At 49.5% G+C, this 142,132-nt stretch overlaps 4 protein-coding genes across 5 annotated transcripts; 3 read left to right on the top strand and 1 right to left on the bottom strand.

Moving 5' to 3' along the window:
* The first annotated feature begins 5,989 nt into the window (after nucleotides 1–5,989).
* On the top strand, nucleotides 5,990–19,673 carry LOC135891571 (keratin, type II cytoskeletal 5-like). 2 transcript variants are annotated; one of them, XM_065419144.1, is made up of 10 exons: nucleotides 5,990–6,463; nucleotides 7,593–7,801; nucleotides 10,713–10,773; nucleotides 13,532–13,627; nucleotides 13,879–14,043; nucleotides 15,121–15,246; nucleotides 15,970–16,190; nucleotides 17,248–17,282; nucleotides 19,211–19,231; nucleotides 19,447–19,673. In XM_065419144.1, exons 1-10 carry the CDS (start codon nucleotides 5,999–6,001, stop codon nucleotides 19,671–19,673), a joined length of 1,626 nt encoding a protein of 541 aa, XP_065275216.1. In that variant the 5' UTR covers nucleotides 5,990–5,998. The 2 variants fall into 2 exon arrangements, with proteins under 2 accessions (XP_065275216.1, XP_065275215.1); XM_065419143.1 differs by lacking the exon at nucleotides 19,211–19,231 and having other exon boundaries at nucleotides 5,999–6,463.
* Nucleotides 19,674–24,642: 4,969 nt separating this feature from the next.
* Nucleotides 24,643–36,337, top strand: LOC135891873 (keratin, type II cuticular Hb5-like). Its single transcript, XM_065419552.1, has 8 exons — nucleotides 24,643–24,878; nucleotides 24,915–25,104; nucleotides 25,935–26,143; nucleotides 28,016–28,076; nucleotides 29,633–29,728; nucleotides 32,778–32,942; nucleotides 34,133–34,258; nucleotides 36,113–36,337. The coding sequence occupies exons 1-8, from the start codon at nucleotides 24,643–24,645 to the stop codon at nucleotides 36,335–36,337; spliced, it is 1,308 nt and encodes a 435-aa protein (XP_065275624.1).
* Nucleotides 36,338–48,641: 12,304 nt separating this feature from the next.
* On the bottom strand, nucleotides 48,642–68,290 carry KRT7 (keratin 7). The gene is made up of 9 exons (XM_065419546.1): nucleotides 67,877–68,290; nucleotides 66,662–66,870; nucleotides 59,996–60,056; nucleotides 59,692–59,787; nucleotides 55,797–55,961; nucleotides 55,538–55,663; nucleotides 52,691–52,911; nucleotides 51,323–51,357; nucleotides 48,642–48,829 (listed from the first exon to the last, which is right to left on the bottom strand). The coding sequence occupies exons 1-9, from the start codon at nucleotides 68,288–68,290 to the stop codon at nucleotides 48,642–48,644; spliced, it is 1,515 nt and encodes a 504-aa protein (XP_065275618.1).
* A 25,166-nt stretch (nucleotides 68,291–93,456) lies between these two features.
* KRT80 (keratin 80) lies at nucleotides 93,457–116,201 on the top strand. Its single transcript, XM_065419573.1, has 9 exons — nucleotides 93,457–93,783; nucleotides 99,439–99,653; nucleotides 105,004–105,064; nucleotides 106,869–106,964; nucleotides 113,093–113,257; nucleotides 113,525–113,650; nucleotides 114,792–115,012; nucleotides 115,825–115,880; nucleotides 115,969–116,201. The coding sequence occupies exons 1-9, from the start codon at nucleotides 93,457–93,459 to the stop codon at nucleotides 116,199–116,201; spliced, it is 1,500 nt and encodes a 499-aa protein (XP_065275645.1).
* The last annotated feature ends 25,931 nt before the right edge of the window (nucleotides 116,202–142,132 follow it).

Raw genomic sequence — 142,132 nt, forward strand, 5'->3', positions numbered from 1 at the left:
TTTCATTATTCAGCTGAACAAATGGTTCCTTGTCTAGAAATTTACAACACACTGCTTTAGCTCATCCAAATTGTATTGAGTTCTGTGTGCAAACGGGTGTTCCCACCTTGTTCTGCATTTGCCACATCTGTATCTCACATTGCACATAATTCCCACTGTTTTATTTCCAACGGACTTTGAATTGAAAGTTATCCGGCCTTATGTTGTATATAAAACGTTTCGCACCATTGTTAGTTCTTTGGGCTCAGGAGCGCATGTTGTTGGAAGCTTCTAGTCACTTTCCAGTGTTTGTCTAATAAAATGCATATGTAATTTATTCTGCTGTCCAGACCTTTAATTAATGTTTAAGGCAGGGGTGGCCAACCTGAGCCTGAGAAGGAGCCAGAATTTACCAGTGTACATTGCCAAAGAGTAATATGTCAGCAGCCCCCCATCAGCTCCCCAACCCCGCTCCCAGCGCCTCCTACCCATCGGCAGCCCTGCCGATCAGCACCTCCCCTTCCCTCCCCGCACCTCCCGATCAGCTGTTTCATGGCGTGCAGGAGGCTCTGGGGGGAGGGGGAGGAACAAGGGCACGGCAGGCTCAGGGGAGGGGGCAGGAAGGGGTAGAGTGGAGGCAGGGCCTGTGGCAGAGCCAGGGGTTGAGCAGTGAGCCCCCCCACCCCCGGCACATTGGAAAGTTGGCGCCTGTAGCTCCAGCCCCGGAGTCGGTGCCTAAACAAGGAGCCGCATATTAACCTCTGAAGAGCCGCATGTGGCTCCGGAGCCACAGATTGGCCACCCCTGGTGTAAGGGAAATGGACACACATTTGTAAGGCAGTTTGCCGAGGGGCATACAGATCAGGGCCAAATTTTGCTCTCCATTTACACTCTGTGAAATTCCATTGATGCCAATTGTAGTGTGTAGCAACAGAGTAGCAGAGAGTCCTGTGGCACCTTATAGACTAACAGACGTATAGGAGCATGAGCGTTCGTGGGTGAATACCCACTTCTTCGGATGCATGTAAAGAGAAACTGCTGAGCTTCAGTTCATCTGCAAATTTGACACCATCAGCTCAGGATTAAACAAAGACTGTGAATGGCTAGCCAACTACAGAAGCAGTTTCTCCTTGGTGTTCACACCTCAACTGCTAGAAGAGGGCCTCATCCTCCCTGATTGAACTAACCTCGTTATCTCTAGCCTGACTCACTCTTGCTTGCATATTTATACCTGCCTCTGGATATTTCCACTACATGCATCCGACGAAGTGGGTATTCACCCACGAAAGCTCATGCTCCAATATGTCTGTTAGTCTATAAGGTGCCACAGGACTCTCTGCTGCTCTTACAGATCCAGACTAACACGGCTACCCCTCTGATACTTGAGCAACAGAGTAGTCGCCTTTTAATTACTTTGAGAGCCCTCTAGTGGCACTCATTGTATTTTATGGTTTTGAAGCCACCTGAAGCAGGTTAACAAAGGAGACACCCCCCAGTGGAGCAGCGTCAATGTAACGGAGGGTGATTTCCTTCTAACCATTGGGTGTGGAGGAATACTACGAATTTGACCGGAAAAAGAACGTTGAGTTCCTTTGGTGTGAAAGTGAGTTCCCAGCCCTGGAAGGCTTTGCTTGGTTTAGCTAAGATACAAATCTCTTTCAGCACTGGCGCTACATTGAGTGATCTCCAAATCCGTCCAGATGTTGGGTAAAATCTTGACCTCATTGAAGTCGAGGGAATTTTGCTACTGACTTCAGTTTGTTCAGGATTCCTCTCATTGGGTATTAAGTAGTTTGAAGCTGAAAGGCTTGATTTACCAGGGAAGGGTGAGGTGTCAGAGTGGTAAAGATATTTAATCTTTGTCTTCATTTCAAATTATTTTTAAAGAATGGGAAAAGGGACCTTGTGTCAAAAATAATTATCTCAGTAAGATAATAACAACACCTAGTCCTTATGCAGTGCTTTTTCATCAGTAGGTCTCAAAGCACTATACAAAAGCGGTCAGGATCACCATCCCTGTTTTTCAGATGGGGAAACTGAGGCACAGGAAGGCAAAGATAGTTGCCAAAAGTCACACAGTGGGCCAGAAATAGAACAGAGGTCCCTGTTCAGGGTGCTATCTACCAGGCCACATTGCAAAGACAAGCTAGTATGCTACTGGAGCTAAATTTATATCTCAGAGTTTAAAGTACATTTTGGCCAGAAAACGTTATCTGTATATGGAGATGACCTAGCTGTAGGTAGAAATAACTCCGCTTAGTCTCTTACCGATTTTTCAACCACTGCATTTTTGAACACTTTGCAAATAGAGAAATAGGAATCCTTTTTGCAAATCAAATAACACAAACAGCTCTGTTGACTAATCACATTCCCACAAGAAGGCAGCCCAGTTAGGCAATGGAATTTTCATTCCAATGAATCGAATGTCGATAACCAACGTTCAGGATTAATGTCAATGAGCCACGTAAACTTACGTCATTGACTTAAATATTCTGGTGGAGATTTTACAAGGGGATTTGGGGGGTTCAGTTCCCATTTAAACTAGTGGGAACCGGTCACCAAAATCCCTTAGATGCTTGGAATAGAAGAGGCTGATATTTTCAATCAGCTGGAGAAAATAGCTGTCTAGAGTTTTACACTGTTGCTTTGCAGAGTCTGTCAACATCTCAGCAGTACACCACGCTTCATTGCTTCAGTTTTCAAAATAGTATCATCTTTACAGATTTTATGCGATGAGAAACACAGGGATATAAATCTAGTTGCCTCGTGCAAACAGATTTTATGGTTCACCCTATTGTGTAGATACAGTAGCTGGAGGGGTTAGTAAAAATGTAATTCACTAACTTCATAGTAATTAGAAATGGAAAAGACCTGTTAAAACACCAAGTTCAGCCTCTTGCAAAGGAAGAAGAGAGTCCCCTGATGGAGACTCTGTGAGATGTTCATAGAATCCAAGATTTTAAAACTCAAAGGGAGCATTCTGGTCACCTAGGCGTAATGCAGGCCAAAGAATTTCACCCAGAAATTCGCGCATCAAGCCCCTATTAAAAAATGATTTTACATCAGGGACACCCTAGCAGATTATGCTGTTATGGGGACTGTCCTGGTTAAGGCCCTGATTCATTCAAACACTTAAATATGCACTTAAGTCCCTCAATAGGGCTTAAGCATATGCTTAAAGCTAAGCATGTTTTTAAGTGTTTTGCAGAATCAGGGCCTAAGGGTATGTCTATACTACCCGCCGGATTGGCGGGCAGCGATCAATCCAGTGGGGGTTGATTTATTGCATCTAGTCTAGATGCAATAAATCGACCCCCGAGCGCTCTCCCGTTGACTCCTGTTCTCCACTGGCAAGAGACGGGGGAGCGGCAGCAGTCGACTCACCGCAGTGAAGACACCGCAGTGAGTAGATCTAAGTACATCGACTTCAGTTACTGTAAACGAGGCCTAAGAGAAGACACCATTTAAAGAGGTATATTTAATCCCCCAAATTAAAAGGAAATAACATGCTGGCCTGAATTAAAGGGCAAGAACTGAAATAATACTCCCTGTTTCTCAGTTGTATTACTTCTTTGTTTGGCAATGGAGGGCCAAATTCTGTTGCGACTTAAAATCACGGCCCAAACTCCAAGATTTGGCCCTTAACGAAAACCCAGGAACTCAGAATTTCCCACTTATTTAAAACCTAGTTAAATACCAGTTATTGGCTGGCGGCAGGACTCAGTGAATTACACATGCTGCTTGGAGTCAGGTGATCTAGGTTTTGTTCCCCAGCTCTGGCTGCGAGATCTTGAACAAGTTGCAAACTCTCTGTCCTTCATCTGGCTCCTCTGAAAAATAAGCATAATATCAGTGCCTCTTATCATCCCCCTTTTAAATATAATTGATGCAAAATGTAAACTATCTCTTAAAGATGCCTGGGCAAAACTAGCTGAGCTGGAGGAAGCCATTAAGCAGAATGTATGACAATTCCCTCCTGGCATATCCACGGTCAGGGCCGGCGCTTCCATTCAGGCGACCTAGGCGGTCACCTAGGGCGCCAGGATTTGGGGGGGGGTGGCATTTTGCCGCCATTGGCGGCAATTCGGCGGCGGGGGGGTCCTTCCGCGCTCCGGGTCTTCGGCGGCAATTCTGCGGCGGGTCCTTCACTCGCTCCGGGACCCGCCGCCGAAGTGCCCCGAAGACCGGGAGCACGGAAGGACCCCCCCGCCGCAGAATTGCCGACGACGACCGGGAGCGCAGAAGGACCCCCGCGTAGGGTGCCAAAAACCCTGGCGCCGCTCCTGTCCACGGTCATTATTATTTAGGATTATGAAGCTTTATGGAGACCTAAACAAGCTAAATTGGTTCCTTGGGAGATTTCCCTGAAATATAGACATTCCAATTAAGTGCACCGTAATTAAGAGGAGTAGAAGTTCCTACTAAGGAGAATTGAAGTGTGTGTGGGAAGCCAGGGTCCTTGCTTCTTTAAAGGCTTAAGATGCCCTTTCACCTCAATGCACTTGGATATTTGCTGGCATATTTGTCTTTATTGGACAAGGCTGTGACATCTGTGCTCTGATAGTAGTTGGGGAACGGTTGTGCAATATCATACCAAGAGATCTTATGAACAAAATTGTTGAGTGAAGTTCTACGGCCTGAGTTATGCAGGATGTCAGCCTAGATTATCATAGAATCGTAGAACTGGAAGGGACCTCAAGAGGTCATCTAGTCCAGTCTCCTACACTCAAGACAGGACTAAGTATTATCTAGACCATCCCTGACAAGCGTTTGTCCAACCTGCTCTTAAAAATCCCCAATGATGGAGATTCCACAACCTCCCTAGGCAATTTATTCCAGTGCTTAACCACCCTGACAGTTAGGAAGTTTTTCCTATTGTCCAACCTAAACCTCCCTTGCTGCAATTGAAGCCCATTGCTTCTTGGTCTATCCTCAGAGGTTAAGAAGAACAATTTTTCTCCCTCCTCTTTGTAACAACATTTTATGTACTTGAAAACTGTTATCATGTCCCCTCTCAGTCTTCTCTTCTCCAGACTAAACAAACCCAATTTTTTCAGTCTTCCCTCAGAGGTCATGTTTTTTAGACCTTTAATCATTTTTGTTGCTCTTCTCTGGACTTTCTCCAATTTGTCCACATCTTTCCTGAAATGTGGCGCCCAGAACTGGACACAATACTCCAGTTGAGGCCTAATCAGCACGGAGTAGAGCAGGAGAATTACTTTTCGTGACTTGCTTACAACACTCCTGCTAATACATCCCAGAATAAGGTTTTCTTTTTTTGCAACAGTGTTACCCTGTTGACTCATGTTTAGCTTGTGATCCACTATCGCAGTTGTTCCTTTGGCCCTTAAAAATCTCCGAAGCGACGAGCTCTTGAATTCATTGGAGTTGCTTCAGATTTACTCCCGGGTGTAAACGGGGTCAGAATCTGAGCATTATTAACAACTCCACTTTCAAAACTTAAGAACACCATTCATCTGACCCTACTCAGGCACGACACACTTTGATCATGGTGGTAGTTGTGCCTAAGGACTGGACAAAGACAGTCATCCCTGGAAGCAGAAGGGTGGCCAAGCAGGTCTGTTCCGAAGCAAAAAATACCAATGGTGCTGTCTCAGCAGCTATAACTTTCCTATTTAATTCCCCTCAGCTTGGAAAATGAAAGGCTGTTTGTGCAGAGTTAAAAGCAAACCCCGAGGGAGCCCTTGGAATTTTTTTTTTTAAATAATCTCTGCTCTGAAAAATACAGGTTGGAAAATTCTGGTCAGCTTTATGAGTTTATAGGTTGCCAGGATATTATGTTCCAGGTCAGCCCAGTGATTAGCGGGTTGGGAAAGATGGGCCACTGCCAGGCATACCAAACCGATTAATTCAGCCAAATGATCTGAGACCTTCTGTGACCAAGCCCAGCTCTTCAAACAGATAAAAAGGGGGAACACTCCAGACCCGAGCACAGAAGAATCTCTCTCCTCCTTTGCATCTCATCCCAACCGCTCCTCACACCTTGCGATCGGAAGCCATGGCTCAGAAAACCATCAGCATTAGGTCAGGTGGAGCCACTAGGAATTTTAGTGCCTCCTCCGCCGTTATCCCAGGTAGCCGAACCAGCTTCAGCTCCATCTCTGTTTCACGGGGAGGTGGCGGAGGTCTGGGAAGGGTCTGTGGCGGTGGTTTTGGCAGCAGGAGCTTCCATGGTCTAGGTGGAAGCAAAAGAATTTCCGTTAGCGGAGGCTATCGCGCTGTTAGATCTGGATATGGTTATGGGTTAGGTTACGGTGGGGCTGGGTATAGGATTGGCGGAGCTGGATATGGGTTTGGTGGTGGATTCGCACCCGGCGCTGGTGGCATCCATGAAGTCACTGTCAACCAGAACCTCCTGGCACCCCTCAACCTGGAGATCGACCACACCATCCAGAAGGTGCGGAAGGAGGAGAAGGAGCAGATCAAAACCCTCAACAATAAATTTGCTTCCTTCATCGACAAGGTAAGGCATGATCAGCTTCATCCGTGAAGCCTCTCCTGGCATGCACGCCATTGGCTAGTCAAGATATGTTAAATGTTCTATGATTCATATTGTTCTCCGTTAGGAGTGACAAAATCTTCAGTCAGTTCATATCTGGGTTTTCACTCTGCACCCTGGTCAGATCCAGGGCATTAGTTCCACCTGCTACAAGGTTCCGGCCAGCCATGAAATATGGATTTCGATCCTTCATCGTCCCGTCTCTCAGAGTTCTGTAGCATTTGCATAGGAAGTGCAAGATTCTTGAAATTTTCTACTCACACACTTAGCTGGGGAAAATAATTTTGTTCTTTAAAACAGACAAGTTAAAATAGCATTACCATCTTGGAGAAAGCAGGCAAGTAGATTTTGTGCCAGGGCTGGTCCATTTCCATTATACATTTGCACGGCTGTGCATCTCTCTGAGCCTGTTTTCTTGCAACAAAAATACATTGTCTAACAATTTGCATAAGACTATTGATTGAACGTGAAGTTTAAAACAAATTGTAGTGCCTCGCTTTTAAGTCCCACCTAAAATAGCATATTTATTATTTATTAAGCACCCAAAAATGTGAATAAGATGTAAAGGAAGATAAGGACACAGTCCCAAGAGCTTAAAATGTAAAATGTTTCCTGATGCTACAGTGTTGTTGTAGCTGTGTCAGTCCCAGGATATTAGAGAGACAAGATAGGTGAGGTAATATCTTTTATTGGCCCAACTTCTGTTGATGAGAGAGACAAGCTTTTGAGCTTATGCAGAGCTCTCCTTCAGGTGACAATAGAGCTCGGTGTAGATTGTCTTTGTCACCGACATAAGTTGGTCCAATAAAAGATATTATCTCACCCACCTTGTCTCTCTACTGGCACGACAATATACACACATTTATCTAGACAGATAGAAACAATTGACTATTAGCCCCCGTTTTTCTGACTTGTGTGGTTGTGTATTAGATGTACATGCCCATTTAAAGCCATAATGCACGTAAGACAAAGTCCCGGACCAGAAGACCTTCAAGTCTAGTTCATAAGAAGCGTGGCTGAGGTTTTGTCTTGTTTTTTGGTAAACTGATGAGGCTACTTCAAATGCTTCAGTATTTTGTCTGATGGGATTCAGGTCCGGTTCCTGGAGCAGCAGAATAAGGTGCTGGAGACCAAATGGTGCCTGTTGCAGGAGCAAAAAACCGCGAAAAGTAATATTGAACCCATGTTTGAGGCTTACATCAATAATTTGAGGAGGCAGCTAGAAGCTCTTGGAGGTGAAAGACTTCGGCTGGATGGAGAGCTGAAGAACATGCAGGACACCGTAGAAGATTTCAGGATCAGGTAAGCAAAACTGGAAGGAATTATATTCTGCTACGCAATACTATGCTATTGTACTCAAATTCTTATGCCACACCCATTGGTGTCGTACCAAAAAACAAAGGCCAGGTCTGCGCTACAAACTTATACTGGCATCATTACGTCACTCAGTGACTATCTGGGAGCTAAGTTCTTTTGAAAATCTGGCCCTTAGTCAATGTGAGTTTTGCTATTGATTTCAGCAGAGCCAGGATTTCGCCATTAGTATTTCAGTGCTTAGTAGGGGGTATCCATCTGATCCCTTCTTTATTGTGTTCCAGTCGTACCTTGGACATGCAGCTCTCAGGCATCTTTTGTAATGGGAATCAGTGAACATAGAGCTAAAAATTGTGGATCTAAATCCAGAAGAACTAGGGGCTGGAACTTGGAATGGACTGTTGTTCATAATAATAAGATGCACTTTCTGCAATCTAGTCCCTCTAGCCTATGCTAGTCAATTTCCCACCTCTAGTGCAGCATGCCTGGAGGTAGCGATGGGAGGAGCGCTAGTGCAGACAGAGCACCAGTGTTTCAACTCACCGTGTCATCCCACTAGGATTAGATGGCACGATGGTTAAACAGCTGGTGGCTGGTCTGTATTAGAGCTGTCACCAGTTATCACCAGTAAAGGTGCAATGGTAGCAGGAAATTGTAGGAAGTGATGTCTAGAGCAGAGGTTCTCAAACTGAGGGGTGGGCCCCTTTTGGGGGGGGGGTGTGCTGAAAGTATTCGGGGTGGTGGTGGAACTTACTGCACACATTTTACCCATAGCAATGAATAGGGGTCTACTTATATTGTGGAAAAATCACACATTTTTTTGTGGGTTGGTCAGGGCATAAAAAGCGGATGTGTTCATACAGTTGTATGTTCCATGCCACCCTTACTTCTGTGCTGCTGCTGGCAGCGGCGCTGCCTTCAGAGCTGGGCACCAGGCACTCTCTGCTCTCAAGGGTGGAGGGGACATAAAATACTGCAGACATAAAGAAGGGGAGAGCAATCAAATAAGTTTGAGAACCACTGGTCTAGAGTAGATACTGTCTGCAACAGAGCAGAAGTGATGGACTTTAAGGAGGGTTCTTGCATTCATTATGAAGTCTGCTGGGGTCAATGCAGGAATTACTGTGTGAAATTGTATGGTTTGTGTGACTCAGAAAGTTGAACTTAACCATCACAATGATCCCTTCAGGCCTTGAAATCTATGAATCTCGGGATCCGTTTCCAGGGATGGACCGCACAGTCCCAGGGTTCACTCTGGCCCCCATTTAGGAAGTACTGAGCATGCTCACACGGACTGAGCATGCTCAGTAACACAGCTGAAGCCAGCTGCCCTCAGTCCCCCACTCTCAGCAGGCACGGGGTCGTCTCTGAGGAAAGCATGTGCATAAGTGCTCTGCTGAATAGGGATGACTTTGGAGCCCCTATCCTGAAAGTATCCCCCAGAATCTCTGGCTAACGAGAAAAGGCTGTGGCTTGTTTCATGGGTGTACATGGAGGTGGGGAGTTGAAAGGAGCATGGGAGATGATTGCTCTCCTTGTCGATTTTTATTTTAGTGGGTTTTGGGGGGCGTTGTTCAGTTGACTTTTTTTTAACAAATTTGTCCCACAACAAGAAATACATACTCAGTTTGGCTTTTACAAAAAATAGGCACGTGCTGAACGAATTTTCCTTGTGTAGCAGCTAAGGCCTGGTCTACACTGGGGGGGGGGGGGTGATCGATCTAAGATACGCAACTTCAGCTATGAGAATAGCGTAGCTGAAGTCGACGTATCTTAGATCGACTTACCTCCCAGCCTCATGGCGTGGGATCGACGGCCGCGGCTCCCCCGTCGACTCCGCTTCCGTCTCTCACCCTGGTGGAGTTCCCGAGTCTACGGGGAGAGCGTTCGGGGATCGATTTATCACGTCTAGACGAGACACGATAAATCAATCCTTGATAGATCGATCACTACCCGCCGATCCAACGGGTAGTGTGGCCGTACCCTGCGATACATAGAAACCTATGCAGGCTGCAACTTTGTTCAGTCATAACGCCATCTAATGGGTGTTGTATTCCCGAGGCAAGGGCATCTGAAATCCGTGAAGAGTCAGGCCTGCCTGACTTGTTTTATTAGCTGCACAAAATCTCTCTTTAAATTGTAGCTCTTAATCTCCCCCCAATGAATTAATTTATGGCGGGCTGGGCAGCCGTCTGTGTTTACTGTTAGCCTTTATACTCCTGCAAGTGCTCAGTGGTACCGCTATGTCCTACCAAACCGGAGAGTCAAATCCTGGACTCAGACTCTGGATTCTTCATGTACCAGAGATATGCACTGGGCAACAGTCTGCCCTCAGACCCCCTGCATTTGCGACTCCACTGAAGTCAACAGGACGACAGGCATCAGTGCAGAATCCGGCCCCTGCTGACTAACGCAGGTGTGGCACGGATGAGCTCAACCAGGGCTCCTCCCACCCCTTCCAGCCTGAGAAAAGTTACAGGGATTACAAGACTTCTTTCATGCAGGATGGAAAATTAGAGGAGGATAAAACATGCCTTTAATGAAGGGTTTGCAGGTTCTCTGATGACATCCTTCCATTGTCTGGCCCCAGGGTACCGTATTTGCAACTAGGCTGGGCCTATACGCCTGCCACAATACAGGCAGAAGATACACAACATCATCCTGCTGCTCCTTCTGATGTCCCAGGAGACCTGTTCCCAGCTGGTAAACGGTCTCTCAGAACAGGCTCTGTCAATTTCATGGATAGCCACTGTTAATATCTTGGCCATTAGTAACAACAGGCCAGGATATGCAAGGAAAAACATGTGGCAAGGGCTCGCAGAGGACAGGCAGCGGATACTAAATGGTTATACTTACACCAGCTGTAACAAGGCTCCTGTCTCCCCTTCTTCCCGCCCAGGTACGAAGATGAGATCAACAAGCGCACGGCTGCAGAGAATGAATTTGTGGTGCTCAAGAAGGTAAGAGATCTCGATGAAAAAGGAACAGGGGACTTATTTTTAAAAAGGAATCTTTGATAGCAGCCTTCAATTACCTGAAGGGGGGTTCCAGAGAGGATGGAGCTCGGCTGTTCTCAGTGGTGGCAGATGACAGACCAAGGAGCAATGGTCTCAAGTTGCAGTGGGGGAGGTCTAGGCTGGATATCAGGAAACACTATTTCCCTAGGAGGGTGGTGAAGCACTGGAATGGGTTACCTAGGGAGGTGGTGGGATCTCCATCCTTAGAGGTTTTTAAGGCCCGGCTTGACAAAGCCCTGGCTGGGATGATTTAGTTGGGGATTGGTCCTGCTTTGAGCAGGGGGTTGGACTAGATGACCTCCTGAGGTCTCTTCCACCCCAAATATTCTATGAATCATTTGCATTTGTTTTACCCTTTCAACCCTGAGAGATCAAAGGGCGCAGCGCTCCCCCCACCATCCTCGCTGGAACCCTTCTTTTAGGCAAAGCTGGCGGACCGGTCTGCCTCTCCTTCTGCCATCCAGCCAGGATAATGATGTGCCTCTGGATCAGCCAACAGCACCAGAACTTCCTCTCCTAGGGTCTGACCCAAAGCCCAGGGGACCAGCTCCCAAGGGACACTGAATCAGCCCCAGCTGTTAACCCTACCCTGGCTGTTCTGCCACTTCTCAGATTGACACTACCCCCATCTCTCCATGCATATTTAGAGCATTTACCCCCTCCCATCCAGCCAGCCATGCGCTCCCCATCACACACAGCCCTTGTCCAGCAATGGCTATAAGTTAGCCTAGGAGCTGGGAGACCCAGCTTCAATTCCCTGCTCTGCTTCTTGGGGAAGTCACCTAGGCCCGAATGCGCAAAAGGAGTTAGGTGCCTAAGGACCAGTTTGGGGACAACTCCCGCATAGCCCCATAGGCGCCGAAACTCACTCGGCGCCGAAACGTTTGAGGTGAAACCGAACCGATGTTTCTGCTGTTGAGCGAGCGCACGGCTCACTCCCGCTGGCCGCCCCGGAGCCTATCTCCCGCCTAAGACCTAGAGCGATTCACAGACCAGGGGACAACAGGCGTTCGGCGGCCCTAAGTCACGTACAGGGCCCGATACGATAGGCCTCCTCTAGTTCACATAAAACAGCTGGGGAGGGAGACCTCCCTCCTAGCTTTTAGCCCACTGGTTAAGGAAGGTGGGAGATCCCCAATTCAGGTCCTACCTTATCTGAGGGGGGAGAAGTGATTTGAAGAGGGAACTGCTGCCTCTCAGGTGAGTGCCCTAACCACTGAGTTACAGGATATTCTGACCTAGGGCTCCCTTACTCTCTCCTGGGAGCAGGGGAACTGGCTCCTGGGGTGCCCACCTCCCAGGTAAGTCCTCTACTCACCAGGCTAGAGTCATCCTCCTGCTTGTGCGTGAGCTCGCTTGCTCTTTCTCTCTCTCTCACGCCTTCTTAGGCTACGTCACCAGGGGTCGGCAACCTTTCAGGAGTGGTGTGCCGAGTCTTCATTTATTCACTCTAATATAAGGTTTTGCATGCCAGTCATACATTTTAACGTTTTTAGAAGGTCTCTTTCTCTAAGTCTATAATATAGAACTAAACTATTGTTGTATGGAAAGTAAATAAGGTTTATAAAATGTTTAAGAAGCTTCATTTAAAATTAAATTAAAACGCAGAGCCCCCCAGACCGGTGGCCAGGACCCGGGCAGTGTGAGGGCCACTGAAAATCAGCTCGCGGGCCGCCTTTGGCACGCCTGCCATAGGTTGCCTACCCCGGTCTACACTGAACACCACTTGTGGCGGTGTATAGGGGACCTGTAGCTACACGCCGCAGCGAAGAGCAGGCTGCATCCACACCGTGGTGTAAAGCTGGGTGTGTCAGTGAAAGGCTCTGGCGGGGGGAAGCCGCAGGGAAAGGCTCAGCCTTTCCCCGCTGCCAGAGTCTTTCCCTGCAGTGGGGAAAGGCTCCAGCAGTGGGGCGGCAGCTGCAGCATATTACACTGCTAAAAACAGCCATGTAGACGGGGGAGGCACTGCTTGGGCAGGTAGAGAACCTGTAGGGGACATACCTGTGCACATACCTACAGGGCTCAGGCGTGTCTTTACGCACCTAAGCAGGACCTCACCATCTACCCTGCAATTTAGACCTGTTCAGGGGGAGATGGGATGTGGAGTGTACGTACTCTAAGTGCCGCCAAAAGCAGGATGCAGTGTAGACGCACCTTCAAAGAGTCAGAGTCATCTGCGCATCACGATGACTAACTCCTTTTGTGCCTTCAGGCCTTAGTGGCTCTGTGCCTCAATTTTCCAGCTGTGAAATGGGGATAGCGCTTCCCCATCTCATAGGGACACTGTGAGGCTAACTACATTAAAAGACTGTGAGGTGCTCCGTAGCCTTGGTAACGGCAGCCATGTATGTCCCTTAGGTCCTGAACAATCCAGGGGGCAATAGCCAAATGTGCGTAAGGGAATTCAGTGCCCAGCGCCAATGGGATTTGGGTGTCTAACTCCCTCGGATTGCTTTGGAAATTCCATTCAATAGCTACAGGGAAGCTCTTTTATGGGGCCTGGGGCTGTGGGGAAAGAGACTGTTTAGAGCCGCTCAACATTTTGTCCACCGAAAGCTTTTTCATCCAAAACCCACAGAGAGCAGAACGCCCATACATCTGGGTTGTTCTCCGGCAGCTTGTGTTAAAGCCCTGATGGCCCTCATCGGGGAAAACAGCTGTGCGGTGTTTGGCTAGACCATCTCTGTTCCTATGTTTTCAGGATGTGGACATTGCCTACATGAACAAGGTGGAGCTGGAGGCTAAAGTGGACGCCCTGACTGACGAGGTCAACTTCCTGAGAGCTCTCTATGAAGCAGTAAGGACCGTTCTAATTTTCCCAAGTCTCCTGAGGCAAACATAATGCCATTTTTCACACACAGAAGCCAACTTCACATCAGAGAGAATCAAACCACTCAGAAATACATGCTCATAGCCATGCATGGAGTTTATAGGGCCGTGGTTCCCTTTATGTTGGTGTTTTACCATGCAACGTTTCTGTGAAGAAGACTCAGAACAGGAGAGGAGGAGAGATCCAGACCCCCAATGTCATTTTTCTTTGATTTCCAGGAATTAGCTCATTTGCAGTCGCAAATCTCTGACACTTCTGTCGTCCTTTCAATGGACAACAGCCGAAATCTGGACCTGGACGGCATCATCGCAGAGGTCAAAGCTCAATACGAGGATATTGCTAATAGGAGCCGAGCTGAGGCAGAGTCTTGGTACCAAACCAAGGTGAGTGGCACTGGAGTTCTGAGAGTTTGGACTATGATATTCATCACTAGGTTTGGTGGAGAGATGTTCGTCAAACCAGTTTTGTGTGGAAAAGTGTAGTTTCAACCAAAGCGAAAATTTCCGCAGAATTGTTATCGATCCAGACAACATTTTTAAAAAAAGAATCGGAGGGAAAAGTTTCAACATTTTCAGAACACATTTTGGTTTTGAAATGACTTCTTGTTTCAAATTTATGTTATTTTATTGCTTAAAAATAATTTAAAAGGGGGGTGAAAATGGAAACGAAACATTGAATTCACTGAAGCTGACCCAAAACACAATGGGGGGGGTATTTGGGGGTGAAAAATTTTGAAATTTTGACTTTTTGCCCCAATTCAGGACAATTCTGTAGTGGTTGTTTTTAAGCTCAAAAGTTTTTGCAGGATGGAAAAGGACGCCCCAAGAACAGACCTAGGGTTTCACATGGCGATGTACACATGGAGGCTATCGCATCCTGCCTTTCACACCGTCACCCTGATACTGATATTTTTAGTATGCTAACTTGATCAGAGCTAGAGCGGGTATGTCTACCTGAGCTGGAAACTACACCCCCAGTGTAGATACACCCTTAGAAACCCATTTCACCTCCTTGCCATATGGACCTTGAATTTCTTACTGGGACAGGGGAATGGTGAAATGCGTTACAGTTTCTAAGCAAGAACTGAATTTTAGGATATATCTACATTTGGGCCTGGGCTGTGATTCCCAGCTTATGTACACATACTAACCCACCCGGAACCTGTGGGTACATACTCGGGGTAGCTAGCCCGGGCCATCATTGCCACTGCCCTTGTGACCCCAACAACACTCCTATTTTTAGCACACCAGCTCAATGCAAGCTAGCGCAAGTATGTCTATGCAAGCTGGGAATCACACCCCTAGCTCCGAGCGTCAATGTAGCTACACACAAAGGAAGAGGTGGAAGAAATTGGTTCCCTTCAATAGTTTCCAGTGGCTCACTGTGATCCCCTATGATGCCGATTTCACCCTCCTCTCCATGTCTGACTCTGCCACCTCTATCCCCCCTGTCTATCACAGTATGAGGAGCTGCAGCTGACCGCTGGCAGACACGGGGACGACCTGCGGAACACCAAGATCGAGATCTCTGAGATGAACCGCATGATTCAGAGGCTCCGCTCAGAAATTGACAATGTGAAGAAGCAGGCACGTCCGCGTGATGGTTACATTCTGGGACGTGGGTGGAGGGGAAGGAGGGATCTCAGAATTTCAGGACTGGAATCCCTCCTAGGAATCCAGGACTGCCTTAGCAGCAGCTCCATGCTACCAGGGGTGTGAGAGGTGATGGCTGGAGCATGCTGTCCTCCAACAATAACGGGCACTGTGGGCCGCTGGCCTGGGACTCAGGAGAGATGGGTTCAAATCCTGACTCTGCCATTGGCCTGCGGGTGACCTTGGGCAAGTCATATCACCTTTCTGCTTCAGTTTCCCCTTCTGTAAAATAAGGGGATAACAACCCTCACCTCCTGTGTAAAGGGCTTTGAGAACTACTGAGGAAAAAGCACAATATAAGAGGTAAGAATTATTATGATGATGGTCCCAAGGGGTGTTACAAAACAGAATAAGTTACACAGTCCTGAGGTTGTTCTAGGGGGCAGGCACTGGAGGGGGTGTCAAGCCTAGAGATCTAGGGAGTGCAGAGGTGGCTTAAAGGCACCAAATGGAGATCTGGGTCAATCTCTTTAACCCTGAGTTTCATACTGAGTCAAGAGATACATACACACAGTTCAACGATACAGGCCGCAACCTTTCTGCAAGCATTCTTGCCATCCCTGATTGGTCCCACTGAAGTGATCAGGCTGGTAGATTGCAAATTCACACGTGCTCCCAATGGGATTCATTCACCGTACGCATTTCCTACCTTTGCAGTGCGCCAGTCTGCAGACAGCCATTGCCGATGCCGAGCAGCGCGGCGAACTAGCCCTTAAAGATGCCCAGGGAAAACTAGCTGAGCTGGAGGAAGCCCTGCAGAAGGCCAAGGCAGACTTGGCGCGTCAGCTGCGGGAGTACCAGGAGCTGATGAACGTCAAGCTGGCCCTGGATATCGAGATCGCCACCTACAGGAAACTGCTGGAAGGAGAGGAGAACAGGTGGGTGGTATATACATTAGAGCTGGCTGAAAAAAATGCCTTAAAACGTTTTTGGACTGAAAATGGCTTCCCGGTTTAAATTTTTGCAAAAAAAAAAAAAAAATCAGTTTTTGTCAAAAAAAACCCCAAAGTCCAAAAATTTCAATTGCCGAAAAGGAAATATTTTCACATTCCCACTGAAAATTCTAAAAAAATTCAGTGGAGGGGAGGGATCGAGGGGAGGAAGATTGGTCTGGGGATGAAGTAAGCAAAACCCTGAAGAGTTTCAGAGACATTTTTTGATAAAATGAGGAAAGGGTTCGTTTTTGTTGAATTTTTTTGCAAGGAAAAAGACATCATTTCTCACCAGCCAGCTCTAAAAGGCAGCCCTCCAGTCTGCAACAGGAAGAGGAGTTAATTAAGGCCTGTGAATATGGGACACAATTCGATGCTCAGAGGATGAAATTGAATCCAGATCAGATGGCCAAAAATATTGCATGTGCACCACTTAAGCCACTCAGGGTATGTCTACACAGCAACTAGACACCCGTGGCTGGCCAGTTGACTCAGGTTCATGGGGCTTGGGCTGTGGGGTTGTTTTGTTGGTGTGTAGACATCTGGGTTCTGGCTGGAGCCCGGGCTCTAGGATTAGGAGGCAATGAAATAGCCCTACAGCCCATGCCCCGTGAACCCAAGTCAGCTGGCATGGGCTGACCACAAGTTTTTCTTTGCTGTGTAGACATATCCTTAGGTGTTACATAGGTCTTTGGCACTGGCCCTCTGCCCAGTGGTGAATTTCATCACTTAGGGACAGATCTTCCACTGATGTAAACATTAGTGTACATCAGCTGAGGTTCTGGTCCTAAAACTGTATTTCAAATTTCAAACATAGATTGTAGTGATCTTCCTACAAGTTAATGGGTATCGTTTGTGTCTGAACTTACCAAGGAAGACAGGTCTTACTGTAGTGCTAAATGTCTTAGCCTTCTAAATGACTCAGTACCACAATCCTGGGGGGCAAATTGCTTATAACAATCATAACAACACCTTTCTTCCCCCCCCCCCCTGCCCCCAACAGGCTAGCTGGAGAAGGTGTTGGTGCAGTGAACATCTGTAAGTATTCTGGCTCCCAAATGCTAGACGCTCAATGAGATGAAAACTCAAAGAGAGTCGTTATTCCTAGGGAGAGCTAGGGTTTGCTGATAGTGCAGAGCACAAAGGGATGGCGATCAATTGTTCTCCATGTCCACTGAAAGTAGGACAAGATGTAATGGGCTTAATTTGCAGCAAGAGAGATTGAGGTTAGACATTAGGAAAAACTTTCTGATTATAAGGGTAGTTAAGCTCTGGAATAGGTTTCCAAGGGAGGATGTGGAATCCCCATCATTGGAAGTTTTGAAGAACAAGCTGGACAAACCCCTGTCTAGGGTTTCATCCCCTAGGGGGAGGGATAGCTCAGTGGTTTGAGTATTGACTTGCTAAACCCAGGGTTGTGAATTTGATCCTTGAGGGGGCCATTTAGGAATCTGTCTGGGATTGGTTCTGCTTTGAGCAGCTGGTTGGACTAGATGACCTCCTGAGGTTCCTTATATTCTATGATTCTTTGGTCCTGCCTCAGCACAGGGGGCTGGACTTGATGATCTCTCAAGGTCCCTTCTCACCCTACATTTTTATGATTCTATATGAGGCTGCAATGGTAGCAGATATCAGAGCGGTAACCGTGTTAGTCTGTGTCCACAAAAACAACAAATTGTTTTTGTGAATTCGTTGTTTTTTGTGGATACAGACTAACACGGCTACCCCTCTGATACTTGGTACCATCCAAGGTAGCAGATATGTAATGAATTCAGGGTTTTGCAGCTCTGTATGGCACTGTTGAGACAGCAGCACCCCGAATATTTCTCTTAGGTCAGGTCTTGAACCTGAGAACGTCTCATCATGTATTTGGGGTGCAAATCACTCTTGTGCAAAGGGGCAAGCACAAGGCACGTGAACCTCCTAAATCCCACAAAAGTGGTGCGGAGTCTCTCTGTGTCAGAGTGTGAACAATAGTGATTTCCACCCTTGGGCTTACGGAAGGCAGTGAGAATACTCGTGTGAGAAAGGGCTACTATCAGTGGAATGGAAGTCATTCTTCCGCTCTACTCTGCTCTGGTTAGGCCTCAGCTGGAGTATTGTGTCCAGTTCTGGGCACCGCATTTCAAGAAAGATGTGGAGAAATTGGAAAGGGTCCAGAGAAGAGCAACAAGAATGATTAAAGGTCTTGAGAACATGACCTATGAAGGAAGGCTGAAAGAATTGGGTTTGTTTAGTTTGGAAAAGAGAAGACTGAGAGGTGACATGATAGCAGTTTTCAGGTATCTAAAAGGGTGTCATAAGGAGGAGGGAGAAAACTTGTTCACCTTAGCCTCTGAGGATAGAACACGAAGCAATGGGCTTAAACTGCAGCAAGGGAGGTCTAGGTTGGACATTAGGAAAAAGTTCCTAACTGTCAGGGTGGTTAAACACTGGAATAAATTGCCTAGGGAGGTTGTGGAATCTCCATCTCTGGAGATATTTAAGAGTAGGTTAGATAAATGTCTATCAGGGATGGTCTAGACAGTATTTGGTCCTGCCATGCGGGCAGGGGACTGGACTCGATGACCTCTCGAGGTCCCTTCCAGTCCTAGAATCTATGAATCTATGAATGCAAGGGTCTTGCCCCGAGAGCACCTTTTGTGACCAGAAAGACATCAACAAACCAACAAGAATCCAGAATTAGACCCAAGGTCTGGAGGGTAAAGATTGAAAGACCTAAATGGGTCCTATTCTGCTCTCAGTGACAGCAGGAGTAATGCCATTGAGGTTAGCAAAGTCGTAAAATCAGTATAAATGGGAAGAATTGGGGCCGTACTACATCGTTTGGCCCAACAACTGGTAAGGCGAAAAAGCAGGGGAAGCATATGGGTCCATCTCAGAGAGACAGGTACTTGTAGACCAGGAAAGGAGAAGGGTTAAATTAAATGAGCAAAGGGGAAACTAAGGGAAGGCAAAATTAGAAGGCCTGATTTCAATGGGATTTAGTAACCCGCCCCCTGCAGGGGGAGAACAGAGACTCTGCGTGAGTATTAGGCAACTGCATAGTAGTGAAATATACTAGACAGCGGGAGGATCTCCAAGGGAACTGGTGGAAACCCCCCAGCTTCGGCCGTTTGAAACAAAAGGTTTGCCTTTTCTTCTGTGACTGGCAGGCTGCTGCTCCGGGCCATCTAAACCTCTGCTTTCTTCTGCTTCACAGCTGTGGTCACCTCGGCCGGTGGAAGTAGCTACGGCACTGGGGGTGGGATGGGCCTGGGGGTCGGGCTGGGAAATGCATCCGGACTCGGCTACGGCATTGGAGGAAGCAGCTTCAGCGCCAGCAGCGGGAGGGGTCTGGTGGGAGGATTCAGCGCCGGAGGGGGAAGCAGCTCCAGCATGAAGATCATCTCGAAAACCACCTCCACCAAAAAGAGTATCCGCAGCTAAAGTGCCAACCAAGCCCCCAGTTCACCCCAGCCTGAAGAAATATGACACTGCCTCCTCATGGCAGCACAGCCCAAACCATCTCCAAGGCACAGGCTTGCAGGGGAGGAAAAGATCCCATTCAATACCATTTAAGAGCTGCATGAGTCACATTCCCGTTAGGTGAGGCATTATTGGCTTTAGGAGGACGAGCCCTTTCTCCACACCGCTTAACTCACAGGCGTAGTGCATCAAACCCCAGCCTTAACGGCTTCGTGCAAATTCTGAATGAATAATCGGCCCTGCTGGTTAACGAGTTCCAGGGCGGCAGAACTCGGCTCATCGAAATTAACAGATTTTGATCCTATTCCTGTTCTTGCTTGGATCAATGTAAATCCGGACTAACGCCAAATCCAGATTTACACCAGTGTAACTGAGAGCCGAAACTGGCCCTATGCCTGGCTACATGTAAACGTTTTTTCTCTAAATAAACATCAGGCTTGCCTAGTGAGTCATGTTTCCATCTTTGTGCTCCATATTAGTCAACCAACAGAGACCTCTCTCTCCCCCTAGTGCTTGGGAGGTGCAATATCTCTCACCAGTGGGTTTGGCGAACAGGTGTGTTACATCTAGTCAGAGGCAGTCTTAATATTTCTGAGTTCATCTTGCTCCTCCATATCCCCTTTCTCTCTGGGGTATTTCTCTCACACTCCCTGCATCATATAATACAGTCTTCGTTTCCACTGGTTCGTCTTCTATACTAGACAACCGCTTGCTTAATAGTCAGTGGATTCGCTACTCAGTCCTCATAACTCACGCCTATATCCAATGGGGCATTAGCACCAACCCAGCCACAGTTTTCTAGGTCCTGTGGAAACCTCACAATTGAATCAAGCTCCTCTCTGTCAGCCAGGAGAGCATGAACATGAAGTAGAGATGACACAAGATCTATGGTTTATATGTGCACAGTAACAAATACGCAGAAACTAAAGGGTGAACATTATGCTTTGGTGACCGTTATGAGCTGTATCACATGTAAACAATGTCTGTATCTCATTGCCTGTGTTCTTCGCTTGTGTTTTTATGGGGGGGCGGAAGGGGGAGGAAGGTTCCGAGCTTTTATGAACCATGATCCCCATTACCACGTTCCTATTACTTTATGCTTGTTGTGAAGTATCCTGATTTCATGAAACTTCTTCAATAAACTTCAATCAACCTATCTGTCTGCAATGTGGCTTTATGCTCTATTATGCAATTTACTCAAAAGCCTAACTTTATAACAAGTTTTATAAGACTGGCCCTCCTCACAGATGGAATTATTCATTACTTCCTATATTTTCCTCCTAGCTATTGCAGTCTGAGAGACAGAGTTAAGCCTAAGGTAGCATTTAAATATTTGGTGGGAATTTTCCCTCTCTGCCTATCCTGCCTTTTCTACTTCTCAATTCAAGGCCACTGCAGCTGTTTGCTTTTTTCTTCTCTTTTTTTTTTTAAACTGTGCCATTAAATTCATGTCAAGCACTTTTAGTGATGCTCCTGTTCACTCCCTGGCTGTGTTCAGCTTCATGAATGTTCTGATCTGCATAAGGCTTTGTCTTCACTACCCGCCGATCCGGCGGGTAGCAATCGGTTTATCGGGGATCGACTTACCGCGTCTACTGAAGACGCGGTAAAATCGATCCCTGATCGCTCTGCCGTCGACTCCGGAAATCCACCTCGGCAGGAGGCGGCAGCGGAGTCGGCGGCAGCGCGGTAGCGGTCGACTTTCCCGCGTCCTCACCGCTAGGTAAGCCGACCTAAAATACGCAACTTCAGCTACGGTATTCACGTAGCTGAAGTTGCGTATCTTAGGTCGGACCCCCGCTGTAGTGTAGACCTAGCCTAAGAGTTAATTAACCAGAAGGACTCCTTCAAAAGATTGCCTTCTAGCAGAAGAGCGAGGGGCCCTGCAGGAGTCCCTAAAATCCCAGCTGCAAAGATGGAGGACCTGATTCTGATCTCACACCAGTCTAACGCCATTGACGTCAATAAAGTTATTCCTGAGTCAAACTGGTGTCAAGTAGCAGTTTCACTCCATTGACTTTCATGGAGTCACTCTTGGTTTACATACGTGTAAATGGGCTATGACTTCACTGGAGTTACTCCTGATTGACATTAGTGTAAGGGTATGTCTACACTACCCGCCGGATCGGCGGGTAGTGATCGATCTATCGGGGATCGATGTATCGCGTCTCGTCTAGACGTGATACATCGATCCCCGAATGCGCTCCCCGTCGACTCCGGAACTCCACCAGGGCGAGAGGCGGAAGCGGAGTCGATGGGGGAGCAGCGGCCGTTGATCCCGCGCCACGAGGACGCGAAGTAAGTCAATCTAAGTCCATCTAAGATACGTCGACTTCAGCTATGCTATTCTCATAGCTGAAGTTGCGTATCTTAGATCGATCGCCCCCCCCCCCCCCCCAGTGTAGATCAGGCCTTAGTGAGTTCAGTAGCAGAACTCGCTACTTGTACACAAATGTCAAACGTGAGTTGTGTGGTTAACACACAGAGCAAAGCCAAACGAGGTGACAGTGTGGTCTGGGGACTATGGTGTGACAACACGATCCTTGCCTTGATATAAATGTCTGTGTAGATGGTCCCTGTTTAGGTTCACTCATTTGTGAAAGAGAGGAAATGACAGCACACAAGAAAAATTGAAGAAAGCAGGAGCAATGGTGGGAAATGACAAATAAGAAAGAAATAGGGATGAAGCGAGAGAAATTGGCATCTGTAAACAGATGCAGAACCCACAGCCCCCCTCCCCACAGCCCCTGATTGCGGAAAAAGGGGGGGGCCTGAAAAGATTGGGGACCCATTTTAAACACTGTATAAGTGAGACAAAAGACGCCTGACCTCTTGTTCCTATGTCCTACATGGACTGATCTGAAAATAATTAGAGCTGAGCAGAGGATGGAAATTCCATTTCAGGGAGAATTTTGAGATTTCAAAATTTGTCTTTGATCCAGTTAGGAATGAAACCCGAACATTTCTAAATTCACCGCTAAAGCAAAATTGTGAAAAAAACCACCCTGGATCGATCAAAAGGTTTCCGCATTTTAATTTTATATCATAATACAGAGTGCAAAAAGTTTTGAATTTCAAAACGAGAAAGTCATTTAAAAACTAAAAAATCTAAACATTTCCCTTTGTAAATGTCAAAATGGAACATTTCAACATTGTCTCCAGAGCCCAGGATCTGGAATATTCTATCACTTTGGAGAGGTTCAATCTAGTTTCCAAACTTCACCACCGAACAGAGGAAGTCTGAGAACCTCCCAACTTTGGGAAAACATGACTCTGGATCTGACCCCTAAATCCCAGCTCTCTAGCTTGTGTTGAGAGGGAGGAGGGACCAAATTTCTGTCCCTACTCCTCACTAGCCAGTGAAGTGTCAGGCCACGATGGGCAGGCTCATTCTGACGGGTGACATCCATCATGATGCCAAGTCTGCTAAGAACGGAGCTCACAAGATTGTGTTCATTCAGCAGACTTGAACAGGGCTGGTTCAGACAAGCTGATTATCCTGAGCTCTTTCCATGTCTACAGTTATAAACCCGAGAGACAGAAAGAAAGAAAGAAAGAAAGAAAGAAAGAAAGAAAGAAAGAAAGAAAGAAAGAAAGAAAGAAAGAAAGAAAGAAAGAAAGAAAGCTAATTTCATATCTTTAGTTTTACAGCAGATGCCAACTGACTAATACGTGTCTCAGATGTTCCTCAGTATCTTGGGTCCAATCCAATCAGAGAGATGCTGAGCTCCCACAATTCCTGTTGGGCTAAATCACAAGAGGCGTTAATCACATGCAGCTCCTGTTCAACCTCAGCCAGCAAAGGTGCTGAGTAGGAAGGTGTGGAACAGCTCCCTAGTTTGTGCACGTCAGTTCCAGGAGTCAAAACTGTGACCCTCCCTGCCAATAATTGAGACCTCGTGTGGATGTCAGAAGAAGCAGGCCAGGGTTGAACCAGCAGCTGCACAAACATAAAAGCCTGAGACTTTCATGGCCAGATCCTCAGCTGGTGTGAATCACTGAAGTCAATGGAGCTATGGAGATTTTCACCTGCTGATAATCCGGCCCAGTCAATACTGAAACAAAGACCCAACATAAAAAGATTTGTCCGTTTTACCTGTGAAGACTTGACCAAACTTTCTTGTTCCCTCACGCTCTTAAATTCAGATCCCAGTGCAGACAAGCCATCCCAAGCACAAGGATGATTCAAACATTAATTTTACAAAGGTTTGTTTAAAGAAATCCACGAGAAAGCAAATTATGGACCCAATTCTCCCCTCACTCAGCCCAGCTTTACCCTGATGTACTCCCTATGGGCCTGAATTTGCTCTCTTATACTCATGTCAACGGTGAGCAGCTCCACAGATTCCAAGGGAATTACAGGTGTATAAAACCATTGCAAAGGAGAGGACAATGGGGCCTAGTGGTGGAGTTACATCAGATTTACTCTGGTCTAATTGAGATCAGAATCGGACCCATATGATCAAATCACCAGAGTGTTCCCAGGCCTGTGCGGGCAACTTAATAAACAAGTTGCATTTTTTCCCACAAGACAATTACTCCTTTCCTAATTCGCGGTATGCTAAGCCCATCAAAAGCTGGTTTCTGCTTCTCTTTAATCCCTACTATAAAAAAAGGGAGTTTTGCAAGCACACTTTTTATAGAGCTGGGATTCCCTGCAATGAAACTAGACCATCTCCTATAACGTATGATAGGTGTGTTTAAGTATAGTTCAAGTGGTTGCTCAGCAAAATGTGCGGTGGGGCTAACACCCCAAGCTCATAAACCTCATCATTATCCAGCCAAGGCCCGTTCGCCTAACAGATAAAAAGGTGAAAGCATCAGTTCTGATTTCAGAGGGAGCCACACTTGGCTGCTTTTCACTCTGCTGCCCTGCTCAAGCTTTTCTTAACTTCACCATCTGCCTTTATTCCTCCTCTAATCAGCCACAATGTCTTGCCGATCCTATCGCGTTAGCTCTGGAGGTGGTGGTGTCCGGAGTTTCAGTTCTTGCTCAACTGTCATACCAAGAAGCATAAGGCAATACAGCTTCAGCACTGTCTCATCTCGGGGAGGTGGTGGCGTGGGCTATAGAGGACTAGGATACTTTGGCAGCAGAAGTCTCAGTGGCGTAGCCTCCGGCAAACCCAGAATGGCTGTTGGTAGCTGTCGTTCTGCAAGATATGGGTATGGGAATGCTGGTCTTGCATATGGCTATGGCAGTGCTGGCTTTGGCTACAGAGTGGGTGGGATCTGTGGGCCTTGTCCACCCACTATCACACCCGTCCAAGTCAACCCGCTCCTGCTCCAACCTCTCAACCTGGAGATCGACCCCAATGTTCAGTCGGTGAAATATCAGGAGAAGGAGCAGATCAAGTGCCTCAACAACAAATTCGCTTCTTTCATTGACAAGGTGAGATGGGAGATCACACTCTTCACTGGTGGTTCGCCATAGGAATGTCAGACACAACTCGCGCTGACATTTCGGAGATGAAGCCCGAGATTTTCTACAGTTTTTAGCTGTCCAAAATGTCTAAGGGATTTAGAGTTCCCAAATCTCAGCCTAAAATTACAGTGAGGGTCTGATTCTCATTCACACTAAGGCCACTTTATGTCACTCCAGCAGTGCAAAAGGGCCTTCATGGGGGATATAAATACACTATCAGGGTGGGATAAAGTGGTTTTAATGTAAATAAGAATCAGGCTCCAAGTTTCTAATGTTATATTCAGAGAGCCCCTTATTTTTCTCCCACACCAGCCTAAGTGTTGATTTCAGTGGAGTTACTTCTGATTTACACTGGTGTGGGAGACAGTAGGATCTGCACTGTTTCAACCATAAATAGAATAAATCAGAGGTACGCGTCGCTTTCTCTGTAACTGCTCGATCCATTTCTCATGTTTAACAGTATGTTTCTGAATAACCTCATTATGAAGAGATGAACGCCAAATTTTACATTTCTGTTATCTCCATTCTTCTGAAAACACGTACATGACTCATGTCTTTTGTTTCACATTTTGCTGATTCTGGGGAATCCATTCTGGCAGTAATATGAGAGATTTCATAGATTATAAAGCCAGAAGGGATCACTGTGATCATCTAGCCTGACCTCTGTACAATCCAAGCCATAGGACTTCCCTGAATTAATTCCTTGTTTGAACTATTGGCGCCTATTTGTTACCTGTCTAACACATTGATATGTTTTGAAAGCTTCAAAAGTGAACTTTCTTCCTCTTGGGATTCAGGTCCGATTCCTGGAGCAGCAGAACAAGGTGCTGGAGACCAAATGGAGCTTTTTGCGGGAGCAAAAACACTACCAGAATAACATGGAGCCCATGTTTGAAGCTTATATCAGTAACTTGAAGAGGCAGCTGGAGAACCTGGGATGTGACCGAGCTAAGCTGGAGACAGAACTGCACAACATGCAGGACATCTTGGAGGATTACAAGAGAAAGTAAGCGTGAAAAGATGCAGTTTAATAATAGGTTGTTAAACTAAATGTCTCCAAACATGTACATAGCTGCATGCATTGTTGACTCACCACTATTCAAGAGGGTGGAGAAGCTTCTGACTATAGGTAGGCAGTTTCAGATATATCTTGACTAACTAAATAACTGCCCGGCTTTTCAAAGATGCTGAGTGCTCAAAAATCATAAGAACATAAGAACGGCCATACTGGGTCAGACCAATGGTCCATCTAGCCCAGTATCCTGTCTTCCAACAGTGGCTGGTACCAGATGCTTCAGAGGGAAAGAACAGACCAGGGTAATTATTGAGTGATCCATTCCCTGTCATCCAGTCCCAGCTTCTGGCAGTCAGAGGTTTAGGGACACTCAGAGCATGGCGTTGTGTCCCTGAGCATCTTGGTTAATAGCTGTTGATGGACCTTTCCTCCGTCAACTTAGCTAATTCTTTTTTGAACTCTGTTATGCTTTTGGCCTTCACAGCATCCCCTGGCAATGAGTTCCACAGGTTGACTGTGTGAGGAAGTACTTCCTTTAGTTTGTTTTTGTTTGCCTATTAAATTCACTTTCTCCACACCATTCATGATTTTATACACCTCTATCATATCCCCACTTAGTAAGCTGAAAAGTCCTAGTCCGTTTAGTCCCTCCTCATATGGAAGCTGTTCCATACCCCGAATCATTTTTGTTGCCCTTCTCCATACTTTTTCCAATTTTAATATATCTTTTTTGAGGCGAGATGACCAGAACCGCACACAATATTCAAGGTGTGGGAATACCATGGATTTATATAGTGGCATTCTGATATTCTCTGTTTTATTATCTATCCCTCGTCACTACTGAAAATCTTGGCCTTCGGTGCTACCTCTAGGCACCCAAGTTTGTAAATGTGTTATTTATTCAACAAGTATATTATAGCTACAGTATAGAGTTGCCAATTTTGGTTGGACGTATTCCTGGAGGTTTCATCACATGACATAATCTTTAATTAAAGATTAATCTTCGATTCATGGAGACTCCAGGACAATCCTGGAGGGCTGGAAACCCTACTACAGCACCTGCACAATGTAATCTTTTTCCATGGGTCTCCTAGGTGCTACTGGGATACAAGTAACAAATAATAATATACTAGGACATTATCACTTAGGGAGAGCTACACATTACACCAATTATGGGTTTACACTCTTCGTTAAACAGTCTGCTTGAAGAGAACTTTACAACATTTTAGTTAAGTAGCGACCTTGGCAGATACTTTAAATGTGAATATGTACAACTAGGCTTGGAAGGATTAGATTTTTGTCAGTAAACAGTAAACGTCAATTTCACCATACACACACAAACAGATGAAAAAATATTCCCATGTCAGCAAAGTAAGAGAAATGCTGCTTGAGACCTCATTAGAGGTTGATTTAATGATATTTACTTTGTACATTTTGACATGCGATGGTGACAATTTGTTTTTAGTGATTATAAATCTTTACGGTTTTTGACCCTCAACAGCTACTGTCCTTAAATAATTTCTGTCTGACCCTCCCCATTCTCTGAGCCCCCTATAATTTCCTGCAACTGTGAAAATTTAAATAGAGAACAATAAAAAAATGCTTAAAACCTATAATTTTGCACAATTATGAATATTTAAATCAATATAAATTTCAAAATATCTTAAAATAAATATCAACATTATCTATTGAAATGACAAAAAAAAATCGAATTCTGCAAACATACACCATAAGGCACGTACAACATATGGTACATCAACTGACTGAGTGCACAGAGTCACCTGCAGTTGTTCTGGAATTCCAAAATGCACCAAGGTATTTTTTTTTCTTAACTAAACAAAAAATAATCTTCTTCCCCCTCAGGTATGAAGAGGAATGCAATCGTCGAACCTGTGCTGAGAACGAGTTTGTAGTACTTAAGAAGGTGAGCAATGCACAGATAGGCTACAACCTTATCAAACACCTGCTGCCCAGATTTTAATAGAACACTGATGGCATATCGTGATTTTTATCTCATCTGAAGGAAAAACAATGCAAAGTTCATACTTACAAAAAATAGAGCAGGTTGAAATTTTTTGAAATTCCAACCATTTTTTCCTGAAAAAAAAAAAAAATCACTTTATTTTGCCATTTTTAACCCCCTGAAATAATAATTCATGAAATGATGGTTAGAGGTGAAAAAATTCAAAAATGCATATGTGATATTGGAGACTAATATTTTTAAAGATATTTAGGCACTTAACTCCCATGGGTGTTGCTCCCATCAAACTCACTTAGATGCTTTTGAAAATCCCACTAGGCATCTATCTCTATCTCCAGGTATCTAAATACATTTGTAAATCTAGCCCTTAGTCTCACTGAAAGTCAGTAGGATTTAGATTCCTAAGTGCCTGAGTTACTTTTGAAAATGAAGCATGTGCTTCTAAATCACTCAGATGTTTTGAAAATATTATCCTATGGTCTTTGTCCATTAGAGCTTTTGAGGATACATGTTTTCAGGAAACTCAAATTCCTCTTTTCAGAGATATTTAGGGCCAGATTTTCAAAAGTGCTCAGCCGTATAAATAACGGAATTGTTGATTCATTGGCAATTCTGAAAAATCTGGAAAAAAAATTGTTTCAGGTTAAAAAATGTGTTTCGTGCCAAATGAAACATTTCATTTTGATTTTGAGCATTTGAAAATGGTTTTGATGCTTTTCAAATAAAATTAAAGGACGTTTTAAAACAAAAGGGCATTTTGAAGCAAAAAATGAAAACCTTTCCGTTTGAAAATGTCAAAACAAAATATTTTGATTTCACTGGCATTTTTGTTTACCAAAACCATTTGGTGAAACCAGCATGAAGCCATGAAACATTTCGGTGTCACCAAATCTGCTTTTTTCACCCCCCAAAAGTCTCATACAGCAAATTTCATCCATCTCTACACAACATCCAGAAGCTTCTATTGAGCACATTGGAAAATCTGGGCACCTCATTTAGTTGTTAAACAGGAGCTGATCAGGTCACTTTTGAAAATCACTAAAACCCTCTAACGTCCTTGGGAGCTCCGGGTGTTCACCAACCTTTGCAAATTAAGCCACTTATTTAGGAGCCCAAAATGTGGATTTAGGAGGAGATTTTCAAAGATGTTAGACTCCCACACCCATTGACTTCCAATGGGAGTTAGATGCCCTTTGAGTCTTTTAAAATCTCCCATTAGCTGCCTAGGCTTACCCTGGTTTGGTCCTTCTGGCTGTCGATACAACAGACCATTAGGCTGGTCTATGGAGGTGACCTATTTATCTTCCTTTCTCCTATATATTGATGATTTTGCATGTAAGAATATAAAGATGGAACGAATGAAATAATATGGAAAAATTAAACTGCTTAGAAATGACAATCCAGGTGATGGCGTTATTAACCCGATTTTGTTCTAGCATTAACAGAAATGTCTTATAATCAATTAGAAGTTCTCTCACTGTATTTTCGATTCTCTGCAGGATGTGGACTGTGCTTACATGAACAAGGCAGAACTAGAAGTCAAAGTGGAATCCCTCATAGACGAGATCACCTTCCTGAGACGCATATATGAAGAGGTAACGACATTTCCTACTCCAGTCAGGCTTTTATGAGGAGAAGAAAACAATGAATGCTGGTATTTTCCAAAGGGCTTTATGGGAGTTAACCCCCGCTGGCGAAATTCATGGGGAGTTTGGTGCCAGACTCCCTTAGTCTAAGAATCAGAGAGTTTACAGCCAGAAGGGACCACCAGGTCATCTAGTCGGACCTCCTGTGTAGTACAGGCCACTAAACTCTACCCAGCTTCCCCTGTATTGAGCCCAATATCCTGGATATGGCTAAAGTATTATAGCCCTGAGGAGACTAAACTACTGTGTGCCACAAGCAGGGGACAGGAGGGACCAAGATGCACCAGTGCCTGAGACCCCTGCAATGGCAGGGAATTGAAATTTAGAAATCCCTTTGAAAACCCCACCTGAAGGGAATAATAACGCCTGGTGGCAGGTGATCTGTTAGCGGAAGGAAAGGGTCGAAGGCCCGGTTAGTGGATCTGGCCCTGTTAGTCAGCTGAATCTATATTGAGCCTAAGGGACCGGTTCCATGACGCTATCCTTGGTAAGACCCACAGGCCCAGATCCTCAAAGGTATTTCGGTGCCTAACTCTCATTGAAATCAGTGGGAATTAGGTGCCTAGCTACCTTTGAAGGTCAGGGCCTTAGGGCCTGATTTTAATTTACACTCTGGGCTTTCTTATGCCTTTCTTACACTGCTCTGGCAGTGTAAAGGGGCCTGACAGTGGGGCATCATTTGCACTCGGTTTAAGGCCTCCTTCCACTGCTGATCCCTTAGGGCCAGTTTCTTCTTTGACTTGCTCTACGCTGACACCAGCTTAGCTCCGCTGATTTCAGAGGAGTCCTTCCTTGTTTACGCAAGTGAAAGAAGAAGGCGTCTACCTCAGGCCTGGGCTACGCTTAAAATTTTGGTGGACATAGCTACAGCATTCAGGGATGTGAAAATCCACACCCCTGCGACCACAGCCTGGGGTAGACGCACAGGTCGATGGAAGAAAACTTCCACCAACCTAGCTCCCATTGCACCAGGCAGAGGAGTTCTTACAGTGACAGACAGACACCTTCTGTTGGGCTTACATTATGGGCTTACAGGGACATAGCTTCAGTGCTGTAGCACCCACAGTGTAGACATGGCCTCAACCAGCCTTGCTGGAAAAAGAGATTAATGGACACATTTCACTGAAAACCAGGTGCATTCAAATCAAAAAATCCCTCTCCTCTATTTTGGATTAAACCTGAAACTGCAAAATATGTAGGAAGTATCTTGTTATCTGTGAACAGAGGAACAAAGCCAGGAAAGCACCCGATAGTCGAAAGAGAGCCTAAGATATAAGCCCTTGTATCAGAGGTCTGGTACGAGGCCTGAGCTGAAGCAATGGGCAAGCTTTGCGGATATAAAGCAAAGTTAGCAAACGTCAGGCTGTGAGCAAATGTCGGGCTCTGCCTGCGTGCAACTGCACAGAATCTGGCAAGAACAGGGCTGATATTGCAGAAATACACATTCCTAAGAAGTGCTAATCACCGAGCACTCACATCCCGATATCAAGTGGTACCAGACCATCCCAATATCAAGGATGGTACAAAAACATTCCCCAAGGATAACAGGAACACGCTGACCCCTCCCAAAAGATAAGGTCAGGATGACAGTACGTAATAGAGATGTTTTGATCGAACCAACATGTACAAAGAGATGGGTGATAACTAGCCACCTCAGGGGGCAGTAACTAATTATGTCAGAGGGGCAATACGTAACTTGTTTGTATCGGGGTATAAAGATGTATCTCAGAGGGAGTATCTTTGTCTGGCCCAGGGAGGAACAGAAAATCCTGCCGTTCACTGAGCTGGTCCATTGTTGTGGGCATACATGTATTAGTGGTCTGGTAGAGTCTGCGGGATACTAGTACCATGCTTCGTCAACAATAGACCTGGCTGGGTGCCTTCGTCCCTTAACGGATCTTGTTGTCATTGTGTGGTTCGCTCGAGGTCTGCCAGCTGTCTGCGCAGGGCTGGGGTGGCACAGAGAGGGAACACACACATGCAGCCAAACATCTATCCACAGGGGTCTGTTTTGGGACCGGCTCTGTTCAATATCTTCATCAACGACTTAGATATTGGCATAGAAAGTACGCTTATTAAGTTTGCAGATGATACCAAACTGGGAGGGATTGCAACTGCTTTGGAGGATAGGGTTAAAATTCAAAATGATCTGGACAAATTGGAGAAATGGTCTGAGGTAAACAGGATGAAGTTTAATAAAGACAAATGCAAAGTACTTCATGTAGGAAGGAACAATCAGTTTCATACATACAGAATGGGAAGAGACTGTCTAGGAAGGAGTATGGCAGAAAGGGATCTAGGGGTTATAGTGGACCACAAGCTAAATATGAGTCAACAGTGTGACGCTGTTGCAAAAAAAGCAAACATGATTCTGGGGTGCATTAACAGGTGTGTTGTGAGCAAGACACAAGAAGTCATTCTTCTGCTCTACTCTGCGCTGGTTAGGCCTCAACTGGAGTATTGTGTCCAGTTCTGGGCACTGCATTTCAAGAAGATGTGGAGAAATTGGAGAGGGTCCAGAGAAGAGCAACAAGAATTATTAAAGGTCTTGAGAACATGACCTATGAAGGAAGGCTGAAAGAATTGGGTTTGTTTAGTTTGGAAGAGAAGACTGAGAGGGGACATGATAGCAGTTTTCAGGTATCTAAAAGGGTGTCATAAGGAGGTGGGAGAAAACTTGTTCATCTTAGCCTCTAAGGATAGAACAAGAAGCAATGGGCTTAAACTGCAGCAAGGGAGGTTTAGGTTGGACATTAGGAAAAAGTTCCTAACTGTCAGGGTGGTTAAACACTGGAATAAATTGCCTAGGGAGGTTGTGGAATCTCCATCTCTGGAGATATTTAAGAGTAGGTTAGATAAATGTCTATCAGGGATGGTCCAGTCCCATGAGGGCAGGGGACTGGACTCGATGACCTCTCGAGGTCCTTTCCAGTCCTAGAGTCTATGAATCTATGAATCTTACCACACAAACAATTGATGAATTTAATGTCTCCTGCAGGAAATTGCTTGCCTCCAAGCATCCATTTTGGACACCTCTGTTATTGTGCAAATGGACAACAGCCGAGGCCTGAACATGGATGACATCATCGCTGATGTCAAAGCTCAGTATGAGGACATCGCCAACAGAAGCCGAGCTGAGGCAGAGTCCTGGTACCAGTGCAAGGTGAGTCACCACAGAGAGAAAGGGATTATGGATGACTCTGACACTGATCTCATCATAGAAATAGTTCAATTCACATGAATGAGAGCGCATACAGACAGGAAACTGGCTTTCCATAATTCAAGAGATGCATGAAATGACAGACAGGCTATGTCTACACTACCGCGGTAAGTCGACCTATGCTACACAACTCCAGCTATGTGAATAACATAGCTGGAGTCGACGTACCTTAAGCCGAGTTACTGCGGGGTCTACACCGCAGGAGTTTCTCCCGTCAACTTACCTTACCCTTCTCGTCAGGGGTAGAGTACAGGGGTCGACTGGAGAGCGATCTGCAGTCAATTTGACAGGTCTTCACTAGACCTGCTAAATTGACCGCCGGTGGATCGATCTCAAAGCATCGATCCCGGCTGTAGTGTAAACCTGCCCACAGTGTATGAAATGTATACTATTATCTCCCAAAACTGTGTTAGGATTTAGTCTCAGTGAAAAATGATCAAGATATAGGCTATATCCTCAGCTGTGCACACTTAACTTCACTGGAGTTACACCCGTTTATATCTGCAGAGGATCTGCTTTTATGGAAATATTATAACTTCCCATTCACATTTAAGGCACTTTTTAAAACTCGGGTTCCTTCTCTTAATTATAAAATAACAATAACTTAATTAATTAATTAGTAATAAATAACAATAATCATAATTAATAATACCAATTTCTTCTAATGCATATCATTTTCTTTGATATATCTCAAAGTGTTTTACAAAGGGGGTCAGTAGCATTACCCCATTTGACAGATGGGAAAATAAAGGCACACAGAAGGAAGGGACTTGCCCGAGGTCACCCAGGAAAGCAGTGGCAGAGCCAAAAATTGAAGCCTGTTTTCCTGAGGCCCAGCCCAGTGCCTGCTCCATAGGCCAGTCTTGGCCAGACAAGAATGCTACGAAACATGTTTTCACAATCTGTGTTGCACCTTCAGCCATTACCCACATAGAGGACAATAGTCTACTACAGCTGACCTCTAAAGGAGCTCCTCTTTCAGCTCAAGTAGTAGAGGTCTGTGCTTTAGTGCTCAAGATATAGCATTCAAACCCTGCCAGAGACCCATGAGTAGCTCATCATAGTTACACTGCAGCTTTTGGTGCTTTGTAACTGGTCTGTTTATTATAATTGCATCTTCTCTCTCACCTAAGTATGAGGAGCTGAAGGTAACCGCTAGCAAACACTGCGACAACCTGCACAGCACAAGGAATGAGATTACGGAGCTGAACCGGGTGATTCAGAGACTGCACGGAGAACTTGAAAATGTTAAAGCCCAGGTGAGTGTGACACACTGGCAAAGTGTGTATAATGCATCAATAACGACACACAAATGCTATGTAAAGGATCCAGTGCTACATGATAACCAAAAACTGCCCCATTATAACAGCTCATCAACAGCTGAAGAAACTGCTGGTGCCTAGACTAGTGACCAAGCCCTGAAAGGATAATAGTTTACTACTGCTGCCAGCTGACAGAGTTACTCCCTAACTCAAGTTAAGGAGAGGGTCCAGAGAAGAGCAACAAGAATGATTAAAGGTCTTGAGAACATGACCTATGAAGGAAGGCTGAAAGAATTGGGTTTGTTTAGTTTGGAAAAGAGAAGGCTGAGAGGGGACATGATAGCAGTTTTCAGGTATCTAAAAGGCTGTCATAAGGAGGAGGGAGAAAACTTGTTCACCTTAGCCTCTGAGGATAGGACAAGAAGCAATGGGCTTAAACTGCAGCAAGGGAGGTTTAGGTTGGACATTAGGAAAAAGTTCCTAACTGTCAGGGTGGTTAAGCACTGGAACAAATTGCCTAGGGAGGTTGTGGAATCTCCATCTCTGGAGATATTTAAGAGTAGGTTAGATAATTGTCTATCCGGGATGGTCTAGACAGTATTTGGTCCGCCAGGAGGGCAGGGGACTGGACTTGATGACTTCTCGAGGTCCCTTCCAGTCCTAGAATCTATGAATCTATAAGTGGTAGAGGCCTGTATTGTGAAGCTGACACAGAAGTCTAAAGTTAAGCAAAAAGAGGCCACCTCCAGTTAACAGTTTTGGATGTACAACCAACTTTAAATGACTGAACGAATAAATAAATAAATGACACTAGCAGAATCAATGGTTGGGTTTTTCAAAGCCCATTCAAATTAATGGAAGTTGTGTGCCTAAATCTTCTAGTCAGCTTTGAAACTCTCAGTCAATGGCCCTATCTCTGGTAAGCCGTTTATAAAGCAAAACAATATAACTAGAATAGCCGGTCTGTCACCAGAGGCCCATGTAGCCTGTAAGATCTAAATCTAGGGACTTAGTGCCCCAGGCTGTGTGCTAGTACCTCTATGGGAAGGCTGATGAGAGAGAAATCCTCCATCCCTCAGCTGGCAAAGTGGTTGTGAATTTACTCCAAGGAGCAGTTTTACTCCAGTTTTTATGATACCTTACAAGGCACTGTTGAGCTAAATATTCTGACACCAGTGTGTTGAGTGTGTCAGGCCTGATGAGAGTTACAGTATAGTGGGCCCTCTGCCACTTGGCGTTGAGGGGCTCCTAGGGTCACATGGCGAGGAGGACAGTGTAAAATCCTGTCTAGAACAGGACCTCTTTCCCTGTGGGCATAGTTTCTGAGAGAGTAGAAGTCAAGAGGCATGGTGTTTCCTCTGCCATAGTGCCTACCAGTCTTGCTTGTCAAGCATTGCTAGGCCAGCCATGGGCCAAGCCTTCCACTTCTCTGCTAAACTCGTTTCATCCTCTGCTGCCTTTGTCTGTTTTGTCCACTTGAGGCATCCCTGTCTGACACCTGGATAGTGAGCTCTCTGGGGCCCGGGCTGTCTTCTTTGTGATGTGTCTGTCCAGTGCTTAGGCTGTACTGTAACAACAGTGAATGCTATTAAGAGGAAGTCAGAAGACATTTCTGAGAAGGTGTCTCAGCTCCTCATAGTCTACCAGAAGGGCAGACAAATTCATGCACTCTTGGCCGGAAGAAGTTCACAGTCTAGTTCAAAAGAATAGACATGGATGTTGCTTTATTAAAGCATCCCTCAGCCTGATCAGTTTTTCAGCCCGAATCCAAAATTTGAGCCTTCAATTTGTAACAAAAGAGAGTCTCTTCAAATGAGTCACATGGAATGCATTTATCTCCCGCCTCTGCAGCGATGCAAACTGGAAGGAGCCATAGCAGAAGCCGAGGAACGGGGAGAGATGGCTCTCAAAGACGCCAAGTGTAAACTGGCCGACCTGGAGGCTGCGCTGACGAAAGCCAAGCAGGACCTGGCTTGCCAACTGCGGGAGTACCAAGAGCTGATGAACGTCAAGCTGGCCCTGGATATCGAGATCGCCACCTACAGGAAGCTGCTGGAAGGAGAAGAGAGCAGGTGAGTTCATAGCACAATCCTACAAATCACTGATCAGGGAAGAATAACAATTAATTTAAAACGCCTGTCAAAATAAAGGGTCCAATCCTGCAACCCTTCCTTCAAGTTATAGTCCATGTACTTGCAAGTTATCTCATTGCAAACTGTGGGGGAAATTATCAGAAGCACATAACTGATGTAGAAGTAGAGCTGAGTGAAATTCAGCTAAAACTTTTTTCCAATGAAAAAACACAGCTTCCGGTCCATTGAAGCATTTTATGAATTCCTGCTGAATTCACCGAATTATTACACTTAAAAAACCCCAAGAGACCAAAAGTAAAAACTTTCATTTTGACACCTTTTAAACGAAATGGTTTGATTTTTTTCCCATCTGAAATGACTTTTCACTTCAAAATTTAGTTCAGTCTCATTAAAACAAACAAAAAAAATTAAAAGAAAACAAAACAAATGAAACTAAACATTTCATTTCAAGATGGATGAGACACTGTTCTCAGTGGTGGCAGATGACAAAACAAGGAGCAATGGTCAAGTTGCAGTGGGGGAGGTTTAGGTTGGATATTAGGAAACACTATTTCACTAGGAGGGTGGTGAAGCACTGGAATGCTTTACCTAGGGAGGTGGTGGAATCTCCTTCCTTGGAGGTTTTTAAGGCCCGGCTTGACAAAGCCCTGGCTGGGATGATTTAGTTGGGAATTGGTCCTGCTTTTAGCAGTGGGTTGGACTAGATCACCTCCTGAGGTCCCTTCCAACCCTGATATTCTATGATTCTATGATTCTATGATTTTGTCAGGAGCGCCGCCAGCTTTTTAGCCGCCCTAGGGGGTGGAAGGTCCCGCCCCCGAAATGCCGCCCCCGACAGAGGCGGCGGAAGGTCCTGCCCCCGAAATACCGCCACAGCGGTCGCCGCCCCCCAAATGTTAGTGCTCTAGGCGACCGCCTAGGTCACCTAATGGGTTGCACCGGCCCTGCATTTTGTTCCACCTAAAAGGATTTTTCCCCGTGTTTTTTGTTTTTTTGTTTTGTTCTCTGAAAATTTTTGTTTCAGGTAGACCCCAAATATTTTTGTTTCTTCAGTTCGGTCATTGACTCATGAAATCAGTTATTTGCACAGCTCTACTTACGACAATAATCCCTTTTGAAGTCAATAGACTCATAGACTCATAGACTTTAAGGTCAGAAGGGACCATTGTGGTCATCTAGTCTGACCTCCCGCATGATGCAGGCCCACCCACTTTCCCTTAACTCAGCTGTTGAAGTCTCCAGATCGTGATTTAAAGACTTCAAGTCGCAGAGAATCCTCCAGCTTGTGACCCCTGCCCTATGCTGCGGAGGAAGGCGAAAAACCTCCAGGGCCTCTGCCAATCTACCCTGGAGGAAAATTCCTTCCCGACCCCAAATATGGCGATCAGTAGAACCCCGAGCATACAGGCAAGAATCTCCAGCCGGACCCTCATTTTACCAGCGATGGCACGTTATTGCCTAATTGACTAAAATCATGTTATCCCATCAAACCATTCCCTCCATGAACTTATCTAGCCTAATCTTGAAGCCAGGGAGGTCTTTCGCCCCCACCGTTTCCCTCGGAAGGCTGTTCCAAAATTTCACCCCTCTGACGGTTAGAAACCTTCGTCTAATATCCCTAATATTGCTTCGTCAATAGCACTTAGGGTGACCAGATGTCCCAATTTTATAGGCACACTCCCGATATTTGTGGGTTTTTCTTATATAGGCGCCTATTACCCCTGATCCCCTGCCCTGATTTTTCACACTTGCTCTCTGGTCACCTTAATAGCACTTCGGATCCTAATGCACTTACGCACTTTTGATAAATTTACCCAATAGGTCTACTGGCATGAGTAAGTGCTGCCCGTGTGCAGGATCGGGACCTATCGGGGAAAAAAATTACAATGTTTGTGTGTATTGGACAGTCAAATTAAATATTTCCAAACCACAGTCTGAGTCTGCTGCAAACATCACCTGATCTCAAGGCTTACAGCTAATTAATTATATAGGTAATGATAATAAGCAGGTAGCTAAAACATAAGAACATAAGAATGGCCATACTGAGTCAGATCAAAGGTCCATCTATCCCAGTATCCTGTCTGCCGACAGTGGCCAGTGCCACGTGCTTCAGAGGGAATGAACAGAACAGGGAATCATCAAGTGATCCATCCCCTGTCGCCCAATTCCCAGCTTCTGGCAAACCCTGTTTCTTACATTTTTAAACCTTTCTTCATTTTCCCCTTCTAATAGGTTGTGTGGAGAAGGTGTTTGCCCCGTCAATATTTGTAAGTACCAGGAGTATTCTCCTTCTTAGACGTCCGAAATGATTCATCTTTTACAGCAAAAGTCATAAACTGAGCTACAATCTCTTGCTTTTTTTATTTGCAGCTGTGTGTAGATCCCAAGGGGGGGTTGTGTGTGACGGAGACCCCTGCTTTGGAGGCAGCTATTCGTCCAGCAGCAGAACACTACTCAAAACCGGAGGTGTTCTTAGCAGTGGGGGTATATGCGACGCTAGGATTGGAAGAAGCATCGTCGCAAATTTGGGAGACGTATGTGCACCGTGCGTTCCTACCGGCGGATACACCACTCGCAGTGGAAGGAGCTCTAATGTCAAATGCGTATCGACTACCAGCTCCTACAGAACAAAATATTAAAGGAGAGCTCTAGAAAGTCCTCACTTCGCTGCCTAGTGACAGCAATACCTGCTACCAGCACTGACGGCATTAGGGGATTTTAAAGATTACAGCCCATTCTCCATTGCTTGCTGCATGAAGCATTTTTAATTTCTGGGGGAGCTTCTGTTATGAGGCAGCTGTCTGAGCTTTAGTTTTACAAAGCTGCTCTTCTGAAATTTTCCTTTTCCTCCTGGGTTACCGAGGTCTAGCTTGTCTAGCATTGTAAGACCATTTGATTAGGGTATATTGTTAGTATGCTGTATGTACTTAGGAATCGAATCATTTGTGAAGATATGTGGCTCAAAAGAAGGTCTCAGTGATACTGGGAAATTCACAGAGTCTTGCTGTTCAATGCCTTTCCTCAAATGAGTATGAACCAACTACAAATATGAAGATCTATCATTTTTCAACTCCTACGGTGTATTCCGTATTATTAGCTAACTGCACCAGTTCACCACTACGTGATTGTTTGCAAAGGGAAACCACTGATGTGCAGATTGTATCTTGTTCATAATTTCCTGTTTTGTTCCATTTTTCTTTGTTTTATTCCATTTTTCCAATAAACTGACATAGCAGATCAACGCTTGCAGTCGGGTGATTTCCAGTTTTGAAGTCTTAATTAGGCAACTAAGTGTCTGCTTATCGAGACACTTAAAAAAAAAATTCAGTTCTACCGAGTTAGTCGCTCACAGAACTCACTGGCCTTTGGAAAATGTAAGGGTAATCTACTAGCAGTAAGAAAAGATGGGAAACCCATCAGGTGCTGAGAAGCACATTGCTAGTACCTTGAGAAGTGCCTGCCTGATAAATACAGAGAGATCCCTAGCTAGCTAGCTAGATGGGGGTGTATGGGGATAGATAGATAGATAGATAGATAGATAGATAGATAGATAGATAGATAGATAGATAGATAGATAGATAGATAGATCATGAACAACAAAATCAGCCAGACACAGCAAATGTGAAACTGGATCCAGTACATAGCAGTGGATAAAAATGATAAATACAGTTGTTCTACGAGAGGTATCAGAGGGGTAGCCGTGTTAGTCTGAATCTGTAAAAAGCAACAGAGGGTCCTGTGGCACCTTTAAGACTAACAGAAGTATTGGGAGCATAAGCTTTCGTGGGTAAGAACCTCACTTCTTCAGATGCAAGTAATGGAAATCTCCAGAGGCAGGTATAAATCAGTGTGGAGATAACGAGAGAGTCCCTCTACGAGAGGGACTCTCAAACATCATCCCCCATTTTTATCCAAGCAAATGGCCTCTGGCAACCTCCATCCCATGTGCAGATCACGTTCCTAGAGACCAGCTGCTAATGAAATATTAGAATACTGAAATACAGGCAGTTGTAGTAATTGCCTTACCGAGACATGTCCCAGTGACCTTGTTTCTGCACACACATGGCGTATCCAGTCAGGCAAAGGCTGAGCCAAATTGCAATGCAGTGGCCTGCCAGTCCCCCGAGTGTGGCAGGGGGTCCCCAGAGGCAACGGGTGTTCAAGGAAGGAAGGGCACTCAAGGCAAGGGAGGGGGCAAGAGTTCCAGGGAGAACAGGCTGAAGGGGCCTGGGGAAGTCGGCTGGGGAGAGTGGGACTCCCATCAGGCCCCTGTTCCCCCAGTTTTGAGGGGGACAAGGCGAATCATAGAATCATAGAATATCAAGATTGGAAGGGACCTCAGGAGGTCATCTAGTCCAACCCCCTGCTCAAAGCAGGACCAATCCCCAACTAAATCATCCCAGCCAGGCCTTTGTCAAGCCTGACCTTAAAAACCTCTAAGGATGGAGATTCCACCACCTCCCTAGGTAACCCATTCCAGTGCTTCACCACCCTCCTAGTGAAAAAGTTTTTCCTAATATCCAACCTAAAGCTCCTCTACTGCAACTTGAGACCATTACTCCTTGTTCTGTCATATGGTAGCACTGAGAACACTCTAGATCCATCCTCTTTGGAACCCCCCGCTCCCCGTGTAACTCAGAAGACCTGGCTTCTGCCACATATTTCCTCGGTGAGCTTGGATAAACTAAGGCCTTACTCACATTGAATAGCGCCCTTCACTAGAGCCCTGCAAATCTGCTGGTATCTGCTTTACACCCATGAACCATTTCTGCAGATAGCAGCGTGGATTTTGTATCCGCACGGTGCTCTGACGATAAGAGCCGGGCGGGCAACTCTGAGGAACTGTGGCACGGATCCTCCACCTGCCCTGGGCGGGGGCCTGCAGGAGCAGGGACACTAGGTGGGGGGCTGCTTCGGCCCCACGCCCAGGGCAGGTGGAGGGTCTGCCTTGGCTCCCCACAGCCCAGCCACGGTAAGAGACAGGGGGGAAGCTGTGGGGAGCTGCGGCAGCCCCTCCACCTGCCCTGGGTGGGGGGCCCGAGCAGCCCCCGGGCAGCTCCACAGGTCTTCCCCCCTCCCCCCACCCAGACCAGCATGGCACCCAGACGGGGAGCTGCAGTGGACCCTCCACCTGCTAGGGGGGCGGGGGGCGAGGTGCTGCTCTCAGCCTCCGGCCGTGTCCCCACCCCGCAGGCTCCCCGCCCAGCCTAGGGCAGGTGGAGGGTCTGCGACTCCGTGTGGGCTCCCCACAGCTGCCCACGCGGCTCTCCCCAACCGGGCTCCGGTGGAGGGGATGCCTCGGAGTCTCAGCCTAGTGTAGAGCCATGCAAATGCGCAGATATCCTCCGATAATTTTTGCACATCGCGGATCGGATGCAGATACACATTTGTGTATCCGCACAGGCCTCTACCTTTCACCACAAATAGTCTCTTGGATCAACTGGGGGAGATTTCCAATGCCCGGCATTACCTCCCTTGTAACTGGGGCTTTCTCCCATTTTCAGGGGCAGAACAGAAGAGGGGACATTTGTGGTGGGGAAGAATTATAGCTTCCATCGCCATGGTTAGAGTCCTTCAGGAGCCTAGAGCAGAGGTTCTCAAACTGTGGTCCGTGGACCACCAGTGGTCATCGAGCTCCGTTCAGGTGGTCTGCGGATAGTTCCCTCTAAGGTGCGTGCCTGGGCAGCCGCACACGAGAGAATGAAGGGCCGCCAACCTAATTAGTGGGGCCGCACAGGTGTGGCTCCACTAATTAGGTGCCTGAACCCTGGAGAAGATGCACATGTAAGGTGAGGTGGTGACCTTGGGGGGAATAGGGGGTAGGTGGGAGGGGGCAGTACTGGGGTGAGAAGAGGGGGTGGGGGAATTTGGGATGTGCAGGGCTTCAGCGGCCTCAATATGCTAATTCCCCACAGCTTGTGGGTTAACAAAGTAGTTCAAGATCCTTTCTGAGCCATCCTTTCTGAGCATGATAACACTGCTTGCTTTTTCGCCATCCCTTCATTTTATTCTGTATTTACAATAAATTGGCCTCGTTGAGCAAAGATGATTGTTTAACAGATTCAGTATTTTCTGTATATGGTTTTATTGCCAAGTATGTCTGCTTTCCTAGGAACAATGAACCCTCTCTCCAAGGCCATATTACCCTTCTTAAGATATTAAGGGGATGGTGAGAAAAGGCACATAAAAAATTATACTCTGGATAAAAGACAATTTAGTGGCCTAGACGTGTTGGATAGGTCTATTATATTTATTGCAAGCATTGATTGTTATTGTTATTTATTGTTGGTTTTGTGGCAGTGTCTAGGAGCCCCAGTCATGGATTTGGTTGTGCTAGGAGCTGTTCAAACACAGAACAAAGTGAGGGGCCCTGCCGCGAAGAGTTTATAATCCAAGTATAAGACTTGGTCTTTTATTGGATCAACTTCCATTGGTGAAAGAGACAAGTTTTTGAGCTGACATAGAGGTCTTCTTCAGGTCTGGGAAAGGTACTCAGAGTGTCACAGCTAAATACATGGTGGAACTGATTATTCAGCATAAATAATTAACATATTCTAAGGGACTAGTCAGGGTGAAGTGGCCTGTGAATACCTCCACAATCATAGGACGAAAAAAAGAGGAGCTGGTTAGTGGATTACAGATTGTTGTAATAAGCCATAAATCCAATGTCTGTATTAAGATCATGATTTTTCATGTCTAGCAAAATTATGAATTTAAGCTCCCAAGTTCGTCTTTTGAGGATGTCGTGCAGGTTTCCTTTGAGGACAAGGACTGAAAAGTTAGCTATGGAGTGATCAGTTTGTGAAAGTGTTTGCCCACAACACTTTCCTGTGTGAGTTCATTCAAGAGCATGGTGATGATCTGTTTCATGCTGGAAAGATCTGACCCCTAGTGGTTATAATGAATGGCTACAGTTCATGCTGAAATAAACGTGGGGAATGTAGGAGAGCAGGACTGAAGGCAGGACTGGCAGCTTCCTTAGTAAAAGCTAATCAAATTAAATAATTTTACATTATTTCCAGCTGATACGTGTATTATCTGAGGTGTCTGGAGCCTACACGTGGCTACCAAGCTTTGATATGCTCCTCCAGGGGCATTTGTTGCCCTGGGCGGTGTTGAGTGTGACTGAAAAGCGTGGTTGGGGGGGGGGGGGGGGTTGTGTGAGGAGGATTGGGTGTGCCTGAGGAATATCGGGTGTCCTGGGACAGGGCAGGGTGTGGGCTGTGCCTGAGGGGAGTCCCGAGTCCCCCAGGGAGTGTGAGGTACACCGGAGGGGGTATTGATTCCCTTAGGGAGTCGTGGCTGGCTGTGTCCAAGTGGGTGTTGAGTCTCCTGGGTGTTGGTTGGGGGGCTTCTGGGGGAGGGTTGAGGGGATGGAGTCCTCTGGGGGGTGTTGGCTGTGTCTGATAGGGTATTATGTCCCTGGGGCGGGTCTATGGTGTACCAGGGGTATGAGATGTCTAAGGGAGTGTTGTGTCCCCTGAGGAGAGCAGGTTGTGTCGCCAGGGAAAGAGGGTACCTGAGAGGGTGTTGTGTCCCCGCGGGAGGGAGGGTACCTGAGAGGGTGTTTTGTGCCCAGGGGCGGGAGGGTACCTGAGAGGGTGTTTTGTGTCCTGGGGAGGGAAGGTATCTAAGGGGGTGTTGTGTCCCCTGGGAAGGGAGGGTACCTGAGAGGGTGTTGTGTCCCCTGGGAAGGGAGGGTACCTGAGGGGGTGTTGTGTCCCCAGGGAAAGAGGGTACCTGAGAGGGTGTTGTGTCCTCGGGGGCGGGAGGGTACCTGAGGGGGTGTTTTGTGCCCTGGGGAGGGAAGGTATCTAAGGGGGTGTTGTGTCCCCTGGGAAGGGAGGGTACCTGAGAGGGTGTTGTGTCCCCTGGGAAGGGAGGGTACCTGAGGGGGTGTTGTGTCCCCAGGGAAAGAGGGTACCTGAGAGGGTGTTGTGTCCTCGGGGGCGGGAGGGTACCTGAGGGGGTGTTTTGTGCCCTGGGGAGGGAAGGTATCTAAGGGGGTGTTGTGTCCACTGGGAAGGGAGGGTACCTGAGGGAGTGTAGCGTACCCTGGGGAGGGAGGGTACCTGAGAGGGTGTTGTGTCCCCTAGGAAGGGAGGGTATCTGAGGGCGTGCTGATTTCCCTGGGTAGGGCGGTTGTCTGTGTCCCCTCGGGAATGTTCAAGGCCCCTTCCCCAGGTTGTATGAGCAGGAGTCTGGGCAGCCCCAGGAGGGGACGGGGCTGCTGGGCATGTGGGGTGGATTCTGAGACGCCTGTAGAAATCTAGGGAAGGAAGAGTCACCTTCTCCTCACCTCCTTCCCTGTAGCGCTGTTGCTCCTTCAAGCCAGCAAAGGGAGCAGCAAGAGGGGAAGCCGAGAGGCCCGGTCTCCGTGTTGGCTGCCTGCAGCATCCCACCTGGATGCTTGTAATTCCAGTGCCATATTTGCACAACAGGTGCCCTCAATGAGGCCTATTCCTCACATAACCACACTCGAGTTCCCAGCTGCTGTTCTGGTCTAGGTTATACCTGGCAATAAAGCGGCTAATGAGTGGGACAGCAAGAACCAGGCACCTAGCTAAAAAAATACACCTCTTCCTCGATATAACGCTGTCCTCGGGAGCCAAAAAATCTTACCGCGTTATAGGTGAAACCGCATTATATCAAACTTGCTTTGATCCGCTGGAGTGCGCAGCCCCCCCGGAGCACTGCTTTACTGCGTTATATCAGAATTCGTGTTATATCGGGTCGCGTTATATCGGGGTAGAGGTGTAGATGTCCTTCGGAAAGGCAGCATGATCCAGTGGATAGAGTGCTAGATCGGTCTGTTCCGAGCTCGGCCACTGGGCTGCTGTGAGATCTTGGACACTTCACTTCTCTGTGCTTTTGCATCCCTTCCTTCACCTTGCCTAATTAGGCTATAGGTGCTACAGAGCAAGGACCATAGCCTAGTATATGTTTCTACCGAGCCTACCAAAATACAGTCCTGATCCAAACAGGGGCCTTTAAATCAGCGTGGCTAGTTCTAATGATTTGATTGTGAATCTTGGGATAGTTGATGTTCTTTCTTAAAGCCCCCAGCCCCTAGAATCAAATGATTACAGACACTCCCCGGGTTACGCAAAGACCCAACTTACGCAAATTCGCACTTACGGAAAAAGGTCCGTAAGCCAGAAATAGGATTTTCGAGTTGCGGAAATTTTTGCCTAACGTACGGGTATACATTTCTGACTTACTCAAAATTTGAGTTTCACAAGGCTTTCCAGAACAGAATGCTTGTGTAAGTCAGGGGGCGTCTGTATATGAGAATCTCAGCTTTTCTTAAACAAAAACAAAACAAAAATCAAGTTTCTAGCCCACATGGTGGCTTGGAAAGCTTGACAATGTGACCTGAGTGCACCCTACAGTTGTAAACAACTCAAATGAATACAATGGGTTAACTTTATTAAAGGCATGATGCACGCTCCCATACCACAAACTCAGGAAACTTCAACCGCAGCTACATTGCAGAGAAGGTACGGTTGATAATGCAACACAAAATTCTTGTGTTCAGGGATGTTTGGGTTTTTTTGGTCTCTAATAAAGTCACAACAAAAAAAAGTGAATGGGGTAATTAGCTAGTTCCATGAGACATTTAAACCTAAAGACCTGTCTTGACTGGCATAACTAGTTATTGTAATGAAATAAGAACACACCTAACCTAGTATACTGTCTGCAACAGTGACCAGTACCAGCGCTTCGGGGGAGCATACAGAACAGATGTGGACAGATCCACCTCTTTCTTTTTCCCCTCCCAGCTGCTGGCAGCCAGAGGTTTAGGATTGCCCCGAGCATGGAATTACATCCCTGACCATCTTGGCTAAAAGCCATTGATGGACTTATCCTCCATTAACTTCTTTAGCTCTTTGTTGAACCCAGTTACATGTTTGGCCATCTCCTGGCAACACGTTCCACAGGTTAATTGTGCATTGGGTGAAAAAGTATTTGCTCTTGTTTGCGTTAAACCTTCTGCCTATTAATTTCCCTGGGTGACTGAGTTTTTGTATTGTGGGAAAGGGCAAATAACACCCCTCTATTCACTTTTCACACACCATTCATGATTTTATAGTCTATCGTATCCCCCCCCTTAAACAGGGACAGAGCATGATCTTCCTTAGCTCTGGCAGAGACCTCAGAATCAAGGAAACAATTCTTGCTCCGCGGGGCCAGTTTTTTAATACTTTCTAACGCTTTGGTGGAGGCGTTGTGGTATTGCATTGGTGTCAATGAGATCAATACCAGCCCTATTACTATCTCAAGCATCTGAACCCAAAGGTAGAATAAGTATAGTACTCACAGTAACCTAAAGATATCTGAGCAATTTCTAGCCGCACTCTGGCTTCTTTTATGGCAACCAGCTACCAGGGATAGTCAAGCACAGGTCTCTGTTCTTCATTACAATTCCCAGCCAATATTTTATTCATTCTTTCTTACACTACAGCCACGAAGCCCTCTGGGCCAAATGACATCACCCATGTTGTAGCAAAACCACAAAAGAACTGGGAAGACAAGGTATTCGCTGTACAAACTACAGAGCCGCGTCAGGAACAAAAGAGGAAGAGCGTGGGAAAAATCTGCATCGGAGAACAACAGCAGCTAGACTTTTAGTGGCAGCTCCTTAGCTGGAGTAAGTAGCACAGCTCCTCTGAAGTTAAGAAAGCGACATCCATTTACACCAGCTGAAGAGGTGGGTGCTTGGATGAAAATGAATTCAGTTAGACTTAGGAAAATCGAGCGTCCCTCTGCTGAAGTCAACAGACCAGCACTTCGTGTGTGAGAGGAATTTGAAGCCCTCCTTGGGCCAGAATTTCAGCTGGTATAAATGTGTATAACTCCATTGAAGCCACTGTGCTGATTTACAACAGAAGTGTATCTGGTCCATTGTCTGCTACATGTGATATTAAAGGTGTACAGAGTAAGATCCCATTAAGTGTCATCATCACTTAAGCAAAGGAATTGCAGAGTGTCAAACGCCACCGGTCTGATTTGACAGCACTTTGCACACATATAAATGACAATACAAGATTCAAGAGTCCCTAAATATTTCTACCACAGACAAGCTCTTTCAGCTTGGTTCTCCTCTCACTTGCCTCATGTTTATGCAGTGGCTTTAATGGAGTTACTCCTGATTTGCACCGGTGTAAGTGAGAAGAGACTGTAGTAACCATATTGCTTACATTTTGTGGTGAAACTAATTAATTCCCACCCTCTGCATGCTTTTAAACGAAGATTGTCAATGCAGTGTGTACTGAAATAACAGAGTAAACTCTTATGGGCCATGGCACCATGCATTCTCTTGGAATGTTGGAAATAAATGGAAGCTACACCTCTACCCCGATATAACGCGACCCGATATAACACGAATTCGGATATAACGCGGTAAAGCAGCGCTCCGGGGGGGCAGGACTGCGCACTCCGGCGGATCAAAGCAATTTCGATATAAAGCAGTTTCACCTAAGATTTTTTGGCTCCCAAGGACAGCGTTATATGGGGGTAGAGGTGTATTTATTTTTGATCCAGCGTACCAGATTGAAAAAAGACTGGCCTGAAGAAAGGCCCAAGGCTGGGGAATGTATTGCAAAATTTAAAGTCATTTTTTGGACATTTAATTTTGGGCAATTTTATGCCCTTCAAACTTCACTGTGTGTGCGTGAATTTCTGCATTCTAAAAAGCCAATTTTAAATCGGTCTGCATTTTTTTCTGTAGAAAGAAAGAAAGAAAGACTGATTGGAATTTTAGCCAATTTCTTTTTTTTAACAAAACTAGGACCATTTATGGATTCTTAACTAAGCGCTGGGGTTTTCAAAACAGCCTAGGGGGTTTAGGTGCCCAAATCCTATTCAGTGGGAGTTCAGCACCTTATTCGCTTGCGCTCATTTGAAAAATCCCAGCAGAAATTTAGAAAAACTTGATGTTCAAATGGTTTTGCCTTTGGGTGGGTGAAATTCACCTTCATGCAGAGAGCCAGGCCAAGGGCTATAGTGGAACTTAAGTCACGTGTAGGCATTAGCCTGTCCTCTGCACAGGGGTGAATTTCACCCTAGATCCTGCTCTTGGTGGCAAAGCTCAATGGGGCAGAGTCAAGCCCTGGGCTATCTGCGGTGGGGTCATGCACTGTGATGTATCTTACTGGCATTTCATTCATCACTGCAGCATTTTGCAACCAGTTCGGCTGTCAGAAGACAATAAAACCTTTTTCTTTCTATGCCATTTATTTATTTTTTACTCATATTCCGGCAGTGATGGGCTTGGTTTTTGGAGCTTAGTTCCTGTCACTTCTTCTGCTGGAAGAGGTTGTTCTCAGAGAGTACGCTTTCATACCACCAGGGCTCCCTCCGGAGGAGAAGGAGAGGCCCCCACTGCCCATTCCGCTTCCCAGGCCGATTCCTCCTCCAAAGCCATACCCACCTGCGCCGCTGTATCCGCCTCCAGCACTAGAATTGAGCACAGCTATGGAGCAAAAACAAAACCATCGTAAATGCCCAGGTCTGCAGATCCACTCCAGTCAGCACCAGTCAGTTGTGCCCAGCTGGTGCAGAGAGGGCCTGATTCTCCATCGCCCTGCACCCTGTGTCGTGATTCACACCAGTTCAAAGAGACTGCCAAGCGTGCAAAGGAGCCATTTTGTGTGTCCTTTGCACTCATTTTTGCACTGGTGTAAATCCCAACACAGGGTGCAGAACAATGGAGAATCAGGCCCAGAGGGTGCCATGGGAACAGGAGCACGACCTGGCCACAAGGCCCCAGTCCTGCATTAAGAGGCACTTCTGCCCACCCCTGTACTCATGCAGATTCCCATTCACAATGGGACTCCCACAAGGAAGCAGGAGTTTGTACTAGTGAATCTCATTGCAGGAGCAGGGCCCAAGGGTGGCCAGTGCATGGCAAATGGGGGCTAACTAGAGCTGTGTGGTAACTGGATTTTTCCTTTTCACAGGAAATTCCATGCGTCCAAAAAAGATTCTGTTCCAGAATAGAATGAAAACGAACAAATTTGAAATTTTGGTTGAAATAATTTTTGTAAACAACTGTTTCGGATCGATCGAAACATTTCTTTTCCATGTTGGCTTTTGAAAAATAATTAAATTGCATATTAGCAAATAAAAGAAATTAAACGAAAAGCCTGGAGCACCCACGGAATCGGCGCCTACGGGGCTGTGATTCCCAGCTCCTGTAGTCATACCCCTGCTAGCTCTCATCTGAGGCTTTGGCTACACCGGCGCTGTACAGCAACTTGCTGCGCTCAGGGGAGTGAAAAAACACCCCCCTGAGCGCAGCGAGTGCAGCGCTGTAAAGCGCCAGTGTAATCAGTGCCTGCAGCGCTGCACGCTCGCTCGCAGCGCTGCAAGCTATTCCCCTCGGAGAGGTGGAGTACATACAGCGCTGCGAGACCTGTGAAGTCCCGAGTGTAGCCAAGGCCTCAGCTAGCATGCTACGCACAGTAGTGGAGCCGCGGCAGCTCAGGCGGTGGGGTCAGGAAGGTTTCTACGTGGGGCAGCTCACCTGTGCCACTGCTGCTGTTGCCCCCGTGCTCCCGTGGCTGCGTTACTAATTCTGGAGCACTAACTCGGAGGAGAGCTGGCGTGAATATGGCTACTGAAGCTGGGAATCACACCCCTAGCTCATAGCGGTGTCAGTGAGAATCAGGCGCTGTAGGTTTGGAGGGTGTGTGAAAGGTCCACAGCAGGGGTGGGGATTCTATGGCTCGCGGGCCGCATCCGGCCAGTTGCTTCATTTCAAGTCTCTGCACCGTGGGCCGGAAGCCCCGAGCCTCGGCGCTCCCCCGCCGGCGGGGCTGGAGCTGTGACTGCTGGCTCGTCAGAAGCCCGGTCAGCTCCGCGCAGCGACCGGCATGTCCCTGCGGCCCCTAGGAGCAAGGGCGATCAGGGAAGCTCCGCCCGCTGACCCCACCCACTGCACCGGCTTCGCAGCTCCCACTGGCCGGGAACTGCAGCCAATGGGAACTGCAGGAGCAGCGCCTGTGGGCACGGGCAGCACGCGCCGCGCAGAGCCTCCTGGCCCCTCCGCCTAGGGGCCGGACATGGCGGCTGCTTCTGGGAGCAGCACAGAGCCAGGGCAGGCAGGAAGCCTGCCTTAGCCCCGCTGAGCCGCTGACTGTGAGCCACCTGAGGTAAGCGCCACCCGGCCAGAGCCCACACCCCAACCCCCCTGCCCCAGATCGGAACCCCCTCCCGTACCCTAACTCCCTCCCAGACCCCACCCCCCAATCCCCACCCGCACCCCAACCCCCCTGCCCCAGATCGGAACCCCCTCCCGTACCCTAACTCCCTCCCAGACCCCACACCCCAACCACCTGCCCCAGGTTGGAAACCCCTCCCGCACCTGAACTCTCTCCAAGACCCCACCCCCCCACCCCTACCTGCACCCCAACTCCCTGCCCCAGCCCTGAGCCACCTCCCACACCCAAACTCCCTCCCAGAGCCCACACCCCAACCCTCCTCTTGCACCCCAACCCCCTGCCCCAGCCCTGAGCCCGCTCCCGCTCTCCAAACCACTTGGCCCCAGCCTGGAGCCCCCTCCTGCACCCCAAACTACTCATCCCCAGTCCCACACCAGAGCCTGCATCCCCAACCGGAGCCCTCACCACCTCCTGCACACCAACCCCCTGCCCCAGCCTGGAGCCCCCTCCCGCACTCTGAACCCCTAATTTCTGGCCCCACCCTGGACCTAGGGGAAGCCCCAAGCCTTCGCCCCCCCCCCCCCCCAGGCAGGGCTGTGTGTGGCCTGCGACTGATTTTTTCTGTGGGTCAGTGGCCCCTGATAGAAAAAAGGTTCTCCACCCCTGGTCTATAGGATACTATTGGGGTCATCCTCATTCATTTTCTCTAGGGATACAATACAATAAAGTAAATGGCCTGTGAACTTTGAATTGCATTTTCTCAAACCTCTCTAGGGAAGGAATTAATTGTAAAGCCAACTCACAGATGCTGACATTCCCGGCGTGGTCCCCAGCCAACCTGTTGATGGAGGAAAACAAAGACAAGAAAGAAGAATATTGGTTAGACTTCTCATCAGATATGGTACCCAGAGGCTTTTGGCTTTGAAGATCAGCACAATGGGAATGCATTATGATTGCTGTTATAAATAATGAATATGAGACAGCTGTATCATCAGGTACTTTGTCCATTGCTATCAACAAACATGCTCCAGCCCTTCAGGACATGTGTTGTTAATGGCACATTACTGGCACATCCTACTCCGACAGGAGCTGATGGAAGTAGATTTGGTTGAAAATTTTCCATCAATGTGTGTTATTTTTAATAGTAAACCGTTTTCTTGGGGTTTTATTTTTTGACAAAATGGATGTTTCCATGGAAAATGTCACTTTGGTCAAAACAATTTTTGAATTTTGGTTAAAAAAATGAAAAATTTTCCCACGACCAATAATCTGTTTACACTGAATTTTTTTTTTTGCCAGCAAGAGAAAACAGAACATGCTTTGAGCAGGGGGTTGGAGTAGATGACCTCCTGAGGTCCCTTCCAACCCTGACATTCTATTATTCTATGATTCTATGTTTCATTTTTAAAAATGAAACGTTTCGAAGAAAAATGCTGTCAAAACTAAAAAAAAAAATTCATTTTCATTGAAATTTTTCACAGGGAAAAACAATTGGCTCTAAATGGGATTTTTGCTGTGGACGTCAATGGAAACGCAGCAGGGCATTGAAATCTGTTCTGGGCTCACGTGGGACTGATGTGGTGCATTCGCTTTTCCCTGCCTCTGGGGTTAACTTTTCTCCCACCTCCATGAATATTCCCATTTGACAGATGTACCTTTGCAGTAATGCCCCAATCCAGAGAGGAGCTGAGAACTTGCCTCTCCCATTGATGATGATGGTCATTGAACCCCCATCTCTCAGGATCAGGCCCTGTACGTCTTTTACCTTTATGGAGTAGTTTTAAAGTCCTGAATCCTGCTCCAGTTAAGACAGGGGTAAAACTCTCGTTGACTTCAAAGGAAGTAGGATTGAGCAAATGATACAGCAAATGATGCCTAATGGAAAACTATGAACAACACAGGACCTCACTCCTTACTGCCTGGCTCTTGTCACCATTCACCCCCACATGCAAAGCAGGTGTGAAATGCCACCATTCTGATGTGGGAGCATCACGCATCTTCTTTGCACAGATGTAAATAACAGTTCAAAGTGGAGGACAATGGAGAAACGGGTCCTTCTTTCTAGAAACGATTTTGCATGCTGTACGCACCATGGGTCAGACCCTCTGGGGTAAGTTGGCCTAGTTCTGATGCACTATTCCAATGATTTTAGGCCTGTATATTGCACCCACCTGCTCTCTTCTCCCTCCAGCAGCTTCCTGTAGGTGGCGATCTCGATATCCAGTGCCAGCTTGACGTTCATCAGCTCTTGGTACTCCCGCAGCTGACGCGCCATGTCCTGCTTGGCTTTATTCAGGGCAGCCTCCAGCTCCTCCTGTTTTGCTATGGCATCTTTGATGGCCCTCTCGCCACGTTCCTCGGCCTCAGCAATGGCTGCCTCCAGCTTGGCGCGCTACAAGTGCACAACACGGGACTTCGGTGTGTGTTTCAGCCCCTTGGTGTGGTATTTCTGTTCTACTATCTATCTATGCCATCCATGGTATACACCCATCCCTCTATGCATCTATGGTATCCATCCATGCATGACATATATGGTATCCATCCATGACATCTATGGTATCCATCCATCCCTCTATGCCATCTATGGTATTCATCCATGCATGACATCTATGGTATCCATCCATCCATCCATGACATTTATGGTATCCATCCAACCCTCTATGCCATCTATGGTATCCATCCATCCCTCTATGCCATCTATGGTATTCATCCATGCATGACATCTATGGTATCCATCCATCCATCCATCCATCCATGACATCTATGGTATCCATCCATCCCTCTATGCCATCTATGGTATTCATCCATGCATGACATATATGGTATCCATCCATCCATCTATGCCATCTATGATATTCATCCATCCATCTTTGTACTGGATGGACAAACACACAAATAGATAGACCTATCCATCTATCTATCCATCCATCTATCTGTCGATGACATCTTTGTATCAGAGACAGATATACACAGAGAGAGATGGACTATCTATCTATTTATCTATGTATCTAATCTAGGCATTCCCAATGCACAATGAGTTAGTTGACTTCTTCTTAGAAGTTACTCCAGCTGGAGCTGCCATTCTAGATCAGACCTTGGGTCCATTTATGGTAGTTGGGCAATGAGCAATACCTGACCTTCCAGAGGACAACAAAAAAATCCCAGTGCAACCTGCCTATCTACGCATGGATTGTATTTCTAGTGCACCCTTTACTGTAGTATCAACATTACATACATCTGTAGAATAGTACAAATGTTAGGTTGGAAAGACTTGCTTTTAAACTGTCATTCATTATTCAAAAGCAGCTTGACTGGATCACACTATTTGCTTGTGAATGCATGTTCCAGCCACCCTGCCCTGAAACCAAATAAACACCCGCTAAGTGATTCACAATAGCTTATCTCCCCGCTTTGTGTGCACTCTGGTTATTCATTGCAAATATCCACGCCTTGCAGGCAATGAACAATCAGCTTTGCAGGAGTGTTAAACATCCCTTTGATGAACGGATTAAAGGCGCAGGATGAAGTGAAGAAAAACCCCAGCCTGGCTGAATGAGCGGATCCCGTGGACACCTGGCTCGTCCCTGATACAGAAAGGGAGTGGAGAAGGTAAGTGGATGGATCATAGAAGTCAGAGATGGCAAAGAATTGGAGTGTCATGTCCCTCTCCGTAACCCATGCAGGATTGCTCCCTATTGCCCTGAAATTAAACACCCTGGCTGGCCCGGGGCAGCTGACTTGGGCTTGTGGGTCTCAGGCTGTGGGGCTGTAAAACTGCATTGTAGGCCTTGGGGTAGAGTGACTATACGTCCCGTTTTGGCTGGCAAAGGTGAGCATTCATCAAAAAAGTGGGGTGTGGAGGAACATGCGGGGGGCGAGCGGCGATGCCAGCCCCGTGCAGAGGGGGAGGCAGGGCTCGGGCCGGGGGGAGGCAGGGCTTAAGCAAACAGCTATGCCAGCCTAGGGTGACCAGATGTCCTGATTTTATAGGGACAGTCCCGATTTTGGGGGCTTTTTCTTATATAGGCACCTATTACCTCCCACCCCTTGTCCCGATGTTTTACACTTGCTATCTGGTCACCCTATGCCAGCCCCAGCCTCGCGTGGGGGGCAGGCAGACCTCGGGAGAACAGCAATGCCAGCCCTGCAGGGGGGGGGGGGGGGGCCTCAGGCAAGCGGCTCAGGACAGCCCTGTGCAGGGGGAGGGGTGGCTTGGGCCAGCAGCTTGGGCCAACCCCATGCATTGGGAGAGGGGGAAAGGTCTCAGACTAGCCCCACACGGTGTCCCATTTTCCCTCGGATTGGAGCCTGGACTCTGGGATCCTCTCCCGTCGCGGGATCCACCTTGAATGGTCCCTTAGAGTATATACTAACTACCTATGCTAAACAATGTGTTCCACCTTGAATTTAGCTGTGACGCTCCAAGTCCTGTTCCCAGACCCGAAGAAGAGCTCTGTGTTGTTTCTCTCACCAACAGAAGTTGGTCCAGTGTCTCTCTATTAAGTGTCTCCCAGTGTCCCCCATTGTCTCTCTATTAACCTGGGTGTCAACCGCAGCTGCTGCAGTGCTTCGTGGGAGTTGTAGTCCCATGTTCCTCGTGGCCCCATTCTTTTCTATGGGCCCGGCTCTCCAGTCAGACTCCATCCTCCATGATGCACTGCAGTGCCTCGCTGTGGCTGAGCCATCATGACATAGAGCCAGGAATAGAAACCACATCTCCGGACTCCTACAATAGTGTCCTATCCACTCGACCATGACTGCATGAAGCACTGGCCAGTGGACGTCATGGTGGCAGTACTGGGACCAATATAATGAGGGACATCAATTTCTGGAGATTGCTGTTGCCTTCCCTAGCAAGATCTTCATCTTCTGACATTATAACTGCAGCTTTCCCCAAGTGCTTTTAATAGGCACTGACCTTAAGGCCTTGTACTGTATTTATGAACCTTATTTCTACTCAACTCACGACTCAACACTCTATGGAAGAAGCAGCAGGAAAACCAGGCCCAACTCCTCACCTGGCTTTTCACGCTGTCAATTTCCGCCTGCAGTCTATGGATCATGCGGTTAATCTCCGTGATCTCCGTCTTGGTGTTGCGCAGTTCATCCCCGTGTTTCCCCGCCGTGGCCTGCAGCGTCTCGAACTGCGACACACAACAATAGCTCCATAAAGGACAGTCATCATGATAGCTCTCAATGGCCCCTCACGGACTAGCCTCTCCAGACACATATTAAATAGCAGAAACTCCTAGTTCCCCGATTTCCATCGGCGCTCACCTTGGTTTGGTACCAGGACTCAGCTTCCATTCGGCTCTTCTTGGCCATGTCCTCGTACTGCGCTTTGACCTCAGCGATGATGCTGTCCATGTCCAGGTTTCGGTTGTTGTCCATGGTGAGGACCACAGAGGTGTCAGAGACCTGGGCCTGCAGCTCCCGAAGTTCCTGCAAATTACATGAAAAAAATTATAATCTCAATTGGCTAATTTTCTATCTCAGCTGAGTTTAGGGGTTGCCAACTTTCTATTTGCAGAAAACCGAACACCCTTGCTCTGCCCCCTACCCCGCCTCTTTCCCCAGGCCACGCCCCCTGCTCACACCATCTCCCTCCCTCCATTGCTCACTCTCCCCCACCCTCGCTCACTTGCAAATTTTCATCAGGCTGGGGTAGGGGGTTGGGGTGCAGGGAGGAGTGGCGGTGAGGGCTACAGGTACAGGCTCTGGGGTGGGGCTGGAGATGAGGGGCTTGGGGTGCAGGAGAGAGATCCGGGCTGGGACAGGGGGTTGGGGTGTGTGGGAGGGGGAGGGTTCCGGCTGGGGGTGCGGGCTCTGGGGTGGGGCCGGGGTTTGAGGTGCAAGAGGGGGCTCTGGGCTGGGGTAGGGGGCTGGGGTGCAGGAGGGGGTGCGGGCTCTGAGCGGCGCTTACCTCAGGCAGCTCCCGGGAAGCTGCCGGCATCTCCCTCCGGCTCCTAAGCGGAGGCACAACCACGTGGCTCTCCGCACTGCCCGCGCCTGCAGGCACCACCCCCTCAGCTCCCATTGTCCATGATTCCTGTCCAATGGAAGCAGCAGAGCTGGTGCTGGGGGCGGGGGCAGCGCACAGATCCTCTGTGGCCGTTCCTCCGCCTAGGAGCCAGAGGGAGATACCAGCAGCTTCCCGGGAGTTGCATGGAGCCAAGTAGGGAGCCTGCCTGCGGCGCCGACTGGACTTTTAACGGCGCGGTCAGCAGTGCTGACTGGAGCCACCAGGGTCCCTGGGTTCCAAAACCAGACACCTGACAACCCTACCTGAGCTGCCTGATCTCTCCCTCCTGTTCTATTGGTATCACCAATTAAGATCAGACAAGAGAAGGAAAGGAAGGGAGATAAGAGGAAACTTGTCAAATAAATCATTAACCAGGAAGAAATCCAACTAAGTGTCACAACACAGTGGCTGCCAAAGCAGATCCTTCTGATGCTGCAAAGTGCGGGGGAGAAAAAAGCAGAGATGGAGCTGACACCTGTATCCAAACTCACCCAAAGTTTAAGGGGGGTCTCTGTAGAGAAAGGATCCCAGCTGTGGTGTGAAGGGCCAGATCCAAATGTATTCAAAGTTTGGATCCAGAGTTTTGGATCCGGCCCAACTTTACTACAAAGTTAGGGCCAGATTCTACCACTCTTAGCCAAGGATGTAAAGTGACTATCTCTACTGACTGCCAAATGAGCAAGTAAGAGGGCAGGGAGGGATAAACTAGAGAGGGCTCCCCCTACTCTCCCTAGCAAAGGCAGGCACAGCTCCTGCGATGGGGTGATCACCTCACACGGGATTGAAAGGGTTAAGGTGGTCAGGCAGGCCAATTACCTCCAGAGGCTGCATCTGGAGGAAGAGCCAGGAGCAGGTAACTAATTGGAAGCAGGTTCAGCTGTGCAGGAACGGGGGGGCGCCTGTATAAAGCCAGGTAACTGACAACAGTTGGGGACTTCTGGAAAAGGCTGCAGGAAGGCAGGCAGCAGTTGATCCCTGGGAAACGGGAGAAGGTTTAGAGCTGGTACACCCAGAGGGAGAAGGGGAACCAGGGGTGGTGGGAAGCAGTCTAGGGAAGGAGCAGTGAGGACTGAGAGAGGAAAGCCCAGAACTGCTGAGCTGAGAGTCCCTGGACTGGAACCTGGAATTGAGGGCAGGCCTGGGTTCCCCTGCCAGCCACTGAGGGAGTGAATGGGAAGACTGCCTACGACTGCTGGAGAGGAAAGACTGGAAGGGGGGAAATGCGGAGTGATCCAGCCAGAAGGAAGAGGATGCTGCGGTTTCTGGAGTGAGAGTGTGGCTGCAGACCGGAGGGAGAAGCGGAGCAATGGCATGGAAACCGCAGAAGGGGGTGTCAACCTCAAGAGCTAATCCCCAGAGTGACCAGGAGGAGGCGCCAGACCAGAGGGGAGTGGTGCAGACTGTGACAATTTGGTGGAGAACGCAGGCACACGGTTGCTCCTGATACAAGGGGAGGTTGAGAGACTATGGTGGACTGTGAAAGACTGTATAAGGCAGTTACCCTGATGCAAGGCGAGCAGGACAGACTATTGTAGAGACGCCTGAGGCAAACGGCAACGGAGCCGCAGTGCGCGGAAGCTTTGTTTGCAGAGGGCATTTATACCCTCCCAGGCTGGACTCCAGAATCCCCACCCCTGCAGAAATGTGTGTGGATGGATCCAGGCCCTGCTGCAGCAGGTGCTGGAGAACCAGCAGAGACAGTGGGAGACACAATGGTATGTGCAGAATTATTTGGTGCCAAACTGCGGCAGACTCCAGTTATAAGCTCCTGCAGGAAGAAATTAGTAGAGGCCGCCGGGAGCGAGATAGGAAGGAAGGTATCGAGCCAGGAGGCCGGAGGCCTGGGCACAGGAGTGTTACGCCTGTGAGCGAGGAGGACACCAGAAAAGGGAGTGTCCCTACTAGGATTGGGGAGAGAAGAAAGCCCAAAAGAATGTGTTCTGTGGGGTGAACAGGAAAAAGAGGGGCATGTTTTGCCTGTGGTCAGCGGGGGAACCTCTGGAGGAGATGCCCAGATATGAGCTGTGAGGTGAAGGCTAGCCCAGGGGAAAGGGCTGGGCAATAGAAGGCCAAAAGGAAGCCTTGCAGACAAGGCAAAGAAAAGGGTTTGCTTCGGGTGCCATGAGGCTGGCCATATAAAAAGGCATTGCCCACTTAAGAGAGGGCGTGGTAGCAAAGGGGAAGTATGGGTCCCAGTGAGGCAGGAAAAAAGGGGTTACAAGATAGAACAATTGGAACAGAGAGGGCCCAGGTGAACATAGGAACGACCACAGAAGGGCAGCAGACTACGGTGGGGCCTCAGACCCTGACGGAAAGGGTATTGGAGGCTTACCAATGGGAATTGGAGAGAGGCCCAAGGTGGAGTCTTTGGGCATCATGACCAGTACTCAGTTAACTCTTTTGCCACAAGAAAATCAATATTAATTTTTTTTAGCTTGCGCCACTTGCATCTTCTGCAGAAAACTGCCCATATGCATAGGACCTGATTCTCCTCCTTACAACAGTATAATTCTATTATCTTCCAGGAAGCTATTCCTGATTCTCACTTAGAATCATAGACCTGGAAGGGACCTCGAGAGGTCATCTCGTCCAGTCCCCTGCACTCAAGGCAGGACTAAGTATTCTCTAGACCATCCCTGACAGGCGTTTGTCCAACCTGCTCTTAAAAATCTCCAATGATGGAGATTCCACAACCTCCCTAGGCAATTTATTCCAGTGCTTAACCACTCTGACAGTTAGGAAGTTTTTCCTAATGTCCAACCTAAACCTTCCTTGCTGCAATTTAAGCCCATTGCTTCTTGTCCTGTCCTCAGAGGTTAAGAAGAACAATTTTTCTCACTCCTCCTTGTAACAACCTTTTATGTACTTGTTTAAGTGAGAGAAAAATCAGGATCTATCCATCCATAATATTTACATACCATAGCACTAATCACCAAGCATCTCCTTGGAAAAAGCAATCATTGATGGAGTTACACACCATCAGTCTGCCTATTTACGATTAGGGAGACCAGATGTCCCGATTTTATAGGGACAGTCCCAATTTTGGGGTCTTTTTCTTATATAGGCTCCTATTACCCCCCACCCCCGTCCCGATTTTTCACACTTGCTGTCTGGTCACGCTAATTTATGATAGAGGGAAAAGTCACTTACTGCTTCGTAGAGACCCCTCAGGAAGTTGATCTCATCGGTCAAGGCATCTACCTTGGCCTCCAGTTCCACCTTGTTCATGTAAGAAGCATCGACATCCTGAAGAATAATCAGAGATACAGTGAGACCAAGTTTGGCTTCAGTGGGAGTCAGGGGTGCTCATTGTCTCTGAAAATCAGGCTGTTTATTCAGGTTCCCAGATAAGAATTCGGGGGTTGCCTACATCCAGGGCTAGTCTACACTAGAAACGCTACAGCGCCTGTGAAAATCAGCTTCTGCAATTTCATTCAAGGATCGTGCCACTCACCTTTTTCAGAATGACAAACTCATTCTCTGCTGCCGTGCGCTTGTTGATTTCATCTTCGTACCTGTTGGGAGGAAAGGAAGTGACGTTGGTTAGAGCTAAAGCTGGTCAGGAATTTTTAGACAAAACGTCTTCTCGTCGTAAAACGCCCATTTGTGGAAACTGAATCTGTTGGTTTGGATAAATCTCCCGATTTGAGAAATGGTTTTTTTTTTTCAATTTTGAAATTGTAGAAATAGGCCAGTTTAACATTTTAGAAACAAAGCTTCGGTGTTCGGTTCCAAATGACTTTTTTGTTTTGAAATTTTACTTCATTTTATATACCTTAAAAATAGCCTTAAAAATGTTACAACATTGAAATTGAAACATAACATTTCAGTTGGGCCCAATCTGATTTTTTTCCAGATGATCATTTTACATACATGTCGGGGATTTTGACTTTTTGTTCTGATGTGGGATGGGGAAAAAAGTCAAATCTCAAAAACTCTCATGGAATGGGAAAACAGTTTGCCACACACCGTTAGTTAGTGCCTGGCCAAAAATTCACAGTGAATAACTTAGCTGATCAGTTTAGCCTCTTGCTCCATTTGAGAATCATCTCCATTCAGTGTATGATTTCCCACCATCTGTTTGTCATTTGAAATTGTTTGCTGCAGGTTCTGTGGAGCGCCTTTTAAAGTGTGTGTGTGGGGGCGCATAGATTTGTCCCCTCCCTCATCTGACCCTCCTCTTCCCTTCTTAGGGCTCCCCCCAGCAGCTGACCCCCCAGCCCATGAGTAGCCCCTACACCAGAGGTGGGCAAACTACAGCCCGCAGGCCACATTCAGCCTGTGGGACCGTCCTGCCCGGCGCCCGAGCTCCCCAGCCCCTCCCCTTCAGTCCCCCTCCCCCGCAGCCTCAGCGCACCGCGCCGCCGGCGCAATGCTCTGGGCGGCAGGGCTGTGAGTTCCTGGGGCAGTGCAGCTGCAGAGCCCGGCCTGACCCGGTGCTCTGTGCTGCACGGTGGCGTGGCCCAGCTCCAGCCAGGTGGCGCAGCTGTAGCACCGCCAGCCACCGGTGCTCCAGGCAGCGCGGTAAAGGGGCAGGGAGCAGGGGGGTTGGATAGAGGGCAGGGGAGTTCAGGGTGGTGGTCAGGGGGCGGGGGTGTGGATAGGGATCAGGGTGATCGGGGGGGAACAGAGGGTTGAATGGGAGCAGGGGTCCCGGGGGGGCAGTCAGGAAGGAGGGGGGGTTGGATGGAGTGGCGGGGGGCAGTCAGAGGCAGGGGTTAAGGGGGCAGTCAGGGGACAGGGAGAAGGGGTGGTTGGATGGGGCAGGGGTCCCAGGGGGCCGTCAGGAATGAGAGGAGGGGTTGGATGAGGTGGCGGGAGTCCGGGGGAGGTCAGGGAACAGGGAGTGGGGGGGTGGATGGGGCAGGGGTCCCAGAGGGGCCATCAGGGAACGGGGGGGTTGGATGGGGCAGGAGTCCCGGGGGGGGGGGCAGATAGGAGGTGGGGGCTAGGCCTCGACCCCCTCCCCTAACCAGCCCTCCATACAATTTACGAAACCCGATGCGGCCCTCAGGCCAAAAAGTTTGCCCGTCCCTGCCCTACACTCACACCCTCCAAATTTAACCAAATAATCCTTAGCCCTAGATCCTCAGCTGGTGTAAATCAGTGATGGTACTACTCCTATTTACACCAGCTGAGGGTCTGACCCTTGGTCTGCCCAAACTGCTCATTGCAAGTGTCCAATATTTGAAATTCATGCTGTGTTATTTGTCTTTGATTGGACACACGAGTCACATGCTGTTTCGGTTGCCTGTTTGGATGAGCGGGATCTCTTGAAATCAGGTTTCTGGTGCAAATAGTCACAAGTTCCTCCCCAGGAGATCCGCCAAAAGCAAATACTGGTGCAAAAGGGGTGTGAATCGTTACAGCAAATTAATCCAAACTTGGCTGGCAGTATTTCCTCCTCCTCGTTATGATTGCTATTATTATGCACATCTTTATACCAAGATTTCAAAGCATTTTGCTGGCATTGATTAAGCCTCAATACCCCAGTAGAAGGTCAGCAAGTGTAATTAGTCCCCTTTCACAAATGGGGAAACTGAGTCACAGAGAGGCTACGGCTCAAATTTTCCAGTGCTCTCTAATTTGGGCTACATCCGTTTCTGGATATCCATTTTTTATGACTAGCTGATTGTACTACAGTAGGAGCTAGGCGCCCTGGTGACGGCCCAGGACCCCATTAAGCGAGGCACTGTACAATCACAGAGCAAAAAGACCCATCTTTAGACGTGATGGGCTGGATCCTCTGCATAGCGCCACAGTCTTAACTGGAGCCACGCTAATTTACACCCCCTGAGGATCTGGCTCATGAAGCCTGATTTTTAAGAATGCTGAACATTCAGAATTCCAGCTGAAATTAACAGGCACTACCAGAGCCCAGCTGCCCCTCTGAAATGCAGGTCAGCATGTGAGTCACTTGCTCAAGTGAATTTTCCACCCCAGAGTGGAAAATGCAACCTGGAATACCTGAAACCCAGCACAACAGCCCCTGAAATCCCCAGCAGAGCAACTCCGGGTTTTTTTATTCTAGCTGAGCAGAGCCAAGGAGCTGTCTGTGAGATACTATTGCTGGGATCATAAGAGCTGCTCTGTTTGCTGACATTGCTGCTGCACATAACGTAACCTGTTGCTTTCCAAAGTGCTTTGAGGAGCCTGGAGTTTAACAGGCACCCTGGAAGCTGCAGTTCTGGTTTCTACTGCCTGCAGCAGAACGCTGCCTTGCATATACAAAGCCGGGTCTTCAGCTCGTAAAACTCAATGTGACTCCATTGAAATCAATGGAGCTGCACCAATTTACATGAGCTGAGAATCCGGCATTCTTGAGTGTATTGCATAACTTGACATTTCCACTGGCATGCTGTGCAGACAGAACCTGTAGTGTGGCGAGAAGGGGGATGAAATAAGTGAACAGATATCAAAGGAGTTACCTGCCTCACCCCAAATAAGGGTAGGTCTTCGGTTCACATAGGTTTGAGCCCAAGCCCCTTCCGTCCACATACAAATCATTCTGACTTGGGGCAGCAAGCATCCCGGTCCCAGAACCCTGCTTGGCCAGTGGGTCAGAGGCTGAGTCCCGCTCAGCGGATGGGTCCAAGCCCTGTCATTTTGCAGTGTGGACGCAGCTCAAGCCACAGACCCGAGTCAGAAGGACTGCGTCGTACGCTATGAATGCCTTAGCACAGCTGAGAGACCCGGGGCCAGCAATTGTAAGCCCAGGTTAACAATGCCAGGGCTGCCCGGGGGAGGGGGGGCAAGTGGAGCAATTTGCCCCAGGCCCCGGGCCCCACAGGGGCCCCCACGAGAGTTTTTCGGGGCCCCTGGAGCGGGGCCCTTCACTCGCTCCAGGGGCCCCGGAAAACTCTCGTGGGGCCCGGGCCCCCGGAGCTTCTTCCGCTCCGGGTCTTCGGCGGCAATTCGGCGGCAGGGGTCCTTCTGCCCCGGGACCTGCCACCGAAGTGCCCTGAAGACCCATGGCAGGGGGTCCTTCCGCCCCGGGACCCGCCGCTGAAGCGCCGGGTCTTCGGAGGTAATTCAGCGGCGGGGGCCCCCCGCCGCCAAAGACTCCAGGCCCCCTCAATCCTCTGGGCGGCCCTGAACAATGCAGTGTGGATGGTCAAGCGCAGGCGTGGAAACACCAAGGCCACAAGCCCGGGTCCCACTGTTCTCAGTGGTACCAGATGACAGAACAAGGAGTAATGGTCTCAAGTTGCAGTGGGGGAGATCTAGGTTGGATATTAGGAAAAACTTTTTCACTGGGAGGGTGGTGAAGCACTGGAATGGGTTCCCTAGGGAGGTGGTGGAATCTCCTTCCTTAGAGGTTTTTAAGGTCAGGCTTGACAAAGCCCTGGCTGGGATGATTTAGTTGGGAATTGGTCCTGCTTTGAGCAGGGGGTTGGACTAGATGACCTCCTGAGGTCCCTTCCAACCCTGATCTTCTATGACTCTATTCTATGATTCTATGACCTGGGTTTACAATGCAGTGTAGGCATGCCCATTATCGGTATCAATCCAGGTACCGAATCCAGTATGACTGGAGCCTGATTGGAAGTATAGTGGTGTAAAACAGGAGCAACTCCACTGATGTTACTGGTGTGAACCTGGTATGAGTGAGAGAAGAATCACAACCATCTTGATTAGTTTCATGCTTCAAAATTCTTAGGGCCTGATTCTTATTTACAAGTTGACCCTTTTTTACACTCCTCTGCCTTTGTAAAGGGGCCTTGCAGTGCGTGTTAATTACAGACACACTCAATTGAAGGCCCCTTCACGCTGCCAGAGCACTGAAGCCCCTGGGCTTCATTCTCCACTGCCTTTGCACCGGGGCAGGGGTTTGCACCCACTTTGCACGGCTCCAGTGAAGCTACATGTAGACCAGCTGAGGATCTGGGCTGAGGAAAGGAAGCTTTTAAAACCCTCTTTGCACCGGTGTAAAGCACTGCTCCATAGGTGAGACATTAATAAATCAAGCCAGGGTGGGACATCCCATAGCCAGGAGATAATGCAGCCCCCTACAGTCTTTGTTTTGTTTCATCTACATGTTTCTCAGCTGCACCTGTGCGGGGATTACCAGTTATTGACTTTTCTCCTGACACTCCCTGGGGTTTATCTGCACTATTTACAGTTCCTGTTGGCTCCAGTTTGCCAACTGTTTTTTTAACATCCCCTCCTCAGATGGGCGCGGCCTGTGGTGAAAGGAGCGAGGAGTGGTTTGAGTTGGACTTTCCCAAGGGATTTGGTTAAGATCAAGAAGCCCCTTGTTAGAGCACAAGTCATTTTTTCCCCATTGTTTCCCTGGGACTATGTCAATGACAGGTATGTAACATTATGAATCAGAGGGACCTACTCTATAGGCAGTGTTGCCTACTGGATAGTGCTGTGGACTGGGACTTGGGGTAGGTCTACACTACCCATGTCACAGCATGGCCGCGGCAGCGCTGCCGCGGCCGCGCTGTGACATGCGCAGTGTAGACACACTTTATCGCTGGGGGGAGAGCTCTCCCGGCGATTAAAATAAACCACCCCGAACGAGCGGTAGTAGCTTTATCTGTACTCTCTATACTGGCACTTTTCAGCACTAAAACTTTTGTTGCTCGGGGGGAGGGGGGGTTTCACATCCCTGAACGACAAAAGTTTTAGCGCTGAAAGTGGCAGTGTAGACACAGCCTTGGGAGACCTGCCTCTGCCACTGGCCTGCTGGGTGACCTTAAGCAAGTCATTTCACTGCCCCGTGCCTCAGTTTCCCCATCTGTAAAAGGGGCGCAATGATACTGACCTCCTTTGTAAAGTGCATTGAGATCTACTAACGAAAAGTGCTTTATAAGAGCTAGGTATTATTATCTTTAATAGCTGTGATATATGTAATTTAACCTTTTCTATGATGATGTTGTGACATTACCAAAACAGAACATTGTGATGTTTCCAGGAAGAACTATTTTGAAAGTGCCACTCCACACAGAAAAATTGAAAAAGTCCGCTTGTTTGTTACAATTCGGAACAAAAACACATTCTGAAATGTCGGCATTTCCCCCCGGGAGTGGAAATTCTGTTTCCCGACCGGCTTTAGTACAAAGTCTCTGTTTGCAAACAAAGCTTTCTCCCTGGCTACAATCGATCTGTCTTTCCTTCTGGAGAGAGTTTCCAGTCCCTCTTCCAATACTGTATCTGTAACTCAGCCAAAGGTCAGCCACTGACTACAGGGCTGGAAATCTCTTCTGAATAAGCCATCTAAATGGTCTTGGCACATACAAATCATGTCCCTTAGAAGATTACAGTAGATAGATTCGACAAAACTATGCTGTTGGAAGCACGTGTGTACAAATGTGACACTTACAGACCTTAAAAAGAACAGGAGTACTTGTGGCACCTTAGAGACTAACAAATTTATGGTGGACGGGATTGAACCTGGGACCTCAGCAGGGCTGCCCAGAGGATTCAGGGGGGCCGGGGCAAAGCAATTTTGGGGGCCCCTTCCATAAAAAAAAGTTGCAATACTATAGATTACTATATTCTCATGGGGGCCCCTGTGGGGCCCGAGGCCTGGGGCAAATTGCCCCACTTACCCCCCGGGCAGCCCTGGACCTCAGTGCATGAGCCAAAAGCCATTTGGCTCTTAGCTAAGGCTGTAGCATGTGTGCACGTGCACGCACACACCCACCTCTACCTCAGTGCCACTAGATGGTCATTGGTGGGCAGGATCGAACCTGGGACCTCAGTGCATGAGCCAAAAGCCATTTGGCTCTTAGCTAAGGCTGTAGCATGTGTGCACGTGCACGCACACACCCACCTCTACCTCAGTGCCACTAGATGGTCATTGGTGGGCAGGATTGAACCTGGGACCTCAGTGCATGAGCCAAAGGCTGTAGCACGCACACACACACACACACACACACCCTACCTCAGTGCCACTAGAGGGGACAGAACGCTACAGCAACAGGTGTGGGGAATACACAAGCAACAGAAAGCAATTACGGTGCTGGCATGTAAGCTATTTTCTGCAATGGGTCATCGTCCCCTGCCTTCGAAAGGATTCCCCCACTGACGAGCCTGAGCTATCTTTGCAAGGATGCCAGACAGCTCTCCCGGGCTCAGCATACCGTTAGACAACTAGATGATACATTACTTGTTCCTGAAATCCTCCACAAGATCCTGCATGTTCTTCAGCTCGCCCTCCAGGCGCCCCTTGTCATTCAGCCACCCGTCTAGCTGCTTCCGCAGGTTGTTGATGTAGGCCTCGAACATGGGAGCAATGTTGCTGCGGGTGGTCTTTTGGTCCTGCAGGAGGCTCCATTTGGTCTCCAGCACTTTGTTTTGCTGCTCTAGGAAGCGGACCTGCAAGCCAGGAGGGGAACCAGACCTCGTTAGCGAGCCAGCTATAACGGCACAAAGCTAGGAGAACAGTCTATCACAGGGGTTCTCAAACTGGGGGTCAGGACCCCTCAGGGGGTCATGAGGTTATTACATGGGGGGTCGTGAGCTGTCAGCCTCCACCCCAAACCCCGCTTTGCCTCCAGCATTTATAATGGTGTTAAATAGGTACAAAAGTGTTTTTAATGTATAAGGGGGGGGGTCGCACACAGAGGCTAGCTGTGTGAAAGGGGTCACCCGTGCAAAAGCTTGAGAACCACTGGATTGCTTCAAGGACTTACATATCGTGCGAGGTGTGGGGGAGGGGAAAGGGATTGGAACTATTCAGGGAGAGGTTTTGAGATTCTGAACCGAGATAACACCCCAGTTTTCCTACGACTGGTTCACTATGCAAAGGCAGCTTTTTATTGCTAGAGAGGGTCAGATTTTGCTTCCCCTGGGAATCTGCCTAATGACTTCGAGGGCAACTGGATCATAGAGCTGAACGCCCGTCACCCTTCGAGGGGATTTAAACCCCCCAGCCTGGATTCCCATCCAAATTTTGCACATGGGTCAGTTGCCCACCTGGGGTAAAACAGCAGAGCTAAATGGGTGTCAATTAACTTCAATAGAGCCACACCGATTTACGGCAAGTCCTGAGAACAGGTCAGCTCAAAGCCCCAGGTCCAAGCACCGCCTTGAGTTTGGTGGTGTTGGATTAGCACCCAGATCTGACCTTTTGGGGCTTCTGAAATCCCTGGGATACCAGCTTAATAAACAGGGAGCAAGCGCCGAGGCCTTCACTGAAGCAAAAATTGTTGTGGAAGTCAACAAGAGTAAGAATTCAATAAGGGCTACAGGATAATTTTACCATCCATCTTTAGAACTACGGGGCCTGATCCAAAGCCCACTGAAGTCCAGTGAAAGTCCCCCGCTGGTTTCACTGGGGTTTGGATCATCTCACGAGTTGCCACCTGTTCCTGCATCTCACCTTGTCGATGAAGGAGGCGAATTTGTTGTTGAGGGTCTTGATCTGCTCCTTCTCCTCTTTACGGACCGTCTGGAGGGTGGGGTCGATCTGCACGTTGAGGGGCACCAGGAGGCTCGGGTTGATGGTCACCTCTTGGATGCCGGCACCTGCGAACCCACCACCGGCTCCTGCGCCGTACCCAGCGCCGAGCCCATATCCAGAGTGGACGCCGTAGGAGCTGCCTCCACCGCCCAGCGAAATCCTCTTGTTGGCAGAGCCTAAGCTATAGAGACTGGAGCTGCCAAAGCCACCTGCCCTTCCCAAGCCGGCACCCCCGCCCAAGCCGCGGGTCGAGGAGACATTGCTGACTCGGACCTGTCTAAAGGCCCCTGGGGGGGCAGCAGAGCGAGAGCTGAAACTTACAGACCTCGACATGGCTACTGGGCTGGGTTCTGTACTTCCCCTCCCAAGAAAGCTCAGGCAGGCTACAGTGGAGATCAGGCGAGAGCAAATGCGTCCCTCTGAGCCTTCCTCTCCTTTTATCCGTTAGAACAGCGGGGCTTGGTTAGAGGGCAGAGGAAGGATCATTTTACGGAGGGCTGGGTGTGGCTGGCAGCTGGCCTAGCTCATTCAACCTGCTGAAGGCGGAGCGTTGGGGGAATGCTCCCATGAAATAGTATCACTCCTTTCCTCTCACAGATGTTAGCAGAGGGTTCTTTTACTCCTGAACCTTCCTTTAGTTCTTTGCCGCTTGGAAAGAACTTTTATAGCCTCAAGACATTGGGATTCGTTTGTATATTTCCTCTAGGTTCACACAAGCAAAAATATAGGGCAGTCACAGGGGGCCTGATTCTCATTGAGCTCCGGCTCTGCACAGGAGCCTTAAAAAGGAACAAAGGCATGTGACGTTGCCTGGGCCAGAATGGAGGGAAAGGGGGCCTTTTGCGAATCAGGCCCAGACAACCCGACATAAATCAAGAAATCTACAACAACCGCCTTTCCCCCCCCCCCCCCCCGCCCCTCCAAACAAGACAGTAAAACCTCAGAGTTATGAACACCTTGATAAGGGAGGTTGTTCAGAACTCTGAAAGGGTCAGAACGCGGAGCAAAACGTTCCGGTTGTTCTTCCAAAAAGTTTACAACTGAACATTGGCTTAATACAGCATTGAGACTTTACTCTGCAGAAGAAAAATGCTGCGTTCCCTTGGTTTTTATTCGCTTACATTGAACACAGTACTGTCCTGTATTGGCGCTTGGTTTTGTTTGTTTTTCTCTGCTGCTGCCTGATTGCGTACGTCTGGTTCCACATGAGGTGTGCGGTTGACTGGTCCGTTCGTAACTCTGAGGTTCTGCTGTATATGGCAGATCCCAATTAAACGTCACAGCGCAAGAGAAATAAGGAAAGGCACTCAGACAGCGCTCCTTTGAGAGCAGCTGCAGCCTTTATGACAGGAGACACGCAGGGCTGTCGCCTGGCATCTTCCCGTTTCTTCTGACTTGTTTCCCTTCTTGATCTAAAATAAAAGCCAGTTGAGACTGAAGGTGTGTGTTTTGCACTCTGGGCAAGGAAATGTGCCGCTGTATAGCTCCACGGTCAAAACACCCAGGGTCAGCGCCTTGGGTAATCCATCTGACTCCCACACAGAAGGAGGCACAAAGTACAAATATTTTTGAAAGCCTCTCCCACTTCTGAATGTCTACAACGAGAAGGAGTATGTCCCTGCTAGGCTCTTTAAGCCCTACCCTGATATTTGAAAACCATGCATGGATATTTAACCCCCTGTGCTCTTCTGCAGGGCAGAATGAGATGGGCAGGGGGGAGGGAATGATGGTACAATGTTCTGGCTAAATCACTTTCAAAATATTTGCCCACCCCTATGTGGGCAAAGTGGGAGGCAGCTGGAGTGGATCGCAGCCGTTCCAAGCAGGATCCTCTTTGTTAACCATGTAGGAGAAATAGCTTTATTGACTGACTGACAGACATACGGGGTCTGCTGCTTCCTTTCCTTGCACCAGGGCTTAGGTTGGATTTAGTTAACGCGCGCTAGCAAAGCCCGGCCCCGGCACAATCTTTTTGCCTAGCGTAGAACCGAATTAACACCTGGCTCTTGGTTTTTAGCTGATGGAGCTTGAGCGTTGGCTCCTTTGTAGTGTCTTTTACACCCGTGCAAAATGGGGACAAAATGCAGCCAAGCACAACTGGGTGTGTTTCACGTTCAGTTTGCACACAGAGCAAAGGACAACGTAAGGTGCAAGGCAGGAGGAAATCAGACCCATTAAAAGGTAACCTTGATCTCAGTTAAACCGGTATAAATCCAGACTTACTCTCATGAAGCCAATGGCCCGCCCCGATTCAGATGTCACTTATACCAGTTCTAACCCTGGGTAACTCTATTCATTGCAGTGGACTTGGTCCTGATTTACATCAGCAAGAGAGAAGAATCAGGTCCATTAAAAACCAGTTTCTACTCCCATTTACACCCAAATAACATCACTGATTTCAACCGAGTTAACTCCGGATTTCCACCAGGGAAAGTGAGAGCAGGGTTTGGCTCTGCCCGGTTCTCTGGCAGTCCCGACAGGTTAGAAGCAAAGTTTCTTTTTGTTGTTGTGGACGCCATGGTAACTCTGCATAGTTTTGCACCTGGCTGGACTAATGAATGCTTACAAATCCATGTGAATGACCCCTTAGTGACTCTGCAACAAGACACAGTATGAACCTGTTGAACACTTTCCCTTCGGGAAGCAAAAGCCTTGGAGTTCTGGCTAAAGCTGGGGCAACAAGTCAAAACGTTTCATTTCACCTTTTTTCAAAACAAAAAGTGTTGACTTTTTGATTCAAACTGAATGTTCATGTTGACTTTGATTGAAAGTTTGTTTTTAAAACATTTGAAAAGGTGTGTGTGAGTGTGGGAGGAAAACCCTTCCAAATGAAAGTTTCATTTGACCCAAAACAAACAAACAAAGAACAACTTTTTCAGTTTGCTGAAAAATTCAAAATATGTTTATTTCAGGTCGACCCAAATCTATTTTTCCTGATTGTATGGTTCAGCCATTGAACCAAAAAATCAGTTATTTGAACTGCCCCGGTTCAGGTTGCTTGCTTCAAGCTTAATCTTTCTCTTCATGGGGTCACACCACCCATCCGATGCACGCCTGGGAACAGTCCCTTTTCTGTGCGCACACAGAGGAAGAAATGGAATGAGTCATAACAGAGAAAATACAAAGTCAATACAAAGTCCTTATATAAACACATGGACATGCACAAGGAGGTGAGGCCTCATTTCTGCAGGTCCTTTGCCCAGCAAGAGCTAGTTGTTACACTCTGGTGTGTAAACACAGCCCTCTGCATTAAGCAGCAGTGAATCTAACCCCGTGTGAACCTGAGCTGTTAATGTCAAGACTGGTGGGTAGGAAAGAGAGGCCATGTTGGCAGGAAACGGAGATGGAGCTAAGGATGATTCTCATCATGAAAACAAGATGCTTATGTACCACAGATTCATAGATTTTCATAGAATCATAGAACTGGAAGGGACCTCGAGAGGTCATCTAGTCCTGTCCCCTTAATTCATGGCAGGACTAAGTATGCATAGAATCATAGAATATCAGGGTTGGAAGGGACCTCAGGAGGTATCTACTCCAACCCCCTGCTCAAAGCAGAACCAATCCCCAACTAAATCATCCCAGCCAGGGCTTTGTCAAGCCTGACCTTAAAAACCTCTAAGGAAGGAGATTCCACCACCTCCCTAGGTAACCCATTCCAGTGCTTCACCACCCTCCTAGTGAAATAGTGTTTCCTAATATCCAACCTAGATCTCCCCCACTGCAACTTGAGACCATTACTCCTTGTTTTGTCATCTGGTACCACTGAGAACAGTCTAGATCCGTTGTCTTTGGAACCCCCTTTCAGGTAGTTGAAAGCAGCTATCAAATCCCCCCTCACTCTTCTCTGCAGACTAAACAATCCCAGTTCCCTCAGCCTCTCCTCATAAGTCATGTGCTCCAGCCCCTAATCATTTTTGTTGCCCTCCGCTGGACTCTTTCCAATTTTTCCACATCCTTCTTGTAGTGTGGGGCCCAAAACTGGACACAGTACTCCAGATGAGGCCTCACCAATGTCGAATAGAGGGGAATGATCACGTCCCTCGATCTGCTTGCAGTGTCCCTACCTATACAGCCCCAAAATGCCGTTAGCCTTCTTGGCAACAAGGGCATACTGTCGACTCATATCCAGCTTCTCATCCACTGTAACCCCTAGGTCCTTTTCTGCAGAACTGCTTCCTAGCCATTCAGTCCTTATCTAGACCATCCCTGACAGGTGTTTGTCCAACCTGCTCTCAAAAATCCCCAATGATGGAGATTCCACCACCTCCCTCGGCAATTTATTCCAGTGCTTAGCCACTCTGACAGTTAGGAAGCTTTTCCTAATGTCCAACCTAAACCGCCCTTGCTGCAATTTAAGCCCATTTTACAGCAAGACGGGACCATTAAGTCATCTAGTCTGGCCTCTTGTATAGCATAGACCATAGAAGTTTAGCCAGCTACCCCTCCAACGGGCCCAATAATTTACGTTTAGGCGTGGCGGAAATAAATTTCTATTTTTTCATCATTTCGGTGGATAATATCGATTCTTATTTTTAAGCATTTTTCAGGGTTGCACAGAATGATGGGGTTTAAGCATTTTTTGTTACTGATTTAAATTTTCACCATTTCGGGACATGATGGGCGGTTCGGACAGTAGGAGGGGTCAGACGACAATTATTTCATGGCAGTCGACACTGAGATTCGAAAAGTGAAAGCTTTATCGCCGTTGAAACGCCGATTGCCTACGTCACGTGTCAAAATATACAAAGGAAATAGCCTTCAATCAAACTTTAATATGTTCTCAAGCAGCATTGCTCTTATTTTGCCTGTCTGTGAGTTTTGATGATTACCAGTGGAAATGTCTTTTGATCGGTTTCGGTGTGTTGCGGTGAAATCAACATTTACCTGCAGCCCCTTGCAGTGTAGACGTACCCAGAATGGCCCGGGTAGGATGCCGATCTCTTCCCCAAATGGTGCATCTGATCTGCATCTAGCTAGTGATTAAACACAGGGGTGGGTTAGGGTTTGCCCTCCTATGGAGACTCCCCAGTGCCCCCGTTAATAGGCTGAGTTGGTGAATACGGAGCTGAGGAAGAGCAGTTGTAAGTGTGTCTGTTGAGGGACCCAGGAGGAAAGAAGATCTGCACTCCAGATCTGATTGTGAAGCAGCGAGTTCTGCAGTAACTTGACCCCTGCCAACATCTGCGTGACTGAGAATCTCCTGCCGAAGCGCTGGTTGGGCAGGTTCAGCCTGCCCGGGGTGGAGGCCGGAGGCTGTTTTGATCCACAAATTCTCCCCGATTGTCAAGAACTGAGAAACTTGTTTGGGTCAGTTCTATCCTCGCTTCATTCACCTTGAAATAGGCACCTCTCCCTCCTCTGCCTCTTGCATCTAACAGCTTCGCAGTTGTGTACATCAAGACAGCATAATTTAAAGGAGAGAACAGCATTGCATCACCACCTTACCACTTAGGGCCTGATCCAGGCAAAGGACTGAGTCCCTTTGAATTCAGTGGGAGTTGGATCAGATCAGAACACACAGGGGGTTGAACCAGGGACCGCCAGAGATTTAAAAAAAAATGGCTTGCTACAGTTTAAGCAAATCCAGACCCTGCAGAGTGGGCATACGTAACACCCTCATTGCACTGTGACTTCAACTACTACAAACACCAACAGAGCATACCATAGGGGGGAGGGATAGTTCAATAGTTTGAGCATTGGCCTGCTAAACCCAGGGTTATGAGCTCAATCCTTGAGGGGGCCACTTAGGGATCTTGGGCAAAAATCTGTCTGGGGATTGGTTCTGCTTTGAGCAGAGGGTTGGACTAGATGACCTCCTGAGATCCCTTCCAACCCTGATATTCTATGATAGGGTTCTTGTGGATCCATTCATTCAAAGACAGCTTTCTTCTCTTGTGTTTGGTTTGTAGATTGCCTCTGGATTTGCAGCTGCATTCAGTTCTGATGCAGATTGGTACACGAGACACACACACATCCCATGCTCTCTCCTGGAAACTTTGTTTGTTCTTTCTCATTTGCCATCTTTTAGATGTCAGCCATATGGCCAGGATTCTTATGTTTTGAGCAAACCTTCCACTTTCAGTACAGATGGCTTCTATTCTGGAGTAAGAAAAACAATAAAGAAGAGATTAAAGTAAAGTCTGTGGCAGATAGGGTGACCAGACATCCCGATTTTATCGGGACTGTCCCGATATTGGCTTGTTTGTCCCGCGTCCCGACCGATGTGCGATCGGGACACTGGACAAACAAGCAATTTTGCCGTCCCGGAGGGACTCTGGCCCCCCCCCGCGCCCCGGCTCCGCCCCCTCCTTCCCCCATTGGCTCCCGCTCCCTCCCCAAATCCCCGCCCTGGCCCCGCCTCTTCCCCAACCACGCGGAATTCCTCCTCCCTCCCAGGCTTGCAGCATGGCGGCGCAAGCCTGGGAGGGAGGGTGGCGCTTCCTGGAGCTGGTGAGTTAGCTCCGGCACCGGGCGGGCAAGGGAGCTGCTCCCCCAGGAGGGAAACGAGGGGGCTCAGCTCTGAGCCCCTCGCCGCACCAGAGGGCTCCTGTCCAGGCCGCTGCACAGTCGAGGAGAGCGGCCGGTGCTGGGGGAACATGGAGCAGAGACCAAGCAGCGGTTACAGGATGGTTTGGCTGCTGCCGCCATCCAGAGGATTGAGCGAGCTCTGGAAAAGTGCTGGGGCCGGGCAGGAAAGTGCCTCTGCCGGCCCAGGGCCCTCGGATCTCGCAGGCCCGGGAACCCGCTCCCCTGGTGTAGTGATGCTGCAGGAGGGAGCCGCATTAACATGGTGATTAGCCCTGTGCTCTCCGCTCCAGCCAGGACCTGCTCCGGGGGGCAGAGCTCGGAGTCAGGTAGCAAATGGGAGGGAAACTGCTCAGACCGGCTTCACCGGGACCATGAAGCAGCCCTTTCCCGCACCCACACGTTCGTGCTCTGGACCAGTCCCTGGGACTACCCCTTCGGTGTGCCAGGCTCACTAAGGGTCACCAGGGCAAGCCCCTTGGCTTCACCGCCGCCTTCAGGGCCCGGGGCTGGGAGCGCAGCGCGGAGGCTGCTCCAGCCCTGCAGCCCGCGGGGCAGCGCGGTGGGTCGGAGGCAGACACGCTCCTGCCGGGAGGGGCCGGGCCTGGCTGCCTGGTTCGCCCCCTGCCCGGGTCCCCGAGCTCCCCGCGGCTGGAGAGGGGCTGTCCGGGGCTGCGGGGGCGAGTGTCCTAGCCCTGGCGGGGCGGAGCAGAGCAGCCCCTGCTGCGGGGCCGGGGCAACGGAGCCCGGGAACGGCTGGGCAGGGAGCTGCAGGAGGGGCCCGGAGCGCGGCTTGGCTGGGGGACGCTCCGGCCGTTTTTGTTTTTTTTTCCCCCTCCGCCGCCGGCTTTTTTTTCTCCCCCCCCCCCCCCCCGCGGCTTTTTTTCCCCTCCAGCCCCTCCCCCTCCCCACGGCTTTTTTCCCCCTCCAACCCCCCCCCCCCCCCCCCCCCGCGTCCCGATATTTAATCTGTGACATCTGGTCACCCTAGTGGCAGAGAGCACAGTGTGTTTGCCTCTGCAACAGGCTGCAGCGGAGCTGTGCACAAAATGGCACCTGTCTCCAGCAGACTCTTAGGGCTTGTCTACATGGGGACGCTCAGGAAAGTTAATCCAAATTAACTAAAGGTGTGAATTTAAAGTGGAATATGTAGAGCACATTAAACTCCTTTGTGGACAGTCTCACTCTGAATTAAAGTGGCTTTAATTCAGGTTAGCTGAACTCATTTCCTAAGCAAGGATTTGGCCGCGTGGGTCTGATTATCCACCGCTCTGCACTTAGTGATGCTATTTACAGCTGTGTAAAGGGAGGGGTGATGTGCCACCCGATCGCAGGTGCCAATGACACCACCTTACAATGGAAAATCAGGCGGGGTGAGTGGGATGAGAAGGGGGGCAGTGATAATACATAAGGAGTTTTAATATACTAACACCCAGGCCTAAAGGCTTCTGGGTTCCTTAACGAAAGCCAAAACACCTAATTAATCACACCCTTCCCAAAGGCGTCTGAGAATAGGCGCTAATAATGACATGGCTAACACAAGCAACTCCCCTCCCGGCGGTACCCACAACCTCTGTGTACAATAAACAACCCAACAGCAAATGACTCAGGGTATGTCTACACTGCAGTGTAAACCCAGGATTTGAACTCAAGCCTAATCCCCCCCACCATCTACACCCAAATCATGTTAACCCAGGGCTCGGATCTGGGGTGCAGAGTCTGAGCCTGAGTCAAGCTGGGAAACAGGCTTCACGCCCTATTGCTTTGCAGTGTAGACACAGCCCCGCTGGACTCATGCTTTGGGAGTCCACCATGAATACCCCACGAGCTGACTTCCTTTGTCCTCTGGCTGGTTGAGTTTTCCCCACACTGCACCACGAACAAAAGGCTAGAGGGGCACGTTTTGGGAGGGTGCTAGGAAGTCTGGGATTGGGGTGGTTGGATTTAGGCCCACGGAAGGCAGTGTAGATGCTGCAGCCCCAGGTTGGGCCTCAGAGTGCAACAATTCCTAGAGGTTTTTAAGGCCCGGCTTGACAAAGCCCTGGCTGGGATGATTTAGTTGGGGTTGGTCCTGCTTTGAGCAGGGGGTTGGACTAGATGACCTCCTGAGATCCCTTCCAACCCTGATATTCTATGATTCTATGAATTCCTAACCTAGGGTTACACATGAGTGTAGACGCTCAAGCCCTAGGGTAACAAACCCAGGGCCTGCTAACCCGAGTTCTACTAACCCAGGGCTTGCATTGAAGTGTAGACATACCTCAAGGGGCCGATGGCCTTCTCGCCCTAGGAAAATGTTACAGATGGGTTCTGGGGAACAGCTGAGGATGTTCCTCATCTGCAACTGGCTGCACTACAGTTTGAACAGGCGCATGCAGTGATGGGCCCAGATCCAAGCAAGTGGGCGCAGACTCTCTGTGAGGTGTATGCCCACAGCATGCTGGACATAGATTTGAAGGCCAGAAGTGACCACTGGATCATTTAGTCCAGTGGTCTCCAACCTTTTTATGCCCAAGATCACTTTTTGAATTTAAGGGCAACCCAGGATCTACCCTGCCCCTTCCCCGAGCCCCGCCCCCCCCCCCCTTCACCAAAGCCTCGCCCCACTCACTCCATCCCCGCCACTCTCCGTTGCTTGCTCTCCCCCACCCTCACTCACTTTCACTGGGCTGGGGGGTAGGGCGTTGGGGTTTAGGAGGGGGTGCAGGCTTTGGGCTGGGGCCGAGGAATTCGCAGTGTGGGAGGGAGCTCTGGGCTGAGCCTGGGGCAGGGGGTTAGGGTTCAGGAGGGGGTGAGGGGTGCAAGCTCTGGAAGGGTGTTTGGGTGCAGGAGGGGGCTCCAGGCTGGGGCAGAGTGTTGGGGTACAGGAGGGGGTACAGGGTGCTGGCTCTGGGAGGGGGGTCAGGGCTGGGGTAGGGGGTTGGGGTGCAGGAGGGCATTTGGGGTGCAGGAGAGGGTATAGGGTGCTGGCTCTGGGAGGGGGGTCAGGACTGGGGCAGGGGTTGGGGTGCAGGAGGGGGTGCAGGGTGCTGGCTCTGGGAGGGGGCTCAGGGCTGGGGCTTGGGGTGCAGGAGGGGGTATGGGATGCTGGCTCCAGGAAGGGGGTCAGGGCTGGGGCAGGGGCTGGGGTGCAGGAGGGGCTACAGGGTGCTGGCTCTGGAAGGGGGCTCAGGGCTGGGGCTTGGGGTGCAGGGGGAGGTTTGGGTGCAGATGGGGGTATGGGGTGCTGGCTCCAGGAGGGGGGTCAGGGCTGGGGCAGGGGTTGGGGTGCAGGAGGGGGTACAGGGTGCTGGCTCTGGGAGGGGGTTCAGGGCTGGGGGTTGGGATGTGGTCTCCCGCTGGGCAGCACTTACCTCTGGCGGCTCCCAGTCGGCGGTGCAGCGTGGCTGCCACTAAGGCAGGCTCCCTGCCTACCCTGGCCCCATGCCGCTCCCGGAAGGGGCCAACGCGCCCCTGCAGCCTCTGGGGGAAGCAGGGGACACGTGGCTCTGCGCACTGCCCCTCTCTGCAAGCGCCGCCCCCGCAGCTCCCATTGGCTGGGAATGGGGCGCTGTGGCCAATGGGAGCTGCGGGGGCAGTGCTTGCAGGCAGAAGCAGCGCATGGAGGAAGACCCCCGCCCCCCGCCCCCAGGGCCACTTCCGGGAGCGGCTTGGGGCTGGGGCAGGCAGGCAGCCTGCCTTAGCGGCAGCCCCACTGCACCACTGGAGATCGCGATCAACTGGGAGATCCCCTAGGATCGACCAGTCAATTGCGATCAACCGGTTGGTGACCACTGATTTAGTCCGACCTCTTGCGAATCACAGGTCACTAAATTTCACCCCTGTGTTAAGCCCAGTAACTTGTGTTTGGCTAAAGCATCTCTTCCAGAAAGGCCCCCAGTCTGGATCTGAAGTAATGTGCAACTGTGCAAGTCCAGATATGTCCTGTAGAATACACCTGCACAAGTGGGTGGATGCCAGGGTGCGTAGAGCATAAAATGTTTATATAAACAGTGTAGTATGATTGCATGTATCCAGTGGCACACGGGTGAGGTAGGCGAGTCATCTAATTAGGGCACATGACTAGCCAGCAGATCTCGATACTGTGTGACCTCAGGCAAGCACCTCCGTGCCTCAGTATTCCCCTTCTGTAGAATGGGCATCGTGAAACTGGGAAGCTGAGGCGGCTTCATTCATTAATGTTTCTGGGGTGCCTGGATCAGGGCCGGCTCTGGTTTTTTTGCCACCCCAGGCAAAAAAGCCTCTGGCCACCCCCTCCCCCCCCAGCGCGGGGGGGGGGGTGCGGCCGGAGCCCCGGGGGGAGGGCGGAGTGCCCGGCCGGGGCTCCGCTCTCCCCGGCGGCCAGAGCGCCGGGGGGAGGGCGGCGAGCCCCGGCCGGGGCTCCGATCTCCCCGGCGGCCGGGGGGAGGGCGCCCGGGGTGGAGGGCAGCCGGCCGGAGCCCTGGGAGGGGGGCGGAGTGCCCGGCCGGGGCTCCGGTCTCCCCGGCGGCCAGAGCGCCGGGAGCAGGGCGGCGAGCCCCCGGCGGCCAGAGCGCCGGGGGGAGGGTGGCGAGCCCGGCTGTGGCCCCGCTCTCCCCGGCGGTGGGAGCCGGAGCGCCGCGTCGCCCCACTCCAGGTGCCGCCCCAAGCACAAGCTTGGTGGGCTGGTGCCTGGAGCCGGCCCTGGCCTGGATGTTACCCTGAACAATGCCACAGCAAAGCCTCTAAATAAACAAGTAGATTCTAACAGACACAACGCCAATGGGAGTTAGGCACCAATGCTCCTTGTGCCTTTGAAAATTTCATCCTAAATTGCTACCGGTGAATATAGTCTCTGGGCCAGATCCTCATTCAGCACAGCTCCATTGACTCCCTACGCACGCTCTAGCCCCAGTACCGCACAGGCGGAGTTTATACCTTGTGTTGTGGCTGCTGCCTTGGCAACTCTGTTTGTTTCTCCAGTATGTGCGGATGAATGGTGCAGAAGAATGGTGCTCACCAAAGTGACTCATTGGGGAGTCCACCTCTGGACAGAGCAAGGTGCTGCATGTCGCAAGATGGTTAAACCTCTCTGTTTGTAACGGATATATTTATTTTCAAGCTGTGGCCATTCCTGCCTGGGTTTTCCTTCCTCTTTGTGCAGTGACTCTCTTGGGTGTAACTGATTATATATTTCCTTCTGTGTCCTACACCTTTAAATCTCTATGAACAGTGCAGAGACAGGCAGCCATTTTGAGTTCATTTCAGTGCAGACTGTCTCCTGGAAGACTTTGCCATATGTTTCCCTAGCGATTTGAGGTTCCTCTATTTTTGGATGCCCAACACGAGACGCCTTCCAGGATAGGGGCCACTGGCACTGCCAACCCCAAGCATTCAAAAATCACGAGACCAGTCCCCAGAAAACACGAGACGGGCTTAAAAATCACAAGGTTTTCTTTTTCAAACGAAAGCTGAGATTTTCCCGCAATACCATGATTCCAGCAGCTGAGGCTTTAAGAAAAACGCTAAAAAGCTCAAGACGTGTGATAAGGTCTTGAAAGTTGGTTCGGCGCTCTCTGAAGATCGGGCGTCTCGAGTTGAGAACTGAACATTCGAGGCACCCCAAAATTACTAGTCTTTCTGAAAACAGATCCACTGACGTCAATAATTAAAGATCTTTATGGCAAATTACACCCGTTGGGGATCTCATCCACTGACTTCAGTGGATCCATGTTGATTTATACCGGCTGAGGGTCTGGCCCAGTGCATATATGTTTTAATTAATTAATCAAATTGCATAATGTGCCCGATCCAAAGCGGGTCTAAATTGGCATGGATCCATTGAAGTTAAGAAAGCAACACTGCTTTCCACCAGCTGAGGCTAATAGCATTTCTATGGTACTTTATGGGCGTGATACACCATTGTGTTACTCTAGTGCAGTGGTCCCCAACCTTTCCATGTGGCGAGTGCCGGACGACTAGCCGCCGAGGAGCGTGGCTACCGGACAAGCAGCTGCCGAGAAGCGGCAATGCCAAGAAGCGTCGCCGCCGAAATGCCGCTGAGAAGTAGCGTCATCAAGAGGCGTCGCTGCCGAAATGCCGCCGAAAATCAGCGGCATTTCGGCGGCGATGCTTCTTGGCAGTTCCGCTTCTCGGCGGCATTTCGGCAGCTGCTTGTCCAGCGGCCAGTAGGTGGGCGCACATAGATGCCCCGGCGGGCACCATGGTGCCCGCAGGCACTGTGTTGGGGACCCCTGCTCTAGTGTTACTCCAGGCCCAGTTGAAATGAATGGAGTTACACCAGGATAAAAATGAAGCTAACACAATAGCTAACCAGAACCAATCTGCCTTATGTTCATCTGGTGTAAACGGGTGTAGCTCCACTGAACTCAGTGGCACTGTGCCAGTTTACACGAATTGACCCAGCAGGTTTAAAGGCCTTTGAAACCTGATTTTCAAAAAGACTCAGCCCCCAACACGTGGGACACTTTAGAGAAGCTCATAGACTGTAAGGTCAGAAGGGACCATCATGATCATCTAGTCCAGGGATCTCAAACTCAAATCACCACGAGGGCCACATGAGGACTAGTACATTGGCCTGAGGGCCGCATCACTGACACCTTTTCATATAAAGGTACAAAAGCCCTCCCCTCCCCCCCCGCTGCTGCCCCCGCCCTCGCCCCCACTCCACCTCTTCCATGAGGCCCCGCCCCTGCCCCACCTCTTCCAACCCCTTCCCCAAAGTCCCCACCCAACTCCGCCCCCTCCCTGCCCCTATTCCAACCCCTTCCCCAAATCCCCGCATGTGCCCCGCCTCTTCTCCACCTCCTCCCCTGAGCGCACGGCTCTCCGCTCCTCCCCCTCCCTCCTGGAAAGCCGGCGTGCTGGAGGCGGCGGATGAAGGGAGCTTGGCGGCCGCAGGAAATAACTCCGGGGGGGGAGATGCAGGGGGCTTGGCGGGCTGCAGCAAATAACTCCACGGGCCACGTGTTTGAGACCCCTGATCTTGTCTGACTTCCTGGGCATTGCAGACCTCAGAACCTCACCCACCCACTCCTGGAATAGACCCCTCACCTCTGGCTGAGTTACTCAAGTCCTCAAATCATGATTTAAAGACTTCAAGTTACAGAGAATCCATCATTTAGACTAGCGTTTGGCTGTGTTTGTACAGTGCCTAGCACATCGGCGTCCTGGTCCAGGATTTGGACCCTTAGGAGGCCGTACAGCAATAGGAATAATAACCCTAATAATTCTGCTGCCTAAATGGGCGCCGAGCTCGCCTGAAAATCTCAGCCCAACTGTGAGCGCTGAGATCTTTTGCAGCTCAACACTGTCAAAGCAAATGTGTTGCTTAAAAGTGTGAAGGGATGTTCATGGGCAAGTCGCAGGGGGAAGGGAGAGACAATTTGTTGTGTTTGCCCTGGTAATTCGGCACCGAGAATGCCTCAGCTAGAGTCCTGAGTCCAATTCTGGGCACCACTCTTTAGGAACGATGTGGACAAATTAGCGAGAAGCCAGAGCAGAGCCACAAAAATGATGAAAGGTTTAGAAAACCTGACCTGTGAGGAAAGGTTAAAAAACACGGGCAAGTTTAGTCTTGAGAAGAGACAACTGAGCTGGGACCTGATAACAGCCTTCAAACATTTCAAGGGTTGTTATACAGAGGACAGTGATCAATTGGTCCATAGGCGCCGATTCCATGGGTGCTGTGAGGCAGAAGCACCCACGGGGGGGGAAAAAATAGTGGGTGCTCAACACCTATCAGCCACCTGCCGATCAGCTGTTTGACGGTGGGCTGGAGGTGCTTGGTGGAGGGGGCGGAGCTGGGGTGGGAAGAGGCGGAGCAAGGGTGAGGCCTTGGGGGAAGGGCGGACTGGGGGCGGGGCCTTGAAGCGGGGGTGGCGCTACTACTACCATAAAGAAGTAATGGGCTTAATCTGCAGCAAGGGAAAGGTAAGTTAGATATTAGGGAAAACTTTCTAACTATACCAGTAGTTAAGTGCTAGACTAGGTTTCCAAGGGAGGTTATGGAATCCCAATCTTTGGAGGTTTTTAAGAACAGGCTGGGCAAACCCCTGTCAGGGGTGATCGAGGTATACTTGGTCCTGCCTCAGTGCAGGGGACTGGACTAGATGACCTCTCGAGGTCCCTTCCAGCCCTGCATTTCTATGATTCTAGGATATTATCTAAGAAAAGAGACTATTTCAAAACAGGAAGAAAAGAGGCAAAATTCCTTCACACTGCTCCATTGCCAGCCTGCATGCTTGTAGAAAATGTAATTGCTGATGCTGGTAGCAGCATAGGATGGATTTGATCTCTGACAGGGTTAATGACAATCTTTCTCTTACAGTAGTGTAATGAGGCATTCAGTTACTCCAACCATGTCTATGGGGGTCAGGTGAGTGTGACAACAGTGTAAGATCACAATCAGGTCCTTAAGGATGCGGGCCCAATTTTCCACTGGATCTGGTGTTAGTCATTCAGACCTGGGCAAAGTGCTCGTCCTTTCCACAGGGGTAAGCGACGGCACGAGATCCTATGTGTGCATGGAGGTGTTAACACCATCTAAATCACACTGGAAGCAGGGCCGGCTCTAGGCACCAGCACTCCAAGCATGTGCTTGGGGCGGCACTTAACAAGGGGCGGCACTCCGGCTCCTTTTTTCTTTTTTTTCCCCTTGGGGTGCAAAAAGCTGGGAGCCGGCCCTGAGTGGAGGTGAGCAGCGGCGGTGGGGTGCACGGAAAGGGCCGCAGGAAGTAACCCTGGCGGGGAGGGGGGGGCAGAGGAACCGCTCCCTCCCCCCCAGCTCACCTCCACTCCACTGCCGCCTGCTCCCCTGAGCACGCTGCCACTCCGCTTCTCCCCCCTCCCTCCCAGGCTTGTCTTGGACGGGAGGAAGGGGTAGGAGGGGAAATGCGGCGTGCCCAGGGGAGGAGGCGGGGCTGGGGATTTGGGGAAGGGGTTGGAATGGGGCGGGGAAGGGGCGGAGTTGGGGCGGAGCCGGGGGGCGCGGGACATTTTTTTTGCTTGGGGCGGCAAAAAACTTGGAGCCGGCCCTGACTGGAAGAACCAGATTCACCGGCGCTGCCTAGGGTGTGAAACATCAGCATGGAATTTGGCCCCGGGAATTAAAACGAGGATGAATCCGATTCTGTATCACAATCAAAGTGGATTAAATACTCTCCTGAGAGCTTTTGTTTGGCATTTTCTCTCTCACACACACACTCACACATATAAACTATGCAAGCGAGAAGAGAATTCCTCTCTCCCGCTCCAGGGGCAGTGCACTGACTCAGAGCAAAAGCTACTGCCTGGTGTAAGCTTGTTGTGCAATGCACTACAGGGCATGCGATTTGCTGCCAAAGTTTCCCATACAGCCAAGCTAGGACAGCAGGTGGCACTGTTCCAAAACGGGCGATGCTAGGAGTTAAGTTGCCCAAACAGCATTAGCTCATGCCTACAGCATCACTGACAAGTACTCATTAAATGCTTGCCCTCAACACTGACCAACTCGTAGTGCGTGAATTGCATAACCCAACCTGCTAGGCAGCTGGCTGGGCTGCATCATTTACAAGGTGGTTCACAGTGTGGAGCCATACAGCCCTGAGGGGGACCTTTGGGAAGCAATGGGTAGCATATAAGCCCTGCTTTGCACTCATTATGAGTAGGGTGACCAGACAGCAACTCTGAAAAAACGGGACGGGGGTGGGGGGTAATAGGTGCCTATATAAGAAAAAGTCCCCCAAAATGGGACTGTCCCTTTAAAAACGGGACAGCTGGTCACCCTGATTATGAGCAGCTGCTAACAATGGAAAATGGTAGCAGAGAATCAGGTCCAATGAAAGTACCTCAGCGTAAGTGGCAGGAAATCAGACCCTTTGCCTTATAAAATAGCTTTTTAAAAATCAAATTTTTAAATGTTTGAAATTTCAAATATTTGAAATTTTGTATTTTCTCATTTGTGACTTTTGTAATGTTGAAATTTTTCAGTTTTTATTCCCCCACACACCCCTTTTTCTCTTCCTTTTTGCCACTGAGAGCCAGGAAATGAATAATTTCTGGGGTCCTTTCCCCTCATGCACTTTTCCTCTTTTCCCACTCTGTACCCTTTTTAAACTTCACCAGTTTGGAAAACGTTACCGAGTGGAGCGTGACAGAATTTCATTTTTCCTCGTGCATGGAAAAAAGAAAAGGTGGGGGGGCGTCATTCGTGTGGTTACCTTCTGTGGCAAAAAAGGGGGGGAAACTGAAGTGAAACCAATTTCAGCTTGAAGCAAAACTAAACTGAACATTCGGTTTCAAAGCGTCCCACTGAAAAAATTAATTGGAAACCTTTTCCTGTGAGAAATTTCACACGCGACACACCTTTATTTTTCGTCATTTTCAGGTAATGGCTCTAGCTAGCCACTCTGGTGTCTTCCTCTCTCCTCATGACACCTTCTCCTTCCTCTGATGGCTCATAAAGCTCCCTTCTTAGCCCCGCTCGGGCTCAGCATATCGCTACAGTTGTGTCCCGGTACCACCCTGGAACAAAACTGCGCCTTACCAGCAAATGAGGAGGTGGTTGTTTTGGTTTTTTTCAAACAAAGGTGTCAGTGTATTCTAACCTCACGATCCATCGATTGCAAGCAGGTATGCAATCTTATAAATACCCACGTTGCCTCACAAACCGCTAGCTTTGAAATGTTTGCAGCGCCCACTGTAACAGAATACACCATGACGGATGCCATAAACAATGAGTTAATGAGACATGATATAAACCCACAGGGCATCGTTAAAGAAGATGATGCAATAAAGCAAGCCAGATCCTAATCTCATTACAGCAGTGTAATGTGGTGTACTGTAAATGCACTGAACTGCCTTACTGTGGATTGGATTATATTTAGCAGCAAATGTCAGAGCACTTTGCAAAGGCAGGTATGTCTCACTTATGTCCAATGGGGAAACTGAGGCACCGAACAGCCATGTTATTTGCTCAAAGTAACACAACAGGGAAGAACAGTAATACCTAGCTCTTATATAGCACTTTTCATCAGGAGATCTGAAACCGCTTAACAATCTTTAATATTTTTAGCCTCACAACACCTCTACCAGGGAGAGAAGTATTATCCAAAATGTACAGCTAGGGAACTGAGGAGCTGCATATAACCCACAGGGCTGAAAACAAAACCAAGATTTTGGGGGTCCCATGGTAGCATGTTAGCCACAGAACCACATGGCCTCCCTGTGCATAAGGGTAACTGAAAGATCACAATAGGCAGCAGGTTTAAAACAAACAAAAGGAAGTATTTCTTCACAAAACGCACAGTCAACCTGTGGGACTCTTTGCTGGAAGATGTTGTGAAGGCCAAGATTATAACAGGGTTGAAAAAAGAACTAGATACATTCATGGAGGATAGGTCCATCAATGGCTATTAGCCAGGATGGGCAGGGATGGTGTCCCTAGCCTCCGTTTACCAGAAGTTAGGAATGGGCAACAGGGGATGGATCACTTGATGATTCCCTGTTCTGTTCATTCCCTCTGGGGCACCTGACATTGACCATTGTCGGAAGTCAGGATATTGGGCTAAATGGACCTTTGGTCTGACCCAGTATGGCCATTCTTATGTTCTTACGTTATGTTCTAATTTGGCTATGTGTTTTTTGTTATTGCTGTGTTCATGGCATGCAAACAGAAGTTAGATAAGAACATGAACTATACCAGCTAACCCAGGTTGAAAGCACCACTAAATTGGGGAGAGAGGGTTTTGTGTGTGGACGGGTGGCGGGTTGGTAGGTACAAGCCTGAGTTAACTTGGCAGTGAAGACAGACCCTAAACCATTTCAGCTGCAGTGCTTTCTGGATACCTTTCCCACAATTCTCAGCGCGGCTCTCAGAAGCAGTGCATTTTGGGAGATTTTTGCAAGACCACCAGTGCAGCAGTGAATCGGACGAGTTGACCTGTTTTCGCTTATCTGCGTCCACACTGGTACTAAACAAGTTTGGGCTGAGCCAGTTTAACTTTGAACCAATTTAACCGCTATGCTAGCTGGCTATTGGAGCATTTGTGTGTGCGTATGAATGCAAAGTGTTCCACCACATTCTGAGCCTTTACATGGAATTTTTGAAAGAGACCAAGGGTGTTAGGCACTCAAATCCCATTGAAAGCCAAACGACTCCTTTGAAATTCTTTTAGTGTAGACCAGAACAACAAGGCCGGGAGTAGAGCTGGGCGGGGAATGGTTTTTTTTTTTTTCATCCTGTTTTGCATTGGGATGAAACTGACACCACTCAAAGTTCTTCATGAAAAAATAAGAGAGCGTCCCACAACCCTGATAGTCAATGGGCTGGTAGTTAAGGTGCTCACCTTGTAGACGGGTGACTCCGGTTCTATACCTTGCTCTCCCTAATTCAGACCAGGCACTTCAATCTGTTAGAGCGCTAATTGCAGGGGAATGACCTAACCACTGGGGTGTGGGGCTTTCTGGATTTGAGCAGAAATTCCATCCTGAACCTGATAAACTGCTCCTGGCTAACATACGCTGAAGCTGGTATGTTCCCATGAGAAGTTTTGGTTTCGATTAACTGGCATTTTTGGATGAAAAATGGTTTAGTCGGAAAATTTGCAACCAGAACCAGCAGGGGGGTCGTTCCAGAGATGCTGGGGAGCGTGGGAGTTTCTCTCGGCCTTCCCCTGCAGGGCAGAAGGGAAAGAGACCTGGTGTCCGCCAAGGAAGGCAGGCAGGAGAACAGGAAGAGACAAATGATTCTGTCACCGCTTAATTGGTGTTATTGTTGCTTATTTTTTAATACCTGAAATTCCCAGGAGCTTACGTGGGCAGTGAATGGGTTGAAATCATCCTTGAGTGTGAAATGGGAAGTATCGCGCCGGCCTGTCCCATCCTGCCTTTTAAGCCTCTTTGTAAAATTCTCTTTGGGTGATGTCTTTATTTTTATTTTTTTAACATCGCTGTTAGCTTTGGCAGCTCACGGCCACTGCCAGAAATCTGGGTGAGAGGGGGAAGGAAGGAAGGGGGCAGTGGGGTGGTAGGAGGAGTGGGGGGGTGGGGATGGCTTTGGAGGAGCAGATAACAAAGGGATGAGAGAAAAGAAGAATGAAATGAGAAAAAAAGGGGGAAGGACCAGGAATAAATGAGAAAAAAGAGGGAACAGAAGAATAAATAACAGGGGGAGAAGAATAGTGATGGAAGAGAGCTAGGATGGGGAAGGAGCCAGGGAAGAAAATTGGAGCAGTGGTTCCTAACTTTCCCGGACTGGGACCCTTTTTTCCATACAGAGAAACCCCTGTTCTGATGCTCCCCAGCCCCAGCTTCTGAGGTCAGACCAGATTCCCCCTCCCATTTAGCAATACGGAAAGCAATATGCCACCCGCCGGACACCCATTTGTGAGCTTCCAGGTTGAGAACCCTTGGACTAGACGCAGAGGTTCTCAAACGTTAGCAACCCGAGAACCCCCGTTTTGATTTTAAAATTTTCAGGGACCCCCCATTCAGCCCCAGGCACCGCACCCACTCCACCCCTTCCCCAAGGCCCCACCTCTTCCCATCCATGCTCCAACCCTGCCCCTCCTTTTCCCCACCTCTTTCCGCCCCCTCTCCCAAACACGCCCCATCCCTGCCCCTCACTCTCCCTCCCAGCGCCTCCTGCACACCGCTGAACAGCTGTTCCCCGACATGCAGGAGGCACTGGGAGGGAGGGGGAGGAGTTGATCAGCGGGGCCCGTGGGGGACCATGGACCCCGGTTTGAGAAATGCTGTACTAGAGGGATAAGCTGAACAGAATGACAGAAGGGAAAGGAGAGAGAGAACTAAGACAGTCCAGCAGAGGGAAGGCTAGTTAGAGCACTAGCCTGGGAGTTGGGAAACCCAGCATCCATTCCCTGCTCTGCCACAGATTTTCTAGGTGACCTTGGGCTAGTCACTTAGGCCCTGATCCTGGGAGGTATTTAGCCTTCTAGCGTCCATTTAATTTCACTGGGAGTTAGCAGCCTATCTCTGAGGATCTGGGCCTCAGTCCCTCTCTGCCTCAGTTCCCCACCTGTAAAAGGAGGGTAATAGCACTTGTGACGATTAAAGATTGTGAGGTGCCCAGAGACTCCAGATAAGTAACAGTGTGACAGCATCAAAAGAGCAGGAATGGACAGAGGTCCAATTAGAGGAAAGGGAAAGGAACTGGCTCCCCTGGTATTTACACGGCTGAACATCAGGAATGAGGCCGGGGGAGTTACTCCTGTCTTATGCGGCTGTGAGGGAGAGATGAGATGGGATTGATTGTCTGACATACTTGGAAAGGTGGGGTTGAAAGAAGTAGCCCAACCAGGCTTCCCCCAGGCAGCCTGGCCCTCTGCTCCCCTCACAGGAGCGGCACAGCGTCTATTAATGAAGATGAGCCTCTTAGCTTAGAGTACATTTCCGCTGGAATAAAAGACCCGTGACCTGGCGGCGGCTGGCCCAGGTCAGCTGACTCGGGCTCAGGTAGTGGGGCTAAAAATTGCTGTGTAGACATTTGGGCTCAGGCTGGTGCCTGCTTCTGGGGCCTTCCCCTGACCCAGCCGCCCCCTCGCAGAGTCCCAGGGCCCAGGCTCCAGGCCGAGCCCAAAGGCCTACACAGCAATTAAACAGCCCCATAGCCCAAGCCCCACGAGCTGGAGTCAGCTGACATGGGCCAGCCCTATGTAGGGGGAGAGGGATAGCTCAGCGGTTTGAGCATTGGCCTGCTAAACTCAAAGTTGTGAGTTCAATCCTTGAGGGGGGCCATTTAGGGGTCTGGGGCAAAAATCTGTCTGGGGATTGGTCCTGCTTTGAGCAGGGGGTTGGACTAGATGACCTCCTGAAGTCCCTTCCACCCCTGATATTCTATGATTCTATGACATGTCCTGAGGGAGAGAATTAGCCTCCAAAGACACCAATTTTTGCTTGGACCTCTGTCCTTATTATGGTGGCTTCTGCCATCTCCGGGAGGGAGAGCTAAGCGCTTATACAGCCCGAGTCAGGGCTTAACCCACAGGGACAATTAGAGCTTTACATGAAACCTCGGGGGGTCTGAGAGGGACCGAGGGACCCGCCGCCGAATTGCCGCCGAAGAGCCCGACGTGCCGCCCCTTCCCCTTGGAATTTTCAATTGCTCCAAATACCTGGCCAAGGCTGGTATTTTCAATTGCTCCAAATACCTCCATCGGGAAGGGAAGGAACACCCTGAGACGGAACTGCTGCCTCTCCCACAGGGCGGGGGAGAGACACACACACACACACACACACACACACACGCAGCAGGATTCATGCTGGTGCCACTCAGGGTACCCGCCCTCCATCCCTGCAGTAAGATCACACAGAGATGCCAATTCCTGCTGCTGGATTGGTAGGTGCGGAGTGGCTGCGGGCTTCCAAACGGCAGTGCCATGTCAATGCCAGGTCAGACTGGCTGGAGCAGGGCCATGGCTGGATGCTCCCTGTAGCAGCCTTGCAAACAGCAGCGCCAGAGAGGACACCAGCCATGTGAGCTCCCTTACAGCAGTGCCTTCTCTTAAAGGGCCAGACCGGGCCCCATCTTACACAGCCGTGTAGGGCGGAGTGAAGGGAGTAAGAAGTCTGTACCTTGCAGAGGCTGCTCGGAACAGCACTGCCTGCACAGGCTGGAGAGAAGAGGCCGTTATCAAATTGCATCTCCCCCCGCCCGCACCCCCTGCTTGCCCCAGATGAAGCTGGGAGGAGGTGGGGGAATGGATAGAGCCCACAGGTGCTGCAGGGGGAAACGGGGCAGCAGAGAATTCTGCACTCCTTAAAGGGCTATACCTCTCTCTGCCCGGCGCAACCAGAGAGCTCTGGGGATGTGTCTACACTGCAGCCAGGAGTGAGCCTTCCGGCCCGAGCAGACACAGCCACCTTAGCGGGGCTCAAGCTAGTGGGCTAAAAATAGCACGGGTACGGCAGCTCGAGATGGAGCGCAGGGTCTGAAGCCCGCCTGCCCCCTTTGGCTCGAGAGCCCCAGCCGCAGTGTCCACACGTGCTGTTTTTAGCACACGCAGCTCGAGCAATCTAATGCAAATCCGTTCACCCCCCCAATCAGCGCCTCCAGCTCCCTCCCCGCACCTCCCGATCAGCTGTTTTGTGGCGTGCAGGAGGCTCTAGGAGGGAGGGAGGAGGAGCGAGGGCACGGCAGGCTCAGAGGAGGGGGTGGGAAGGGGTGGAGTGGGGGCAGGGCCTGTGGCAGAGCCAGGGGCTGAGCAGTGAGCCCCCCCACCCCCGGCACATTGGAAAGTTGGTGCCTGTAGCTCCAGCCCCAGCGTCGGTGCCTATACAAGTCTAGAGCAAATCTTGTAAAAAAAAAAAAAAACAACAACCTCCAGTCTTGATTTAAAAATTGTCAGTTATGGAGAATCCAACACAACATCTTGGCAAAATGTTCCAATAGTTAAATCCCTCCACTGATATTGACGCTCTCCCTATAATCAAACCACAAATGAGCAGCCCACAATGCAGGCTGCATAATCTTGCCTCGTCTTTCAAGAGCCATTAGTTTCTCCATTTCCTATGTCCGGATTTTGCTTTGAACCTTACTGTTATTTTTTACTTATTTGTATTTCGGTATCACCTAAAAGCCCCCGTGTGAAATTGTTGACCCATTGTGCGAGGCGCTGTAAAAACGCTTGCAATGGTTGAAAATTGTTCAAAGGAACGTTTGTCCCCTCTTTGAAAATGCCGTTTCGTCCAAAGCGAAACTGAAAATCGAAACTGGCCACAGAACTGTGGCGATTTCGATAAAAGTTTGTTTAAAAAAAAAGTCCGACGTCTCGGAATGGAACCTTTTGATTTTTCCTTTCAAAAGTTATTTTATTTGGTATTGCATTATAAATTATAATATACATTTTTTTAAAAATTGGAATGAAACATTCAGCTTGACCAAAAATGGAACATTTTCAAAAATGTTGTTGAGTCGGAAATTTGGAACGTTTTTGGTTTTGTCCCAGTTTGGAATGAAAACAAATTTCAAAATGTCAACATTTCCCGCAGAATGGAAATTGTGAGTTTCAACCAACTCTAACAACCTCAAAGCAAGGGATAATCTCGTCCCTGAAAAGTTTATCATCTAAATAGGCAAAGGGTGGGAGAAAGGCTGTATCATTTTATCCCCAGTTTTCAGATGAGGAACCATAGATGGTAAAATGTTCAAAAATGACTAAAAGTGACTTAGGAGCTCATGTTTCATTGAAAGACAACTGGATTTAGGCTCTTGGGGGGCCAGATTTTAAAAGATTTTTGGGCACCTACCGATGCAGGGACATGCCTAGTGGGGTTTTCAAAAGCACCTAGGTGACTAACTCCTATTGGGTGCTTAGGTGCTTTCAAAAATCCCACTCGGCACCTCACTGCATATTCAGGTGCCTAAATACCTTTAATAATTTGGCAAAAAGGGCTCACGCCACTTTTGAAAATGGGACTGAGATTCCTAAGTCACTTAGGGTACGTCTACACTGCATCATAAGCCCACATCTGTGGGACCCGGGTTTGTGGACTCCGTATTTCCAAGCCCGCGCTTGAGCGTTCACACTGCGTTGTTAACCTGGACCCCGGTCTCACAGCTGGGCTACTATGTCCACAATGTGCTACACAGACGTTCTATTTGTCTGCGGCTTGAGCTGCCTCCACACTGCAAAATGACAGGGCTTGGACCCACGTCACAGCAGGACTTGGGTTCTGACGCATCCCCCTCACAAGGTCCTAAGACCTAGATCCTGAGTGTTTGCTGATCCGAGTCACAGTGACGGAAACAGGGCTTGGGCTCAAACGTGAGTGAGAGCGGGGGCATAGTGTGCAGGGCCGGTGCAAGGAAGTTTCGCGCCCTAGGCGAAACTTCCACTTTGCGCCCCCCCCCCCAGCCCTGCGGCAGCTCCCCGCCCCCCCTGCCCTGCGGCAGCTCCCCCCACGGCAGCTTCTCCCCCTGCCCTGAGGCGCCCTCCCCGCGGCAGCTTCCCCCCGCCGGGGAGCCGTGCGGCAGCTCCCCACCCCAGCTCACCTCTGCTCCGCCTCCTCCCCGAGCACGCCGCCCCCGCTCTAATTCTCCTCCCCTCCAGGGCTTGCGGCGCCAAACAGCTGATTGGCGCCGCAAGCCTAGGAGGCGGGAGAAGTGGAGCGGCCGCTGCGCTGGGAGAGGGAGTCTGAGCCGCACGTGTCAGCGCGCCGCCGGCAGCCCAGCCCAGGAACGCTGTAAAAAAAAATTGGGGGCACCGCTTTTTGGCGCCCCCAAATCTTGGCGCCCTAGGCAACCGCCTAGTTTGTCTTAATGGTAGCACCGCCCCTGGTAGTGTGCAGACGTATCCTTAGGTGATTCTGAAAATTTTATTCATACCCAAGGTCACAGAGGGGCTACAATTGTCTCTGATGACTAGTACTTTTGCATGCCTTAAATGTTAGGTGCCTGACTTAAGACATCTTAAAAGGGCCTCATTTTTAGAAAGTGCTGAGCGCCTGCCCTCTGAAAACCAGACCTTTGTCGGTACCTCCCGCCAGCCACCCAAAATTGCTGGTCTCCTCGGAAAGCCCGGGGTAGAGTCAGGAATTAAACCACCATCTCATGAATCATTGCCCATTACCTTAATGACATACCTATCCACTTTGTATGAGGGAGGCAGATCCTTGCGCCACTGGTTCGTTTCTTCACCATTTAAGGATGAGGAAGCCGGCTGCTCGGGGCACGTGGGTGCGAGTGATTTAATTTCCCTGTGAGTGTCAGGGCATATGTGCTCGCTCACCAATCAAACAAGCTCCACATGAAAGGCGGGAACGTAAACAAACAAAACAAAAAAAGCCAACAGGTTGATCTGGATTACCTCAACGGTCACGCCCTTCTCATTTTATGAACAGAGCAGAGCAGGTGTTTGTAATGCATTAGCTAACCCCAGCTCAGTGGAGGCAGGAATTAAACAGACCATATTCTCCAAGGTGCCACTTCTCTTTCCCGGCAGCAGCTTAGTTCATACACCTTCCCCTACCTCCCCGCCAGCGGCCGATCCAGGATGACCAGCCGCTCCAACGAATTCAGAAGCTTCAACAGCAGCTCGCTCTCGTCTTGGCAGGCGTCATGGAATCAGAACAGGGGGAGCTCGGTGGTGACGTCCTCTGAATATGACGGCTGCAGCAGCCCTGGTGGTCCAGCCAGCAGAAGCTTCAGCACCTCGAGTCTTGGTGGATACACGTCTTCCTCTTGCCCGTCCGTCTTCAGCAACGAGAAGCTCTTGACGCCGATGCGCCTAGACATCGACCCCACGTTCCAGGAGAGGAGGAAGCAGGAGAAAGACGAGATGAAAATCCTCAACGACCAATTCGCATCCTTAATTGGGAAGGTAAGAGGAGTGCCAGGTTCGAGTGACCACAGAGGCCAGCGGGGGATGGGCTATGAGGTGCCTATGGCAAGAGAGATTTGGCTCTCAATGTTAGCTAATTTCCCAGTTGCGGGGATAGTTCTTTCCTCCCGTGCTGTCTATTTTACCAAAAGTTTGCATGATTATTAGCTAGTACCCCGGTCCACTGCTTCAAAGACCCTGTCCATCCCCATCGGCTAGTAATCTCCCTGGGAAAAGGGAAACTCAGCCACTGATGGAAGTAGCTATGGGGTAAGCAGCAAAGACAGGGGCTGTGAGGACAAAAGATGGAGCCGGAGGAGTTTCATACCTGTAGCTGGGCAGAGAACCAGCACAGCAGCTGCAATCAGTAAAATAGCCTACAGTTCCTGCTCGTTTTGTTTTCTAATGCCTGAAACGAGAGAAAACTAACCAGCCAATACTGTGGTGGGTGACCGGGGGACAAGGAAGGGTCACTGGATCAGCTAAGCAAGCTCCCCTGCAGAGAGTCTTTCATCTGCTCAGGTCCAGGGGAAGGTAGAAGATTTTCTCAAAGCAAAACAATTCGCCTACTTGAGGCAGGTTCCTGCAAAGCTCTTATACTCTGTAAACAGATGGTAATCTCCCAAAAGGGTTGCTTCACTGAAGTCTATCATGTAGGCAGCTAATTCCAAGCTACTGCATTAAAAAAACAAACAAACCCAGTGCTCATGTGGGTATGAACTAGTACTGTGGGGCTCTGTTTTCAACAGCATCTGCCTAAACTGCGTCTGCACAACCCGTGTTTCCGTGTACCATTGGGCATCCAGGCCGGCACGGCTGCCCGCTGGAGTGTGCAAATGTGACGATCTGTGCATTGTACTTTTTCAGGTGCCAGCCCTGAGAATGAAATCTGGTACATAGGAAATTCAGCCCTGGGCAGAGAGTCCACCACAAGACCCCGGCGCCACTTAAACCCTCAAAACTGGCCTTAAGTGGCGCCTACGAATCCCGCTGGTGAGCGTGTATTACAGGGCCTCTTCTGTGTCTGACCCACATGAGAGTCTGGTACAACCCTAGCTAGGGTGCATTGGCTCTTTAGCTCAAGGGCTTCTAGCTCTGGAGATCTCTGGTATGTCAGCCAAGATGGCGGCCATCTCCCACTGGCCTTCTACACAGGGGTGAATTTCAACCCATTGGCAGAGAAATGTAACATACAGTTGCGAATGTGCCTCTGGAATTCACATGACCTCAGTCAAATGCCACACGGGCCATAGAACCCCAGGGGAGTCACTATGGCCATAGCTGGGAGGTAGCGGGTTGACCATTCCCAGTCAGGAGGCCACGCACCTTTGGGATCTGCCATGCGGCTGAGGATGAGTCCTGGTCAAGCTGCTACTGACTCTGGGTTTCCTTTGGATGTGGCTCACATGTGTTTGGACAGGAGGCAAATAATGGCTGGCTAGTGGGTTCTCGGTTCTGACCCCTTTCTGCAGCCTAACGAATACAGGAACACAGGACATTGGACTGGAAGGGGCCTCCTGGGTCATCGAGACCATCCCTTCTATCCCAGGCAACCCCGGCATCTCATCCTGTTCATACTTAGCAAACCAGAAACAAGAGACCTCCAGGGATAAGGTGCATGGCAGGTTCTCCCACTCTATGCTCAGTGATGGTCATCTAAGGCCCATAGATCAAATCTTGGGTCCCCCTGTGAATAGCCCCAGGAACTTTGGAAGGAGGGGAGTGGCATGGTCTCCCCTCAATCCAGACTTAGGGACCAGAACGCCCAGGCTGCAAGGTCTCAGCTATCCCTGCAGCCTATGAGCAAGAGTAGCAGCAGCCACCAGCTATGCCCCTTTCACGCTGGTGTTTGGGGTCCCTATGTTGTGCAGGGACCCGGTAGCCACTTCCCCAGCCCACCAGCCACCCCACTGTCCATGACTCCTCCTCACTGAGCTCTGCCACAGAGCTCTTGTTCGGTGGCCCTTTCCAGGTGGGCTCTCCGTGCCCCGCTGCCTTGTACATCCGAAACGGGGCCTTTCCTAGTGTGTCCCGGAGGATCTTTCACGCAGGCATGGGGTGGACTTGGCTCAGTGTTTGTGCCGGCTGCTTCCAGCGGTGCCTCTGTAGGCTTCAAATTGGATAGACGTTTCTCAGCACCCCCTGTGCGGAGCCCAGCGGAGAGAGGCAGCGAGGTATAATGGGTAGAACACTGGGTCGGGTTCAAGGAGCCCCAGGTTCTATTTCTGTCTCTGCCTGCTGCGTGCTCTTGGACAAATCACTTCCCATCTGTACGCCTGCTTCCACTCCCACTTCTTCTCTGTTTAGATGTAAGCTCATCAGGGTAGATGTTGCTTCTTATTTTATTATTTGTATTATGGTAGCACCTTTGGGCCTTAGTCATGGAGCAGGACCCCATTGTGCTAGGTAGTGACTCCTGTTACGCTAGGTGCTGTACCTTATTGGTTAGGTGTGATATGGTAGCGGCTCCCATCGCTCTAGGCGCTCTAAAAACACAGGACAAAAAGACAGTCCCTGACCTAAGCCGCTTACAATCTAAGCATATGACAAGAGACAACAGGTGGATGCAGACAGGGCCGGGGTGGGGCACTAGGAAACAGCTAATATTGGTCAGCCTCAGAGGCAGTGACCTCAGCAAAGCAATGGCCTAACCATTGTCCAGCCTTCTTTGTAGGCCGAATGGCAAAGGAGAGTTTTAAGGGGGGGTTTGAAGGTGGGTAATGAGGTGGCTTTGGAGACGATCACAGGGAGTCCCTCCAAAGCATGGAGGGGCAGCATGGGAGAAAGCAGGATGGTTCTCCCTGTGTGAACACCGCTTCGCACAACGGGATCCTGATCTCCGCTGCAGCCTCGAGACACCGCTGTAATGTAAAGAAGAAGACAGATCAGGAGGGTCGTTCCGTGGCTGCTGACAGCTGAACCAGGGACAAACTAAGCAGATAAACCACCCTCTGTTAGAAGATCTTGTCCCAATGGCCAGCGCATTTTTCTACCCCTGGGCAAAGGAAGTTAAATCAGTCCTCAGCTGCTGAACCTATTGGATGGGCAGGAGCTGGCAGCTTTGCACAGATGATGCTGTTACTATCCTTCAGAGAGGACGCATGGGTGAGCCATCCCCTCAGCTGACTTAACGGCCGCTTCACAGCATTGGCGGCAATTGGCAGCTCTCACCCGCCGAATTAAGTACGATTAAAGCAATTTGTTTCGTTAATGGAAGCGCTTTGAGGCTGAAAAGTGCCGCGTCGTCGCTGAGCCGTACGGCCATCACCGCGAGTATGGGAGTGTGCCAAGTTAGAATGGAGGCTGGACGACCAAAAAACGTGCACTCACACACACCGAGATGCACGCCCGCTGACAGGACACAGGGTCTGTCATTCTTGCGGTAACCGTATGTAGCTCCGTAGCTGTGCACGGCCCTTTGCAGTGCAAACGTCGGAACCTGATTCACACGACATTACTCCAGTTTTGCCCCGGTGTCAGCCTATTATTATTTATTGAGTGTATGGCTGTAGTCCCGAGTAACTCTAGTCACAGCCCAGTACAGCTCTAGTTGTACAAACACAGATCAAAAAGACAGTCCCTTCCCCAAGGGGCTAATCATCTAAGTAACCCTTCCGATTTCAGTGGAGTGACACCGGCATACACTGCAAGGATGCAGCAGCGAATCAGGCCCATATTTATGTTTTAGGACCAACCGTTATTACTGGTACTTGCAGGGAAGCGAATATCACGCTAGGCCAACTGGGATGAAGAATTGTCTTATCATAGTGTTATAATTTGTAGTATAGTAGCAAGATGGGGGCCCCTGTTGCGCCGGGCACTGCACGGACACATAGTAAGAGACAGTTCGGTCCCTAAAGAGCTTACAGTCTTAAGGGGCAGAGGCTGGGGGAAGGTGACTAGGACATGAGCCTGATGCTCAGGAGATACAAGTTCATTGCCCTGCTCTACCTCGGATTTCCTCTGTGACCTTGGGCAAGACACTTCTCACTGTGCCTCACTCCCCTGACTGTAAAATGGGTACAACAGCAGCGTCCTACCTCACAGGGGTGTCGTGAGGATAAATGCATCAAAGATTGTGGCGTGCTCAGATACTACAGTACTGATGGCCAAATAAGTACTTTAAATAGAGGGGAAACTGAGGCACAGAGGGGGGAGTCACTGGCAGAGTTCAGGTCTTCTGCAGCCCAGCGTGGTGTGCTACTCGCTGGACCATGTTCCCTCATCAAACCAATACACAGCTGCATGAAGCCTGACGGACATAGTCCATACAGAAATCAAAGCGCTACCAGCATACGTAACAGCGATGCTGCCAGACAGACTGCAGCTGAAATGAGAGGGGCAGATGGATGCCCTAGCAGATGAAAAGGCAAGTTGTTACTTTTAAAGAAAGATTGCAAAGATGGACAGAGAACAGAAAGAATCAGGCAATCAAACAGGGATGGCACCTATAAATGGGTGGATGGATAGATTCAACGCATGGGCTGATGAAGAGTTTATCTCTGTTGGCTCACAGGAATGTTATCCAGACTTCAGATTCATATCGAGAAGAAGGGGTGTTTACACAGAGGAGATAGTGCCTTGTATTGTTTATGCCCCAGGTGACATATGATGGTGCAGGAAAGAGTCCAATACAGATTAGTTTTATTCTATCCATGAGACCTTGTCTTGGGATCCTTCTACCAGCCTCTTCTCTTCACTCCTACCCATTTCCAGGAGTTGGTTTTGCTATTTGAACCCTGATCTGCCACGTTCTCTAGATGGTGCTCTCAGCAGCCATCCACAGCTGTTCCCCTCTATCCTGGGCCTCTCTTTGCATGTCCTCTATGTTGTTCAGTCCCATACGTTTTCCCTCTTTAATGTTCGATGGAGGTATTCTATTGGTTGGCCCTTTTTGTGCATTCCTTCAGCTGTCAAATGGCGTGGTAGAAGCTCTGGCTTCATTCTTTATGCATGTCCTAGATATTTCCCGCCTCTTTTGTATAAAGCTTTGGCACTTAGGGGTCGTCGAACTCTCTGACAAATCTCAGCATTCATTATAAAGTCATTCCATTTAATACCTAGTATTTTTCTAAGGCTTTTGTTCTTGACAGCATTGAGATGATTGTCTGTCCCCTTGGTAGATCTCCAGCTTTTCACATCCGTATGTGAAGACGGAAATAAACTTGAGTTGAAGCTTTATAGTTTGGTCTTTAACTTGTCAGTTTTTGATGACATGTCCAATAGGATGTGCTAATCAGCTGACTTGAGTGATGATCTGTCGGGCTGATTTGACTTGTCGGGAAACCACCGAGTACGTAAAGCAAAGCCTCCATATGTGAATGTAATGCCCAGTTGTGTCCCTCAAGCTGTAACGGTTTAATATATGGCAATATACCTATCTCATAAAACTGGAAGGGGACCTTGAAAGGTCATCAAGTCCAGTCCCCTGCCTTCACTAGCACGACCAATTTTTTTGCCCCAGATAGCTAAATGGCCCCCTCAAGAATTGAACTCATAACCCTGGGTTTAGCAGGCCAATGCTCAAACCACTGAGCTATTCCTCCCCATGTATTGCTAGAGGTCCCAATCTCAATGTCTAGTGTGTTGGCTGAAGGGGTTCACATCAGCCTTCCACCATCAACCTTACTAATGTCTCTGGATTCCGTTCTACAGGTTCAATGCCTGGAGCAGCAGAACAAGATTCTCACGATCAGGTGGAGCTTCCTGAAAGATCAGGACAATTCCCGTTCCGAGTCAGACATCAAACTCCTCTACGAACAGTACATGAGCAAACTGAAGCAAGAGATGAGGGCTGTCGGCCACGAGCGAGAACAGCTGGAGTCTGAGTTGACTGAGGTGTTGAAGTCCATGGATAACATCCGAAGCAGGTGCCGTTCGTCCTAGTTTGTTGGGGGGTCTTTGGATATATAGGGATTAATTTGAAGCCTATTGTTAGGTACCAGTTCAACAGTATGGACTGTGGATAATAAGAGATTTCTTCTCCTAGTGTCCATACTCAAAAACCTCAAGGGTCTGATTTTGGAGAGATGAGCTTTCAACAAGAACTGCAGGATCTGAAAATAAGGCTCACACTTTTTTCCTGCTTAATGAACTTAGACAAGTAGACAAATAGAAATCCATAGAGGGAAACAGAGAGAGAGAGAGAGAGATTCAGAAAGGAATGCCTCACTCATTTCAAGGGAGTGCTCTCTGAGCCCCTATGAAATGGGTCCCTTCCGTCATGTTCTCCCAATCTGTGTACTTTAGAAAATGGGACTTTACCCCTGGGTTAACTGTTGTATTGTCCAGTTATTATGGTTTTACAACTATTAATGAGCCTGATTCTTCTTTCACTTACACGAATTTTACACCAGTGTAACTGCATGAACTACAGCTGAGTTACTTCTGATTTACACTGGTGTAAACTGAAGCAGAATCAGGTATAATATTCATTATGAGTCTGATTCTTATACCCTTTACACCACTTTGGCAGTTGAGGTAGTGTTGCCTAGTGGTTACAGTATTGGACTGGGACTCAGCAGACCTAGGGTCTGTTCTCGGCTCTGCCACTGGCCTACTTGATTACCTTGACCAAGTCACTTCACCGCCTCGTGCCTCAGTTTCCCCATCTGTACAATGGGGATAACAATGCTGTTTGTTTGTAAAACATTTTGAGATCTACTGAAAAGTGCTATAGACGAGCACAGATATAAAAAATAGTATTATTTAAATGGTTGTAATTATTTAATCTAATTTACATGCAATTTAAGCCCACACTGTCAGAGTGATGCAAAGGAGCCTTAGTTTTAGTTAGAGTCATGCCCCTCTGAATTCAGCCCCTTTGTTGATTGACAAATCATCCCCAACCCTTATGGGTTTTGAACATATTGGTTATTTGTACCTTTTCAGCCAACACTGTGAACAAACCATTTTCACACAATGGACTCACTGTTCACCTGGCTTAATTCGATCTGTTCCCCCATTGGGATGGTTCATGGAACTCGTGAATAATTAACAGTGAATGTGCTTTGCAAAGCAAATCTTCAGACCAAGCAAACCACTGGAGTAAAAATTCGTGGCATTTTGGGGCATTCGTGAAAAGTTTCTCGAATGCACGGTAATCGTGCAAATACTTGTGCTTAACTATTTGACCCAACAAATCATAGTGAAGCCAGCTCCCTGCTTTTATTCCAGGCGTGTTCCTCAGCTGATGAAAATAAATGTAGCTCCTGAATGATTCACACCAGCTGAGGATCTGGCCTCAAAGGCTGGACTTTTCCTTTACTCTTCAACCAGCACTTGATTTCGCACAGGAGGCTTTTTTCTCAAGCATTTAGAAAATGTCATTCTTTACCTCATATTTTCCCCGACTGCTATAATAATATTTACCTTTTACCATCCAGAGATCTCAGGGCACCTTTACAAAGATGGGTAAATATCCTGATCCCCATTTTACAGATGGAGAAACTGAGACACAGAGGGGTACCACTAGACAGCAGCAGAGCAGGGATTAGAACGTAGGTTTCCTGATGCTGGAGCTGTTCGAAAAACAGAATTTCTGTCCCCTGGGAAATTCTGATGTTTTGACATTTTGCATCGGTCCTGCATTGTCCATGAAAATGTTGAAACTTTTCATGGACCAAAAATGTCCCAAAATTTTCAATTTAGAAATACTGTAACATTTCATGACAGAGACATAGGGAGAGAGGGGTGCATCCTGGGAGATGTAGTCTGGCCAGGTAGCAGGTCCCATAAGGGAGAGTAGAGGCAAGAAGGATTCATAACTACGACTCCCATCTGGCACCATGGTGCTGAGGCGGACTCAGAGATCAATGTCAAGTCAACCAAAAAACGAAATGTTTTGTTTTGCTTTTCCCAACAGAAAACTCCATCAAAACCAATTTTTCCCTGTGGAGAATTTGCTGATTGGAAAATGCTTGATTTGAAATTAGTCAAGCAGCCCCTAGCTAACTCGAAGTCCACTGACTCAGAAGGAGGACCTTGTACAGTGCGTTTTTGCTACCGAGCACCCTGCTGTGTTGCTACTCAATAGCCAGACCAATTATCCTTAAAGCTACACACCACCACGCACGTCCTCAGGTTCATCCTGAAGGAGAAAGCGAGCTGTGATCTGTTTGTGCTCGGAAAGGGTCGCTTTACCCCTGCACGAGTCACCTCCCCGCTCCCAGGCCCTCCTCTCTGCCCCCCTTCTCCAGCCGAAAGCTGGATAAGCCGTGGGGGCGGGGGTGAGCATGGGCTGCCACCCGGTCAGGATTGTAGTTTGTGCAGTAGGTGACATGATGTCAGTGCCCTGCAATGCGTGAAGCGTTTTCGGCAGGGGTTGGGGTGCGGATGGAGCGGGAGAGAAGCAGGCTCTAATTAACAACACATGTGCACTGGCACGGAGTCAGACATTCCAGTTAAAGAGCAGAAAAACCAGAAGAACCAACCACTTCTCCCATTCGCCTCCCGACCAGGGCTTATGAAACAGTTAAATACCAGGGCGAGGCAGAAACAATGGCATCACCTGTCATTGTTGTTGGGTTTTTTTTCCTTTTCCCTGTTCTCCTCCCTTATGCCCTTCCCCTAGACCAGGGGTGGCCAACCTGAGCCTGAGAAGGAGCCAGAATTTATCAATGGACATTGCCAAAGAGCCACAGTAATACGTCAGCAGCCCCTCATCAGCTCCACCCCCGGCCCCAGCGCCTTCTGCCCACTGGCCGCCCTGCCGATCAGCGCCTCCCCCTCCTCCCCGCACCTCCCAATCAGCTGTTTCGTGGGGCGCAGGAGGCTCTGGGGGGGAGGAGCAAGGGCACGGCAGGCTCAGGGGAGGGCATGGGAAGGGGTGGAGTGGGGACAGGGCCTGTGGCAGAGCCAGGGGTTGAGCAGTGAGCACCCCCCGGCACAGTGGAAAGTTGGCACCTGTAGCTCCAGCCCCGGAGTCGGTGCCTAAACAAGGAGCCGCATATTAAACTTCTGAAGAGCCGCATGTGGCTCCGGAGCCCCAGGTTGGCCACCCCTAGACCCAGGGGTCTAGCACTTAGCTTGTAAGCTCTCCGGGGCAGGGACCGTCTTCCCGGGCAGTAACTGGCGCTCTTACCGCAATGCAAATGATTATTATGAATGATCAATTATTAAGAAGAGCCACAATAACTGGGGGCTGAGTTCGGGTTCTCTATTACCATATAGATTTGTCTTCTTTGCAAGGGTGACGCTCGCTTGGGCTCCAGCACGGTTTCAGTTAGATGTAATTGAGGCTACATTTATAAGCAGCTCATAAAGAGTTAGCGGAGGCTATAAGCATGTCACAAGCGAGAGTGGCACGTGCCACACGCTCCCCATAAAGCACATCACTAGAGGTGTGGTAGCCTGCTTATGAGCCAGGGTTATGAGCGACCGATTGACCTGTTGGACTCCATAACAATTGATTAGCCATGTCTTAAAGCAGGTAGGAAGCCTTTATTAACCCTTTGCAAACTCTTTATGCAGGGACCCTCAATATAAAGGTGTAACGATGCTGCCTCTGGCAGGACACAACTGAGAGTATCAATTCAGGACAAATTGCTTAGAGCAGGGCAGTCACGGAACAAGGCTGGGGTCCTTTACTCTTAAGGCTCACCAAACCAGCCAAACAGAGAGGACTTCGGTCTCACCCCACTGGCTAACCATAAGTCACACAAGCAATTCCCTCAGACACTCCAGTATCACCACCAGCGCCACTCATTTTGGGGAGGAATGGTTATGAAAACCAATACCCCAGTAAAAGAAAAAAGGGTCTCCTGATCCCAAAAGACCAAGCCCCAGACCCAGGTCAATATACAAGTCATATCTTACCCACAAATCACACTGTTGCCAATCCTTTAGACTCTAAAATCTAAAGGTTTATTCATAAAAAGAAAGAAATAGAGATGAGAGCTAAAATTGGTTAAATGGAGTCAATTCCATACAGTAATGGCAAAGTTCTTGGTTCAGGCTTGTAGCAGTGATGGAATAAACTGCAGGGTCAAATCAAGTCTCTGGAACATCCCCAGCTGGGATGGGTCATTCAGTCCTTTGTTTAGAGCTTCAGTTTGTAGCAAAGTTCCTCCAGAGGTAAGAAGCAGGATTGAAGACAAAATGGAGATAATGCAACTGCCTTTTATAGTCCTTTTGCCATGCGACCTGTGCTTCCTTTGTTCCGAACACAAGCTACCCAGCACATGGCATGAAAAAACCTTAGAGTTCGGTCCATAGGCATGTCCCTGCATGTCTTGCTGAGTCACAAAGTGTATCTGCCTTCTCTCAGTGGGTCAGTTGTATAGCTGATGGTCCTTAATGGGCCATCAAGCAGGCTAGGCAGTGCTGATGCCACATTGTCTGGGGTGTCACCCAGAAGCACAGCACAAGTTTGAAATACAGGCAGTATAGAGCCAATAATTATCACTTTAAATACAACATGATACATACAGGAGTTAGCAACCTTTCAGAAGTGGTGTGCCGTGTCTTCATTTATTCACTCTAATTTAAGGTTTCGCGTGCCAGTAATACATGTTAAGGTTTTTAGAAGGTCTCTTTCTATAAGTCTATAATATATAACTAAACTATTGTTGTATGTAAAGTAAATAAGGTTTTTAAAATGTTTAAGAAGCTTCATTTTAAATTAAATTAAAATGCAGAGCTCCCTGGACCGGTGGCCAGGACCCGGGCAGTGTGAGTGCCATTCAAAATCAGCTCGCGTGCCGCCTTCGGCACGTGTGCCATAGGTTGTCTACCCCTGAGATAGCATAATCGTAACCAGCAAATCATAACCTTGGTTGCACCAATGATCTATACAGTCACTGTTCATATCAATAACGTCACAAAAGGGTGTCCATCATTTCCTTTAAATGGCCCTTTATCTTTGCCACTCTGATGGAAGTTGAAGGAAGGCTGCCACTGCTGGGCTGGGTTGGGTTGTTCCCTTTCGAGAGAGGCAAATGGGGAATTTGGTCCCCTGGATGCAGGGTGGGCCAACGAGGAGACCATTGGCCTAGGGTTCAGAAGACCTTGGTTCTATTTCTGGCTGGACCAGCCACTTCCCCTCCCACAGTTTGTCTGTTTCAATTATAAGCTGTCTGGGGATCACTGTGACTCTTATTGATGTACTGGTACAAGAGGTGTTAGGTGCTACTGTAATAAACAAAGCGACCCCAAGATCTCCAATACAGAATTGAGCTAAGCCCTGCCGGGTTTCACACCAACCTGCTTCTCTCTCCGTAGATACGAGGATGAAATACATAAACGGAGTGGCATGGAATTCACCTTCGTGGAGCTGAAAAGGGTAAGTGGCCATTCATCTTCACAGGGCTGTGTGCGCATCTACAGCAAAGAGGCACCTGCAGTGGAAGGAGTGTCTAGTGGTTAGGGCCCCAGCCTGGGCTCAGGAGACCTGGATTTGAGTCTCTGCTCTGCCACAGACTTGCTGCGTGGCCTTGAGCAAGTCACCTCGTTTTTCTGGCGCAGGACCTCAAAGATATTTAGGTGCTTAATGTCCACTGATATCAAAGGAAGTTAGATGCCCAGGTTTCTTTGAGGACCTGGGCCTCAGATCTCTGTGAAACGGGACTAGCAGCAGCATGGTGAGGCGCTCAGATACTACATTCACGGGGGCCAGGTAAGCACCAATAAGAGGGTTGGGTTGGCTCTGTGTTTGCATGAGAGACCTGCCCCTATAGGAAACCTAGAGCATGGCTACCCGGCACAAAGAAACCAGCAGCCGTGAGTTGCAGAGCTAAAATAGACATTCAAACCTCGGCTCTGAAACCCAGAAACCGGGGGAGGGACTCAAGACCCAGGCTCCAGCCCAAGCCTGAACATCTACATGGCCATTTTTAGCCCTGCAACCCGAGCCCCACAAGCCACAGCCAATTCACCTGGGCTCTTTTGCTGTGTAGCCATTTCCCTACAGCGCTAAAGGCAGGGGCTCAGTAGATGACAACCTGGGCCAGGAGGACCACAGACTGGTGGAGGTGATGTATTTTGAAATGAACCATAGACAAGTGAGGACCTGAGCACCTGTGGTTGCTAAAGACCGCATAGCATTTGGTGCAAAAGCATGGAGTATTAGCTGCTGTGTCTTGGCCAAATTCTATCAGGCAAGATTCCTGTGCCGTTTCAGTTGCATATACCATGGGGTCTCAGCCTGGGGTCATGATTCAGTAGGGTTGCAAGGATGGGTCGTAACCACCTTCCCTTCAGGGGCATCCTGAAACATTTCTCTACATGAGGTCACAGTATGGAAAGGTTGAAAACCAGTGGCAGAAGTGTAGTGCAGCCAGGCCCTGCTAAACAGCCCCCATGTTCTACCCCAGAGGTAGCTGCCCTTGTGACGAGTGAGCAGAAATCAATTGTTGTGTATATGGGTTTGGAATCTTTGGCAAGGAAAGGTAGGGTGTTATGAGCTGTGGAAAATGCTCACCATAAATGATTGTTATTGTTAATTATAAGTTGTTCCCAAGCGTGCTCATGGTCTGGTAAGGGCAGTTTGTGTGGCTTTTGTTTATTGCATCAGTGTTTTCAACAATCTCTGCTTTTCCTTATGATTAAAAGATGACTGTTTATGGGCCAGTCCTGCTTGTTTCCTTTCCTTTTATGGAATGGTTATTAGCCAGGATGGGCAGGGATGGTATCCTTAGTCTCTGTTTGCCAGAAGCTGGGAATGGGCGACAGGGGATGGATCACTTGATGATTACCTGTTCTGTTCATTCCCTCTGGGGCACCTGGCATTGGCCACTGTCGGAAGACAGGATACTGGACAGATGGACCTTTGGTCTGACCCAATATGGTCATTCTCATGTTCTATGCCCTACCTCCTTCCCTGCACTCAAGCACTAACAAAAAGAAATTTTATCTAGAGGTCTTCTTCTCAGATCACCCACCTTCAATGGGAGCAGCAAAGCAGGGTCCCACCAGCAACATCCACCATCCTGCAGAATGGATGGATAGTATCCCCAAAGGACACTGCTTCGTCCTAGGACTGGGTAATCAGTGCACAATGGAGAAGATCTCTCGCCCCAAGGCACAAGTCAGAGTCCAATGTACAGATCTTTTGTTACTAGTGCTGATATGTCTTCTTTGTCCCACAGGATTTAGACGCTGGTTCCATGCATAGAACCGAGCTAGAGGTAAAACTGCAGGGGCTTCAAGAGTTGATGGAGTTAAAGAAAGCCGTATACGAGCAGGTAAGAAGCAACTATAAGACCAGATGCCTAAATGTGTGCAACGAGGCTGGTGGAGCTGGGCAAAATTTTTCAGCCAAATACTTTCTTTTTGGTGAAAAATGCAATTTCGGCAGCACCAAAATGTCGGGTGAATTTATGTCCGTTGTGCTGAATTGTTTGTTTTGGGGGGAAATGCAATGGGCACAATCAGTGCCAACCCCACGCAGCTGTGAGATGTGTCAAGCCTGGAGAGGGGCGGGGAGTGGTACGCTGAAGGAGCAGGGCTGCATCTCAGAGCTCGCCAGCCCCTGGACTAAGAGCTTTCTGACTGTGAAGACCACTTGAGCGCCTTGGCCATCCAGGCCCTCTCAGAAAGGAGAGAGGTCAGTTCTGGTCTCTTGTTCCCCTGGCTTTCCAAAGACCCTGGAGTCTACCTTTGACCTTTTCTATATTTTACCCTCTCCCCAAGGGCGTGCCAGAGAAGTCTAACCTTCTACACCATCACAGGGCCAGGTTCTGATCTCAGTTAGGCTGTTGTAAACCCAAAGTAACTCCATTAGGTCTGATTTCTTCTCTCAGCAATGGTACATCAGTCTAACTTCACTGACGGTGACCCAGTTGGGCTCCGATTCAGCAAAGTCCCCGAAGCATGTGTGATGGGCCGTATGCATTTGCTGAGTGCTTCGTTGCACTGCAGAGCATGCTTAAGGTTAATCACACGCTTAGGCGCTTTGCTGCACTGGGGCATTGTTCCTGATTTCCACTGAGTAGGAGCAGGATTTGGCCCACTGATTTCCTTGGGGTCATTCCAGATTTACGCCATTCTCAATGAGATCAAAAATCTGGCCCACTGAATAGAACAAACTACCTCTGTGCGTACGTCTGCAATAAAAAAAACTCACGGCATCAAGTCTTAGAACCCGGGACAGCTGACTCGGGTTCCGGGGGCTACCGATTGCAGTGTAGATGTTTGGCCTGAGGCTGGAGCCGGGGGTCTGAGACCCTCTGCACTCCCAGGGTCTGAGAACCCGGGCTCCAGCCCAAGCCCGAAAGTCTACACTGCAATTCGATAGCCCCGCAGCCCAAGTCAGCTGCCCCGGGCCAGTCCCGGCCATGCCACAGGTCACTTAGCACCGTGTAGATGTAGCCTGTGTCATTTTCGTAACAGGATATTGTTAAGGGAAATAGCTTAGTGAGAGTCAAAGGAAGGGGATTAAGGCATATTAGGATCAAAAGAATTGCCTCTGCAGTTAAGCTAGCTAGGATGATTTTACAAGCCCAGCGCTGCAAGGCATGTACTTGTCTCCAGCTGGGATCGGGAGGGGATCCTCAACCAGCACCCTTATCCGCAGCTCCCCTGTGGTACTTTATAACACCACAGGTGCCTTCTAACCTTGTTCAACCTTCCTCCGAAGCACCCGCAATAGGCCGCTCTCCAAGGAATGGGCCCGGCCGTTCCATTTCAGAAGCGTGCTGAGAGAGAGTCTCCTTCAAACTCGCACCAGGAGTGTTGCCTAGGCACCAACTCTGTGGGTGCTCCGGGGCTGGAGCACCCACAGAAAAAAAATAGTGGGTGCCTGGTACCCACCAGCCACCCGCCGATCAGCTGCTCGGCAGTGGGTGGGAGGCGTTGGGGGGCAGGGGGCAGAGCAGGGGCAGGAAGAGGCGGAGCAAAGGCGGGGCGTGCTCGGGGAGGGGGTGGGGCAAGGCGGGAAGAGGAGGAGCAAGGGCGGGGCATGCTCGGGGAGGGGGTGGGGCAGGGCGGGAAGAGGAGGAGCAAGGGCAGGGCATGCTCGGGGAGGGGGTGGGGCAGTGCAGGAAGAGGAGGAGCAAAGGTGGGGCGTGCTCGGGGAGCGGGCAGGGCAGGGCGGGAAGAGGCGGGGCAAGGGTGGGGCCTTGGGGGGAAAAGATGGAGTGGGGGTGAGGCCTCGGGGTAGAGCGGGGGTGGAGCATCCACCCAGAAAGAAGAAAGTCGGTACCTTAACAACACAGCCTCCGCCTCAGTGAATTGACCTAGAGAATGCAGCTGATTCTCAGTTGCGTGGTGCTGATGTACCATTGTAACATGCAAGTGAAAAAGACTCTGCTTTTCAACAGTAAAGCACCAAGTGCTTTCCAAAGCAGGCCAGGATAATTCTCCCTGTTTTATAGGTGGGGGAACTGCAGCACACATCACCCAGCCGTGCATTGGGACTAAAACTCAGGTTTCTGGAGGGTTAGACCTGTGTCCTAGCCACTAGACCGTACTGCCTCCTGATTGACTGTATAAGCTGCCAGGCTGTCTCCCAGTGCTGGCTGCGCTGCTGGAAAAGGATGTCATAGAGACGGGAGGAAGCCGTCACTCTCCACCGCAGCTCCTACTGGCCTGGCTGTATGCGCCCCTCGCTACGTTCCCAGCCTCCTCTTGAATTCATTTCTGTTGGGAGTCACACTGTTGACTTTGGCAGCCCGTCGTGTTCTTTCATCCACCCTTTATGCAAAGAAATTATACCTGCCCCGGCCGTTCCGCAGACCGAGCCTGTTTTCAGGTTAAGCCACTTTTCTAGCAACCCTTGTGGAGCTATTTGACGTCAAGGATCTTGTTTCCTGGATCCCTCGCTTTGCCTCCTCTTTTCCAAAGCTACAGGGGCCGAGGGAACAAATCTTTCTTCTATGGCAAGAGCTGGGGGGAAGGTCTCTAAGGGTATGTCTACACAGCATTGTAAACTTGGGTCTGGAGGACCGCGTTGGTGTTCCCAAGCCCACGCTTGAGCGGCCACACTGAATTGGAAACCTGGGTTTACATTTGCCAGATCCGGCTCTCACAGTCATGTTAACGCATCCACACTACTCTGCGTAGACCTTCTGCCTTGAGTCTTCAGCTAGAGTTGTGGCCACACTGCAGAATGACAGGACTTGGGTTCTGACCTATCCCCCTAGCAGGGTCAGAGGACCTGGGTCATGAGTGCTTGCTGACTCAAGTCAGATTGATTTGTGTGTGGACAGGAGGAGGACTTGGGCTCAAACCTACAGGAGAACTTGGGCTTAGTGTGTGGTATAGACATACCCTAGCCATGTTATAAATCTGTTGTGCATAGTTTTTCCCTGGTACAATTCAAAATTGATAGTGAAAGGTCCCTTTAACAGCATTATAATGTCTTCTGGGACTTCCATCATAACTTACGGAGTTTTTCTGTTAGTCCTGCTGGTCTGGTAAATCTGGATTAGTGGTTAGAGCAATGGGGGGTCAGGACTTCTGGGTTCTGTCCCCACCTGTGGGAATATAGCCTAGAGCGAGTGGGACTTGGGAGTCAAGATTCCTGCGTTCTATTTCAGCCTCCGGGAGCGTACTCTGCTGGGAGAGAAAAACTTGGTTCTCTTCTCAATGAAAAACTTTCCTTTGGAATTGATTTGTCAAATAGTCAGGAAAATCCACCAAAAAAATTTGAACATGAAATAATCCCCCTTTTTGAACCACCCCTATTTCTCCCTGAGGTAACTGATACGCAACCTAGCCCCTAGTTTGAATTGGTTTCCTCTGTTATTCTGTAACGACAGCCACACTAGAAGAAAAGTTCTTGGGCACGATTCTGCTCTCACGTCTGTTTCACAGCCTTCTCTCTCCACTTACCTGATTCTGCTCACCCTTATAACGGCGGCAGTCACAAGTAGCACCGCTGAGTTACTCCTGATTTATACTGGTGTGAATGTGAACAGAATCAGGCCCTTTGTGCATGGAAACTGCTCCAGCATATGAATTCTCCCACATTAACCTTTCCTCTAACAACCCCTATACATTTACCTGGGGATCAAGCCTCAATGGGGAACAAATACACTTAAAATCCTGTTCATGGAAAGAGATTTGACACCGGTAACAGATGAATCATCCATCCAGTCCCAATCATTGTTCCCCCAATCAGGGAGAGGTAACGCAAACAAAGCCATAAGTGCCCTACCTTCTAGCAAAGCCTTCGGTACAAGGGCTACAAAAGTGTGGAATAAAAGCACGTTGACGGGGACAAAAGGCCGAAAATGCAGTGATTTAGTGTAAAGGGGTAAACGAGGAGTAACCCCACTGAAATCAGTTGTGTTATGCCATCATGAGAGGAAAATGAGACCTACAGTGAGAGGCAGAGTGAAAGTGGCTTATCGGGCATTCCACTAGCTTACGATCCCTTCAGGTTGGGTCTTGTCTGAGTACCAACGGCACAGGAGTGTGGTTTCCTAACATAGATTAGGGTGTCTTTTTTGATTTGCTGAACCATGTCTGCATCCGTTGTCACTTCCCCCGAGTCATCAAGAACAAACACCCCAGAGTCAGGAGTTGCAACACGTGGATATGGGCTGATATGTGCATACCACAACTGCCCAGTGTTGGATGGAGTCCCACCTTCTCATATAGTCCCCATTTACCCTTTGGGTGGCGGTGGTGGGCGATGGCTCAATATTGAGTGGTGGACAATGGAGAGCTCCCTTTAGTTCGGCTGTATTCCCAGAGAAAAACTTCCTAGTCCTGTGTCCGGCTGCTAGACACTGTAATCCTGAGACGGTAGCAACCCCATGCCACCGACAGTTTCCTCATGGAGGGCATCTATAACCAAGGACACATGGCCACCTTAGCTTTGCAACGTGTGCAAGCGCCACACTGCCCTCTACTGGATGGCAGGCATGTGTCATAGGCTGTATATTGTCAGGAGCTAATGGCGATTCTTCTTAAGTGCTATGGGGCCTTTGCTGCAGCATGTGGACCCCCGTTCTATCTATAGCATTGGTATGGAGTCCCAGGGGGGCATGTTGTACAGTCCAGAGTCAGCCCTGAAGTCTGTGGGCAGCCACAGTATGTCACCAGGTATCTGGCACAAACTAGCTAGCTAAGAACATAAGAATGGCCACACTGGGTCAAACCAATGGTCCATCTAGCCCAATATCCTGTTGTAAGAGATCGCAGACTCACCGGCACGGTGCCTCCTACTGTCTCGCCGGCCACAGGCCCCGTGTCCCTCCCAGACCCCGGTGCCCTCTTATCTTGGGGTGTTGCCCCACAGCAGCGCCCCCACACTCTGGGTCCCCCTCCCAGGGGAACCTCCACCTCCTATGCCCACCTTGCCTCAGTGGCTACTGCCAGTCGTCATCTAGCCCCCTTTTTCTGGGGCAAACGACAGTCTGTCATGGCCACTCATCACAGCACCTCTGCAGCCCCAGTACCTCCTTAGGCCTTTACCAAGGCCTCAGCCTGGGGAGTTGCCAGGCTGGAGCTCCCCGGCTCCTTGTGCCCTTCCCCAGCACTGCTCCACTCCAGGTACCCTTGTGCTCGAGGCAGCTAGGTCCTTCTCGCTCCCAAGCTAGAGAGAGATTGACTGCCTTCTGGCTCTGCAACACTTTTATAGGGCCCAGCCTGGCCCTGATTGGCTGCCTCCCCGCCTCTTCTTATTGGCTCTCAGCCCCAGCCCTCTCCAAGGGCTGGCTTTTAACCCTTTCAGGGCTGGAGCCGGGTGACCGCCCCGCTACACCGGTCTTCCGACAGTGGCCAGTACCAGATGTTTCAGAGGGAATGAACAGAACAGGGCAATTATCGAGTGATCCATCCCCTGTCATCCAGTCCCATCTTCTGGCCATCAGAGGCTTAGAGAGCATGGGGTTGCGTCCCTGACCATCCTGGCTAATAGCCATCGACGGATCTATCCTCCATGAGCTTATCTAATGTTTTTATATACTTGTGGCCTTCACAGCATCCCCTGGCAATGAGTTCCACAGCTCTCCCATTAATTCACACCCCCATGGCTCCTACCCCACTTGCCCACTGCAGATGAGCACAGCGGCTGGGTATTGACATGACCACAAACACTTGCTAAATCAACCAACACCCACTAGTGCTCTCATGCAACACGAGCACATCGTTTTGCCCAGGGTCTGGGAGAATTAGAAATCCCAGCCATGGCCAAACCCAGAGCCACTACTCTGAGCCCCAGCCCAAACCTTGGGGAGGGTTGGTTGAATTAAGCAGGACACCAGAGCCAAACCACTCCATGGTGGGGTTTGCAAACCTGCGCCTTGACTTCCCACCTCCCACCTGCGTATGGGACAGATTGGGCTGGCCCCGCACAACTGACTGTAACCTTGCGGCATACGAGTCCGCTCAGTTCTCCTCTCCTCTCCTCCCCGCCATCCAGGAGCTTCAGGAGCTGCTGGCAGAAATCAAGGACATCTCCGTCGTCATGGGGATCGATAACAGATGCAACCTTGACCTGAGCCGCATCGTGGAGGAAGTGAGGGCGCAGTATGAAGCCCTCGCTTTCAGGAGCTGGGAGGAGGCAGAAGCCCTTACCTGGAGCAAGGTACACGGCTCTCTCTCGTGGGAGACATGCCGCAAAGCCATTGGTGTGGGGGAGCAGGAGAGAGCCTGCCTAGAAACCATGGGGATTGGTGAGCGATAGATAGACAGAGAGGTGGTGGAGAAAGAAGAGGGGCAAGGGGAAGTGAGAGAGACAAGAGAGCTAGACAGTGTCTGTCCCCGGCACCCGCGAGGGACCAGCTCCCTGCAGAATCCCAGGCGCGGCTGCAAGGCGGGGAAGGGGTGACGCCGTGTCAACTCTTCCCTGCAGCTGAACGAAGGAGCCACCCACTCCGCCACGTACAGGGACCAGCTCTTCAGCGGCCGGCGGGAGATCGCGGAGCTGACCATACGCATTCAGAAGCTGAGGACCTGCATCGTGTCCCTGAAGAGCCAGGTGAGGCCTGGGCCTCGGGAGAGGGGAAGCCTCGGGCATTGGAAACACAAGAGAAACGGCAGCCGCCCCCAGGTCGGAGCCAGGTGCCCGCGCACACCCGTCACTCCCCCCCTTGGGATGAGTCTGGCGGGGGAATCTGTTGTTATTCTGTGTTACCCCGGCGCTTACAGGCCTCAAATGAGATCAGGGCCTCGTTGCGCCGGGTGCTGCACAGACACACAGTGGGAAACAGTCCCTGCCCCAAAGAGCCCACGGTCTAAATAGCCTAAGGGTGGGAGGGGAAACTAAGGCAGAGAGAGGGGGGGGGCTGTGATTTGCCAGTGATTTGTTGTGGAGGGCAGAATGGAGGTGGAGGTGGGAGAGGGCTTTGGGGGGGCGGTGTCATGGGGTGGGGCTGGGATAGGGCTATGGAGGGAGGGAGGTGGGGATGTCATGGGGTGGGAGTGGGGTATGGAGGGTGGGGGTGGGGGATGTCATGGAGTGGGGGTGGGATAGGGCTATGGAGGGAGGGGGGTGGGGATGTCATGGAGTGGGGGTGGGGGTGGGAGAGGGCTATGGAGGGAGGGGGTGGGGGATGTCACGGTGTGGGGGTGGGGGTGGGATAGGGCTATGGAGGGAGGGGTGGGGGATGTCATGGAGTGGGGGATTATGGAGGGAGAGTGGGGGGAGGGGTGCCATGGGGGTTGGGTTGGGGAAGAGTGGGGCTGGGGAGAAGGTTATGGGGGAAGTTGGGGTGGAGGTGGCAGCAGGTGTGATATGAGGGGAGGTCGGGGGAGAACGGTGGCGGGGGGAGAGGGGAAGATCTATTATGGGTGGAGGGAGGTTTATGGAGGCAAAAAGTACTTGGAGAAAATAGCTGCTGGCCCGTCCTGCTGTTTCTAAAATGTGGGACGTCTCCCAAAAGTAGAAACTTGAGCATTTCAGACCCCCCCCAATTCCCCATAGACCCACTGCAGCAGCAGCAGCAACCCCCAGACCTCTTCATTGATGCGCCAGGCAGAAAAGCACCCTAAGAAAGGCTGTGCAGGAAATCAGGGGTGTGCGCCTGGACCCCTAGTCCCGGGGGTGGGGGGGAGCTGCCCATCTGCCTCAGCACCCGCTGCTCACCTAACGGCGCTTCCCTTCCCCTTTGCTGCCCCAGTGCCTGCGTTTGGAAGAGGACATCAAAGAGGCCGGGGGAAACGGCCAGCTCGCCCTCCGGGATGCTAAAGCCAAGCTGGCCGAGCTAGAGGAAGCCCTGCACAAAGGCAAGGCGGACATGGCTGGCTTGGTGAAGGAGTATCACGAGCTGATGAACATCAAGCTGGCCCTGGATGTGGAGATCCTCACCTACAGGAAGCTGGTGGAAGGCGAGGAGAGCAGGTGGGTCAGACGGACGCGTGCAGGGGAAAAGACGTGCTTGAGCCTCCTGGGAGAAAACCAGGCACCCAGCGCATGAGTCTGGCTCTTTAAAGGCCGGATCCAATGTCCTTTCAAGTCGATGGAGAAGCAGATCCCGAGCCTCATCCTTGTCACAGGAGAAATTGTGCAGTGGTGGATTGCATTAATTAATTAGGCTACTCCGCCAAAGCTTTAAAACTCTGTGGGAACTTGTTATATAAAATACGGTAGTTAATTCACTTGAAGATGTACCAATGAGAACACAGAGACACAAACGGACAGAGCCCTCACCTCCAATCACCGTACAGCGCGGGTTCAGTTGCCCAGCAACTGTCCAGTCTAACTGAGCTCAGAATTTAGTCAGTGGGGTTTTTTCGGATGTGAACATTGCACTATAACTATATCTGTACCTAACAGTGAAATATGGATGGATGGCTAAAGACAGATAGTGTTATGGGGTACGCGGGCAGCTGGTAGCTCTGGAAGGGGATTTGAGGGGAGCTGGTAGATCTGGAAGGGGGTTCGAGGGGAGCTGGTAGATCTGGAAGGGGGTATGCAATACTCTCTTGTGTAGAGAGTCAAATTCTGTCTCCATCTCCACCCATGTAACCCCATTCAAGTGGGGACAGTACGCAGGATCAGGTCCTACATCCATTTCCACCTATCTAACCTCCCTGAGGTCATTCGGGTCACGGTGCCTGGGTATCACATTGTTTGGAGGGGAGCATTTTGCACAAGGGTCTGAAACCCGTCTGTGTTCCATAGCCTCTTAACGCCTGTCTTTACCTTCCCAGCATGGAGTCCCCGACGTGCCCTATCGTCAGCAGCATCCACTCCAGCCCTAGGCATTGTAAGCATCTATTACTATAGCTTGATGCAAGTGGCAGCTGTAGGAAAAATAAACACCAAGCCACTACTCTCCTCTCCTTTCCCTGCAGTTTCATCCATCTCCAGCTTCTCGGGGTCTTCCCAGCTGGCTTCTCGAGCGAGGGGCAATTCTACTGATGGAATGACCCGAAATGGAGCGGTGGCAGAGGCCGTCCTCGCCAGGAGCCAGAGCGGCGGCTCAGCAAGTCGGGATGCAGACGAACGGCCCAGTGGGGCACGTCCGAAGCATCGCTTGCTGTCCGACGAAGAACACTGCCGTGAGGAGTCGATCCCTGCGGAATAGATGCCAGACGCATTGCCAACTGCACCTGAACGAGACCAGAATGCCTTCTCCTGAAGCCCGATTCTTGCCAACGTCTGCGGGGCCAAGAATGGGAATCAACCTCAAACCAGCTCTTCCCAGTGTTTCCTTGACGCCTTCCCAACCCCATCACTGGTTAGAAGCGGTACGCCCATCCTGGCAGAACTCTCTTTGAACGTGCCCAATTCTCACACCAGCCCCAGCAAACTCGTCCTGATCCTACCTCCCTGAGGTGGGGCTCCTAAGGCTTAATTCATTGATGTGCTTTGAGATCTTCAAACTGAAAGCTCTGCAGAATTAGGAAGTGTTATTACTTAGGCTCCAACGATGGTAAACTGAAGGATAGTAGCAACATAGCGGAAGGTAGCATGGGGGAGCCTCTGGTGGGTAGAGCACTGGACTCAGGAAACCTGGGTTCTATTCCTGACTCTGCTGGGCGAGCCATGTCTCTCCGTATGCCTCAGTTTCCCCCTCTGTGAAATGAGGATAATGCTATTGACCTCCTTTGCAGAGCGGTTTGAGATCTCAGTGCTAGATAAGAGCTAAGTAATATGAGTTATTTTACCAGTATTACCAAAAGATTTCTCGCGTTCCTTCTTACTTTTGTTCTTTGGTTTGTGCGGATTTGCGTTAGGGTCTCTGTCACCAGCTGATGATGTGATGCGTGCGAACGTTCTCAGCCACATGAGTTGGCAGAGGCTGTGTTTGGTGATGTTTCACCACTGGCGCTCTGGCTACTTAGGGGACATTTTTGTGTAGACCCAGAATCCTCAATCAAAGGCTTTTTTTCCTGCTGCCAATGGGGACTCTATCTTGATGGTGTCCTTTAAAAATAAAATAAAATAATCGTGACCTCGGGTACACTGGTGTAAATCCGGAGCAACTCCGCTGACTTCAAAGGAGCGCGGCCCAGATGCTGATCTGAATTACAGTGCTGTAAAAACGGGTTCACGTCACCTGGGGGAATGGCGTTAGGGCCTGTCTGTAATCTCATTTCCACTAGCATAAACCCAGAATGACTCCACAGCAGGTTTATCCTAGTGTGATAGAGATCTTAAAAGAAACCCGTATGTTTGTAAGTGTCCTTCTCTGTGTTGCTTGATAATGGCCCAGTATATTGAAACTGAACATAGTTTAGAAATCTGTTATTTTTTACCGTTTCTCCTGAATTTGGGGGTGCACTTTTCTCAACTGGACAGTAAAGCTAGATGGGCCAGTTTTACTTGCGGCTCATGGTGGGTCGAGGAGCCCAATTCTGCAAGGTGCCGAATTCTCCTTTACTAGATGTCTCAACCCCCACTGCCTCCTTTATTAGATGCCTCAACCCAGCACCTTGTATGGTTGGGTGCTCATGAAATTGCCATAGGAAATCCCACTGCACGCTGGCTGTTCCGTATCCTTTCAGTGCTGACCTCTGCACCCTTTGGCAGAGAAGCAGCACAAGGCGGGGACACCATTCAAGGTCCACTTAAGCAGGGTGAAGTAGACCCAGTGCACGAGGGAGACCGTCATCCTCAGAGCTCCTGGAGGCTACAAAAAATCCAACACGACTGTAAAAGACAAACCTCAGTGCGGGGAGGGAGGTTAGTTGTTATTTGTTCTGGGATATTTATTGGTTGTCATTTAAAGAGAATAATCAACATTATATATATATATTTCATAACTTATGAGGTCGCTTTTAACTTAATTCGCTAGATCCCCAGCTGGTGTAAATCAACATGGTCCCATTGAAGTCAGTGGAGGCATGCCAAATGTACACCAGCTGAGGATCTGGCTGTGTGTATATATTTGTTTCCCTCTGGCACAGACTCAAGTATACCCTGCATTGCAGTATTGCTTCGTACCAAGGGCCAACGTCTACACAAAGCCAATGGGCTTGGTCTGGTGGCAATGAGTCACTTGCGAGGCCCTTTTTGTATGTTTCTGTTAAGCGTGTTGCAATATTTCCACATGTTTCTGTAGGGTCGCCACCTGCTATGGCACCCGTGTAACCAGCATGTCGTCTGCGCTGCGCTACGGCTGTGTTATTAAAGTATTATTCCGAGTGGGTGCAGCCATGTGGGTCCTAGGATATTAGCAAGACCTGGGGAGTGAGGTCATATCTTGTAATGGGCCAGTTTTTGTTGGTGGAAGGGGAGAGACAAGCTTTCAAGCATATCAGAGCTGAAACAGAGCTGGCAGAAACTCCAAAGTTTGTCTCTTTCTGACCCGCTTCGTCTCTTTCATAAAGTATTGAGAGGCACGAAAGAGGGGAAAGGAGGGGGGGGTGTCAATTATTTCCTTACAGCGTCCTGACAGCTAAGGCGCAATCCTGCTCTCAGAAGCCAATTCCAACCCCCTCTAGAAACAGTTCCTTGGCTATCGACTCACATCAGTGGCTGGAGAGGAAAGCTGGCCTGGGGGCTAGGTGGCAAATTAGCAGACCTCTGCTCTGCTGTTGGCTTCTCGTGTGTGACCTGGAGCAAGCCGCTTAGTCTCTCTATCTCTCTGGGCTTCAGGTCCCCCTCTGTAAAATGGGGATCATCCCACTTCCCTACCCTTGCCAGGGATGTGGTGAAGGCAAATACATTGGAGACGGTCAGGTACTATAGTAAAGGGGGTGTCACGGAGTCCCCGGGCGATGCTCTGGAACTGCTCCCCACAAAGCCAGTTAGGACTTTGGGGAGCCTCCTCTCCCTTGGAGCAGACTGTCTTCAGGGCAAGAAGCTCACACGGCTTCACCTTCCTGGGTCTGACCTTGGAGCATTCAGCATATGCCCCTCTGTGCGCTTCCCACAGCGAGTCCGCCCAGGCGGGGTCCTGGGGAAGCCAGAGGGTCCTGCACGCACCCCCACTTCGCAGTCAGACGTGACTCTTAGCCAGCCAGTAAAACAGAGGTTTATTAGATGACAGGAACACGGTCTAAAACAGAGCTTGTAGGTACAGCGAACGGGACCCCTCAGCCGGGTCCATTCTGGGGTCCACCAAGCCAGACAACCCCGTCTGCACTCACTCCCCCCAGCCAGCCCCGAACTGAAACCCCCTCAAGCCCCTCCTTTCTGCCCTTTGTCTCTTTCCCGGGCCAGGAGATCACCTGATCTCTTTGTTCACCTTTAGCTATTCCCTTGCAGGGGGGAAGGGCCCAAGCCATTTGTTGCCAGGATACAGAGTGTCGGCCATTTATGCACACTGGAGACTTAAGAAATGCATAGGGGAAACTGAGGCACACACAGTATTCAGAGGAAACATTAAGAACCGTCCCACTTCGTCACAGGGGGCCAGATGCGGAGCTAAGATTGATCCAGCTCTGTTGGAAATCAGTTGGATTTCACTCCCACCTTAGCCTTCCTGCTCATTGAACGAAGAGCGTCCCCCACCTTGACCTACACCAATAGCCCTTTATCTCTGCCCTAGATGGACACCCCTTTGCTTGGGGTAAAAAGAAAGCAAGGAGGAGACCGCCCTCTCGGTGGAAGGGGAGAAGAGAATGTAGCCTTTGCTCTGAGTGGCAGTAGGGTCCAGTGGCTAGACCAATGGGCTGGAACTCGGGAGAGGTGGGTTTAATTCCAGACTTTGCCCCTGGCTAGCGCAAGTTTCTCCACGTTTTCCCCTCCCACCCTTTGTCTCAGCTATTTAGACTGTAAGCTCTTTGGGGCAGGGATTGTCTCTTACTATGGGTATGTACAGCTCCTAGCACTATAGGGGCTTTATCGAGCTAGACACTGCTGTAATGCACATAATAATAACAACAATAATAATAAATGTTATTCGTCCGGTTCAACCCTGAGCCTCTGATCATGTCATACAGTGATGCTAGACCCTTGAAGATTCGGGACTTCAATGTATTTGATGGGATACCCAACAACAGCCACCTCCAGCATGCCGATTTAGAGACCGGTTTAGAAGGGAGGGAACCTTATCATTGCTCTGGTATTCGCGGGTACAAAATGTGTCTCCTGGAGAGATCTGACCTCCCCCACCCGAATTGCGATGAAACCAAATTTTGAAACCGCAGAATTTCCCATGGGACGGAAAATCCCTATTTCGGCCAGCTCTGGATTTCACATATCCCTGAAGTTTGTGTTTCTCTGCGACATGTGAAGAAATGGCCCTGGTGGGCCTGTACTACGGTAACCCACATGTCTTCTGGGTGTGATGTTCTGTCCCACCTAGTGACACCGAGACCACTTAGAGACAGAAATAAAATGAGTCTACTCTACAGCCTTATCTAACAGTTGGGTTTTAGCTCCTGTGGTAGAGGCTCATGCACTAAGCTCCAGAGATCCCCGGTTCGATCCCACCCGCCGCTGACCGGGGTCTGTTGGGGTTACACTATCTCTTCGGAATAAACAGTGGGACGTCTCTTCTTCAATCCACTCCTCCTCCCTGAAAATTTCACCAGCATCTCCCCTCAAATAATAAAATCTCCCTCCTTTGCCAAGAGCAAGTTTGGGAACAACCTTGGCAAGGAATCAGAATGTTGCATCCTGAAGAAATACACACACAGCGAGATCAAGAAACTGTATGGGAAAGGTATACCAAACATGGGTGGTGACTGGAAGTGGAGGTAGGGTGTAGCAACCTGAATTCCCACAGGACACTACTTAGCTCTCATTCGAGATGCCATGGAACTTTTCATAAGAGTAGAGACTTCTCTACACACAAACTTGAACCAGTTTAATGAAGCAGTGCCAACCCCTGTGTGGACACACTTATTTCCATCTAGGAGTGGCTTATTAAGACTTAGCTTAACCCTATTCCTTATTGATTTAAGCTCAACCAAATGAATCTATGCTCCAACCAAAGTAACTGTCTACACAGCATTTTGCACTGGTTTAACTGGTTTAGTACCATAAGTTAGACCAGTACAACTCTACATATAGCCAAGCCCTTGGGGTATTGGCCCTAGTGTGCTGGCTCTATCCTAACTTGGGGAAGCAAATTCTGTCTCCTGGGATACAATCTCCTTCTTTAACTCATGCTCTAACCTGTAATGCTGGCTGTGTTGCTGTTTGCTGTTAAATAGCTGCTGTGTTCTACCCCAGAGGCAACTGCATTTCACAGATGGGCGGAGAGATCTCGGTATATCTCTTTGGCTCTTTTATTAATATCTTGCAAAGTCTTTTTCAAGCTCTGGAGACGCTCAAGGCAACATTTTCAGACGTGGGTGCCTGAAGCTAGGCATCAAAATCCATATTGAAGGAATCTAAATGAAAGTGGCTAGCGCCTCTGAAAATCAGGCCCCATTGATTTAGGCGCCTTGTTGTGGAATTAAGTGCGTAAACTTAGCCACCCAAACATCTACAACATACCATCATCCCAAACAGAAAATGATACGTTGATTTTAATGGGGGAGCCGGTCCAAGAGGACTCAGAGGGGTAAGGACCAGCACTGACTCTCACTTCACAAGTAGGGTTTTTTATGCATCTGCTGACATCCTGTTTACTCGATTTCAGAATGTCTCCCAACACCGGCAGCACTTGTCACAGCAATGCTCTCTTGCACAACACCAGCATGGAGCTTTTACTGGAATGATCGCATTCCTTCCTGGGAAGGCGAGGCCACCCGCCTTGCAAAGTACCAGCCCAGCACATCTCTGCTCTGACTGTCCCCAGGAACAGCAGTGCAAAGACTTCCTTCTTCTTGGCTGGATCACTCGCCGGTACATGAGATGGGATGAAAAATATAATGGAAGATGTAAGACCTGGTCTAAAGCCCTTTGAAAGCAATAGAAAGACCCCCTCATTCATTCCAGCGGGGCTGGAATCAGGCCCATGAATGCTTGTTGCCTGTATTGGCCTGTGCAGTTAGCCGTTATTCGGAGCCTTTCAAGGTACTACCATTGGGAGGAGAAATCGCTGATAGGCAAAAAATAATTGGTTTCAACGAATCAGCGCTTTCCAATGAAACCAACGTTTTGTCGAAGAAGTTCCCCATCTGCTCTGTTTTAATAGAATAGAATGAATTGATTAATTGGGCCGGAGATAGGGAGAGAAAGCAAACATGAGACCTAGCCTTGTGCATTCACCTGGCAGGTAGGAGATCCAGGGTACATCTACACTGGAATGAATGACCCGCGGCACAGGGTTGCTTCCCTGACGATCTTGGTCAATAGCCATTGATGGACCTATCCTCCATGACTTTATCTAGTTCTTTTGTTTTTTAAGCCAGCCATACTTTTGGCCTTCACAACATCCCACAGCAATGAGTTCCACAGGTTGTGCATTGTGTGAAGTACTTCCTTTTGTTTGTTTTAAACCTGCTGCCTATTGATTTCATGGGGTCAACTCCTGGTTCTTGTGTTATGAGAAGGAGTAAATAACACTTCCTTATTTACTTTCTTCATACCATTCATGATTTATAGACCTCTATCATGTTCCCCTCCCCCCCCCCCTTAAGCATCTCTTTTCTAAGATGAACAGTCCCAGTCTTTTTGATCTCTCCCAATGATTTTCTAGGGACTTAAAAGTTAGACATGGTGATGGCCAGCAACCGTCACCATGTGTACGTTTCTTTGTGAATCTACTTCTCAGTGTGGCCAACTCTAGCAATTTATCACGAGTCTCACAATACTGAGTGCTTTTCATAAAGCCCCAGCTCCTGGAGTCAGGTGATGACTGTAAGAATGGTTTCAGAGTAGCAGCCGTGTTAGTCTGTATCCGCAAAAAGAACAGGAGTACTTGTGGCACCTTAGAGACTAACAAATTTATTAGAGCATAAGCTTTCGTGGGCTAGTGGGCTGTAGCCCACGAAAGCTTATGCTCTAATACATTTGTTAGTCTCTAAGGTGCCACAAGTACTCCTGTTCTTTTTGACTGTAAGAATGACATTTTTTAAAAATAGTCCATTTCTAGCCCGTGTTATGGCAGAGAAAAGCTGGAAAAGACGACTGCTAAAGGCTCCGGGACGAACACAAACGAAAAGAACCCAAAATGTATTATTTTCAAAAGACCATGATTTTTAAGCCAATCTCGTGATTTGTTTTGGAGACCTGACTCGTAATTTTTGAACGCTCTGGGCTGGCAGTACTGGGTGCTGTACAAACACATCAAGGGGGAGTGATTCAAGCCCTGCCCTGATGCGCATGCAGTCTGAAGAGACAAGCAAGGCAACTATGCCCATTTTACAGACAGGGCACTGAGAGTATATCTACACTACAATGAAACACCCGTGGCTGGCCCATGTCAGCTGACTCAGGCTCAGGCTATGGGGCTGTTTAATTACAATGTAGATGTTTGGGATTTCATGATGGGGGTGGGTCCCAGAGCCTGGGCTCCAGCCAGAGCCCAAATGTCTACACCACAATTTTACACCCCTGTAACCTGAGCCAGGCCAGCCGCAGATGTTTCATTGCAGCATAGATCTACCCAGAGAGGCTAAGGCCCAGATCTTAAATACCTCTGCAAAGCTGACTTGCCGAAGGTTGCGCAGGAATCTAAATCCAGTGCCTGACTGGAAACAAACTGCCGGCAAGTGAAGCTGGAGGATTGTTCTGCACGGGAGTGCTGAGATAATTCATGGGGTGAGACGTTACAAGCTGCTGGCAGGTCAGGCTGACCCCTTGCCTCAGATGCTCACAATAACCCAGCCGTTAATGAGCTGGTAGTGCTGCAAGTCAACTGAAAAGCTGGCACAAAGACACATTTCTGAGCTGCTAATGAGCAGCCCCTGTGCCAGTCATGCCAGAATTTCAGCAATTCGTATTTACTTGTTGGAACATCCCCAGCCGTCTGGAGTGCACTGGGCTCCCTGCAGACACAGGGTCTAATGCTGATCTCACACCTGTTTCACCCTGGTGGCCTGGATGCAGGAATTACTGGGTGAGCATCTCGGGCCTGTGCTATACAGGAGATTAGATAATCCAGTGGCCCCTTCTGGCCATAACATCTAGGAGTCTCCTTTGTCCTCACCTAATTTGCACCAAGGTAAGGGCAATTGTTCATGATGGGCCCCTTGGCTGCTCTTCCCCTTTCATCACTTTCTCCTCCTTTATTAGAGTTGGTTTGAGTTTAGAAATTTCACCAGAATGGGAAGAACATTTTTCATGGAGAGTTTTGTGAAATTTTCACCTTTTGTTTTAACTGGGCTGGTCAAAAAATTTCACAATATTGTCTGCCCCCTCTCCCGTCCATTCTAGTTTTCAGGATTCCCTCGCAGGTGATTCTTCTCTTGCCTTCAATTCATCCTTCCTCTCAAGCTCTTCCTTCTGTCTCTCAGCAGCCCTCAGGGTTTTGTCCTTGAGCCCCCCTTACCCTTGCCCCGCTATTTGGGTAATCTTTTGTGGCTTCCACTGCCATCTCTATGCAGATGAATCCCAAATCTACCTCCCCACGACTAAACTCCTTCCAGCCGCTCACTCACACGTTCTGAGCCTCTCCCACATGTCTCCTTCGGGGATGTCCTCGCAACTTGCCAACCCAGCTTGTCTTCCAAGCCTCCTTTCTCCTTCACTGCTGGAAAATCTTCATCTCCCCATCCTGTCTCTGTCTCTGTGTTGCTCAAGATTCTTTGCTCTCCTCTTTGGGATGTTCATGGGAAGGTGTGTGGCATGTTCAGTGGAAGGTTCAAGGATGTTCATGAGAAGATACATGGGATAGTTATGGCAAGGTACAATGGAAGTTCATGATAAGGTACATGGGATGCTAATGAGATGTTCATAGAATCATAGTATCATAGGGACCTCGAGAGGTCATCTAGTCCAGTCCCCTGCACTCAAGGCAGGACTAAGTATTATCTTCTAGACCATCCCCGACAGGTGTTTGTCCAACCTGCTCTTTAAAATCCCCAATCATGGAGATTCCACCACTTCCCTAGGCAAAACAGTAACTACCTCAATTAGCGAGCAGCACTTGTAGGTTTTTCATGACACGGTACAAGGGATGTTCGTGATAAGATTGAAGGGATTTTCATTGGAAGGTACACTGGATGTTTGTGGCAGGGTACATGGGGTTTTCATGGGATGTTCATGAGAAGGTACATGGGGTGTTCTCTGAAAGGTACGTGAGCTGTTAATGTCAAGGTACATGGGACATTCATGGTAAGGTGCGTGGGATATTTGGGCAAAGATATGTAGGCTACAGATCAGGGGTCGGCAACCTTTCAGAAGTGGTGTGCCGAGTCTTCATTTATTCACTCTGATTTAAGGTTTCGTGTGCCAGTAATGCATTTGAACGTTTTTAGGTCTCTTTCTATAAGTCTATAATATATAACTAAACCACTATGTAAAGTAAATAAGGTTTTTAAAATGTTTAAGAAGCATCATTTAAAATTAAATTAAAATGCAGAGCCCCCCGGAGCGGTGGGCAGTGTGAGTGCCACTGAAAATCAGCTCATGTGCAGCCTTCGGCACGCGTGCCATAGGTTGCCTACCCCTGCTCTAGATCCATAGAATCTAGGGTAAGGTCCTCATACCAGCACTGCATGCACAGGGACAAGAGAAGCCTGTGGCACTTGCAAAACTAAAATGTAACACAGTAAAATAATCCGTTCACCCCTCAATTCCTGGAGGGCAGAGGCTGCTGCCCTGAATTTTCCTTTGTCACCAGTGATTGTGCCATGGGATTAATAATAGACTCCTGGCATTTATATATAGCTCCTTTCAACTGAGGATCTCAAAGCACTTTACTAGCATGAATTAACTAGCAATGTCCCTGGGAGCTATTTATTATCATCCCTGTTTTGCATATGGGGAAATGAGGCACAGAGGTAGAATGACTCAACCAAGGTCACCCCACGAGTCAGTAGCGGAGCTGGAAATGGGACCCACACTGATTGCTGATCCCATGCTGCCCTGGTCACTGGCGGTAGCTCTTTTGTTGCATACGGTACCTGCTGGAAGATTGTTTTGTCCTTGTGCTGCCTAGCCCACCTGACCAGCACAGGTGTGATTCTGCAACCCTTACTCGTGGTCAGTTGCACTTAATTTTGCAAGCGGTTGTACTGAACGAGTGCGTTCCAGCGTGAATAAGGCCCATCGGATTGAGCCTTGCAAGTTTGCAACTAAAGCTGGTGGGTGATATTTATCAGCTGAAACTTGGGGGGGGACAACCCCCCCAAATTTCATCGATTCCAAGGCCAGAAGAGACCACACTGCTCATCTAGTCCAACCTCTAGCATAACACAAGCCACAGGACTTCAACATACCAACAAGCCACAGGACTTCCCCGAAATAATTCCTAGAATGGATCTGTCCAAAAAACATCCAGTCTTGATTTTAAAACGATCCGGGCTGGAGAATCCACCACGCCCCTGGGTAAATTGTTCCAATGGGTAATTACTCTCACCATTAAAAAAATTACACTTTCTTTCTGGACTGAATTTGTCCGGCTTCAACTTCCAGCCATTGGATCGTGTTAGACTTTTCTCTGCTCGACTGAAGAGCCCGTTCTTAAATATTTGTTCCTCATGAAGGTACTTATAGACTGTGATCAAGTCACCCCTTAAGCTGAGATCCCTTTTCACGCCCAACATCCCTGCAAACATACTCCCCTGGTCTCCTGGCTAGAGCCATGTCCCTTGCTCGCTAGAGAGATCACCAGCCCTTGTATCTCTTTCAGACCACTGTTAGACAGCGTGACTGTTCCTCTGCCTGGGTCCTGTTTTTGATACTGCAAAGCCCCTCTGAGAATTACTGTCTCGTGATTGTCTCCTTGATCAACTACGGTTTGCACTTAAAATTTAGATCGACGTAGTTACGGCGCTCAATGGCGAGGGCTGTCGTTATGCCGACCTAATCCCCAGTGTAGATGCAGCGAAGTCTATGGGAGAACACTTCCTTTGCCCTAGCTGCCATCACTCAGAGCACCGGAGTTCCTATAGCAGTGGAAAAACCCCTTCCATCACTGCTGCATCTCCGCTATGAGAGTTATGCCGGCATAGCCGCGGTGCTGTCGCTATGCCATTATAGTCCCCATACTGTAAACATAACCGGCGTGAGTTCCTTAAGCTCAGACTCTGATGAGGTTCAACAAGGATACGGGCAGAGTCCTGCACTTAGGACGGACGAATCCTATGCACTGCTACAGGCTGGGGACCGACTGGCTAAGCAGCAGTTCTGCAGAAAAGGACCTGGGGATTACAGTGGACGAGAAGCTGGATATGAGTCAGCAGTGGGCCCTCGTTGCCAAGAAGGCCAACGGCATATTGGGCTGCATTAGTAGGAGCATTGCCAGCAGATCGAGGGAAGTGATTATTCCCCTCTATTCGACACTGGTGAGGCCACACCTGGAGTATTGCGTCCAGTTTTGGGCCCCCCACTACAGAAGGGATGTGGACAGATTGGAGAGAGTCCAGCGGAGGGCAACGAAAATTATCAGGGGGCTGGGGCACATGACTTACGAGGAGAGGCTGAGGGAACTGGGGTTATTTAGTCTGTAGAAGAGAAGAGTGAGGGGGGATTTGATAACAGCCTTCAACTACCTGAAGGGGGGTTCCAAAGAGGATGGAGCTCGAAGTGGTGGCAGATGACAGAACAAGAAGTAATGGTCTCAAGTTGCAGTGGGGGAGGTCTAGGTTGGATATTAGGAAACACTATTTCACTAGGAGGGTGGTGAAGCACTGGAATGGGTTACCTAGGGAGGTGGTGGAATCTCCATCCTTAGAGGTTTTTAAGGCCCGGCTTGACAAAACCTTGGCTGGGATGATTTAGTTGGTGTTGGCCCTGCTTTGAGCAGGGGATTGGACTAGATGACCTCCTGAGATCTCTTCCAACCCTAATATTCTATGACTCTCCTGATATGACTAAACTCAGCAAACTAGCTGACATCTGGTTCTGGCCATTTGTCCCCAAGTTCTGGGAGTGTGGTATCGAATCTGAATATCTCCCCATGGGAAACAGGCATCCAGCTGAAATCCATGGGCAATGAAAGGGCATCAGGTGGATAATTCAGTACCAGAGCCTAGACACTATGGTGATGGGCACTTGACAGACGCCAAAGAACTTAGCAGCTGAGGCCAATCTGCCCTGCCCATCTTCCCCCCACTCACCCGCTTCGATCAGACTCTCCCAGCCAAAGAGAAGCAGCTCTGAAGGTGAGCAAATCCCTGGGGTTATGGTAGAAGTGCTCACATCATGGGAATGTTGTGCAGGAAACTTCTCCATGGAACGTGGAGATATCCCATGAGCTGCACCTTCTCAGGAGGCCAGCAGTGGAGAGAGAAGGCCCTCAAGAAAGGGATTGTGCAAGTGAGGAGGACCTTGCACGGTGTCTAGGGATGAGCTCAGGCTGCAAGGTTCTTGCCCAAACTTTGTCAAAGTCCAGGCAAGTGTGGATCTGGAGCTACAGGTCAGGTTCATCCATAGCTATGTCTGAGTCGCAAAGAGCTCTTTGGTTCAGGGACCATCTGAGAAACTGTCCCAAAGAGAAACCGGCTACAGGGCACCGGTTATGGGCTCCTTAAGCACAGCATGGAGAGTGTGAAGATGACTTTGTGGCTAAGAGACATTGGTGTCCCCTGTTCCATTCCTTGCTTCATTAGAAGCTTCCCATGTGACCTTGGACAAGCCACCTGTGGCTGGATTCAAGTGCTGAGCACCTACAATTGGGCCCAGATGCAATATTGCCAACCCAAGCACTCAAAAGTCATGCGTCTCGTCTCCACCTTCTCCTCAATAAACCACGAGATGGGCTTAAAAATCAGGAGATTTTTTTTTTAAAATGCATTGAGGGCTTTTTTTTATAATTTGCCTCCTATTTCTGGAGCACTGAGGGGGTCAGTTGCTTCTCTTTGCTTTCCTCTGCAATCAAGAGGATTAGAAATTTCCTTCCATTTTTAACTGAAAGCAGCTGTTCTCAGATAATAAACTCGTTCTGGCATCTGGGGCTTTAAGAAAAACACCATTCCACCCCCCCCCCCCGTTACGTCTCAATGTGGCACTTGGAGATTTCAGCACACTGGGTGTCAAATGGATAATAAACATGATAATAGGTTTCAGAGGGGTAGCCGTGTTAGTCTGTATCAGCAAAAACAACGAGGAGTCCTTGTGTTACAATTCTTGATGTCTGATTTCTACGCAAAAGAATAAATGGACACAAATCAGACATCAAGAATTGTAACATTCAAAAACCAGTAGGAGAGCACTTCAGTCTCCCTGGACACTCAATAACAGACTTAAAAGTGGCCATTCTTCAACAAAAAAAACTTCAAAAATAGACTTCAATGAGAAACTGCAGAACTGGAATTAATTTGCAAACTAGACACTATCAAATTAGGCCTGAATAAAGACTGGGAGTGGCCGGGTCACTACAAAAAGTAATTTTCCCTCTGTTGATACTCACACCTTCTTGTCAACTGTTGGGAATGGGCCATATCCACCTTGATTGAATTGGCCTCGTTAGCACTGACCCCCCACTTGGTAAGGTAACTCCCATCTTTTCATGTGCTGTATATTTATACCTGTCTACTGTATTTTCCATTCCATGCATCTGATGAAGTGGGTTATAGCCCACGAAAGCTTACACCCAAATAAATTTGTTAGTCTCTAAGGTGCCACAAGGACTCCTTAGGGTACATCCAGACTACCCGCCGTATCGGCGGGTAGCGATCGATTTATAGGGGATCGATATATCATGTCTCGTTAAGACGCGATATATCAATCCCTGAACGCACTCCCCATCGACTCCGGAACTCCACCGGAGCGAGCGGCGGTAGCGGAGTCGACGGGGGAGCTGCGGCCGTCAATCCCGCGCCGTGAGGACCCAAGGTAAATCGATCTCATAGACTCATAGACTCATAGACTTTAAGGTCAGAAGGGACCAATATGGTCATCTAGTCTGACCTCCCGCATGATGCAGGCCACAAAAGCTGACCCACCCACAACAGAATCTTCTAGCCTGCGACCCCTGCCCTATGCTGCGGAGGAAGGCGAAAAACCTCCAGGGCCTCTGCCAATCTACCCTGGAGGAAAATTCCTTCCCGACCCCAAATATGGCGATCAGCAGTACCCCGAGCATACAGGCAAGATTCTACAGCCGGACCCTCATTTTACCCGCGATTGCACGTTAATGCCTAATTGACTGTAATCACGTTATCCCTTCAAACCATTCCCTCCATAAACTTATCAAGCCTAATCTTGAAGCCAGAAAGGTCTTTCGCCCCCACCGTTTCCCTCGGAAGGCTGTTCCAAAATTTCACCCCTCTGACGGTTAGAAACCTTCTTCTAATTTCAAGCCTAAACTTCCCCACGGCCAGTTTATATCCATTCGTTCTCGTGTCCACATTACTACTGAGCTGAAATAATTCCTCTCCCTCCTTGGTATTAATCCCTTTGATATATTTAAAGATAGCAATCATATCCCCCCTCAGCCTTCTTTTGGTTAGGCTAAACAAACCGAGCTCCTCGAGTCTCCTTTCATAGGAAAGGTTTTCCATTCCTCGGATCATCCTAGTGGCCCTTCTCTGTACCCGTTCCAGTTTGAGTTCATCCTTTTTAAACATAGGAGACCAGAACTGCACACAGTATTCCAAATGAGGTCTCACCAGCGCCTTGTATAACGGAAGGAGCACCTCCCTGTCCCTACTAGAAATACCTCGCCTAACGCATCCCAAAATCGCATTCGCTTTTTTCACAGCCACGTCACATTGCCGGCTCATAGTCATCCTGCGATCAACCAGGACTCTGAGGTCCTTCTCCTCCTCCGTCACTTCCAACCTATGCGTCCCTAACTTATAACTAAAATTCTTATTAGTCATCCCTAAATGCATCACCTTACACTTCTCACTATTAAATCTCATCCTATTATTGTTACTCCAATTTACAAGGTCATCCAAGTCTCCCTGCAGAATATCCCGATCCTTCTCCGAATTGGCAATACCTCCCAACTTTGTGTCATCCGCAAACTTTATCAGCCCACTCCTACATTCGGTTCCGAGGTCAGTAACGAATAGATTAAATAAAATCGGACCCAAAACCGAACCTTGAGGAACCCCACTGGTGACCTCCGTCCAACCCGACAGTTCACCTTTCAGTACTACCCGCTGCAGTCTCCCCTTTAACCAGTTTTTTATCCACCTCTGGAATTTCATATCGATCCCCATCTTTTCCAATTTAACCAATAATTCCTCGTGCGGCACAGTATCAAACGCTTTACTAAAATCGAGGTAAATTAGATCCACCGCATTTCCTTTATCTAGAAGGTCTGTTACTTTCTCAAAGAAGGAGATCAAGTTGGTTTGGCACGATCTGCCTTTCGTAAACCCATGTTGTAATTTGTCCCAATTGCCATTCACCTCAAGGTCCTTAACTACTTTTTCCTTCAAAATTTTTTCCAAGACCTTGCATACTACAGAAGTTAAACTAACAGGTCTGTAGTTACCCGGGTCACTTTTTTTCCCCTTCTTAAAAATAGGAACCACATTAGCTATTTTCCAGTCCATCGGTACCACCCCCGAGTTTACAGATTTATTAAAAATTATCGTCAAGGGGCTTGCAATTTCTCGCGCCAGCTCCTTCAATATTCTAGGATGGAGATCATCCGGTCCGCCCGATTTAGTCCCATTTAGCTGGTCAAGTTTGGCTTCCACCTCTGATACTGTAATGTCAATCGCCCCTCCTTTATTCCCCTGTGTCCCGCTCCCTCTATTCCTAAGCCCTTCATTAGCCTTATTAAACACCGACGCAAAATATTCATTTAGATATTGTGCCATGCCTAGATTATCCTTAATCTCCACTCCATTTACATGCTTCAGCGGTCCCACTTCCTCTTTCTTTGTTTTCTTCCTATTTATATGGCTATAAAACCTCTTACTATTGGATTTAATTCCCCTCGCGAGGTCCAACTCTACACGGCTTTTGGCCTTTCTCACCGCATCCCTACATGCTCTGACCTCAATAAGGTAGGTTTCCTTGCCGATCTGCCCCCTCTTCCATTCTTTGTACGCTTTCTGTTTTTTCTTAATCGCCCCTTTGAGACGCCCGCTCATCCAGCTAGGTCTAATTCTCCTGCCCACTAACCGTTTCCCCTTTCTCGGGATCCAGGCCTCGGACAGCTCGTGCAACTTCAGCTTGAAATAATCCCAGGCCTCATCTGCCTTTAGCTCTCTAAGTATGTTAGCCCAATCCATTTCCCTAAGTAGTTGCCTTAATTTATTAAAGTTGGCCTTTTTGAAATCGTAAACCTTAGTCACAGTTTTATTTCTGTTAATCCTTCCATTTAGTTTAAACCGAATCAGCTCATGGTCACTCGAGCCAAGGTTGTCCCCTACTATCATTTCCTCAACGAGGTCCTCACTACTCACCAGCACCAAATCTAAAATGGCATCCCCCCTCGTCGGTTCAGCTACTACTTGCTGAAGGAATTCATCTGCTAGCACGTCTAGGAACATCTGAGCCCTATTATTGTTACTAGCATTTGTTCCCCAATCTATGTCCGGGAAGTTAAAGTCCCCCATGATCACACAGCTCTTATTAGTTTTTACTTCCTTAAAAACATTAAATAGTTCTTTGTCCGCATCCAGGCTAGATCCCGGCGGTCTATAACACACCCCAAGCAGTATCTCAGGGGAGGCTCTAGTAGTTCTTTTACCCAGTGTAATCATTGCCCAGACAGTCTCTGTCTTATCCATTCCATCACTTATTATTTCTTTACATTTTAGTTCATTATTCACATACAGTGCCACACCCCCACCTTTACCTTTTTTCCGGTCATTCCTAAACAGCACATACCCTTCCATACCTGTACTCCAGTCATGACTACCGTTCCACCATGTTTCGGTTATTCCTACGATATCAGGTTTCATTTCTTGGACCAGGAGCTCCAGTTCCTCCATTTTGTTACCTAGGCTTCTCGCATTGGTGTATAAACATCTTACCGTATGCTGTCTATCCTTTCTCCCATTAGTTATGCACTTTGGTACGGACCCCCTAGTGTCCATCCGCCCCCTCCTTCTAATGTCCAATTCCCTACCCCTATCTATATCTGTGCTTATCTCTTTTCCCTCATTTTCAGTGTTGGAATCTGGCGTGGAGATTAACTGGACATCTCCCAACCTTCTCCCCCAAGTTCCTAGTTTAAAGCCCTTTTGATGAGATGAGCCAGCCTCCCTCCCAGAAGTCTATTTCCTTCCCTACTCAGGTGAAGTCCATCCCGCGAGAACAGCTGTCTGTCCCCGAACGCCTCCCGAACGATCTAAGATACTTCGACTTCAGCTACGCTATTCACGTAGCTGAAGTTGCGTATCTTAGATCGATCCCCCCCCCCCAGTGTAGACCAGCCCTTAAACATGATAATCTAGCTCTTGAATCGCTCTGTACCTTCGTTTCCAATCTGTCAAATGAGGGTGAGAACAATTGTGTCTTTATTTGTATCATGGTGGTAGCATCTGGGAGTCCAAGTCACGGCTAGGATCCCATTGTGCAAGGCGCTGTACAAACAGAACAAAAAGATGGTCCCTGAACCAAAGATCTTATAAGCTAAGTATAAGACAAGGGACACCGGATGGATGGGGTAGCACGTGGAACCAAGTCATACTTCCTGATCTCCCTGATTCTCTTCCCAAGGTAAACACATTAACAACTCTTATACTGCACCTTCCATCTGTTGTTCTCAAAGCACTTCACAAAGCAGATCAGTATCCTTATCCCCCTTTTACAGCGGGGGAAACTAAGGCACGGAAAGGTGACATGACTTGCCCAAGGTCACCCGTCAGCAGAGCCAGGAAGGGAGCCCAGCTCTCCTGAGTCGCAGATCAGTGCTGTATTTACTAGGTCACGCTGCCTCCCTAGCAGATGAGTAAAACATCTCCTGATTTACACTGGCATAAAGTGACTTCAGAATCAGGCCCAGCAACAATTGCGAGGGGCTCGTCTTGCTGTGGAGATGGAGGCCGCGGAAGAAGCTGCATAATTCCGGGTGAACCTGCTCCCATCCTCTGAGCTCCACCCCTGCCAGGACCAGGAATGGAGGAGGAGGAGAAGAAAACAATGCTGGCTAGGAGAAACAGCTTCCCACATTTTAGACCTGAGGGATTTGCAAGGGGATCCATCTGTCAGTTCCCTGCCTGCCACAACACTGACTTGGGTGGAGTCCCGCCTGCTTTGCAAATTGCGAAACAGACATGAGGGAGATTGTACCTGGATGCAGGGCTCCCCCTAGAGGTGGGATCTGGCAGAGCCCTTAGCCTCCAGCCCAGCCAGAGAAAAACAAAGCAGCGCTTGTGTGAAGCTTTCTGAAATGAAGGGTGCATGAAAGCTGGAGGATTAATGACCACGCTCTGAATAGCACCGACCTCTCTGGATGGTAGGGTGGGGCTGAGGTGCTGCAGAGAGACAGAGAGAGAGGGAATGAAAAGGGTCATATTTCCAAAACCGAAATAAAAAGCTAATTGTTTGGAGGGCAGGGGTGGGGTGCGGGGGTGGATTTGCACATTTGACTCGGGGCGAAATGGGGGTAGTTTGAGACATGAGATCATGGGAGGGTTGTAAGCATCCCTGTCTCTGCCAGCAGCCATGGCTGTGTGTTATAAGACAGGGTCTGGCCCTAAGGTCGGCCTCCCTTGCTAAAGAGTGTCTACACCCCTTTGTATCTCAGCCTCTTGGGAGACTGGACAGTGGCAAGGAGAGTGAGGTCTGGGGGTGAGAGTAGGGGATTGGGAGACAAGCTACCTGGGTTCTAGTCTCAGCTGGGGGAGGGGAACAGGGCCTAGTGGCTGAAACAGAGGACTGGGCCTCAGGAATTCTGTGTTTTATTCCTAAGTCTGGGAGGGGAGTGAAGTCTAGTGGTTGCAACTGGGAAGTCAGGACTCCTGGGTTCTATTCTTAGGTCTGGAAGGGGACTGGAAATTAGGACTCCTGGGTTCCCACATCTTCCAGTGACTCAGTGGGTGACCGTAGGCAGGTCTCGGCACCACTCTGTGCCTCAGTTTCCACCATCTGCAATGGGAAGACTAAAACAGACCTTGGGGGAGGGAAGGCAGTTTAGTTAATGTTTGGCCTCCTCAGACGGAAGGAATAACAGCTGTCGGCCCCACTGTGACGTGCCCAAGTCTGGAGGGAGTCACTCTGACTTTACTGCTGTGATTCTCACCCTTCCCCCTCCATGCCATTATCCCTGCTTCTCATGTCGACTCTAAGGGCCAGACAGCCTCAGCTGGGGTAAATCAGCATAGCTCCTCTTACCCCAGCTGAGGACCTGGCCCTAAATTTAGCTCTTAAGTGCTCCGTGATGGGGACCAGATTTCAATTCATTTCAATGGGAGTTCGGCGCCTAAATGCCTTTTGAGGATGCAGCCCGTATCTTTTTGATTGTCCAGTCAAGCACTGTGTCAGCTTGGGATATTGACACAGCTCTAGAGAACAGACTGAAGGGTCAGCCCCACCCCTGCTTGGCTCCCCTATGATCTAACAGGTCTAACTCCTAGGAAGGGAGTTTGTTTGGCCTGCTGGCGTCTGTAAATTGCCTTCTATCTACCAAAGAGGCAACCTGGGTGAGGTAATGTCTGGTATGGGGCCAGCTTCGGTTGGTGAAAAAGATGAACTGTGGGCCGGAAGAAGAGATCTGTGTAAATTTGAAAGCTTGTCTTCCTCACCCACCTTGTCTCTTTAATATCCTGGGACCAACCAGCTATCACAACACTGCAAACTTCCCTTTACTGACATTTCAAACCTCACTGCTCCATTATAGAGGCCACTTCAGTCTCAGCTGGGAAAGGTTTCTCTCCCTGAAGTCCTTGGCTGGAGGCAAAGACAGGACTTGTAGCATCTGCCCAGTGCAGGGGATGGGGACATCCCAAGGCCAGGGACACTGCCCGGCTTCTGGAAGACACACTGGGCAGGGTGTTGTGGCTGAACCGAGAGACAAATAAAACTCCACTCCTGTGGGAGAGGATCATCGGGGAAATATTCATCTCTGAATAGCACCATCTGGAAAGGAATCTGGAGGATGTGCCAGGGCAGATCCAAGTGGAAATGTCAGGGCTCGGCCCATGTTTTCAAGTGTGGGAGAGTCAGCGTACCGGACCACATCTAAGCTATAGCTGCATTCCTGGGTGATGCTATCTCTGGGTGCAGAGGTGCTTTTAAGTGTGAGCGTCAGGCTCCCCCTAGTGGCCAGGTGTGGTCAGTGCACGTGCACCTAAGAGGATTTGGAGAACTGGACGCAGACTGTGGCACTTCAGCCCATGTTCCAGGCCCTCCGTCAACCCTGAGCTTTGGTGGGAAGGGAAACCAGCCTCCCTGAGCCCGTGGCATGATCCTCTCATATGCACCCGAACGAAGCTGCTAAATGTGGAGAGGTTAGATTCACGACCCTCTCCCAACCCCAGAGCTACCTCCGGGTCCAGGGCTTTCAGAAACATAGGTGGGGCGTGGGAACAGAGAACAAGAAGTGACCTCACCCCACAGCCCCGGCCTCCAGAATAAGCCTGTTAGTGCCCATAAGTATCAAGTAGGATTAGAACTAACTCTGGGCTTTGATGGATAATTGCAAAGTGGAACCCCACCCCCATACAGGAGGAGAAACAACAGTGGGCCAGTGGTGAGGGCCCTTTCCTGGAACTTAGGAGAGCTGGCTTCAGGTCCCTGATCTACCATTGACTTCCTCTGGGCTCTTGGGCTAGTCACTTAACCTCTCCGTGCCTCAGTTTCCCCATCTATCAAAGGGGGGATAATGATGCTGGCCTACCTCCCAGGATGTTGTGAGATGCTCGGACACTGTGGTAATGGGTGGGCTTTAGACAGATCCCTCCATTACAAGGAGTCCCTTTTGGGGTTTACCGCGCACACACCTTCTGCTCTTTGTACCGGGGACGCAGCAACCTTTTGAGGGGACAAAATAACATTTATGCAGTGGGGGCTGCTAGGAACAAGCCATCGGTGCTAGGCGCTGTCCAGCTTACAGGCTAATACTTTTCACCTGCCAACCACAGAGCACTTTACAAGGACAAGTCAGTATCATGAACGCTCATTTTATAGGGGAGGAGGGGGAAAGCGAAGGACAGGGCCGGCTCCAGGAACCAGTGCAGCAAGCAGGTGCTTGGGGCGGCCAACGGAAAGGGGCGGCACGTCCGGCTCTTCGGCGGCGGGTTCCTCAGTCCCTCTCGGTAGAGCTGCCGCCGAAGTGCCGCCGATCACGGCTTTTTTTCCCCCCCACTGCTTGGGGCGGCAAAAATGCTGGAGCCAGCCCTGGCCAAGGAACAGCGAATTGCCCAAGATCATTAGTGGCAGACCCAGGAACAGATCCCAGAGAGCCTGAGGCTAGGGTCCTAACCACAAGACCACACTGCACCCTCAGAGCTAAAGCCCAGGTGGAATACATTTATATTCTTGTAACTCTTGCAGCCCTAGATTGGTTGATCAGTTGCCCAGGGAGGTTGTGGAATCTCCATTACTGGAGATTTTTAAGAGCAGGTTAGACAAACACCTGTCAGGGATGGGCTAGATAATATTTAGTCCTGCCATGAGTGCAGGGGACTGGACTTGATGACCTCTCGGGGTCACACACGCACAATCCCTCCCTTCCCCTGCCCATTCCTCAAACCCAGAAAGCCACCCTCCGCCTCTGCTGTCAGCAGGAAAATTGATTGCCAGCGGGACCAATGACACCAAGACACATTCCTCTGGATCAAATGAATGAATGAATTGTTTCCCGCTCCTGGGTGTTTGGCAGAGGCACTTGTGAGTCATCCGAGCGCTGAAAGCACAGGTTGCTGTTTGTGCTCAGAGCACAGGGGTTAGTTTACACACGACCTGAGACCCTCTCTGGATTCGAGACAAATGAGCATATCGAATATCAGCCATTTGTCTCTATTAAAAACCATAGGCTTGGCCCTGCCCCAGCACTGAGAGTGGCCCCCAGGGAATGAAAGCCCTGACGCTGGGAGCCGTAAACCCCAAACAGCTTTCGGTGCCCAAATCCCTTCACAACTGGGCATCTAACTCTCCTAGATTCCTTGACAAGCCCTGCCTTTAGACTCCCCTCTACCTGCTGCCCGGCGAGTGGCCGGGGGAGCTGCTTTCTGGTTCCTCTAACAGCTTTTTTCCCCCTCCACAAATGTAACAAACCGATCAGCCCAGTCTGTGCAGAGACAGAGCAAATTCTCAGGGTCCAGCACTAATGGGCGTGGGGGCTGGCTATTGGACAAGAGTCCCGTCCCAACGCAAACCATTCCAATCCAGTTCAATCCCATGTAATCCAGCCTGGGATCACTGAAACCAGCGCAGCTCCATCCATTCCAAGCTGATCCAATCCGGTCTCACCAAGGCCACACCAAATCAGTATATTGCGGGGTCGTTTATTCCAGGCTGATCCAGTCCTCTAACCCAGGAGTTCTTAACATGGGGGGGTTGCCCTTGCCCTTCCCACATCGCTATGTGGGCTAGATTGGGGCCAGACTGGAGCAGGTTCCCAGCATGGAATTCTGCTTTACACACGTTCCACGTTCCTAAACCTAACCTCGCCCTCCTAATCCAATTTCACTCCTTCCAGACACATTCATTCCAACCCAGTTCAGCCTGTTCTCACCCGCCCTAACCCAGTCTAGCCCGCTTGAGCCCATTCCCGGCCTAAAGCCAATGCAACCCATTCCAATCTACTCTTGCATTACAGGCCCCAGGGCAATAGGCAAACCAAAGTGGGGGTGCAGCCCAACGGGACAAGGGGTACATTGCAAAGCGATTGGAAACGGCCTGTCGTCAGTGTCAGAGCAGCATCCTCGGGAAGCCGAAAGGGTTAAACTCAGCTGTTAGGGAACGCCTGGCACCGGGGCCAGGGTTAGAAAAGGGGGGGCAGGGTTCTAGATTAGCCTTCAATGCCAGTGCAGGGAGCTGCAGGGAACAGGTGAGGGAGGGCTAGCCTTCAGCTCTCTATGTAGTGGGGGATTCCCACCCCAGCTCCCCTTTGTTCCTTCCCCGCCCCTTCAGTTAGAGAGCGAGAGAATGTGTGTGTGTGTGTGTGATCTCACTGTAAAAACGCTGTAAAGTCCTCCAGGGCACCTCGCTGGGGACCCTGGGGAAGGGGGCGACACGCCCAGCAGCACCGTTCCAGACATGTTCCCCCTCCGCTGAGGAGGTGGAGCCTGTCGAGTGACTTTTTTTGCCCGTATAAGGCGATCTGTCTCTCTTGCCCAACGGCCGCTGGCCTATCAGCAGAGGAATGCAAACACCTCAGCCCTGAGACCTGGATCATCTGCCAGGGACATTTTCCCCTCCCTGCCTAGCCAGGTGTGGGGATTTGAACCTAGGGATGTAGGGGGTGGAGGGGGTCACAGCTGAACTTCTGGAGCTCACCTCTGTTCGGGACATGAGCCGAAAGTGGGGGAGCCTCAGCCCCCCCCCCCCCCCTTTGCAGCACGAGGCCTGGGCAGTCCTGAGTGCTGCCGCAATGGCTCTGTGGCTCGCCCCGCAGCCTGGGAGACCTGCTCCGTCCCCTCTGCAATGGGGCTGGGTGTTTTCCATACACCCGCTCCTGCCAGGTGGTTGCAACACCCACAGCAAGGTCCTTCGCTCAGGCCCAGCTGAGCTGGCCGGGTCTGCAAGCCATAAGCACCGCAGCTGCCGTTCAGCCAGGCCTCCCAACTCCGTCCCGCCATTGGGAGCGGAATGGACCACCCCAGAGCCCTGCTCCGTGCACACAGACGCGCTTCCGGACTCCCAGAGTGCAGCCCTGGTTGTGAGGCATGTCGTGGTCTGCTAAGAAGGGTGTCCGAGATGCGCTGAATCGTCACAGTTGCCAAGTAACCAGTGGGCCTGACCCTGTCCATCCCGCTTCGGGGCAATGGAAGCGCTGCGGCTGTGCGCGGCTCCCAGCAAGGACCTTGGTCCAGCCATAAACGAGCCAGGCAGTATTTCACACCATTGTCTGGCCTGATAGGCCAGAATTCCTTCGCCCTCCTCTTGAACTGTAACCTGCCCCACAAAACACGTTGCAGGGGCTCAACCTCATAATGTGCCTACAGAGCAGCTGCTGTTGAATGGTAGCAAAGGCTGAAGAAAGGCAGGCGATCAGCCAGCGTTCCTGCCCCCACACATCTCAATCCAGACCTGCAGCCCCTCTCCCCTGCCCCGTACACCAGCCTTGGGCTCCCCACACACAGCTCTGCCAGTGCCCCCCACTCCTGCCCTGAAGCTGCCCAGTGTATTCCTCCCAGTCCTGCACGCCCCACACAACGTTCTGCCAATGCCCCTCAGGCCTGGCCTGCTACCCTAGTTCCAGTCTTGGGCACCCCAACTTCATCTCCGCAGCTTCACCTCAATCACAACCTGCTCCAGTCCCTGCTGCCCCACCGGACCCAGACACACACACACACACACAGAGCTCGGCTGCTGCCCTCACCCTAACCTGCAGGCCCCTGCTATTGTAGCTCAGTTCTCGCCTCTCAGCTGCCCCCTGGCCTAGACACCCGTTCAGCAACCACCTCTTGACCCCGCTCCGCGTCCGCACCCACATCCGACCCTCTGCACGGCCCCCTTCCCCACTGACGCCCCCCCACACACACACGCCCCAGCTACGGAAGGGTGTCGGCAGCACTCCAGGCGTCCTGTGGCTGGCTCAGCTTTCCTGCTGGGGCCTGCAAAGAGCGGAGGGCTCCCCTCAGGGGAATGAGCAGGCGGGGCACCATGGCTCTCGGGGAGAGCACGGTGCCGGGAGTGCCCACCGAGTCACCGTTCCTTCCCACACCGAGGCTGTCCGGGTCGCCTTGATGGCCATGCTCAGCGTGGGGGCTACACAGTGGGGCCACATGGCAGGGGGGGGAGGAAGAAGACCTTGCAGTCCTGCATGGATCAGCTGGAAAGCTACTTAGTCAGGGGTGGGGATACTTTGGGCCCAGGCCCGTGGCCTACACCGAGGCCTCAGCCAGACTGCAGTTCATGCGCTAAAGGACTGTTCCCCCCTGCCATGCTGCCCCACTGAAGGCAGGTCCGAGCAAAGAGCAGGGAGTCCTGGCTCCTCCACGCCCCGGCGACTGCTGGAACGGCTCTCCCAGGGCACCGCACGGCGCCCTCTGCCCACCAGCCCCGGCCTGGGAGACTCCGTCCCCAGCTGCAAGGCTGGACCCAGCACCGTCCTTGCAGCTGCTGCAGGAATGCACGCGCCAAGCCCGCCGTGACTCTGCATGCCAGGGCCCGGATCGGGCGAGCCCGGGAAATTCTGAGAAGCGCCACAGCCCTTGTTGTGCTGCCAAGACGCAGCGTCCTGCCTGCCAAAGAGGGGTTGTGTCAGCCCACGCCACACACACACACCCCGGGCTAAAAGGGTGGGGGCCTCCGCAGGTGCCCACACCTTTGCCTGAAGGCATGCCAAGGCACTCTCTCTCTCTCACACACACCAGTATTAGCAGCTGCCGCCTCAATACCCTGCCAAACCAAGCCCAACCCCAGGCTCATCAGCTAGGCCTGAACGAAGCCTCTGCATGGGAGCAGGGCTGGTGGGCAGCGAGGGCCAGCCCAGGGTGATGCCCACTGCCCACGGGTAGCCTGGAGAACCCTCCCACTGACCAGAGCCCTGGCATGAGGGGGCAGATGGGTGTGGAGCTGCTCGTGTGGGTGCGGAGCGTTTCATTTCTCTGGAGGCGAGAGGCAAAAGGAAAGCAGGGCCCGGTCGCCCGAGCGCTGGCCTTTTGTAATTGCCTCCCGTATGGGATGGGATGGCGCTGAGATCAGGGCCCCATTGTGCAAACTCAAAGCAAGAGGCAGCTCTCCCCAGGCCAAGGGAGGCTGGACACCCGGGCACTGGAGGAGTCCATGCTCCCTTGCACTTCGGGAAGTCAGTTTCACTTTCCACCAGGGGCAACCGAGGAGCCAGACAAAGGGCAGGAGGCAGCACCGAGGGGAAGCGACTTGCCCGAGGCTACCCAGTTGGTCAGAGGCAGGGAATAGAACCCGGGTCTTCTAACCACCTAGCCAGTACCCTCCCCACTGCCCAAGCCTGCATGTAGGACCAGGAGTGAGCAGGGGCCCCCCGTGTGTTGCATCCTTGCCTGTTTCACTTGTCTCTTCCAG

Source organism: Emys orbicularis, chromosome 19 (assembly GCF_028017835.1).
Source record: "Emys orbicularis isolate rEmyOrb1 chromosome 19, rEmyOrb1.hap1, whole genome shotgun sequence".
Lineage (NCBI taxonomy): Eukaryota > Metazoa > Chordata > Testudines > Emydidae > Emys > Emys orbicularis.

Excerpts from the sequence above, each read along its gene's own strand:
- LOC135891571 (XM_065419144.1), top strand. The coding sequence starts at position 5,999 with ATGGCTCAGAAAACCATCAGCATTAGGTCAGGTGGAGCCACTAGGAAT. Across the intron at positions 6,464-7,592 it reads TTGCTTCCTTCATCGACAAG|GTCCGGTTCCTGGAGCAGCA; the intron begins GTAAGGCATGAT and ends GATGGGATTCAG. Across the intron at positions 19,232-19,446 it reads CCTGATTTCAATGGGATTTA|CTGTGGTCACCTCGGCCGGT; the intron begins GTAACCCGCCCC and ends TCTGCTTCACAG.
- LOC135891873 (XM_065419552.1), top strand. The coding sequence starts at position 24,643 with ATGTCTTGCCGATCCTATCGCGTTAGCTCTGGAGGTGGTGGTGTCCGG. Across the intron at positions 25,105-25,934 it reads TCGCTTCTTTCATTGACAAG|GTCCGATTCCTGGAGCAGCA; the intron begins GTGAGATGGGAG and ends CTTGGGATTCAG. Across the intron at positions 28,077-29,632 it reads AGTTTGTAGTACTTAAGAAG|GATGTGGACTGTGCTTACAT; the intron begins GTGAGCAATGCA and ends GATTCTCTGCAG.
- KRT7 (XM_065419546.1), bottom strand. The coding sequence starts at position 68,290 with ATGTCGAGGTCTGTAAGTTTCAGCTCTCGCTCTGCTGCCCCCCCAGGG. Across the intron at positions 59,788-59,995 it reads AGTTTGTCATTCTGAAAAAG|GATGTCGATGCTTCTTACAT; the intron begins GTGAGTGGCACG and ends ATTATTCTTCAG. Across the intron at positions 52,912-55,537 it reads TTGACAGCGTGAAAAGCCAG|CGCGCCAAGCTGGAGGCAGC; the intron begins GTGAGGAGTTGG and ends GTGCACTTGTAG.
- KRT80 (XM_065419573.1), top strand. The coding sequence starts at position 93,457 with ATGACCAGCCGCTCCAACGAATTCAGAAGCTTCAACAGCAGCTCGCTC. Across the intron at positions 115,013-115,824 it reads GTGGAAGGCGAGGAGAGCAG|CATGGAGTCCCCGACGTGCC; the intron begins GTGGGTCAGACG and ends TTACCTTCCCAG. Across the intron at positions 115,881-115,968 it reads CCACTCCAGCCCTAGGCATT|TTTCATCCATCTCCAGCTTC; the intron begins GTAAGCATCTAT and ends CTTTCCCTGCAG.